We start from the raw sequence: 144,179 nt of genomic DNA, 5'->3' as shown, positions 1-144,179 counted from the left end.
AGGTAACATAAAATATTTAGGATGAGGCTTGGCACACAGAAAGCACTTGGCAAGTGGTGGCTATGGCTAAAAGTATACATACCTCGCTCACTCCTCCCATTACCCCTGGGATGTAGAAATTATAGATGAAGAAACTGAGGCTCAGAGAGGTTAAATGCTTTACCCACAGTTTTTACTTTTGGTCATGACAGAGTAACAGGAATCTGATTTACCCTCTCACAATAAAACAACCAGAAAACTAGGCAAAAATATACAAAACAAATGCTATTAGACACTGGACGACAGGCAGCATAAGTCTGTGATCCCTGAGAGAAGGGAAACAAATGAAATGAGACCTGTGACCACCGTGCTTCCCCACCTGGAAGCACAGGGCAGACCAGGGCACAGAGAGAGCCCAGGGGACTTGCTTAGTTGAGGTGAAAGAGATCAGATTTTGGGCTTAAAGGGTAGAAAACAGTGGGAATTTTCAGGGCAAAATTCTAGAGGAATTCCAAAAGAGAAGGAGTGTGGGAGTCCCCCGAACCTTTGACAGTAGGGTATACATAAATAGGGTGAAACACCATGAAGACATGAACACAATGAGAAAAGAAATGGAAGATATGGAAAAAAACAAATGGAGTTTCTAGAGATGGAATTAACAGTAAACTAGATGCTGCAAAAGAAACAATAACTGAACTTGAGACATGGAAAAAAAGACTAAAAAATGAACAGAGCCTCAGTGATCTGCGGGACAATATCAAGGGATCTAACATAATTGAAGCTCTCCAAATATGAGGAGGGGGCAGAAAAAAATATCTGAAGAAATAATAGCAAAAATGTTTCCAAATTTGGTGCATTACATATATATATATATATATATATATATATATATATATATATATATATATATATATATAATGGGTTTGGGGTTTAAAACATTTGTAGAAGTAGAATGTGTAATCACAATAGTCCCAAAGATAGGAGAGAAGAACCAGAAACGTACTGTTTTAAGGCTCTTAAATTTTATGAAAAGGGGTACATAATAGTAAAGGGGTATAATAACATTTGAAGGTATCCCAGATACGTAGTTTATCCAAGGTTGCATGTTTGGTGAAGCTGGGGTTCCAGTCAAAGGCTCACATGAGAGACAAGATGAGAGAAGAAGCCTTAGAGTCATACATGCTCCAAGGCAGTGTTTTACCAAAGACTGTGGGAATTAAGCTCTTTCATCCCTGTAATGGCTGGAATTGTGTCTCCTGAAAAGATATAGTCAAGTCCTAATGTCCTGTGCCTGTGAACACGACCTTAATTGAAAATAGGGTCTTTGCAGGCGCAACCAAGTTAAGATGAGATCATACTGGAAAAGAGTGGTCCCTAACCCAGTGATTGGTGTCCTCATAAAAAGAAGGAAATTTGGACACAGACAGAGCAGATACACAAAGAAAACACCACGTGACAATGGAGGCAGAGATTGGAGTGGTATGTCCATAACCAGGGACACCCAGGATTGCCGCAACCACCAGAAGCTGGAAGAAGCAAGGAAGGATCCTCCCCCAGGATCCTTGGGGGGAGCACGGCCCTGCCAGCGCTTTCATTTTGGACTTGCAGCCTCCATAACTGAGAAAGAAGTTTCTATTGTTTTAAGTCACTGGGTTTGTGGTACTTTGTTATAGCAGCCCTATGAAACCAATGCAATCCCTGAAACTTACTTTTTCCTGATATCCCCAGTCTTTTCAAGGTAAAAAATGCTCTGGGGGCCCAGTTGTGACATGAGTGTTGATAGCAAGGCTCTAAGCTGACAAAATAAACCAGCCTCAGGATCTGACAGTCAAGGAGGAAACTGGTTAGACCTGTTTTCTCATAAAACTCCCTGAGTTTAATCCCAAGCAGGTTGAAGTTAATTGACTAGGCCCAGAGCTGGCCCCCTGGGGAGGGCAGATGAGTCAAATGCCCTCTGTCTTTGAGGAGCTCTTAGTAATAACACTTGCCTCAGTGCAAGGTATAGCTGAATAGGCAGAGATTAGTCAAGGTGTGAGTAACAAGCTGGAGGGGCTCAAAATCAAGACAGTGACTTACTACACCTAAAGGAGGATCAACAGACCGCTTCACAGAGGAGGAGACACTTCACCAAATAATGCCTGACATTGAGTTCACAAGCGAGTCTTATGTGTTGAGCAGATGAGCACAGGAAAACGAATCTAGCAGAAATGCTGGTGTTTTCCCGGGGAGTGTTTCACCAATAATTAGATAGTGCTCTCTGCTCAGTGGTAAAGTATAAAGCTACTCTCTAGGCTCCCAGAATCTCTTCCCTTCCTGTTCTCCATGCGGACCACAGTTCATCATCACGTTCTGAGGCTGAGAAGACAAAGGTAGAGGAGGTACAGGGCAGTGGGGTGGAGAGGGACGGCTAATGATCTTTCTCAACCACACGGTAGCATAAGGAGTGGGGAGCCCCTTGTCTAACATTTACAGAATCCAAGGTAAGAGCATGTCTGAAGCTCCATTCACGTCACCAAAAAGTGGCATCTCTTGCCCCACTTGGGCCTCCCCAATGGCATGGAAAAGGGACCCAGAGAGGAGACTATATCAGCTTGGAAAGCAAACATGACCTTTTGAGTAAGGAATTTGGGTGTCCTAGGTACCTAGAATGTGCTCTAGAAGGAGGCAAATGTTCCAGTGGGCATGTTCTATCGGCCCTGTTGATCCTTACCCCATGGGAAGGGACATGGCTAGAACAGGCCTAGAGCAGGGCCCTCTAAAGCCTGGGACCCTGTTCTACCTGACCCTTAGATTTATCTGAGTCTAAGGTAGAATTTTGCAGGAGCTCTCCTAAATTCAACGTGAACTCATATTTACTTTCTTGGTTTTGTTCTGGTAGCTGGACAAATTAATACCAATTATCACAGCGGCCTGTGTGAAGAATTTCATGGAGGGTAATGTTTCTGCGATAGTGGTTTATAACTGGGGGTGATTTTGCCATCCAGGGACATCTGGCAATGTCTAGAGATACTTTGAATTGTCACAACTGGGGGATGCTACGGACATCTAATGGGTAGAGCCTATGGATGTTTTAAAACATTCTACAGTGTTGTCCTACAGGGCAGCCCCCCACAGTAAACAATGATCCAGTCCCAAATATCAGTAGTGCTCAGGTTTCATAAACGCATGTTTAGTATCTTGCACATGTGCATTTGGATTGCCTGCTGCAGGATGCTGAACCTAGAAAGTGTGAGATCACAAGCCATCAGGGCTCCTAAAGTAGGTCTCAGAGTGATTGCTTCCAGAGAAATAGGTCAGTATTAACAGAAAAACAACTTGATGGTAAAGTTGGGACTGTACTACCAGCCTCAAAGAACGGACTTGAGGCCCAGCCATCCATCATGCGGAACTCCCCTAATGAGACAGAGACTGTGGGTGTAGTCAGAGTAGGGTGAGGGTCTCAGGGAAAAGCAGGGCGGAATATTTACAGTCAGAGCAATGTAACAATGGGCAAAGAAGTCCCCATTGTAACTGTGTTAGGCATTATGCAAAGTCAAGGTCACACTAATTCTCTAGGGAAAGATACCAGACTAAGAATACAGTCATCTTCAATGAGGTCAGTTAAAGGTCAAAAGGCCAGGAGCAACTGGCCTGGAATGTTTGAGTGTTCTGCAAGGGTATCTCAGCATAAGCCATGACTTCACTGTAAAGAGCCCCAGCAGATAGACAATAGCCCAGCCCACCTTGAGGGCAGAGCAGGTGATGCAAGTCCATACCCCTAAGCCTTTTTTTCATGTTCCCCAAAATCCTCAATTGCCTATAAAACCCCTAGACCACACACTATCACAGGCTCTCTTGACCCCTCCTGGCATGAGCCAGGAGATCTTTCCTCTCACTTTATTTCTAAATAAAAGCCTATACCTTACCTTGCTCTCCTACTTTTGAGTGTTTGTGAAGCTCATTCTTCGGCTTCATGAATAAGAACCCTGGCATCACTAAGACCAACCAGTCATTGTGCAGCTTTGTCCTTTGCCACCCTCACCTTCCCCTTGTCGTTGGTCTTCACAGGGGCAACTCTCCATTCAACTAAATCTCCAGTGTTTAAACGAATTGAATTTTTTCTGCAGCTTAATACCATGTGTATTGGATCTATTTATCTCTTAACGTGCCATGCAGCTCAGGACACAGAATTTGGACTTAGATCTGGGTGGTCAACTGAGCAACCAGTACCATCTCCCCAGAGCAGCCAGGGATCTGGAAGGGATGATTTGGGCAACATTTATCAAATGTTTCTGTATTTTCTCTAGCCAGAATAGGAAGTTGTACTCAGGACATTCTAAACACCAACCCACCTCTTCCCCTTCCCCGGGATCATGACAGCTTCTTAAGTTAAGCATACTGCAGTCAATCAGTTCTTCTAGACACACAATATCCAGTAGCTATGTCCACTCTGAGCCTGTGAGCAGGCAGGACCAAGACCAAGAGCACCTCCTTATCGCGTCAGAAGGCCCAAGATCCCAGCAATTCTGGAGTCTACAGGCTATGCAAGCTCCTAAAGCTTTCCAATAATTTCCAATGTTTGTCTCTGAAAATTTCCCCAATAACTAGCTAAGCAGAAAGGAAAAGGTATACTTTTACTGACACAACCAATCTTGATTATTCTAGGAAGAATTCTCCCATTTTATAAATCTCCAGCTTCTTCCACACTGCTCCTTCATTCCTCCACAAATGTTTATATGGCATCTACTGGATACCAGGACCTCAGAGGGCGGGTACACAGTCATGAGGAGCCACACTCCTGTATGATACTACCAGACTGACTCTGAGATTTAACCTCTCAGTCAGGAAGGGGAGAAAAATGTTAATGAAATATTTGTGATGCAATTTCACTAGAGTAAAATGTTCCAGGAAATAATTCCTTATACTTCAGTGATTTGGGGGATATTCCAAGGAGGCTTTTAAAAAGGTGGTATCATTAGAGAAAGGGAAAGGAAGGATTCTGAGTGTTTTAAAAAGCACCTCAATGTGGTGCTTTTCCTACATATAAATAGAATGCGTATCTTTCGAGATCTGAGTCCTAGTGAGCATCAGTTGTAGGGAGGGATAGAACAAAGCTTGCTCTCTGTAGTGAGGATATATTAGCTTAATGTTGCTTTCTTTAAAAAGTTTCCACTGACCTTAAAAACTTTGAAATCTAAGAAACTGGACTGTGTAGTTTGAGGTTGGGGGAACCCCAAGGTTGTGGACAAAGCCACATCAACAACAGAAGAACAAAAGGGAAAAGAATTGGGGCCTCTGCCTGAAATACTAGGAAGCCTGGTCCCAGCAGGGAGCCCAGAGGACTGCCAGGAACACAGCCCCATTCAAGCCACGTGACGGTTCTCTCAGCCTTCCCCTGGGACCTGGAGACAAAGGAGAGGGGAGGAGACTTGGGGACAAAGAGCGCGAGCTGCGGAAAGTAGCCTAGGAGGGAGGACCGCCCAGTTACGGTCTGAATTTCTGCCTTTGTCTTTATCTTACCCGAGGAAAGTTTAAAATTAACCCGAGCTTGTAAAAGGACTGTAATTGAGTAAAGGAACTTGTGAGGACCTCTAAGGATACCTGCTCTTCCAGCCTGTTCCCCATGCTGAGACCAGAGATCAGAGGAAAAGGTTTTCAAGACAAGCACGACCGGCTCCTTGCCCTCCACCAAACCACCCCGGCTCTTTTCAGATCTCATTCCTTGTTTTCAGGCTCTCCGCTCTCACACCCTTGGATCTCAGAACAAAGGTCCTCTCTCTGCCTCCATCTTTGCATTTATGCCTGAAGTTGCTATGTCTGGCGGGCACTTCTCTCATAGAAGAGAAAAGTGTGCTCCCTGGGCATCAAACAGCCACATGTTGGGAAAGGAGATTTTTAAATTACTTGATGTTATTCATAAAAATGCAAACATCACGATAATGAGGCCAGTCTAGGAGAAGAGGGGAGTGTGGAGAGAAGCAATACCGAGGTGCATGTCTGTGTGTGACTGGAATCCATTTCCTTGGGGTACAGTAAAACAATTTCCTCTAGCTTCATATTTATGATGATTTCCATTATTTGAAATGTTTGTGAATATCCCTTTCTCCTCTTCCTCTGTCTCTCTCTCACACACACATACACTTACATACACTGAGTGCTAGATGCACTTTAGAATTCAAATCTCTGTTGAACGGACTATGAATTTAAATTTTGGAGAAAAGGAATAAAAATCCCAGTTCTGCAGTTTAATGTTGAGTTTATCTGCCTAGTCTTTTTATTAGTAGTTTTGCCTTAGACTCTTACCTGCTTCTCTTCTCTAATTTCTCTTCTGGCTGAAAGAAAGGCATTTTGACATAGGGAGCTCAGCCGATCCTTTTCCAATCCTAGAGTGAGGAGAGGCAGTGATGAGGCCAGTCCCTTTAAAAAGTGGCCCCAGTGGGCAACTACAAGGAAGCAGCATGTAATGTGTGTCCCTTGGTTGCTTATTCGTCTGTCATTAGCTCTGAGGGCACCATTTTCTTCGTCATATTTTTTGAAGTTAAGATATAATTTATGTACAATAAAATGCACAAATCTTAAGAGTACCATTCAGGGAGTTTTGACAAGTACATATACTTGTGTAACTCACATTCCATCAAAGTATAGAGGATGTCTAATCCCCCAAAGTGTCCTTATGCCCTTTCCCAGTCACTCCCCTCCCTGATCCCACCCTGTCCCAGGCGGCCGTGTACTGATTTCTGTCACCATACATTAGCTTTGCCTGTTCTAGAATTCCATATAAATGTCGTATAGATGTAATCATGCTATATGTACTTGTTTTATTTGGCTTTTATTTCTTAGTATAATGTCCTTGAGATTCACCCATGTTGTTGCAGGTTATCTGTAGTTTGTTTTAAAGGTACTTTTGATAGAAAAACACCATGATTTGTTAGTTGTCCTCTACACAGAGTCTGATCTTTGGCACTATGGTGCTGAGAGAGTGCAGTGGCTTCTCTGTATCAACTTAGCTGAGCTGGAACTACGTTTCCCAGATTTCCCTTCCCTGCATATTCCAGATCAGTGTTGGCTACAAGAGAAATTTATGTGACATCTGGAAGATGCAGGTGGAGCAGCGGTCGTGTTTTTAATGCTCGGAAGGTAGGTGCAGGGCAACGGGCACAGAGGCAGCTCACACATCTGCTAGTTCGTGGTGAGGCAACACCTGGGCCCACAGCTCTTCTAGCTCCCACCAGAACCCCTTTAGCTTCTCCACGGTCTAAATCAAGTGCACTTGGCTCTAAGCGAAGGGTGCCATCATCTCTTGCAGGGCACCCATAGCGCCAAGGTTGGAAGTAGTAAAAATCAGACCTGGGTTTTAGTTTGTCCTCATAAGTTCCCATTTGTCCCTGCTATCATTCAAGTTTAGCTTGCTACTCTGACTGCCAATGACCTATGGTTACTTCACGTTAAACACTAGACACAGGGGCAACAACCTTTCTGTCTTCCACCACTGTAATCTATAGAATCCCTATAATGAATGCTTTATTCTCTCAGAAAGTTTCTGCTTCTCTGGTCAAATCCTCGCTCATTTAGGAATGACTACAAGTCAATATCCATGTGGGCAATGCATTCAACATGAAACCTAGCCTCCTAGCTCCTTAGATTTAGAGCCCAGCAGTCCATTTCAACAGTCCTCTGCTGTGGCTGCACCCTGGACTGTGAGAACCCCTGGAACTGCTTGACCTCTTTATCCCAGCCTAAATTTTTGTTCTTCTGATCTCCTTACTCCCTTCCCGTCACTGCACCTGCTCCCGGGCCTCATCCAGACTGCCTGCCCTTGACTGCTCCCTTTCATCTCAACCCATCAGCCTCCTCTGGCTTCCCTTCATCTCTTCTCCAGTCTACATCTCGTAGAACCACCTGAACCACCTTCTTGCCACCAGCTTCAGTGCTAAGAAGAATTATCCAAAGTTGGAAACAAAGCAACAAAGCAAGAGGGTGACTGCCTGTCCTTTCAATGTTCAGCACAGTTTAACAAGCTCACCCAAGATTATTAATTATGTAGAAAAAAGAATCCAAGTTTGACTCTCCTATTTACTATTGATTGCAACCCAGACATTATGAAATGACATGTCAACTTACAGATTTTTGTCCACTAGAGATGCAAGTGATTTCTGTCCAGTGGGAAAGATAAACTATGGTTTTTGCCCTGTAGAACATCAACCATGTTTATATGTAACTTAGCAAATGTATTCTGACATTCCTTTTTTGTTGTCTATAAATACCCAGTTTCCCATTGCTCTTGGAATAAGTTTTACCATCTTACTGGTTCTCTCCTTAACTGATGAAGCATGATGATACATGCTTATTTCATATTTGTTATCAGAATCACATTTTTTGAAATCATACTTTGACAGCACCTTCACTCCTTGTCTATTTGGAGCATCAGCTCTACATACCAGCAGCCTTGTATGCATCCAGCCATTCGTACCAAACTGTTCTGTGAAGTGGTTTTCCTCAAACTGTGTCCAGCAAGGTCAGATGTGGATAAGGCAAATTGTGGTTGCTCTGAAGCAGCTTTGCCAATTACCTCTCTTTCCTATACATTCACGTTTTTTCCTGACTTCTTCCCCTCAGCTGACAAATAGACTCAAATTTTACCTATCTTGAAAAAATATCACTCTTGACCTGAGAGCATTGAAGCATTGGGGTAAACACCATGCTTATTGCTTGGGTTATCACACTCTTGAATCACTGGCCTTTCCTCTCTCTTGGGATGGGGAGAGCAAGATTCAAGGAAGAAATGAGGGGAGAAGGAGAAAAGGGAGGTCTGTTTGGGTTCTTGACTTTAGGTCACCCTAACCCCTGGTAGATGTAATTCCTCTATATTCCTCATATATGTCTATCTTTGCTCACTAGATACTCTGAGAACCCAGGTTTTGAGGCCAAAGCCTCACTTACAACACTGTATCCCTTTGCAAGCCATACATTTCCTTGTATGTGTTTCCTCTGAGGACCTTCATTCATTCAATCATTTATTCACACATCACATATTTAATGTCTGCATACACAACGCATTACATTAATTGCTGAAGACATTGTGGACCACAAAGGTCTAGTCCTTGCTTCACAGAACTCACAGTCTGGTGTGAGAGATGGACATTTTCAAATAATCCCTCAAATACAAAATTACATCTCTAAGAAGTACAACAAAGGAGAGCTGCTTGGAATTCTAGGAGGATCTGACCTGTCTGGTAAGGTCAGTGAAGGTTTCTTTGAAGAAGCAATGGTCATGCTGATGTCTGAAGGATGAGTGAGTATTAGTTAGGCAAAACTGAGGGGGCAGGACATTTCAGACAGAGGGAAGAGCCTGGGAAAAGCCCTTGAGGAGTGGGAGGGTTAGGGGAGAGCACAGCGTGCTCAGGGAGCAGAAGGAAGTCTGGAGTGGCAGGGGTTGACGTGGCTGGGATTGACGTGGCTGGACGGGAGGTAGGGATCGCACCACTGCGGCCCATGGGGATATTGGAATTAGAGTTTTATCCTTAGAACAATGGGAAATCACTGGAATGGGGATAGAATAATCAGATTTGGGTTTTGGAAGATTCCTCTGGTTGGTGTCTAGAGAATGAGTTGTGAGGGGCACAAGGGTGGATGTAGGAAGGGGCAGCTTGTTGAGACCAGGACTCAGGTGTTGCTGGGTGCCCTGACTAAATACATCTTCATCTCACACCATTCATTCCCACATATCTTCATCTTTTCCTCTGTTCCTCCTTGGTGGTCTCAAAATACTGTTTCTACCTCTACCCCATGTATTAATGTATTATTATTGTCTCTTTCCTTAGTGTGAGCACTTCTCAATGGCAATGACTATGTCTCCTTCACTTCTCTCCTTCCTCAGCCCCGGTGTTTTTAGTCTGATGACTGAGCAGAGTAAGCTCTCAGATAAATGTTTGTAGACCTGCAGTGCATCTTCCTTCAGCTTTCACTCCAAGGTCAGGGAAAGGCTGTGCTCACTGCCTCCATCTCTTCGTCTTCCATTCATTCCAGCCTATACTATATTTTGCCCCACAAACTCCACTGAAATTTCTCTTTCTATGATCACACCAAAACCTCCTGGTAGGCACACATGGATTTTATTTGTGGCCTTAACTTAAACTCTGCCCATTAGTTTCTACCTCCCTCCCTCCCTCCCTCCCTCCCTCCCTCCCTCCCTCCCTCCTTCCTTCCTTCCTTCCTTCCTTCCTTCCTTCCTTCCTTCCTTCCTTCCTTCCTTCTCTCCTTCTCTCCTTCTCTCCTTCTCTCCTTCCTTCCTTCTCTCCTTCCTTCCTTCTCTCCTTCCCCCATTAGTTTCTTTTAGCTATTCCCTCCTTTTTTAAAACTTCCCTGCTTCAGTTTCCATAACCTAACTCTCTTCTGGCACTTTAATATTCTGATTATTTCTGCTCCACATTCTTTAAGGACTCTAGTTCCTCTGTCTGTTCCCAAAGATCCAGTGTCAGCTTCCTTTTCCTTTCTTCCTGGGTGATTAATACATACACAATTTGAATTATGACTTTAAATACTGATGACTCTAATGTCTATCCATATATTCATCTGAAATCTTTCTTCTTAGCTTCAGCTGTCTGTTGTTTTCAACAGTGTGCTAAATATCTGTACCTAGATGTACAACAGGCATCTCAGAGTCAAATACAAGCTCATTCTTTCCTTAGAATCCACAACCAAACCTACTCTTTCCCCTACACTCTTTGTCTCTGTCATTTCACAACCATTTACCCTGTCACCACATCGAGAAAACTAGAGTCATCCTAAATTGCTCCCTTTTTCTTATCTCTTACATCCTGTTACATCCTCCCAAGCACCTCATAGCTCTGAGTCTTCTTCTCCAGGACCTCCTCCCTGCCAACATCAGTTCAGGCCCTTGTCTGCTGTTTTCCTGCTATATGGTCTCCTTGCCTCCGTCATATGCCCCTCCAATCAATCCTCTGTATCACTTCCAAAGGAATTTTTCCACACATCTGAACATATCACTCCCTGGATGAGTCATCACTTAGATAAAATCCAAACTCCCTTATGATCTGGCCTTTACCTTTAGCCTCATCTCCCATCATCTCCCCATATGCACCTTATACGCTAGCTATACTCAACTACTTTTAGCTTCCCAGACATGTCATACAGTTTCCCCATCTTTAGCCCTTTGTATAGACTCTTCCCTCTGTTCAAAATGCCCTTCTCCACTTGCTGGCCTGACAAATTCCTGTTCATCTTCAGGTAGCTTGAGCAGTCCCTCCCCTGCAAAGCCTTCTCTGTGCTAAAATAACACCTTGACATTTCTATACCTTACCACGTATCTTCCAGTATAGCCATCTTGACCTGCCTGAGTCCTGGACTGTGGATCCCTTGAGTGCCGGAGTCCAACTCCAGCGGGGGGTTGTGAAGCCCAAAAGGATGAGACAGAGCTGGTGCATGGAAAGACAGGACACAGAGTCAGATGGAGGTGGTCTCTCGACAAAATACCAATGACAGCTTTATTTATACTATTTTGCACAAGGATATGATTATTTTTTATTGTTCTGTTGATTAATTGGTATACGCAGTTGATTAATAGGTATAGGCAAGCTTTTTTTCTTTCTTCTTCTTTCTAATCTATTCATGGTTGGTCATGTGTTAGACAGGTGATCGTTTTCTGTTCCTTGACTGAAACTTTTCCTAGCAACATATACTCTACTGTGTCTCCTGTTTCTATGCAAAGTGGTTTCTAAGTAATGCATGTGACCACAGAAACGTGCAGCATGTAGCAGTAACTATGGAGTCTATCAGCTCAGGGTGAAATAGAGGTCACTCACTACTACAGTTAGCTAGGCAGGTATCATCATCTATATTTTTAATGCAACGGGTACATTTTATCCCCTCATAATATTTATTCTATCGTAGGTAGATGCAAGATAAAGATAGAAAGCATGATTTAGAACTGTAAGAAGGCAAGTGTAGATGATCAGGTTTGTGCCTATAGACTAGGTATTAATCCAAGTTAGACAAGGGCAACAAAACATCCACGGGTGTAGATGATTTCTCTCAACACTGAGGGGGTGAGGTTCTAAGCCTCACCTCTGTTGGTCCCCATTTTCTCACCCGATGGCCCCCCTGCGACTGTGCCTGTCTTAGGTTGTTCCTCCCGTGAGGAATCTTACCCGTCTCTGGCTAACCAGCCATCTTCCGGGGCCATACAGGGAGATGTAAAGCTGGTAAGTGAGAGAGAAGCAATATTCTTTGAAAAGGTTAGTTTTTTACTTCTTTGTAGATTTATGCCCTGTGGCTTCCAGGCCGAGCACTTGTCTTGAGGTATCTTTACTTCTTGAAAAATTATGGTATTTGGTAATTTCACATATAAGGCACAACTTTTAGTAAATGGCTGTACTTAGGAAGGAAGAAGAAAAGTTGTAGAAGTAGCAAATAGAAGAAAACATGAGAAGATGGATTAAGTGTCAGACAAGGTTATTCTATTCAATATTTTCTCATAACTCTATATCTATAAAACTCTTCATTACTAGTTTCACTAGCATTGTAATAAAAAAAGGAGAGCATTCCCATTTAGTGGAGATGGGGCGGTCAATATTTGACTAACTAACAATAAGTTTCGGAGTTTCGGTATTTTATCCCAAGATCGCCATCTGGCCTCTGCGTGTTCAATTCTTTAGGAGCACTGTCCTGAAAAGCTTCTGGGAAACTTATGTTCTCCTTTCCGTGCTGCTTATCAAAGGTTTTTTTAGTCTTTGGCAAAAATGGAAGCAAAGGCCAAGCCAATAGTATAATGGAGAATAACAAAATCAAGGTGGGTAATAGGGGGAGCCAGCTGCAAAGGCCCCTGCTTCGTGGGGGTCTTCCTCCAGCCTGAGCTTTGCTACACAGCTTGAGTAGCATGGCTCCTGGCACTTGAGCAGACTGACCCTGTCTTGTCCATCTTAAGATCCCTAGCACCCTGCACGTGGCTAATCCAGTAAATGTTAATTGGAAAGACAGATGATTAAGTGAAAAGAAAGCCTTTTTATTTAAGAAATTTACTGTTGGGTAAATAAAACTAATGAATAAATAAAAATGGGAAAGCAGTGTAGAGCTCTGTGCAAGTGAATGGAAACCAATAAAATGCCACTAAAACCAGAACTTACTGGTAAGACAAGCAAGCACTATGAGTCTTTGGAAAAAGATGGATAGTTCATTAAATGATTTTTTTTATGTACTAAAGTCCTGACCTCATGCCATGCCTCAAGGTTAAGTCCATATGGATTAAAAATTACTGCAAATAACAAAATCATTTTAAAAACCTAGAAGAAAAATTCATCAAATAATTATTTGCTTTTTGGATGGGAAATTTCTCTAAACACAATAAAAATGGAAGAAAAACTTCAAAAAGGCTAATAAATGTGACTATTGAAAATATAAATCTTGTGTAAATCAAAAATATCATAAAATTACAAGTCAAACAACAAAACTGGGTAAAACATTGGTCTATGACAAAGGGTTCTCATGTAAGTGCTGACAAAAACTGATTTTAGAAACCAGTAAGATTTCAATAGAAAATAAGCAAAGGACACCTATACATATTTAAAGAAAAGAAAGTGTAATGGTTAATAAAAAAAACATTAACATCATTAGGTCAAAGATACTAAATTAAAACAACATTTGGTACTATTCTTTTTTGATAGGTACTATTTGCTTTTTTTTATAAGCAGAGGCATTTATCTTGATATCTCATATAGTAGGAAAAATAGAAGCAACCTAAAGGTCTAAGAATGTGCAAATTATTGCTTATATACAGCATATTCACATAGTGGAATACTATGCAATAATTTTTTAAAGTCATGCTTTTAAAGAATAATGGCATGGAAAATATGATATAATGTTAACTAATCAGTATATAAAAGTATATAGCATATGATCCAAATTTTCTTAAAAATAAGTGTTCTACAACATTTTAAATACAAACACAAGTAAATATTCTAGAAAAACAAATATATATGGAATTATGGGTGACTATGTCTTTTTTTTATGGTTCTCTTCTTTATGCTTCTAGATATTCCTCCAAACGTGTTTTTATAATTATGAGTCAGTTTTGGATTTTTTTTTGATACATGTAGGTCTGATGGAATGCTGAAGTCCATGTGGAGATGAGGTCCATCCAGTAAAGCTGACTTCCCAGCGGGTATTTGCAGATGATACCATGTTAACTTCTAGCTTCCCTTCCAATCCAGATTCATAAGTTACCAGTGTCAGAAGACTGTGCTTCTACCAACCAGGTATGTATTTTAGGCAGAGCTAGTGCACGGGAAAGTGGTGTAGAATCCTGGTTTCCAGCCTGGCTCTGCCATTCCCTACCTACTCTCTCTATTCTTTGGAAACTACCTAGCTGCCCTGTATGGATGTATAAAAAGGAGGCAGTAATGGTTAACATCTCACACCCATTTCAAAGAACAAAGGTCCCCTGTAGCACCCAATTACAAGTTCCTTCTGGAATCAGTCAGAAGTTATTAAGTGCCAGAGTTTATACATAAATAAACACTTTTCTGAATTTTTATGACTCAGTCATAAACGTTAGGGTTTACAACAACATTCAATGAATTAATGCATGTATGCTAGTTATGAGTTCACAAAATTATTGCAATGTTGCTACTTAAGGTCCTAATTGTTACAGTTTGTAAAAACTGGACTTGCATGAGAAATTAAAATGTAATAATAATGATGCGCCATTATTAGCCAAAGTGCTCTCAGCTGAAATGCTTACTCATTGGTCTGCCATGAATGTGTTCAAATAATAATCATTCTCTCTAGTGTTCAGGAAAAGATCATTATCCAGACTGCACTTTGGAGCCCTTAAAAAAAGCAATTAACTTCCCCTGAAAGATTCTTCTGGAGATTATTTTATATACTCCACACAATGTCATGATGGATTTGTGCACCATGATTTGTCTTTCTCTGAAAAGCTCAGTCTTGTACCCTAGTATTATTGTCTAGTAGTAATATGTAGCTCTTTATTTTTTAACTTCACAGTGTGTGTCTGAGTGTGTCTGATCTCTCCCAAGGGGGCTGGAGGTTCTTGAGAATGGGGCCTATGTCTTTTACTTCCTGGACACCATCAACACTTAGTACAGAGTTGCATAACTTAAAAATTAAGTAACTAAAGTCCTTATAAATATGTATTAAGTAGACAAGTTACAAATTAATCCCATGTCAACCCGGTGCTTCAGTGGAGTAATTTGACAGGCTCTCAAAGACCCTGTTGCCTTAAAACCTCCCTCAAGGACGTGCTTCTGTGCCTTAGATTATCACCATCACTTGCCTTTTTTGGATAAAACAATGTCTCCCAAGGCCTTTATTAAAATGTAAACATCTAACTTGTGAGGTGTCACTCACAAGCACGCTGCCTTTAACTGTTTCCTAGCAGAGAGCTGGGGACTGGAATTGAGTCCAGGGAAAGAGCCAGAGAACCTAGGGTCTTACTTTGGGGTGCGGATTAGGTGGAACACCCTAAGGATAGCTCTGACAGGTGAGGGTGGAGCACAGAGCAGGAGTCCACTGGGCTGGGCCCCTGCGGGTGGGGCAAGGGAATGCCTAACTGGGATAGAGTGCTTCCCAAGGACACCACCAGAACTGGTCTGCAGCCTAGAGCCTTCTCCAGCTAGCCCAGCATCACAGGGCACTAAAGGGAATTATCATTTAACCAAGGTGGACACAAGATTGATCGAGGTTCCACTCAACATCATCTGAGTTAGGTAAAGTTAGGTAATGCCCAAGATCCCACTGACCAACGGCACTGCTAAGGCTTGACCCTAGGTCTGTATGACTCCAAAACCTATCTGCTTTACCCACATGGCGTAGCTTCAGTGCTATCAACCCTAAAGTTTATGTCTTAGTAGTTAAAACTCAGAGAAACGTTTATCTGTGTATGAGAGAAGTTGGGGCACTTAATAACTTTCAGACATTGTCTGAGTGGTGACTAGGAGCAAGGTCAGTGTTCTTGCAGACTATTCTACTTTCAGAAATAACTGCTTATCTCATTGCAGTAAGAACAAAGTTGGAGAGAAGTAGAAAAACAACTTCTGGGGAAACAAGAGGGCTTTATTAACTTAAGTTCTCATCTGGAATTGCTCTCAAAAATCACAGGGAGATGGGCCAACATGGTGTGGCTCTTGGCCCGCAACCAGTATAGCTTCTATATTGATCTTGAGTGATCTGTATATAAACAAACCTGTGTCCATGTGTGATACACCTATGCTTAGGTGCTTCTGCGTATATAATTATGGATGTTTTTTCAATAAATTGTTTGCTAAAATGATGAGCTGGAGTCAGAAATTAGCAGCATCCCAAAGTGAGCAGGGAGGTCATAGCTCCCAGGCAGAGGCCTCTCCCTCCTACCAACCCCCAGCAGGAGCAGACAGGGAAGGTTTCTATGGTTACAAGGGCTTGGCTGCTTTATTACTTCCATTCTTATGGGTGTTTTTCCAAGAAGTAAGCAGAGCACAAAATATTTTATAGCCTTTCAGATACAAAGTATAACATCCCATTTCAAAGAATGAGGGCCCCCGGTAAAGATGAGCACCAACTACAAGCGCCTTTGAGAATCAGTCAGAAGTGATTAAGTGCCAGTGTTTATCTCATACAGATAAACATTTCTCTAAGGTTCGACTACTAAGACATGAACTTTAGGGTGGATAGCACAGAAGCTAGCAGTGTGGGGAAAACAGATAGGTTTTAGAGTCCTACAGACCTAGGTAGGGTCAGCCTTAGCACTGCCATTGATCGATGGGATCTTGGGCGTTACCTAACTTTGCTTAACCAGGTCTCTCATTTGTAAAATGGAAATAAGTGATACAGTCTCTGTGAAGATTAAATGAGGTAATGTGAAGAAAGCACATTTGAGTGCTTACCAAATGGTCATTTTCCCTTCTCTTCCTTTTAAATGGTCAGCTGAATTAGCCACTAAGGAAGATTTATGACCAGCAGGCAAAGAAGCCTCTGAAAACCCTTGAGGGTAAGAAGAATCTGAAAAATAAGCTGCAAAAGAGAAAGCAGTTTGTTTCGTTAACATTTATAGTGATCTAGAACTAGAGAATAGCCAGTCCAATCCTGATTCCATTAACTCAATGTATTGGAGTGATCTGTCTTGCCAGTGAAGCCAAGAGATTCTTCAAGGGAATGTATGAGGACTGAGAACCCTAAGAACCCTGTCTTATTGACCCGGAATCTCCACAGAACTAGTATGAAGTCTCACAGCTTGATCGTTGATTAGAACTGAATCATTTTATCTTCCCATCCACCAACTGTTTCTGAAATACCAGTTTCTTTAGGGAATTTTGATCCCCTTAAGGCTTACTTACAGGCCAATTTTCACATTTTTGCCCCCATTTTATGCCAACAACATGCATCAAATAAATATACCTTGCTTTCAGATAGACTATTTCTATCTGAGCCAGCTTGGATGATTTATAAACCAAGCTATGCCTGTGTCCTTATCTATACTTGGATAATTCCACTGGTTAGGGATCTCCATTCAACAGATGCACTGTCTTCTCCTACAAAGCCTTTTGTACCTCTGTATAGAAGCAAAGTGTGATGTCCTCCATGTCAAGATGGCTTTATAACCCCTCACCAGTGTGAGATCTGCAGCATTTCAAGCCACATGCTATTTTTTTCTGGGCTTTTTTTTTTTTTAACCTAAGAGGAGATACGACTTGATCCCTAACAGTGCTCCACAGGGGAAAATGCTAACTGTAGATTTTCTTCCTGTAGGACTTTATGTCATTATCACCATAATCACCACCACTATTATAACCTGCTGCTAGTTTACCTGATAAGTCCTGCAAGCAACAGAAATGTGGCCATTACTTTAGCAGTTCACAAGACTTCCCTACAGACTCCTGGAAGTTTCCCTCCTCCCTTTTTTTTAATAATCAGGGAACCAACAAAGACTTGACAAATCCTTTCTCCCTCCTCCTCTGTCTACATGCATTTTCTTATCCTTTCACTTCCTTCAACCAACTCACAGCAATCATTCTCCTCCTACTCAGGTTTCTATGACTGCTGATAGCACCCGGAGAGGGGACAGTCTGACATCCAGGAACATTATCAAACGGGATATTTTCTGAGTCATTATTGCATACATTGATGTGTGTGGTGTATGGTTAGCTGGACTATGACACTTGATAACTCACTCATTCTGAGCAGGAGTACCAATGAAATCGAGTTTGTGATATTTAGTTCAATCTTATCACAAACATTGTGTTCCAGGGATATCCCAGGAGTCCCTATTGGAACATGAAGATAATTCCAGAAGGAAAACAATCTTAAGAATGTATGTTTCCTTTGTTGTTTCCTAATCATGGCTTGCAAGCTGCCAATATACATTAGTTGTCAGTTGGCAACATGAGACCCCAGTGCAATAACGTTGTCTGACCCTGTCTGGGAGTTACCAAGAGGGAACTTCAGGATAATTGTGATTCTATGTGTGGTTGCTCAGAGATATCATTAAACATGAACATGAACATGCCTGAAAAAAGCTCTCAGGTCTCATCAGAGCTATTGCATATGCTGTAAATTACCCATCATAAAGACCCCACCCTTCCCTGATCCTGATAAGGGAAAGGTTAAGGTCCACCTGTGTTTGCCACGCTATTTCCTTCTGTCTAGACCAGAATACAATTTCTGGAACCAGTCCCTCTCCTCTAAGAACACTGTATTCTTTCTTAAAGTGTTGAATGGTTAAGTCATACACAAAGTAAATGCCCAATACTTATTAGTGGTCATGATTCAATCATTCAGGTAGTTGTAGAGCTAAGATTGGTCACCCCTTAGCCTCTACTTTACAGAATCCTTCCAGAAGGAGCACTTCCATCCCTCCCTACTAAGATGGCCCCCATCACTGCAGGGGAGGCCAGTCATCCAGAAGCTCCTTGACCTTTGTACTACTCAAAGTCATACACCTCAGGCTGATTTCCCATCTCCCTCTAAGAGGCAGGCTATGCCTTATATCCCATTTGCCTCAGTCACTACCAGAAGAACAAGCTTTCAGTGTCACCCAGCATCAGCATTGGACACTCACCCCTATACCCCTGAGTTCATTGCCTAGTCTGATCCAAACCCTCCCTTCCCTCCCCAGACACTTTCCCGTGCCCTTTGTAACTCCAGGTCTGTCACCATCCAACAGCCCAGTAACCTTCTCTTCTCTGAACATCCCCTCCACCTTCTGCCAGTGGACCTGGCATCTCCTAAGCAGTCCTCTCAGGTGGAGCCTCTTTGTACTTCTCTCCTATCCCAGAAACCCTGGGGCCAGCAGTTGTAGTAGGCGTCCTGCTTGTCATTTCCAAACTATTTCTTCACTTCCCTCCTTCTGAACATCCAGCTGTTTTGAAGCCCCTGCTAACACCTCACTTACTCAAGAGCTCCCATTTTAACAGTTCTTCAACCTTGTCTGACAGCCGCTTGTTCTCTCTCCTCTCTTATCTTTACTTCCAAACCCTGCTTTGGGAAGTTTCCGTGGCCCGGCATTTTAGTCCCACTTTTGCAAACACCTTCAACAACAGTTTTTCCTTCTCTTGTCTGTCATATTGGCCTGGAATATCCCATTCTGGTTGAATCTAATTCCCTACCCTCTCAGAGACTACATCCAAACAGTTGGAGAAAAATCACACCACGTAGCTCGTGGATTTCACTTTGGTGACCTTAAATCTTATATGAGCACTCCACAGCGCCTGGCAGATATTAACAAGTTTCCCAGGAAAGCTCACTTTCCCCAGACCAAAATGACTTTCTCACTTTTCCCTTTTTTCCCCCTAAAAATTTCCCATATTGCAAAGCATTAAGGAAAAATAGAATGTTTACATAGCCTCAAAATATCTGCCTAGAATACTTATTATAGCCTTGACAGTTTGAACATATGCCCCCAAGTTCTTCTCCATCCTTCCATTCAGGAGTGCGGGCTTCCTTCCATCCCAGCCCCTTGAGTGTGGGCTCTATATTGTGACTGACTTCAACTAAATAGAACATGAAAAAGGAAACATAGCAACTTTACAGTGGGAAAATCTGGCAAACACCACCTTTTACAAGGGATCCAAGTAATCCAAGTACTAAAGTATCCAGTAATCGTGTTGATAATGTGTACCTCTGACGTGACTTAATGAGAAGGGTATAACACCTCTGTGGCATTCTTCCCCCAAGCCCATAAACTCTGTCTACTCATGAGAAAACATTAGACAAACCCCACTTGAGGAACAGTCCACAAACCTGTACTGTACCAGAGAGTACTGACCAGTAGTACTCTTTAGTGTTCAGGTCATAAGAGAAAAGGAAAGATGTTACAGATTGAATTGTCCACATTAAAGGACACTAAGGAGGTATGATATATGATGACTAAATGCAGTATGGAATCTTGACCTGGATTATGGAACAGTAAACGGTCACTAATGGAAACACTGAGAAATTCTCAATAAAGTCAATAGCTTATTTCACAATATTGTACCAATATTAAGTTCTTATGGTTATGAAAGATGTTAACAAACTGCATAAGGGCCGTATGTTAACCCTGTACTTTATTTTCAACTCATCTGTAAAATTAAAAATAAGTCTCATATGGAGAGGGAGGCTGAAAAAATAAAATCACTCTCGTATCTCTTCATCCTCATACTTTTCTTTCAGCTGGTGACCTCATCTCATAAACCTTGATAAAATAAAAGTGTCAGAGCAGATATCTTTCATCCTCCCACCCACTAGCTAGTATATTTGCATGTGCCGCCAGCCTTCCGTTGGAGTGGGAAGCCTGTCCCTGCTCTTCTCAAGGGCTGACCACTCCACTCTGAGTCCCATGCTCTCTCTCTGCCCTCCTTTTCAAGGATGTCTCTCCTTCAGTCATTCTTCTCTCCTACTTGCTCAAGCCTCTCTTCCTACTGGATCATGACATCACCATGTAAACACGTTCTATGATTTCTTAGCTTCATAAAACCCTTCCTTGAATGCTCATGTCTCTCATTTTACTAATGCATCTCTCTCATTCCCTTGGAAAACATTTTTCAAGAGTTATCTTCATTTGTTCTCTCTTCTTGTTTGCCATTTACTGTCAATTGCTCTCCATGCTGGCCATGATTCCTCTGAAATGACCAAATCCAGTGGATTGTTCTGTGTTATCTTTGTTGATTTCTCAACCACATTCAGCACAATTGACCATTTAGTGTATTTTGAAAACCCTTTTCTCCTGACTTCTATGACACTCCTCCCAGCTTATCCCTGCTTCACTGGCCACAGCAACTCAATGTTCTTCCCTGGTTTCTCCTCTTCAACTCAACCCCTAAATGATGAGGTACCTTAAGGCTCCATCCTGAACCCTTCTTTTCTCTATCTATGCTCTGTACCCAGGCACTTCATGTGCTCTCTTAGCTTTAAAATACCATCTTTATGCAGATGACTCCCACATGAATTTAGACTTACATATGCCACCCACTGCTTGACATGGATGATTAGGGGCTACTAGGACTTTTTCCTCCAAGTCCCTTCCTCCCCCAACCTTCCTCTTATTGGTAAGTGGCACCATCATCCCCCACAGCTGCTCAAGCTAAAAACCTAGGAGTCTTTGATTCCTCATTTACCCTCGTATCTCACATCAGCCTTAATTTAGTAAGTACTATCTGCTTGAACTCCAAAAATACATGTTATATATAGATATTTATTGCCACTACTCTTGTCCAAGTTAACTTAATTCCTTACTTGGACTATTGCAATAGCCTGTTAATTCATCTCCTGTCTCACATTTTGCATACTTATAATGCATTCTTTACAAAGCACCCAAAGTGCTTTTTGACAACGTAAGTCATGTCTGTACCCTGTTTCTCTTCCTGCATTGGAGTAAAATTCAAACTCTCTACCATTCCTTAAGGCACTGCAAGAGCTGACTCGACCCCTTAAGCCCTTCCTCTCTCATTCACCAAATTCTAGCCCATTGACCTCATTTCTGTTCTTCAGCATACCTTGTATATAGTCCACATTTTTCTATCTTGTCTATAGCAAGATTGGATTAGTCACATACATTGCTGAAATCAAGGCATGCTAACACTGAATGTAGTAGCTCTTATCTGATGTTGTATTGCCTTCCCCAGAGAGCTGGAAATGGATGGAGGCCTTTTTGGGTTGTTCAAATGACAGTGGATTGAATGAGTGGAGGCTAAACTTGAAATATTTTGAAGAATATCCTATCCAAAATTCCAGTAGTGCCCCATGCTGAGGCACTGTGTTTAAGGCATTCTTGTGTCTACAAAAAGACTTGTAATAAGGATGTTTATAGCAACTTTATTCATAAGAGCCAAAAACTGGAAACATCTCAAATGTCCCTCAGCAGGAGAATGGCTAAACAAACTGTGGCATATTCCTACAATTGAATACTGCTCAGCAAAAAAAGGGAACACATTTTTAACACATGCAATGTGATATGAATCTCAAAATCATTATGCTGAGGGAAAAAAGCTTCACATATACTTTAATTCGATTTATATGAAAGTTCTAGTGGGACCAGCTGCATAATTTCCAGGGCCCAGTACAAAATAAAAATGTTGGGCCCCTCGTTAAAATGTTAAGAATTTCAAGATTGTTACAGCAAAATATTATACTAAGTGTGGGCCCCTTCTAAGCAAGGGGTCATATATAAAAACAGTACAGGTTGCATGCCTTTGAAGCTGGCCTCGAGTGCTAGAATAGACAAACTATAATCTGTGATGAAAACAGGATCAGAACTGGGATTGCATCTGGAGGGTGCAAGGATTGACTGGAAAGGGAAATACAGAACTTTCTGGAAATGCTGGTTATATTTACTTTATAAGGCTATATCACAGGCATATGCATTTACTAAACTCATTTGATGTTGCACTTAAAATTTTTTCTTATTATTGCTTTACCAAAAAAGAAAAAACCAGAACTCTGAACACACACTGATATCTAGTTAATGATATAAGTACTGAAGTAGTTAGAGAAAATTGGGCACTTAAGTGTGCAATTGACTTGGAAATGCCTCAAAAACAATAAGATAGATGGGTAGATAGACAGATAGATATTGATAGAGCAAGTATAGTAAAACACTAATGGTATAATCAAAGGTTGGATATTTCAACACTCTTCTCTCCATAATTGATCGAAGTAGATGTAAAATCAAAAGGAATAAACAAGACCTGAACAACACCATCAACCAACTTGAGCATTCCACCTAACAAAATACTCCTTTCACGAGCACATGGAATATTCATCAAGACAGACAATATGCTGGGTTATAAAACAAGTCTTGAAAAATTTAGGATTGAATGCACCCAGAGTTTGTTCTCTGACCCCACTAAAATCAAGTTAAAAATCATTAACAAAAAGATACCTGGAAAAATTCCTAAATATTTGGAAATTAAACAACATACTGCTAAACAACAAGTCAATGAAAAATCATAAGGGAAACTAGAAATAATTTTTAATGGAATAATAATTGTAACACAACATATAAGAATGTGTGGGATGCAGTTAAACTATACCTAGAGGGCATATTATAGGTTTAAATACTTAGAAGAAAGTCTAAAATCATTGCTCTACACTTTCATCTTAGGAAATAAGAAAAAGGAGGGCAGATCAACTCCAAAATAAGTAGAAGAAAGGAAATAATAAAAATAAAAGAGAAAAACCAATGAAATAGAAAACAGACAATAGAGGAAAATAAAAAAACAAAAATTGGTTCTTTGAAAAAAGCAATACAATTCATAAATCTCTAGCTAGATTGGTAATTTAAAAAAAAGAGGGAAGATACAAATTACCCACACAGGGATAAAAGAAAAGACATCTCTACATATTCTACAGTTATTACAAGTTATATGGGGATATTATAAACAACATTATGTCAATAAATTATACAATTTAAATAGAAAAAGTTAATTAAAAGACAAATATTAAAACACACAAAAAGAAAAAGTCTGATTGCCTTCCACCTATTAAAACATTGAATTAAAAATTTTTTTTATTATGGTATTGTTGATATACACTCTTATGAAGGTTTCACATGAAAAAACACTGTGGTTACTACATTTACCCATATTATCAAGTCCCCACCCATACCCCAATGCAGTCACTGTCCATCAGTGTAGTAAGATGCCACAGATTCACTATTTGCCTTCTCTGTGCTACACTATAAAACATTCAATTTGTAATAAAACGCCTTCCTACAAAGAACCTCCAGGCTCAGAGGGCTTGACTGGTGAATGATAACAAACATTCAAGCAAGAAGTAATACAGAATCTACAAAAACTCTTTCAGAAATGAGAGGAGGAAAAAACACTTCCTAATTCATTTTAAGAGACCAGCATTTCCCAAAGTGGTAGCAATTAAGAAACTGCACATGAATATCCCTCATAAGCACTGTCACAAAACTCTTTAACATAATGTTAACAAATAGAATCCCACTTTATAACAAAAATAGCACATAATGACCAATTGAGGTTTATCCCAGAAATGCCAGGTTAGTTTAATATTCATAAATCGATGTAATTTGCCATATAAATAGAATAAAGAAGAAAAACCATATGATTATAAAAAGCATTTGACAAAATTTAACATGCATGTGTGATACTCTCAGGAAACTAGAAATAGTTTTTCAACCTGATAAAAGGCACCCACAATATAACCTGCAGCTATTATGAAACTTAATAGTAAACTATTGAATGCTTTCTCTCTCAGATCAGGAATAGAACAAGGATATCTACTTTCATCATTTCTATTCAGTATTATACTGGAGATCCGAACAATAAATAAGATTTAAAAGAAAGAAGTAAAACTTTCTTTGAAGATGACATGATTGTGTAAATATCAGATCCTAAGAAATCTTAAAAGAAAAACTACAGAACTAATAATGAATTTAAGCAAGGTTGAAAGAAACAAAGTCAATTCAAAAAAATAAATTGCATTTATATATACTAGTAATATACAACTGAAAAATGAAAATGGGTTAATAACATCAAAAGATAAAATATTTATGGTTAAACTTAACAAAATATGTGTAAGATTTTTACACTGAAAACAACAAAACATTTTTGAGAGAAATTAAAGTGAGAGCTAAGTAAATGGAGAGAGAGACTGTGAACTTGGATTAGAAAACTCAGTATTAATAAAATGTCAATTCTCCCTAAACTGATGTATAGATTGTTATACCAATCAAAATCCCAATAGGCTTTTTGTAGAAATTGACAAGTCTATTCTAAAATGTACGTGGAAATGTAAAGGACCAAGAATAGCCAAAACAACTTTGAAAAAAACCCACGTCAGAGGACCTCTAGATGATTTCAAGACTACTATAATCAAGACAGTGCAATACTGAAGCAAGGATAGACACATTGATCAATGAAACAGGGGAGTTCAGAAACAGATTTCACACACACATGGTTAATTGAGTTTTGATGGGTGGCAAGGTAATTCAGTGGAGAAAGGATAGTTTTTTTTTTTATCATATGGTGCTAGAACTAGTAGACAGACACATAGATAAAAAAATAAAACCCCCCAAACAAATAAGTAAACTTAATTCATATCATACACAAAAATTAACTTGAAATGTATCATAGACCTAAACTTAAAACCTAAACCTATAAATGGTCTAGAAGAAAACAGTAAGAAGAAGCCAACAAAAAGTGGGGTGATTTCCACATAAGCAATAAGGGAGAGATGTGGGGAAGTGACCACTGTAAGAGAAAAATGTCTTCCACAGTAGAAAATGAGCAGATACCTGAGAAGCTGAGGGGAAAAATAGCTGAAGAAGGTGGTTGCCTCTGGAGGAAGAAGAATCAGGATGGGGAAGAGCATGCCTATTTTGTAATTTCAAAACTTGTAGCACTATTTGACTTCTATATTATGTATGTGCATTTCTTTGATATAAGTAAAAATTCACTGTATTGTTTAAAATTACTATAGATACCACTTAATAAGCATCTACATGTTAATATACTAAAAAGTGTGCTAAGTACTTATTATGTAGTGCTTTATATTTTATAAAAGAATTTCAAGGGTAGAAAGATGAGAAAGGGTTTTTTAATGGGTAGGGATTAGAAGTTTTGCTTTGGAGACAAAGTTAATTTTTTTAATGACACTTGTTAAAAATCATACACACATACATATGTATATATATATTAAGATGTACTCTGAATATACAAATGCAAACTATTTTTATAAAGCTAAACCAAACTAAGTAATGTCACCCACTCTGCAGAGAGTACATCCTATGAAACCAGGTTTTTATGGATATGTGAGAATTAATGAACAAAGAGCAAGAATACCAACTTATTAACAATGATTATCTAGGAGTAAGGGGTTTGCTGGGTAATGATCAAGAAGAACTTTCATTCTTAATTCTACATAATGTACTTTTGTTTTCCACTAATGTATTATTCATGAAATAACAAGAATTTTAAGAACTAGTAGCCCGTTACAGTAAACTTTTACATATTACACTTTCCTTTAGCTATTAGCAAGAATAACATTCATCCCATTTAAGGTTTCATTAAATTTTATATATTACAAGCACGCAAACACACACATACACAAAAATCTATGTGCAGAAACTATACTATATGATATTAACTAAGTAATTTTCTTAAATAACATCCCTAATTTTTTTAAGGAACATGATACTTTTTCTCCAATGCTGTTTATATTTAATAGGTTATCTTTTTGATTTAGAAGTATCCCTTAACATTCAAGAGAAAGAGTCATCATTGCCAAAATCCCAAATTCGGTCAATTAATATTCTACACTACACATTCTATCTTTTCTTAACTAGTTTATTTCCTTTTCCATCCCTTCTTTGGCTTTGATACTGGTTTTTTAATTGGGTTCTTCACTGATGACTGCAGGAATTTTGTCAGAAAAGTTTAGTTTTTAATCTTGTAATGTTTCTTTTTAGTCAAATGTTATATATTAAACTGACTACTTTAAAAGTCAAAAAACAACATCTATAAAATTTGAGAATAACTGTAGAAATATAACTGGGTATGAAATCTTACAAAAATAATAGGAAGTCTTCTTAAATATGGCACCGGAAGTACAAAAGATTCACAGTCAAAGCACAAAATGCAAGTAATTTTGAGCAGTGAGTGACAAATTGAGAAGGTGTTGAAAAGCTATAAAAATAAACAATATCTTGGATATTGTACTCAGAGGTTATGTGTCACAGATTGGTATGGCATTTTGTCATCTATTTAATAATCATGTTTACTCAATTCATTTTATTGCAATGAACAATTTAATAAACAGCTATCAAGTTACAAGAAGATGAGTTTCTTGATTTGGTAAAACATTTAGACCCAGCAATAGGACATTTTGAAAATAAAGCCACAATAACCAGTTGGATTATTCTTGAGAGAAGTATGTGTAGTTTAGGGGCTGGCAGTCAAAATGCAAAAGACAACAAAAATCTGGTTGATAACTTGCTCCTGATTCGATAGTACAATTTCTTTTTACTTAAATGAATTGCTGAACAGATCATAAAGTTCAAAAACTAGGTCTGGCAACTCAGATTTACAGTTTGAAAGCACTGATAGGATTTCCTTAAGATGTCAATGATCAAATAGTTTACTTAATGTCCAAGTAAAATTCAAATTATATAGGTACTTAACTGTAACAATGTTGACTATTTACACTAATCAAGAAGCAACGGGAGAGTACAACACAATCATTGCTCAATAGAAGCATAATTTTTTACTTGATACATACATGAATTAATCAGATTTATTCTTAAAATTGCTTTTTCACCTTTCCACTTTTCACCTATTACTCCAATGTTTTTTCTAAGGCAGAAAAAAAGCCTTTTTTTTTAAAAAAAAGGTTGTAATGACACAGCTAACAAAAGCATTAAAAACACTAATACTTCATTATTAAAAGCTTCAAGTCATTAAAATTATTTAAAACCTGAAATAATAGTGGGTTATATTTGCATTTACCCTAAAATAAATTGTTGGCCTTTATTTCTATTTCTCTATATTTTCAGAGGACTCATCAACATTGTTCTCTGATAATTACAACTGGAATAACCTCAGTTCCGAGCATTTGGCTATGGGAACACTTTTTCTCACATCTTAAAAATACTTCAACATCCATTCGTAATAAAAATTCTCAACAAAATGGGTACAGAGGGCAAGTACCTCAACATAATAAAGCCATATATGACAAACCCATAGCCAACATCATACCTAACAGTGAGAAGCTGAAAGCTTTTCCTTTAAGATCGGGAACAAGACAAGGATGCTCACTCTTCCCACTTTTATTGGACATAGTACTGGAGGTCCTAGCCAAGGCAATCAGACAACACAAAGAAATGAAAGGCATCCAGATTGGTAAGGAAGGAGTCAAACTGTCACTGTCTGCAGATGACATGATATTGTACATAAAAACCCTAAGGAATCCATTCCAAAATTACTAGAACTAATATCTGAATTCAGCAAAGTTGCAGGATACAAAATTAATACACAGAAATCTGTTGTATTCCTATATATTAATGATGAACTAGCAGAAAGAGAAATCAGGAAAACAATTTCATTCACAATTGCATCAAAAAGAATAAAATACCTAAGAATAAACCTAACCAAGGAAGTGAAAGACCTATGTCCTGAAAACTGCAAGACACTCTCCTAAGAGAAATTAAAGAGGACACTAATAAATGGAAATTCATCCCATGCTCTTGGGTAGGAAGAATTAATATTGTCAAAATGGCCATCCTGCCTAAAGCAATCTACAGATTCAATGCAATCCCTATCAAAATACCAAGAGCATTCTTCAACAAACTGGAACAAAAAGTTCTAAAATTCATACGGAACCACAAAAGACCCTGAATAGATACAGCAATCCTGAGAAGGAAGAATAAAGCAGGGGGGTCTCACTTTCCAACTTCAAACTCTACTACAAAGCCACAGTAATCAAGACAATTTGGTACTGGCACAAGAACAGACCTATAGACCAGTGGAACACAATAGAGAGTCCAGATATTAACCCAAGCATATACCATCAATTAATATGCAATAAAGGAGCCAGCCATGGATATACAATGGGGAAATGACAGCCTCTTCAACAACTGGTGTTGGCAAAACTGGACAGCTACATGTAAGAGAATGACACTGGATTACTGTCTAACTCCATATACAAAAGTAAACTTGAAATGGTTCAAAGACCTGAATGTAAGTCATGAAACCATAAAACTCTTGGAAGAAAACATAGGAAAAACTCTCTTGAATATAAACACGAACAACTTCTTCATGAACATATCTCCATGCGCAAGGGAAACAAAAGCAAAAATGAACAAGTGGGACTATATCAAGCGGAAAAGCTTCTGTACAGCAAAGGACACCACCAAGAGAACAAAAAGGCATCCTACAGTATAGGAGAATATAGTCATAAATGACAGATCCGATAAAGGGTTGACATCCAAAATATATAAAGAGCTCACACACCTCAACAAACAAAAAGCAAACAATCCAATTAAAAAATGGGCAGAGGAGATGAACAGACAGTTCTTCAAAGAAGAAATTCAGATGGCCAACAGGCACATGAAAGATGCTTCACATCGCTAATCATCAGAGAAATGCAAATTAAAACCACAAAGAGATATAACCTCACACCAGTTAGGATGGCCACCATCCAAAAGACAAACAACAAATGTTGGCCAGTTTGTAGAGAAAGGGGAACCCTCCTACACTGCTGGTGGGAATGTAAATTAGTTCAACCATTGTGGAAAGCAGTATGGAGTTTCCTCAAAAAACTAAAAATAGAAATACCATTTCACACAGGAATTCCACTTCTAGGAATTTACCCTAAGAATGCAGCACTCCAGTTTGAAAAAGACAGATGCACTCCTATATTTATCACAGCACTATTTACAACAGCCAAGAAATGGAAGCTACCTAAGTGTCCATCAGTAGATTAATGGATAAAGATGTGGTACATATACACAATAGAATATGATTCAGCCGTAAGAAGAAAACAAATACTACCATTTGCAACAACATGGATGGAGCTGGAGGGTATTATGCTCAGTGAAATTAGCCAGGCGGAGAAAGACAAGTATCAAATGATTTTACTCATCTATGTAGTATAAGAACAAAGAAAAAACTGAAGGAACAAAACAGCAGCAGAATCACAGAACCCAAGAATGGACTAACAGTTACCAAAGGGAAAGGGACTGGGGAGGACGGGTGAGAAGGGAGGGATAAGGGGGAAAAGGGGCATTACGATTAGCAGACATAATGTAGCGGGGGGAGGGCATGGGGAAGGCAGTATAGCACAGAGAAGACAAGCAGTGATTCTATAGCATCTTACTACGCTGATGGACAGTGACTGTAATGGGGTATGTGGTGGGGACTTGATAATGGGAGGAATCTAGTAACCACAATATTGCTCATGTAAGTGTTTATCAATGATACCAAAATAAAAAAGAATACTTCTACAAAAAAGGGAAAATAATTATTGAGAATAACTATAAAGAACACATGAATTTGTCATTCCCCAAGAGCCAGAGAGATGTTTTGTTTGGTTTTGTTTTTTTACTAGTTTCAAAGCAGTACAATTTAACTGCCAGGTAAAGCTCAAAGGTCTTTTTTATTGTTGGTCGGACGGTCTTCCCGCTTCTCTTTGTACTCCATTTTAACTTCCACCATCCTCCTCCTAGCCCTCTCACTCTTTCCTCCAGGCCCCGTTTCTTCAAGGTGTCAGAATCATGCTCCCGCTCATTAGTAGTCAAACTTTGTCGGAGGCCCCCAAGAGGCCTGCTGGTTGGCACAGCCGCACGCACCTGCCGCCGCGGGAAGAGGCACCTGTGGAGGTGCAGGGCGGGACGCCCGCGGCTCACACCTGCGGCCTTGCCCGGCGTGGGGGCGGGACGCCTGCTCCCGCGCCCGGGCGGTGACTCACCGCCAGGAACCCGGAGCCGGAGGTGAGCAGCCCGGGGCGGGGACCGGGGGCGGGGCCGCCAGGTCCGGCAGGTCCGCCCCGCCCCGCCGCGCGCCCAGGGCGCGCAGTCCCGCTGCGAACTCGCACCGTCGCCGTGTCCGCAGAACTCGCTCGTCGCAGTCCTCCCGACGCGAGCCCGTGCGTCTCAGGCCTCCTGTCGCCCGGCCGGCCAGGAGCTCCCGGCGCTCCAGTTCCTCCGCGCGCCCTCCTGCGAACCCCCGGCCCGTCTCGCGCCCCTTCCTCGGCTTGCGCGCAGCATGGCGCCCCTGCAGGCCCTCGCGTTCGGGCTCCTGCTTGCGGCGGCGACGGCAGCGGTGGCCGCGGCTCAGAAAGGTGAGGAGCGGTGTTGTGGGGTTGGACGGACCGGGCCAGAGGTGGCGCCCTCTGCGCCTGAGGCGGGAGTCTGGAGAAGGGCCGTCGGCGCGGGCCTGTCCTAGCCCAGGCCCTCTGCTTTTCGGAAGGACCAGCCTCGCTTTGCTGGCTTTGCACTCGAGGGAAATGGCCCTGGGCAGGGGCTGAGGGGCAGGCAAGGTAACGAGTGGCCACGTCAGGGGATTTTTCGACTTCTGTGCGGGTTGGGTCGAGGCAGCGCGGCGGCAGCTCGACTCGCGCCTCACATCTGGCGCGCCCACCTCCTCCAGCCAGGACACACTTCGGTCCTGGCGTGGCGGCGACCAGCCTGGGCCTGCAGGAAGTCTGCGACTCCGACCTGCCGGCCCTCCCCTCCCGGGGCACCTGCGGCGGCCCAGGATGTGGGTCTAGGGCGGAATCAGGTGGCTGCCGGGAGGCCGTCGGGACCGCTACGCACCTGCGCGCGGGAGCAGGGCGTCCTGGGCCTTGACTTTGAGGCTTGTGGGTGTTTAAGCTTTTTTTTAAGAATCTTAGTATTGTCAAATTTATTGTAAGAACGCAGAAATATCGTTAACAGTAAGCACTTAAGAAACAAACGTAATAGCACTGCTTCAAGAGAAGCCCATAATTAGTAACTGGGATATATTAAATTTCTGTTTTGTATAATTATATTTTTCTTTTAGACATTGTGCTAAACATAGCCCTAAAACCTGAACACATAGTTCTGTGTTTTGATTCCCCCTCCCACCTCAACATCCAGAGTTTTCCATTTCCTTTAGTCTTGAAAAACACTATTTGAATGATGGCGGAACAATCTATGGTGCAAAGTTCTATTCATTATCCAAATGTTGGATATGTGACTTGATAGCAGTTTTTCTTACTCTGGAATGAACATCTTGCCTGCCATCTCTTGATTTATCTGTAAGATGGCTAGAAATAAAGTGGCAATTGGCCAAAGCTTTCTGGCTCCACCAATACGGCACGGCTTAATTCATTACTTTAAAAATAATGCTGTGTAATCAACTCACGCTTTTCTAGCTTCAGTTTTAAGCTAAATACTTTAATTTCTTTAAAGTGATGAGAGTTTTGTAGGTGTATGTTCAGAAAGTATCTGATTGATCTGTTTAAATTTCACATGGATTGGGCATGAGAAATGTGCTTTGAACAGGTACAGTATAGTGCTGAATAAGATTTTAAATCCTTCAGGGCAGCTACTATACTTTCTCTTTTTTTGTGACCCCCCAATACTGAGTTTACTGCTGGACGTATTATATACGTGGTTCATGTCTGATTATAATTTAAGCAGAAAAAAAATTAAAGCCAACATTGAGATAATGAAGGATCAATATAAAAATTCTTTGATTTGTCATAATAGTTTTTGTTTTTTTAGTGATTGCACTCTTAGCTACACAAAAAGATTTAGATGGGCTTGCCAATTTGAAATTAAAATGAACTTTTGAGAGTCAAAGATAAAACTTATCAAACTGACCAGTGCCCATCAAGCAGAATGGGCTGCTTAATATCACTTTAAAAACCAGGTATGAAGATTTCAGTTAGTTAGGAAACAAAGGGGTGCCCCCAAACACAACTGAAAGTATAGTTTTTCTAAGATACAAAATTGTCCAAGGGTTGAATATGTTCCCATTAAGCCCCCAAACAAGTACTTTTATTGAAATGGAGTGGGAGAAGGAAAGGAATGTGAGTTACAGATCCTTAAATTGGAATTGTTGATTTTTGGCAAGAGAGTCCTGACCAACAGGCAAGGGTTTATCTAGCTGGACATGGGGAGGGAAGGAGCTGAGAGTGGGTGTATCCTAAAGGCAAAGTGGAATATGGTGTTTGTAGGACTGTGTTCTTGGTTTTAAAAAATCAGAATGGGAATGCATGCATATTAGACTGTGTTTATATAACATATGCAAACTATTTAGCCTAGTATCAGCTGCTCAAATTATAGCTGAAAAATAAAACATCCAAGACTACTTTTTAAAGCTTTGTGTCCCTGTAATTCTTTTTGTGTCCTTGGCATTATGGTCAACATAGTTTTAGCTGGGACACCAAGAGTTGGTAGTTGGGTCCATATTTTAAGTGAATTAAAAAAAATTTTTTTCTAGGATGTATCTGTGAAAACTACAAACTGACCACAAACTGCTCTCTGAATGCACATGGCCAGTGCGAGTGTATTTCAATTGGCACACATCATTCCGTCATTTGCTCAAACCGTGAGTAGAATGTCCTCATTGCCTTTAAATTTTATTTTGACTTATACTTCTTTAATTGATGTGTCTTGACTTGGGAAGCATTTTATTGGTTCAAATCTTAGCCATGTTATTTTGTCAGAATAGTTGAAGCTTCTTACATCTTTGAAAGTGAATGTAGGAACATGTAAGTCTACAATAATCTTTGGCCCTGGGAGTTTACACTTGAATTAAAATATTTTCCTTAAGCATAAAATGCAGTTATTTTTCAATTTGACATTAAGCTTTCTTTTCAGTGGCTACCAAATGTTTGGTGATGAAGGCAGAAATGACTGGCTCAAAGTCTGGGAGAAGAGCAAAACCTGACGGGGCTCTGCAGAATAATGACGGGCTCTATAATCCTGACTGTGATGAGAAGGGGCTCTTTAAAGCCAAGCAATGCAATGGCACCGCCACGTGCTGGTGTGTGAACACTGCTGGGGTCAGGAGAACTGATAAAGACACTGAAATATCCTGCTCTGAACGAGTGAGGACCTTGTGAGTAGGGCTGTCTGTATTATTCATTTTCTTTTTTTTTATTATCAAGGCATTGATATACACTCTTATGAAGGTTTCACATGAATGTATTATTCATTTTCATGCTTTTTAGATTCGTTACATTTATTTTTGAACACATGATATGATTTCATGGTTTAGGGTTCAAGAGATAGAAAAGAGTGTACAGTGAAAAGCCTCCATCCCATCTCCATCCCTGAGCTACCCGATAGCTCCTTAGAAATGATGTCACCATAACCTTCCAGAGATTTTATGAATTTACTAGCAATATGATTTTTCTTATTCTTTTTCTCTGTTCTTATGATAGCATTCTAAACATAAGTTTCCTTTTGTATTTTTACTTAACACTGTTCACTATTGTAAGGTTAGATGAGTGTTACATGTATATGAATAACTTATTTAACATTGTAAAGTGAGCTAGGGTTGTCTTAGGGATTACATAGTGAAAAGAAATGGAAACATACTCAAGCTAGCTTAAGCAAAAAGGAGGTCATTGGAAGGGACGAGAAGCTGGATAGTTACCAAGACCAAGGCAGGCATTCTGTTTCTGTCTTCTGGAGCCTGTGGTCACTTTTCTCTGTTTCTCTTAGTGCCTTTTTGTCTCTTCACTTGAAAGTGGCCCAACATGACAGCTAAGCTTTGATTTTATATGACCTTGAGTGCTGTGGCCAGGGGGTCAGTGTTAACGTTAGAAAGGGTGTTCCTTCCTGGATAAGTTCTTTATGAACAATGTTTATGAGGTCCAAGGAAAAAATAAAGCCATACCTATTGCATAAATCCTTTTTCTGTTAATTCTACTTGGGAATTTTTAGTATTGGCTTATTAGGAGAATAGTATAAAAGACAGAGTTGTTATAGTCAGTACTGTTTTTTCACTTTACAGCTGGATCATCATTGAACTAAAACACAAAGCAAGAGAACAACCTTACGATGTTCAAAGTTTGCAGACGTAAGTACTATTTAAATACATTATATTTGCATAGTTGGTACTCAGATCTTTCTTCCTACCCCATTAGAAAAGTTAAAACAAGTCTGTTTTCTCAAAGTTCTAAAAAATAACTGTATTTTTAACCTTATTTTGAAATGGAGTTGCAAGAATAGTACAGATTGCTATGGTACCCTTCACTCAGAATCACCAATGAACATTTTGCCACATTTTCTTTTTATATCTGCATGTGTTTGTACTTTCTACATCTATCTAAGCATATATAAATATTTTTTCCCAGAACCATTTGAGAGCAAGTTGTGGACGTCGTCATGCCCCTTTACTGCTAAATACTTTAGCATCTTTTCCTGGAAACAAAAGGCATTCTCTTAGATAACCAGTGTACAGTTATCAAATTCAGGAAATTTAATGTTACACCATATTGTGCCAATTTTCCCAATGTTGTCCTTTGTAGAAGTTTTTTGCCCTCTGACCCAGGATGCAATCTAAGATCATTCATTGCATTTAGTTGTTATGACTATTTAGTCTTTAACATGGAACATTGTGTTGGCCTTTCTTTGTCTATCACGACATGAGTATGGGCAAGTCATCTTATAGAATGTCCTTCAAATCTGGATTTGTCTCTTTCCTCATAATTAAATACAGGTTGTACATTTTTGACAGAAAAACTTCCTAAGTAATCTTGAGTCTTTCACATCAGGAGGCACGTGATGTCAGCTTCTCTGTTTACTAGTGATGTTAACTAGTAGTTAAGGTGGTGCCCACCAGTTTCCACCAGAGCTTTACTCTTTTCCTCTTTGGAATTACTAAATATAATCTTGGGGCAGATACTTGGATACTGTGTAAATATCCTATTTTTAATCAAACTAGAACTCAGTAGTTTGAGGATTAATGGATGATTCTAGCCTGAATCAGTTATGATAGTTATAAAATGACATAAATGTTTTAACAGCTTAGTTAACAACAGTTCCAGACCTTGAGCTATTTGCTTAATTAAAAAGTAGTGTTTCTTACAACTGTATAGTATAAACACTTTTTTGAAACACAGATTTTTAATTTTTTACAGTGCTCTCAAGGAGGCAATCACGACCCGTTATCTACTAGATCCAAAATACATTGTAAATATAATGGTAAGATTATTTTTAGTAATGAGCTTTTGCAGAAAGTTGGTGGACCAGTTTGGTTTGGGTATTGATTTTTGGTAGTGGTTAAACTACATTTGAAACAGTTTAAGCCCTGTGCACTTAAGCAAGTTCCCTGTTGTTTTCTTTCCGTTGCCTTTGAAAACTTTGGTTTACCCTAAAGAAAATGTAGTCTCCCTTAGTATCTCTAACTCTCATCAGTCTTCTTACCCTGGAAAACCTCTGTGATTACTTTAGGCACAGACTTACTCTAGGATGGTGATACCTAGCTCCTGTCTTCTCTGGTTGAAGGAGTTAGTCCTTAACCAGTTAGCCCTTCCTTAACTCTTTCAACTCCCGTTGAAAAATGTGTGAGTTGTGTGGTATAGCTCTTTTAAGGCCAAACATTGATACTACTTTTTTTTTTTTTTTTGAGAGGGCATCTCTTATATTTATTGATCGAATGGTTGTTAACAACAATAAAATTCAGTATAGGGGGGTCAATGCTCAATGTATAATCATTAATCCATCTCAAGTCTAATTCTCGTCAGTCTCCAATCTTCTGAAGCATAACGAACAAGTTCTTACTTGGTGAACGAATTCTTACATAGTGAATAAATTCTTACATGGTGAACAGTACAAGGGCATTCATCACAGAAACTTTCGGTTTTGATCACGCATTATGACATAAACAATTAGGTCAAATATGAATATTCGTTTGATTTTTGTGCTTGATTTATATGTTGATCCCACATTTCTCCCTTTATTATTATTATTATTATTTTTATTTTTAATAAAATGCTGAAGTGGTAGGTAGATGCAAGATAAAGGTAGAAAACATAGTTTAGTGCTGTAAGAGGGCAAATGTAGATGATCAGATGATCAGATGTGTGCCTATGGACTAAGTATTAATCCAGGCTAGACAAGGGCAGCAAAACATCCACGGATGCAGAAGATTTCTCTCAAAGCAGGGGGGGTGAGGTTCTGAGCCTCACCTCTGTTGATCCCCAAATTCTCACCTGATGGCCCCCCTGTGACTGTGCCTGTCTTAGGTTGTTCCTCCCTTGAGGAATCTTACCCATCTCTGGTTAACCAGTCATCTTCCGGGGCCATACAGGGAAATGTAAAGTTGGTAAGTGAGAGAGAAGCCATATTGTTTGCAAAGGTTAGCTTTTTACTTCTTTGCAGATTTATGCCCTGTGGCTTCTATGCCCAGCACTTGTCTCGAGGTATCTTTACCACCTGGAGGAATTATGATACTCGGTAAATTCGATATGAGGCACGAATTCTATTTAAGGGTTGTAATTAGGAAGAAAGAAGAAAAGCTACAGATGTAGCATATGGAAGGAAACATGGGAGGATTGATTATTTCTTTGACATATCTTCTTGTAGAGTACCTTAAGTATGTATAAGTTTTAAACTACTAACTAATTTGCACACACATATTAACATAATAGGAATACGGTGACATAAACAAAGCAAATCTATAATTACCATCCATCTCCAGTGAAGCCAAGAAAACCATTTAGGCACCCTAGGCATTTGTGAAAATTTGTCTATGATATATGGATATTGTCCAACTGTACTTGAACAGTCTGAGAGAAATCAGACAAAGCAGCCCATTTCTGGGATCTGTTCACATCCCATATGTTCTTTTAACCGTAGATAGTCTATAGTCATAAGATTTTGGAGTGCTACACCTTGCACCCCTCCCAACTCCTGGTTGAGTTCCAACAGTACAGATCCGGTCAAATTCATTGTCTCACTGTATGCACATGCCAGCCTAGACATCTCCCTCCTCATTCCTATGGCAAGTCCAGGAAACGGTGGGCTGGATGCAGCCACAACCGCAGCATCGTCCGGATCCCTGTGGAGGCTTTTTGATGATCATCCCGGCACACGTCCTCCAGAGAGTGCTGATGCCGGGAGCTCCTCCTCATATCGTATCTTAGTTCATTTTCTGGGTATCCAAGCTAGGCCTTGATCTTCTGCATAGAAACAAACAGACCCTTTGCCCACACTTTGACATGCCCTCTATACCACTGTGCAGAACTCATTGGAGGTCAGCACACAGTAACTGCTTTTTTTTTTATTAAGAGAAAGGAATATTATCAGAAAAGAGTACCTCCATAGCTGATCATCTGACACCCTTTAAGTGATCAACATTAAGGATATTTAAAGCATGCGTTGATCTTTGATTTACCAATAGTTTTATCCTATCAAGGAGTAATCCCCCTTTTCTTTCTTTCTTTCTCTCTTTTTTTTTTTTTTTAATTTTTAATCTATACTTACATGAAGAATACTATGTTTACTATGCTCTCCCCTATATCAGGTGCCCCCTAACAACCACATTACGGTTACTGTCCATCAGCTTAGCAAACTGTTGTAGAGTCACTACTTGTCCTCTCTGTGTTGTGCAGCCCACCCTCCCCTTTCTCCCTCCCCCCCATGCATGCTAATCTTAATACCACCCTTCTTCTTCCCCCCCCCTTGTCCCTCCCTGCCCACCCATTCTCCCCAGTTCCTTTCCCTTTGGTACCTGTTAGTCCATTTTTGGGTTCTGTAATTCCACTGCTGTTTTGTTCCTTCAGTTTTTCCTTTGTTCCTATACTCCTCAAATGAGTGAAATCATTTGGTATTTCTCTTTCTCCGCTTGGCTTATTTCACTGAGCATAATACTCTCCAGCTCCATCCATGTTGCTGCAAATGGTTGGATTTTTCCACTTCTTATGGCTGAGTAGTATTCCATTGTGTATATGTACCACATCTTCTTTATCCATTCATCTACCGATGGACATTTAGGTTGCTTTGAATTCTTGGCTATTGTAAATAGTGCTGCGATAAACATAGGGGTGCATCTGTCTTTCTGAAACTTGATTGCTGCATTCTTAGGGTAAATTCCTAGGAGTGGAATTCCTGGGTCAAATGGTAGGTCGGTTTTGAGCATTTTGATGAACCTCCATACTGCTTTCCACAATGGTTGAACTAATTGACATTCCCACCAGCAGTGTAGGAGGGTTCCCCTTTCTCCACAGCCTCGCCAACATTTGTTGTTGTTTGTCTTTTGGATGGCAGCTATCCTTACTGGTGTGAGGTGATACCTCATTGTAGTTTTAATTTGCATTTCTCTGATAATTAGCGATGTGGAGCATCTTTTCATGTGTCTCTTGGCCATCTGTATTTCTTTTTTAGAGAACTGTCTGTTCAGTTCCTCTGCCCATTTTTTAATTGGGTTATTTGATTTTTGTTTGTTGAGGCGTGTGAGCTCTTTATATATTCTGGACGTCAAGCCTTTATCGGATCTGTCATTTTCAAATATATTCTCCCATACTGTAGGGTTCCTTTTTGTTCTATTGATGGTGTCTTTCGCTGTACAGAAGTTTTTCAGCTTAATGTAGTCCCACTTGCTCATTTTTGCTGTTGTTTTCCTTGCCCGGGGAGATACGTTAAAGAAGAGGTCACTCATGTTTATGTCTAAGAGGATTTTGCCTATGTTTTTTTCCAAGAGTTTAATGGTTTCTGACTTACATTCAGGTCTTTGATCCATTTTGAGTTTACCTTTGTATATGGGGTTAGACAATGGTCCAGTTTCATTCTCCTACATGTAGCTGTCCAGTTTTGCCAGCACCATCTGTTGAAGAGACTGTCATTTTGCCATTGTATGTCCTTGGCTCCTTTATCAAATATTAATTGACCATATATGTTTGGGTTAATGTCTGGAGTCTCTAATCTGTTCCACTGGTCTGTGACTCTGTTCTTGTGCCAGTACCAAATTGTCTTGATTACTATGGCTTTGTAGTAGAGCTTGAAGTTGGGGAGTGAGATCCCCCCTACTTTATTCTTCTTTTTCAGGATTGCTTTGGCTATTCGGGGTCTTTGGTGTTTCCATATGAATTTTTGAATTATTTGTTCCAATTCATTGAAGAATGTTGCTGGTAATTTGATAGGGATTGCATCAAATCTGTCTATTGCTTTGGGCAGGATGGCCATTTTGACGATATTAATTCTTCCTAGCCTTGAGCATGGGATGAGTTTCCATTTGTTAGTGTCCCCTTTAATTTCTCTTAAGAGTGACTTGTAGTTTTCAGAGTATAAGTCTTTCACTTCTTTGGTTAGGTTTATTCCTAGGTATTTTATTCTTTTTGATGCAATGGTGAATGGAATTGTTTTCCTGATTTCTCTTTCTATTGATTCGTTGTTAGTGTATAGGAAAGCTACAGATTTCTGTGTGTTAATTTTGTATCCTGCAACTTTGCTGTATTCCGATATCAGTTCTAGTAGTTTTGGAGTGGAGTCTTTAGGGTTTTTATGTACAGTATCATATCATCTGCAAATAGTGACAGTTTAACTTCTTCTTTACCAATCTGGATTCCTTGTATTTCTTTGTTTTGTCTGATTGCCATGGCTAGGACCTCCAGTACTATGTTAAATAACAGTGGGGAGAGTGGGCATCCCTGTCTGGTTCCCGATCTCAGAGGAAATGCTTTCAGCTTCTCGCTGTTCAGTATAATGCTGGCTGTGGGTTTATGATATATGGCCTTTATTATGTTGAGGTACTTGCCCTCTATTCCCATTTTGCTGAGAGTTTTTATCATGAATGGATGTTGAATTTTGTCAAATGCTTTTTCAGCATCTATGGAGATGATCATGTGGTTTTTGTCTTTCTTTTTGTTGATGTGGTGGATGATGTTGATGGATTTTCGAATGTTGTACCATCCTTGCATCCCTGGGATGAACCCCACTTGGTCATGGTGTATGATCCTTTTGATATACTGTTGAATTCTGTTTGCTAATATTTTATTGAGTATTTTTGCATCTACATTCATCAGGGATATTGGTCTGTAATTTTCTTTTTTGTTGGGGTCTTTGCCTGGTTTTGGTATTAGGGTGATGTTGGCTTCATAGAATGAGTTTGGGAGTATTCCCTCTTCTTCTATTTTTTGGAACACTTTAAGGAGAATGGGTATTATGTCTTTCTGTGTGTCTGGTAAAATTCCGAGGTAAATCCGTCCGGCCCCGGGGTTTTGTTCTTGGGTAGTTTTTTGATTACCGTTTCAGTTTCTTTGCTCGTAATTGGTTTGTTTAACTTTTGTGTTTCTTCCTTGGTCAGTCTTGGGAGGTTGTATTTTTCTAGGAAGTTGTCCATTTCTTCTAGGTTTTCCAGCTTGTTGGCATATAGGTTTTCATAGTAGTCTTTAATACTTCTTTGTATTTCTGTGGAGTCTGTCGTGATTTTTCCATTCTCATTTCTGATTATGTTGATTTGTGTTGATTCTCTTTTTCTCTTAATAAGTTGGGCTAGAGGCTTATCTATTTTGTTTATTTTCTCAAAGAACCAGCTCTTGGTTTCATTGATTTTTGCTATTGTTTTATTCTTCTCAATTTTGTTTATTTCTTCTCTGATCTTTATTATGTCCCTCCTTCTGCTGACTTTAGGCCTCATTTGTTCTTCTTTTTGCAGTTTTGATAATTGTGATGTTAGACTGTTCATTTGGGATTGTTCTTCCTTCTTCAAGTGTGCCTGGATTGCTATATACTTTCCTCTTAAGACTGTTTTCGCTGCGTCCCACAGAAGTTGGGGCTTAGTGTTGTTGTTGTCATTTGTTTCTATATATTCCTTGATCTCTATTTTGATTTGTTCATTGATCCATTGATTATTTAGTAGCATGTTGTTAAGCCTCCGTGTGTTTGTGAGCCTTTTTGTTTTCTTTGTAGAATTTATTTCTACTTTTATACCTTTGTGGTCTGAAAAATTGGTTGGTAGAATTTCAATATTTTGGAGTTTACTGAGGCTCTTTTTGTGAGCTAGTATGTGGTCTATTCTGGAGAATGTTCCATGTGCACTTGAGAAGAATGTATATCCTGTTGCTTTTGGGTGTAGAGTTCTATAGATGTCTATTAGGTCCATCTGTTCTAGGGTGTTGTTCAGTGCCTCTGTGTCCTTACTTATTTTCTGCCCGGTGGATCTATCCTTCGGGGTGAGTGGTGTGTTGAAGTCTCCTAAAATGAATGCATTGCAGTCTGTTTCCCTCTTTAGTTCTGTTAGTATTTGCTTCACATATGCTGGTGCTCCTGTATTGGGTGCATATATATTTAGAATGGTTATATGCTCTTGTTGGACTGAGCCCTTTATCATTATGTAGTGTCCTTCTTTATCTCTTGTTACTTTCTTTGTTTTGAGGTCTATTTTGTCTGATATTAGTACTGCAGCCCCTGCTTTCTTCTCACTGTTGTTTGCCTGAAATATGTTTTTCCATCCCTTGACTTTTAGTCTATGCTTATCTTTGGGTTTAAGGTGAGTTTCTTGTAAGCAGCATATAGATGGGTCTTGCTTTTTTATCCATTCTATTACTCTGTGTCTTTTGATTGGCGCATTAAGTCCATTTACATTTAGGGTGACTATTGAGAGATATGTACTTATTGCCATTGCAGGCTTTAGATTCGTGGTTACCAAAGGTTCAAGGTTAGCTTCTTTAGTATCTTACTGCCTAACTTAGCTCGCTTATTGAGCTGTTATATACACTGTCTGGAGATTCTTTTCTTCTCTCCCTTCTTATTCCTCCTCCTCCATTCTTCATATGTTGTGTGTTTTGTTCTGTGCTCTTTTTAGGGGTGCTCCCATTTAGAGCAGTCCCTGTAGGATGCCCTTTAGAGGTGGTTTGTGGGAAGCAAATTCCCTCAGCTTTTGCTTGTCTGGGAATTGTTTAATCCCGCCATCATATTTAAATGATAGTCGTGCTGGATACAGTATCCTTGGTTCAAGGCTCTTCTGTTTCATTGCATTAAGTATATCATGCCATTCTCTTCTGGCCTGTAGGGTTTCTGTTGAGAAGTCTGATGTTAGCCTGATGGGTTTTCCTTTATAGGTGACCTTTTTCTCTCTAGCTGCCTTAAAACTCTTTCCTTGTCCTTGATCCTTGCCCTTTTAATTACTATGTGTCTTGGTGTTGTCCTCCTTGGAGCCTTTCTGTTGGGTGTTCTGTGTAATTCCATGGTCTGTTCGATTATTTCCTCCCCCAGTTTGGGGAAGTTTTCAGCAATTATTTCTTCAAGGAGACTTTCTATCCCTGTTCCTCTTTCTTCTTCTTCTGGAATCCCTATAATACGAATATTATTCCTTTTGGCTTGGTCACATAGTTCTCTTAGTGTTGTTTCATTCCTGGAAATCCTTTTATCTCTCTCTATGTCAGCTTCTATATGTTCCTGTTCTCTGGCTTCTATTCCTTCAATGGCCTCTTGCATCTTATCCATTCTGCTTATAAATCCTTCCAGGGATTGTTTCACTTCTGTGATCTCCTTCCTGACATCTGTGATCTCCCTCTGGACTTCATCCCACTGCTCTTGCATTTTTCTCTGCATCTCATCCCATTGCTCTTGCATTTTTCTCTGCATCTCTGTCAGCATGTTCATGATTTTTATTTTGAATTCTTTTTCAGGAGGACTGGTTAGGTCTGTCTCCTTCTCAGGTGTTGTGTCTGTGATCTTTGTCTGCCTGTAGTTTTATTTTTTCATGGTGATAGAGATAGTGTGCAGAGCTGGTACAAGTTACCACTGGAAGAGCTTCCCTTCTTGTTGGTTTGTGGCCTTCCTCTCCTGGGAGAATAGCGACCTCTAGTGGCTTGTGCTGTGCAGCTGTGCACAGACAGGGCTTCTGCTTCCTGCCCGGTTGCTATGGGGTTTATCTCCACTGTTGCTGTGGGCATGGCCTTCCTGGGGCTGCTCCTCCAAAGTGGTGGAGCCCCATGGGAGGGGGATCGGCCGGGAGGCTATTTATCTCCTTAAGGGGCCTCTGTGCTCCCTGTTGCCCAGGGGGTTAGAGTACCCAGAGATCCCCAGATTCCCTCCCTCTGGTCTAAATGACCTGTCCTGCCCCTTTAAGACTTCCAAAAAGCACTCTCCAAACCAAAACAACAACAGCAACAATGAGAGAGGGAACAGAAAAAAAAAAAAAAAAAGGAAAAAACGCGCGATTTTTTTTTTTGTCCTCAGGTGCCGGTCCCAGGCACCCGCTCACTGGTCCTGCTGCCCTGCCTCCCTAGCACCAGGGTCCCTGTCCCTTCAAGGCTTCCAAAAAGCAGCCACCCAGTGGTCCTGCAGGGAAAAACGCGCGATATTCTTTGTCCTCAGGCGCCGGTCCCAGGCACCTGCTCACCAGTCCCACCGCCCTGCCTCTCTAGCACCGGGGTCCCTGTCCCTTTAAGGCTTCCAAAAAGCACTTGCCAAAAAGAGAGAAAAAAACGGGAAAAACGCGCGATTTCCTCCGTCCTCAGGTGCCGGTCTCAGGCACCTGCCCACCGGTCCCGCAGGGAAAAACGCGGGATATTCTTTGTCCTCAGGCGCCGGTCCCAGGCACCCGCTCACCGGTCCCGCCACCCTGCCTCCCTAGCAACGGGGTCCCTGTCCCTTTAAGGCTTCCAAAAAGCACTCGCCAAAAAAAAAAAACAAAACCGCTCCGGTTTCTTTCCACCCGCCGGGAGCCGGGGGGAGGGGCGCTCGGGTCCCGCCGGGCCGGGGCTTGTATCTTACCCCCTTTGCAAGGCGCTGGGTTCTTGCAGGTGTGGATGTGGTCTGGATGTTGTCCTGTGTCCTGTGGTCTCTATTTTAGGAAGATTTTTCTTTGTTATATTTTCATAGCTCTATGTGTTTCTGGGAGGAGATTTCCACTGCTCTACTCACGCCGCCATCTTGGCTCCGCCCTCTGATACTACTTTTAAAAATACTTTTGCGAAGGAATATACTGTTTTGCTCTGTAAAAGCAGAACATGGTAAATGTATGCTGCATTTTGGATTGCTTTTCTTTAGGATTTTAATTTTAAAGTAGTACTAGCCAAATAAGGTACTGTAATATCTTCTTTTAAAATATTATCAGAGGAAGGAAATTCTCTTTTGAAGAGAAAATGTGCATTCTAATTATCTTTGGTTGTAATGCTGTCTTATTTCCCTTGGGTAGACTAAAAAATCTCCCAAGGATATAAAAATTATTAGTAATAAATTCAATTATCCCCTAGTAGAAAGGAACACTGACATGCAGACTACAGAAAATAAAACACTGGATATGTTGATGATTGAAAATGATATTTTCATATGATTTCAGTTATATTAATTTGTATTTTGTACTTTTTCTTCCAGTATGAGAATGACATTATCACCATTGATCTGATGCAAAATTCTTCTGAGAAAACTCAGAATGATGTGGACATTGCTGATGTGGCTTATTATTTTGAAAAAGATGTGAGTCTGATCTTCCTCATTTTAACTCCTGTGTTTAGAAATCTAATGTTGTCTATCATGCCTCAATGAATCAAAGATATTTCAACATCTATTTCTCCACTTACATAAAGGTCAACCATACCCTTTAAGTATTCTTCAAATGATTCTTATCCTGCAGTTAATTCTGTCCTTGCAAGAAAAGGTGCGCACATATACCTTTCTTATTTGTTTGTATATTTATGCCTCTTAGTCAAATTGTTCTGCCTAGAATATCTCTTAGAATTCTTTTTACTACCTTCTTGGTAGTTAGTATGTATAACTTTCCCTGGTGTATTTCCATGCACAAGAGATTATGTAAGGAATGCTGTGTAACTGGTGTAATGAAAATGGTTTAAACTTTAATATATAGTGAGCTGTTTTCTGATGAAACTTGAAATTTGCTTCAAAATAATCTGGCCTGGGGGGAGGAAGGATAGAAGGAAGAATGGATATAAGATTGGCCATTTGTTTATATTGTTGGATCTGGGTATAGTTACGTGGGACTTCATCGTACTTTTCTTCCTACTTTTGTATATGTTTGAAAATAATCCTGTAATAAACTTTTTTTTTAAGTTTTGATGTATGAGATTATTATTGCTGAAACCATAGATTCTTGGCAGCAGTTCTTTCGGTATATAATTGGCATGGAGGTTATTATTGCTGAAACCATAGATTCTTGGCAGCAGTTCTTTCGGTATATAATTGGTATGTAAATTGTATGTGGCCACGGTAGTTTTTCTTAAATATTTTTAATTGCTGTTCTCCTCAACCTGTAGGTTAAAGATGAATCCTTGTTCCACTCCAACAAAATGGACCTGAGAGTAAATGGGGAACAATTGGATCTGGATCCTGGTCGAACTTTAATTTACTATGTTGATGAAAAACCACCAGAATTTTCAATGCAGGGTCTCCAAGCTGGTATTATTGCTGTCATTGTGGTGGTGGTAATAGCAATTATTGCTGGAATAGTTGTGCTGGTGAGTATAGAACAAGTAAAATTTCATTTAGGGGTGTATTCTTTCAAGAAAAGGTGAAAAGTGTGAAAAAGCTACAATCATGTTCCGAAACAATAATGAAACTCATTTTTTATAATCCTATAGAGTGGATGAACCTATTACACTTCTGGTCCTTTTTTATAAAATAGGTACTTTATGAAGGAAGAGAGAGTACTAATCTAACAAGCATTTATAGCCAAACCTGTCACAGGTCAGCTATGTTGCCATAAAGCAGCAAATGTCCTTCAGGTCTCCTCACTGCAGAGAATTCAGCACTTCCGCTATCATGAGTGCAAAATACCTGAACTTTTCAAACTGTTCAGAGAAATGAAACAGAATGCAAATTAAGGTTAGTGTAGAAAAGAGTTGAAAGTGATATATATGAAGTAATAATTCTAAATAAAATTAGCAAATTGAACTTAGCAGTGCATCAGAAGATGAATGTATACCTGAATGTGCAGGGTTTATTCCAGAAATGTAAGGATGCTTTGGTGTCAGCAAATCTTAACCAAACAACAGCATTCAGCAGTAGATTTGTGGGTGTGCGGGAATTTGCATTTTCAGTTCAGTGGAATTACTACACTTGGCTATGCACCTGGAGGAAAGAAAAAGTTAAATCCCCGTTTCACCCCACCAGGACTGGCTGTATTGCCCATCTGTGTGTGAATGAATGGCACATCCTGGAGCCACAGCATTGTGATAGGAGTTGGGCTATACATCCATGTTCAAACACAAATTCTAGACGGAGTATAGCCAAAAATGTTGCAAAGTAAAAAAGTCTCAAAAATAATTTAGGAAATGTTTGTGCAACTTTGTGGTAAAGGAAGGAAGGAATCTGGAATCCATGAAGGAAAAGATATTTGACTTCTTCATTAAACATTTAAGTGAAAAATGTCAGTGATAGGCTGGGGGGAAATATTCATAATGTATAAAATGCAAGTTATTATATATAATATATAAAGAGTTCTTACAAACTGAAGAGAAAACTAAATAAATGGCAACAGGTGTGGATAGACAATTTATAGAAGAATAATTCCAGATGGCAAATGAACACATGAAAGGTTAGTTATAGATATCTACTGGTCCTGTAGAAATGAATCCACAGAAACATGAGGAGCCATGGTCAAGGCTGTGTATCGCAGCTTTGCTAGTAAGGGTGAATCTTCAAACAACCTGAGTGTATGTCTGTAGGAGAATGGATGAGTAAACTGGAATATCTATGCTGTGGAGTAAAGTGGCTATTAAAAATAATGAATTCAGTCTATTGCTTTTGATCTGGAAGGGTTCCTGTGATGTTGATAGAGGCTGTGCAAAGAGGAAAATGATACTGGATGATTCCCATTTAGACCCCCCCCCACCAAAACTTAAATGCATATGTTTATATTTGTATTAGGGTAGGGCAAGATGTGGCAAAATGCATACCAAGCTGTTAAATTTTATGAAAAATTATTCATTGTCTTATTGATGTTTTTTTTGTTAATTTCACTGATTGTGGTAGATTTTATTTTTTTATATATAGTTTAGTGGAGAAATTTTAATTTAAAAAACAATTTCTATGGATGGATTTTAAAATTAAATTTGTTCAGATAGGAATTGTGTTCATTAAAAAAACATTCGTCAGTTAAGACCATCTGGTAGTTTGGATAGCATTCCTAAAATAGTAATCATTTCTCTTCCATTCAGGTTATTTCCAGAAAGAACAGAATGGCAAAGTATGAGAAGGCTGAGGTAAATGGTTACTTAATTAAAAAACCCTTGTTTAATCTCTTTTTCCTAATAATTATTGTATCTTCTTAGATACTGATGGGTCTCAATCTCACCAGAGTCCCTTTATTGTATAGTGGTTACAGTTTTAAAGACAATCTTATAATGAATGTACCCTGACCTAAATTCTCTGCATGGTTCCATGGCAGACCAGCGTAATACTGAATTCTGCCTCAGAACAATGGGATAGGAAGTCTGTGATTTCTATTTTACAAAGTGCCACCATTTGGTGGAATCTTTCAGAGGCATACTCTAGTGGATTCACATTAGAGAAACTGAGTGTGACTAATGAACTGATTTATTTCCTCTATGCCAGTGAAATGATAATCATTAAAAATGAACTTAATTTATGTCCTAGTAAAGCTGGTAAATGCTAACTAGTGGCATATATATATAACTAGTGGCAAAACAAAATGTGAGATTGCTAGTGTGTTTCAGTGACTCGAATTGTCTATGAACACACTTGACCTAGAACCCTATCGATAACATTTTCAATATACCCACAAACTTTTATATATTTATGCATATATTTGTATATGCATATATATATGTAAAAAATATTTTACATAATAACACAATTGCAAAAAGAACATTGAAGAAAATCCAGTAGAGCAAGACAGTTCTAACGTTTTCTATCCATAATTGGGTCGGTTTACCTGGTTTGGGTAGTCTTCTAGGGATGGGCTTTCCCTGAACCAAATCATAACAGAAAGTTAGAATGACTTTATCTTCTTGTCTCAGTTTTGCCTGCAGTTAATTGTGTGATCTGGGAAGAGTCACTTAATTCAGAACTTGCAATTTCCTCCTCTGTAAAATAAACAATTGATCGTAGAAAATGAACTGGTTCTTCTAGATGCAAAAATGGTATACATTTAATAAAATCTTAACCATTGCTAAAGATCTAGATTACCTGGTACTTCCCCGTGTCAGTTTGGCCATCTTATCTCTAAATGCAGGTTGGACCATGCGTTCATTATGTCCTTCCTTGGAAAATAGTTTTGTTTTTGTTGTTCAAATAAGTTTCATAAATGTGGGAAAGAATCAACTTGCTTTTTTTTTTTTTAAAGTATTTTCAGAATGAACAAAGATTGGAAAATTATTTACATTTTCTTTCTCTTTTTCCCTCTGTTTCAGATAAAGGAGATGGGTGAGATGCATAGGGAACTCAATGCATAATGACAGTAATTTGAAGAGTAACTGCAAGAAGGGAAATTAGCAAACAGACTCTACAAATGTATGAGCATGGGACAAAGAGAAGATCTTTGAGGCCTACTATTTTGTTAGTTAACCTCATATATTTGTAATAATGAAACCTGTCCTCAGAATATAAGCAGCATAAACTTAACTTTACCAATCTTAAAATTTGACTGAAGAGTCATATATGCAGATCTGATATAAAACTCAGGAGTTTGCATGGTTAAAATTATTTATGTGTAATATTGAAGAGCGTGCATTACACTTTCACAGTAGAATTGGAATGACTAGTCTCATCCATTTGTGATTGAAAGCTGCCTTTCTGTTTACTTTGAGTCTTGTACATATTCACTTTTTTTATTAACTATAAAATAAAACATTTTAAAACTGAATTTCCTAACTTTGAATTACTGAATCAAATTTCATTGTATACACATGATAGGCTGAGAAATGCTCTGAATGCTAACTACAAATTAGAGTGTTGCATGAGTACTTAAGGTTACATATATTCAATATATATGTATAACCTATAACATGTAACTGCTTGATGGAAAAAATTTTATCGTGAATGAATCTTAAGATTTTCTTTTAAACAAATAGGCATTTTGACAAACAACTTGAGGCAGAATTGATGGAGAATGTTGTGGACCATGAATTCTATTGTCAGTGGAGTTAGAAGCACCAATTTTTCACATCTTATATAATTAATATGGTGCAAACACATTTTATGTAAAGTTAAAGTATCCTGAAGTATTTTGCTTTTGATAGGAAATTTTTAAAAACAATATGAAAAGAACATTAAAGAAATATAAAAACTAGATTTAAATGTACCTGTAATTTTCATCCCTTCTGCAGAATCCTAGGATGGCCCTCAAGATTTCTTACCCCTAAGTATGTGCCCTATATAATCCCCTCCTCTAGGGCAGGACCTCTGAATATGTTGCGCAGTTACTCCTAACATTAAGTTACATTATATGGCAAAGGTGAAGGAATTTTGCACATGTAATCAAGACCCCTAATCATTTGAGTTAATTAAAAGGGAGATTACAAAAGATGCTTCAAAGGTAAGAGACAAGAAGCAGAAACACTGGATGCACTCTCACGTTAGCCTTAAATCAAACCACTGTGTTGTGTAGAGGGTCACCTATGGGCCTATTGGACAGCAGGCCATCTCTAGGAGCTGAGGGCTTCCAGTAACAAACATGGGAACTGAATTCTGCCAACAACCAGTGAGCTTGGAAGGGGACCTCAGCTCCAGCCCTGGTGAACATCTTCACTGCAGTCTTGAGATTGTGAGAAAAGAACCCAGTTATACTATGCCTTGGTTCTTGACCCATGGAAATGAAAATAGTGTTTATTCTCTAAGATGCTGAATTTGTGGGAATTTGTTATCCAGTGATAGAAATTCATACAGCCAATATAAAGCAATGAGAGCTTTAAAGATAATAGGAAGAGCAGATAGAAGCGACAGCCACTACCCCTAGGGCTGAGATAGCACCAAAAGAAGAGACCCTTCCTACTTTCTTCCCTCAAACTCCACGCCCTGGACTGAGGTCAGACCTTGTTGGAGAGAGCACTGTGGCTCTCAGGGAACAGCAGGGAAGTTGGCTGTGGTGCTGCACTGGCAGAACTTGTTGAAAATCTGCCTTTGGGAACTTGCTGGAAATGAGCTCTCTAGGGCAGAAGTCATCAAATTACAGCCTGTAGCCTGGCCCACCACCTGTTTTCATACAGTTTGGGAGCTAAGAATGGTTTTTGCATTTTTTAATGGTTGAAAAAAAAATCCAAAGAATCATGATATGTGAAAATTACCTGAAATAAAAATTTCAGTGTAACAAATCAAGTTTTATGGGAGCATAGCTACACTCATCTATTTATTATTGTGTATGGCTGTTTTGTACTGCAAGAGTTGAGTAGTGACAGACCCAATGGCCAGCAAAGCCTAAAATATTTAGTTCTTTACAGAAAGTTTGCTGATCTGCTGTTCCTGCTGTAGAGTGCTGGGATGCACTAGTCATAGGGACGTGTCTTACCAGACATCAAAGGCACTCTCTAAAACTGCCTTTTATAGTTTAGGTGCTCAGGGAAGCTGCTGGCTGCTGCCAGCTGCAGAAACAGCAGTGCTGGAGAAGCTGCCCTTGCTGCAAGAGCCGGACAATGGAGAAGCCCCAGGTGCTGCTGGAGCTGAGCCCTGGGGAAGCAGCAGGTGCTTGCTGCAAGGGAAGCAATACCCTTTCCTCTTGCAGCGTCTCTCCAGCGCCCTCTACTGACGAAATTTCGGATCCATTTTTACAGAGCAAGCAAAAAGGATGAATTTGGAGTTAAGAGACAATAAATCAATAACTGGCACACTCTTCAACCCAGTGCCTTCTAGTTTATGTCCTATCTCTTCTGAAGCTACTTTTGCCAAAGTCAACAATGACCTACTAATTTCCAGTGGCCTTTGTTCCCCAGTGTTTATTCTTTTTTTTTTTTTTTTTGAGAGGGCATCTCTCATATTTATTGATCAAATGGTTGTTAACAACAATAAAATTCTGTATAGGGGGGTCAATGCTCAATGCACAATCATTAATCCATCTCAAGCCTAATTCTCGTCAGTCTCCAATCTTCTGAAGCATAACGAACAAGTTCTTACATAGTGAATAAATTCTTACATGGTGAACAGTACAAGGGCAGTCATCACAGAAACTTTCGGTTTTGATCACGCATTATGAATTATAAACAGGTTAAATATGAATATTCGTTTGATTTTTATACTTGATTTATATGTGGATCCCACATTTCTCCCTTTATTATTATTATTATTTTTATTTTTAATAAAATGCTGAAGTGGTAGGTAGATGCAAGATAAAGGTAGAAAACATAGTTTAGTACTGTAAGAGGGCAAATGTAGATGATCAGGTGTGTGCTTATGGACTAAGTATTAATCCAGGCTAGACAAGGGCAGCAAAACATCCACGGATGCAGAAGATTTCTCTCAAAATGGGGGGTGAGGTTCTGAGCCTCACCTCTGTTGATCCCCAATTTCTCACCTGATGGCCCCCCTGTGACTGTGCCTGTCTTAGGTTGTTCCTCCCTTGAGGAATCTTACCCGTCTCTGGCTAACCAGTCATCTTCCGGGGCCATACAGGGAAATGTAAAGTTGGTAAGTGAGAGAGAAGCCATATTGTTTGAAAAGGTTAGCTTTTTTACTTCTTTGCAGATTTATGCCCTGTGGCTTCTATGCCCAGCACTTGTCTCGAGGTATCTTTACCACCTGGAGGAATTATGATACTTGGTAAATTCGATATGAGGCATGAATTCTATTTAAGGGTTGTAATTAGGAAGGAAGAAGAAAAGCTATAGAGGTAGCATATGGAAGAAAACATGGGAGGATTGATTATTTCTTTGACATATCTTCTTGTAGAGTACCTTAAGCATGTATAGGTTTTAAACTACCAACTAACTTGCGCTCACATATTAACATAATAGGAATACGGTGACATAAACAAAGCAAATCTATAATTACCAGCCATCTCCAGTGACGCCAAGAAAACCATTTAGGCACCCTAGGCATTTCTGAAAATTTGTCTATGATACGATGGATATTGTCCAACTGTACTTGAACAGTCTGAGAGAAATCAGACAAATTAAAGCAACCCATTTCTGGGATCTGTTCACATCCCATATGTTCTTTTAACCGTAGATAGTCTATAGTCATAAGATTTTGGAGTGCTACACCTTGCACCCCTCCCAACTCCTGGTTGAGTTCCAACAGTACAGATCCGGTCAAATTCGTTGTCTCACTGTATGCACATGCCAGCCTAGACATCTCCCTCCTCATTCCAATGGTAAGTCCAGGAAACGGTGGGGTGGATGAGGCCACAACCGCAGCATCGTCCGGATCCCTGTGGAGGCTTTTTGATGATCATCCCCCAGCACGAGTCCTCCAGAGAGTGCTGATGCCGGAAGCTCCTCCTCATATCGTATCTTAGTTCATTTTCTGGGTAGCCAAGCTAGGCCTTAATCTTCTGCATAGAAACAAATAGACCCTTTGCCCACACTCTGACATGCCCTCTATACCACTGTGCAAAACTCATTGGAGGTCAGCACACAGTAACTGCTTTTTTTTTTATTAAGAGAAAGGAATATTATCAGAAAAGAGTACCTCCATAGCTGATCATCTGACACCCTTTAAGTGATCAACATTAAGGATATTTAAAGCATGTGTTGCCCAGTGTTTATTCATTTTATCGCACAGTTCACTGCCATGATGACTGCTCCGTTTCCTACCCCAGTGTGCTGCCTACAAATTTTCTTCCTTGGCTTCACTGGCATTAGTCTCCTCGGGTTGTTTTCCCCTTCTAACTCTGAAATACTGATGTTACCAGGATTTATCCGTCTATTTTTCTTCTCTTTTTCTTCCTGGAGGATTCCATCTTTCCCTTACCTTAGCTATTATCTAAACCTAGATAAATAACAGAAGCACCATCTCCATTTCTGTCCTTCATCCAGAGTTCTACACTAAACTTCCTATGTTTCACTTAACTAGCCTTTGATGATCTATCTTATCTTTCTCTACAAACCTAGTTCGTTTCTTGAATCTCAGAATCAGTTGATTGCATTATCACTGTGTACCAAGTCCTAAATTTTCTTCTGTCTCTTACATTCTCCACCCTTTAGTTATCAGGAATAAATGCTCCTCAAATCTGCTGTCTCTTACACACTTTCACTGATCTCTTTCCCACCAATCTATTCTCTCTCTAGCCCAAACTCCATATTGCTCCCAGAATGATTTGCCTAAAGTTGATCATAGCAATTTTATACAACGCAAATCAGCCCCTCCCCCCTCTCGGAGGAGCATACAAGGCCTTTCAGTCTGGCCCTTCGGTGAGTACTCTTCCCCGCTGCGCTGTCCAGCATTGCATCCCCTTTTCAATCTGGGGAGAATTCTGTGTGTGGTCTTAATGGGAGCCAGTTCTCTACCTGCCTCTCCAGAAGTTTGAGGGCAGAGATCCTCCCTCTGCTATAAACATCCAGGGCACAGGCACTCCCACCTAAGACTTGGAATCTTGCCATAAAAAGAAGGAAGAACAGTTGAGAAGACACTCATGGGCAGCAGTGGGGTGAAACCAGCGGCAGCCACAGGAGTGTCCGGGAGAGGCATCCCAGCCCCTGGGCCCCTGTGGTGTCCCCAAGCGGGGGTTGCTCTGCCTACCCTCCCTTGGCTCCTTCCTTTCCATTGCCAGTACCCTGCGCACCAGAACTTTACCGCTGGTCTGGGGTAATGTAATTTTAGCTTCCCTAATACCAAACTCTTCAATCTTAGTCCTTTCTGTATATTATTCCCAGAACAACTAAAATAATCTAATTACAATCTACTTTATTCCCCACTATACTCCAATAGGTCAAATTTGGCTGCATTCAAGGTTTCCCTTTGTGCTCCTCAAATGTTCTCCTGTCCTTTCATCACGCCTTTGCTCATGTTCTTTCTTATGCCTAGAATACCCTCTACTTAGTTAAGGCCCAGCGGAAGATCATCCATGAAGTCCTTGTTAACATTTTAGCATCAGCTGATTTTGCTTTCAACATGAAAGGGATAGGGATAGCAACCCCCAAATACACCATTTTGGTATAAGGGTTATTTTGAACTAAAGGAAATTGAGAATCAACAGATGTAGGAAGAGCTTTCTGCCCTCCCCTTATCCACTTAAAACCGAGGCATAAATCTTCCTTTGTAATGGTGTTTCCCCCTGTACTCATCACAGAGATGGAACTGACACTGAGATAAACAGACCTTACTAAAACAGCCATTCAATTCCATTAATTCTCCCATAATATTTCCTAGTCACTTCCATACAGTTTATCATCTCTTTCTTTTGTTAACAGGGTAAATAAGACCCTGAGTGTAACTGCTTCTTTGAGATTTACTTTTTTGTGTGCTCCTGAGCACATAAATACTAATAAAAATTGTGGGCTTTTTGTCCTGTTAAGCTGTCTTGTCAGTTAATTTGCAAGCTCCCAGTCACTGTACCTAAGAGGGTAGAGGAAAAGTTTTTCCTCCTCAACACAAACACTTTTGGTAGAAACAACATAATTTCACATTTCTTTCCCACCATCCTAAAACATGCCCCCCATCCCTTTAAAAATTCCCACTAACCTTGCCTCCCTAACAAGCCGCTATTCCTATTCCTTCCATTCTTATCCAATTTTTAAAGAGAAGTAGCACATCCTGTTTTCACAATAAAATCTTCACTACACAGAGCCTCTGTTCCCCACATCAACCATCCAAAGAACTTTCTCAAAAAACAAAGATTTCTTCAGATCCTTTGCCCAGTTTTAAATTGAGTTATTAATTTTTCTACTATTGTGTTGTAAGATTTCTTTATATATTTTGGATATAAGCCCGTTGTCAGATACATGATTTGCAAATATTTTCTCAGAAGAACATACAGGGCACATTAAAAGATTCTCAATATCACTAGTCATTAGGGAAATGAAAATCCAACCACAACAAAATACCATTCAGACCCACTAGGATAGCTAGAATAAAAAGGCAGACAGTAATAAGTGTTAGCAAGGATGTAGAAAAGTTTGGAGCATCATACATTGCTGGTAAGAATGTAAAATGTTACAGCTTTTTGGAAAACATTTTGGTAGTTCCTCAATATGTTAAACATACTGTTGGGGTGGAAAATTTTTCCTCTACCTATGAAGGTTCTTCTAGCTAGTCTAATTAAATTGACATGAGAGATTAACAGGACAAAAAAAACCCAAGTTTCAATTATATGTGCAATAATGAAATTGAGACCTAAAGAAATGACCAAGGCAGGCAGTTTTTATGTTTTTTAGACAAAGAGAATAAATTTGTGAGGAATTGACAAGACAGAGGCAATTTGTGTTGGGGAGCTTCAATTAGGAATACTAAACAGATTTTAGGCTGGGGTAGTAAATTAATAAAAAAGTAACAAGGTTTGTTAACGCAGCCTACTTGGCTCTAAATTCTGTATCTCTAGCAATAAGGATGTCTCTTTACCTCCTGGTAACTTTCACATGGGAGATTTATTCCCTGCTTTCGAAAGGGGTTCAGAGTGTCATTTTTGCACTGGCTGTTTGTTAAATAACTTTTAATTAAAAATAATCAATATGTCAAAGTGGCATACTTTGGGGCAGTCTGCCCTTGGCCCCTACCAGAGCATGTTAAACAAAGATTATAGTATGTGTCTAGGTCCTACCTCTCCAGGCAGATCAAGGCAAGTCTGTGAATTCTTTTTATTTTTATAATTAATACTGAACTGATAAATAATTCAATTAACAGGAGATAGATATAATCTGGGTATGGGGAACTGTAGTGATAAACAGTATAAGGGATGTTTATAAAATACTACAAAATATTTTCAAAGCTGTTAACTCATTTGACCCTCACATAAACCGTGGAGGTAGATATTACTATTATTATTATCATGCTGCTTCTCTCTGAACTCACTATTTAGAATGGGAAACAGGAAAAGGGAGTGATGGGATGACACTCAAGGCCAGGTGATCATGATATACAGCTCATTCATTTAAAAATATTTCTTGTGCTCTTAATATGTTCTAGGCCCTATGGCACACAGATAGATGGTTAAGAGCACAGAATCTGGAGCACGAGTTAACTCTTGCTCTAGGACTTACTATTACCTCTGTGATCTTGGGCAAGTTACTCCACATCTCCAAATTTAGTTTCTTCATTGTAAAATAAGAATAACAATGGTTCCTAACACCCAGAGTTGTGAAGATTAAAACAATAAACATGTAAAAATAAAAAATACCCTGACAATCAATAAATGCTGAATATTAGCCATTATTATTAATTATAAATAAATACTCATCTGTGTCCTTTCCAGGTGTTTTTTAAAAGAAACATGTGAACAGATATTTCTAAAACAATGCAGCAAATACTATAATAGATATGAATAAGGTGGTACTCCAGAAGATAATGCAGCTAACTACACCTGGGGAGTCTGGGCAGGCTTTGCAGAGGAGACATTTGGGCCTGAGGACCAAAGGATAACTAGGAATTTTTTACACAAAGGGCGGGAAAGGGCTATTCCAGTGAGAGGGAGAAGTATGTGTTGGGGCCACATGTGTTGAAAGGGAAAGGGAAGTTTATTGACCCAGATCACAGAGCAGGGGAGAGGAGGCTGCAGGAGATGCAGTCAGCAGTTGGGTTATTCAATCTTGTTCTGTTTCCAAAGGTATTTGAATTTTAACATTCTGGCCAGTGGTTTCGAGACTGAGCTGGGAGTCAGGAATACCCAGGAAACTGTAAAAGATCCCAAGACCCCCGCCTTCGGAAATTGTAACCCATAATATGTGAGTGGGGTCTGGGAATACATATGAAAAGCCTCTGGATAGTTCAGCTACTAATTCAGGTTTTGGGGCCCTTCCATGGGTGAAGGGTGACCCAAACAGGGGAGTGCAATACATTTTTCTAAGGCAGGTAACTGTGCAGGGACCTATCTTGACGTCCTTCAGGTCTTTGTTCAACATAGAAAAAAAATTCAGTCCCTGCATCGTTTTTACCTACACTTTCCTTCTAACATTTACTTACTTTTAATTTAGTTACTATACTTCCTATTTGAATTAATTATCATGTAAGCTGAACAAAGGCAGCATTTTTCTGTTCATTAGAGATCCTCACATCCTACAAGAGTCTGGCACAGAGTAGGCCATATAAACGTTTTTCAGTTAATCAAGGAGTGGACGAAATGAGACAAAGTTTGGCTAGTACGGAAGTTGTAGAGAAAATCTTCATGTTGGCAGTTTGCTTCAAATGGGAAAGGGAGTCAGTAAGGCAGACGGTGCAGATTTAAAAAAAGACTGGGTTAGGAAGGAAGGCTAGTTTTTCCTTGTTTTCGAGTTCCTTTTGATTTCACTTCCATGCTTTCGGGTACATAATAAACTCAAAAGCTGCCAGAACATCCCACCTTGGAGCCGACCCCAGGCATCCCCACCTGCGTTCCATTTCCCAGCAGCCGAGAAAACCCGGAGAACTTGGCTTTAAAGGATTGGGCATCTTGCCAGGGTCGGTGCGCGACAAAGGCTCAAGCATGCGCAGTAGGTAGTTACCCTCGTGCGCGGGAAGCTGGGCCGAGTCCGTTTATGATTGGCTGCCGCGGTGGACTCCCACCCACAGAAACGGAGCTGCTGGGTGCTAATTGGGCTTCTCCGCAGGCAGGACGCCGCAAGGGGCTGAGGGAGGGGAGGCGGGAAGCGGCTTAGTGGGCGCGGGGTCGCGCAGTTCTCTCCGGCGAGCGCTGAGGAGGTTGCGAAATGGCGGTGCAGCCGAGGGAGACGCTGCAGCTGGAGAGCGCGGCCGAGGTCGGCTTCGTGCGCTTCTTCCAGGGCATGCCGGAGAAGCCGGCCACCACGGTGCGCCTTTTCGACCGGGGCGACTTCTACACGGCGCACCGTGAGGACGCGCTGCTGGCCGCCCGGGAGGTGTTCAAGACCCAGGGGGTGGTCAAGTACATGGGGCCGGCAGGTGAGGGCCGGGAGGAGCGGGCTGGGGAGGGACTCCGTGGTGTGGGCTCCCTTCTCGATGTGGGCGACCAGCGGGCTGTCGGGCCGGGAGGCGCGGGACGGGGACTTTCGGGCCGCGTGGGAGTTGCCCTTTCCCGGCCCCTGCCTGGCGGAATGGGGCGCCACCGCCCCCTGCCCTACACCTGAATAAGGAACAAGTAGGGAGCGTTCACTACGTGCCAGGCGTGCGAGGGCTGTAGTGTATTATTCTGGTTGGTTTGCCAGCAGTCGCATGGGTGTCTGCTCCGTGGCGCCGCCTTGGCTCTGTGGACCTTATCACAAACGCCAGTCCAGGAGTGATATTTAAAATAGAAGGGTGTTTCGGAGACCTTTTGATGTCCCTATCGTGATTTTGCCCACGCTTTGTTTGTATCTCTGGTTCAGCGGAGGGACTACTATTGATAGGCAGTATTACCTGGATTCACGTCTTCCTTACCAACTGCTTTACCTTGGGCTGGACCGTGCTTCAGCTCAGGAATTCAGTACCCTCGGTAACGCGTCCTGTCTCTCCAGCATCATCTTTCCCTGGAAAGCTACAAACTTATTAGTCTTTGTGAGCTGAATGTTCTGTTGATCTCTTTCTTCCCTCCGTTGTAATAATGAAAAGAGCATTCCAGGAAGGATAAGGAGCTCTGGGTTCTAGTCCCATCTCTGCCACATGCAGATGAGTGTTGTCAGAACAGGTGTTTCATTCACTAGAAGTTTATTGAGTGCTGCCGTGTTAGGCAGGATTATAGACACTAGGAATACATACAAGAGAAGAGGAAATCCCGCCTTCACGGAGCTCACTCTACTAGAGAGCAAGGCAGAAATGGTTACAATTGAAGGTGAAGAGGTATGTTGCATAACAAATTGTTAAAGAGGCAAGATTGCCAGAGATTGGAGACATCAGAGGAGGCATTACGTGAGAGGCCACATTCCACCTGAGTCCTGAAGGACTAAGAGGGCCTGAAAAGAGATTGGTATTCCTGGAGCAGAAAGTGAATGAGGGGAGTGGCCCAGATGGGTGGGGTCAGATGATGATAGGCTTTTTTTATGTTGTGCTAAGGTGTTAAAATTTTATACTATAGGTGGTGGAAGGTGTGAAGACTTAAGTAAAGATAGAGTGGTGTGTAGGATAATTTTGGCTGTAGTGTGTAGGCAAGAATGGAAGTGTTGGGGACCAGTTAAGACAGAACATAGTTATGGATGGCTTCATAGTAAATGATGGTATAAGTTGCTTTCCAGTTTTAAAGTAATTATATGACTGGATATTCAAGGCTAGTGCACTTAGCACTCTTATCTTTGTGTTACACAGTTTAGATTAGTTAAAGCATTGATTTTTTCTATTTTATTCTTTTCAATTTTATTTATTTCTTCCCTGATCTTTATTATGTCCCTCCTTCTGCCGACTTTAGGCTTCATTTGTTCTTCTTTTTCCAGTTTCGATAGTTTTGACTTTAGACTATTCATTTGGGATTGTTCTTCCTTCTGTAAATATGCCTGGATTGCTATATACTTTCCTCTTAAGACTGCTTTTGCTGCGTCCCCCAGAAGTTGGGGCTTTGTGGTGTTGTTGTCATTTGTTTCCATGTATTCCTTGATCTCTATTTTAATTTGTTCGTTGATCCATTGATTATTTAGGAGCATGTTGTTAAGCCTCCATGTGTTTGTGAACCTTTTTGTTTTCTTTGTACAATTATTTCTAGTTTTATACCTTTGTGGTTTGAAAAGTTGGTTGGTAGAATTTCAATCTTTTTGAATTTACTGAGGCTCTTTTTGTGGCCCAGCATGTGGTCTATTCTGGAGAATCTTCCATGTGCACTTGAGAAGAATGTATATCCTGTTGCTTTTGGATGTAGAGTTCTATAGATGTCTATTAGGTCCATCTGTTCTAGTGTGTTGTTCAGTGCCTCTGTGTCCTTACTTATTTTCTATCTGGTGAATCTATCCTTTGAAGTGAGTGGTGTGTTGAAGTCTCCTAAAATGAATGCATTGCATTCTATTTCCTCCTTTAATTCTGTTAGTATTTGTTTCACATATGTTGGTGCTCCTGTATTGGGTGCATATATATTTATAATGTTATATCCTCTTGTTGGACTGACCCCTTTATCATTATTTAATGTCCTGTATTTCTTGTTACTTTCTTTGTTTTGAAGTCTATTTTGTCTGATACTAGTACTACAACACCTGCTTTTTTCTCCCTGTTGTTTGCATGAAATATCTTTTTCCATCCCTTGACTTTTAGTCTGTGCATGTCTTTGGGTTTGAGTCAAGAACTTTTTATATTGGAGTGTAGACTTAAAAAAAAATTTCTTGCCTTTTTTTGTCCTTGAAGGTTAAAATGTGAGTGTTTACTAGGGACATTTTGAAGAACAGAGTAACCTAGATAGTCACCTCATCTTAATCATACTGAGAATGCTTAAAGGTGAATTTGACTTTTTGAAGATATTAGCAAGTCAATGTGAGTTACTCCTCAAGATCTATTTCTTACATTAGAGATTTATGCCAAAAGTACATTTTAGGTAGGAGACTGTCCTAATACGTATTTGGGTAGGTTAATAAGAGCTATAAAAAGATGGGTAATTTGTTACTGGAAATTGGCTGAAATAACTGAAAAAGAGAGGGACTGAAAAACAAAAATGTATTTTGGATCCCAAAAGCTGGTGTCTTGCAGTTTTCATTGTCTAAGGTGGAATGTAACTAGGGATATTTTAAATGTTAGGCTTATGTGTTTCCCACCATAGTATCTTTTCCTTACCCCACACACAGCATTTAGTCTGCTCTTTTGTCTGTCTAGCCCCATTGACTCAAAGGTCCTGGAGGGCAGGAACTATGTCAGTCTCTGCCTCTGACCTCCAACCCCTGTCACTATACCCACATGTAGCTGATTCATGGTTATTGTCAGTTGAATGAGGATGGGGGCTCCAAATTATTCTTGAAGAGGAGAATCTTGTGCCAATTTGAGGTTATTACTTCGGTACCCCAGGTGGGGGCTGGGTAGCTTTCTCCTCCCCATTCCTTAATTTCGCACCAGGGAGTTAGTCTTACTTCCCAGCTAGTCAGACTTAAAGCATACAGCCAAGCTCTTCACCAGGGACAAAAAGTAATTCAGATGCCTGTCAGTAAGTAAGATTTAAAATGTACTACCACACACGTGCATCACAGAACACCTTTGAAAGAAATAGTATCTTTGGAGGATACCCTTCCTGGTTGGTTGGGCTACCTATCTATAGATTACTAATGTAGATAGGGAAGCCTGTGTTGGGAGGAGAATCATCTCATTTGCCTCTTCATGCCACCCGCTCTTGAGAAGTCCTCACTATTTTGACCTCGTGTTCCTGTTAAATGTGTCAATAAAAAGACTGATAATTGCTCTGGATCCTTCTACACAAGGCCAGGCAGATAACACTGATGTGCAAAGTAGTTGGGTGTAAGTAATAGAGGTTGGTGGGGCTTGTGGATCTAAGCGTGCTTGTTCAGCCTTTGATAGCATAGCATAGCATTCAAATTCAGATGCTTTAAAAACCCTGGCCTGGCCAGATGATTCTGGCACTTCCTGCTGGACTGATGGTTATAGAGCTGTTTCTGAATTATACCTGACCAGTGGTCTTTTCCTCACCCTGAAATCATTTTTTGTTGAGCTGAACTTCATATTTTGCCTTTCCCAGTTAAAAGATGATACAAAAATAGTGTTTTTGAATCTCATTGGTGAATTTACTGGAAGTTGCTGATGATACAGTGATCATTTATAAGAGTCTCTGGGAGAAATTCCTGTTTTATTTTGTATTAACTCCGATTCAGTGCTTTGAACAAGTTTTTTTTTTATGATGTTTTCATCCTTTAATGTTACTTATGTGGAATTCAATTAGGTGGGTTGATAGGGTGATCGCTCATTCTGGTTTGCTTGGTACTAAGGGGGCTTCTGGGACACTGGACTTTCAATACTAAAACTGGGAGTCTTGGGCAAGTGGAATGAGTTGGTCACCCTATGTGCTAGGCAAAAACAGGAAGTAATTTAAATGGGGTGGGGGGGCTACCATTCCAGAATTGTCTGAATTATCTAGAGTATATTCTGAATTACGTTTAAGTGAATAATTGATATTGTTTATGTTTATGACAATTGAGTTTTGATTTCATTTGATGGTACAGGTTGTTTTATTTTGTAAAAAATTTGGTATTTGCAAATTAAACTAAGGTGAGACCTTTCACATCTAAGACAGGTTCTCAACCTTGGCACTATTTATATTTTGGACTGAATAATTAATTTGCTGCCGTGAGGGCTGTATGCCGTGAAGAGCTTGGCTGTATGCTTTACCTAGAACATTTTGCAGTGAATAATGACTAATTCATTTATTGGACCTCTTGAAAAAAATTGAATTCTATACAAACACTATATAGTTACCATACAAGACTTTAATTCAGATGTGTGTCTTTAACAGCATCCCCACTAGATTCCATTAGTACTTCCCCTCAGTGTGACAACCCATATGCCCCCCCAAATGTCCACTGAAGAAGCAAGATTGTACCCAGTTGAGAACCAGTGAAGACTATTGACTGGATAGGGGGAGTAGATGTACTTATGCTTTATGGATAGTAGTAGTAATTGGCACAGCCAACCAAGATAGTCTGGCAATACTCATCAAAATCACACATAATCCTTTGGTAAAATATGATTTTAGGACTTTTACAGACACATTCACATGTTTGGAGAATGAAGGCTATTCATGCAGCATTGATGCAGTAGCAGACTGGAAACAACCACATGTCCATCAGCAAGACTAAATTTAAATTGTAAAACATCCTCCAGTCATTGGAAGGTTTGCAGCTGTAAACAGAGGCTGATTTCTGAGGAAACAAGCTCCAAAATTTTTAATGTTGAAAAAAACAATAACAAGATACAAAATAGCTCATATAGATATTATGTAAAAGAGGAAAAAACTAATGTGCATAGACTGTGTCTGGAAATATATTCTGTAAACGGATAATGCTTGGGTGATGACTGATGTGTAGGGGACAATGGTGAGAGGGAAGTCTCCTTTTTGCTGTACCTTTTCAAACCATTGAATTTTAAACTATGTTAACTATGTTACCTAGAACATTTTACAGTGAATAATGACTAATTCATTTATTGAACCTCTTGAAAAAAATTGAATTCTATACAAACACTATATAGTTACCATACAAGACTTTAATTCAGATGTGTGAGAACAAATTATAAGACAAGGTTAGCTACGTATGTTATTTACTCATTAAAAGAATGATTTTATTTTACTCATTAAAATAAAATATTTATATTATCTTCTCAATTTTTTATTTTGATGCATAGGCTCCACAAGAGCAGGGTGCTATATCTCTTCATCATTTTTATACCCAAAGTCCCTAGGAAATGTAATAGGTATTTGATAAATAGTTTATTTAATGAATGAATTACTGAGAGAAAAACATAGCTTGAGGGAAGCATTGTGTTAAGTACTTGAACACTTATTACTTCAAATCTTCCTATCTGTAAAATATTTTTAATTATTTTTCTTTAGGAGCAAAGACTCTGGAGAGCGTTGTGCTTAGTAAAATGAATTTTGAGTCTTTTGTAAAAGACCTTCTTTTGGTTCGTCAGTATAGAGTTGAAGTTTATAAGAATAGAGCTGGAAATAAGGCCTCTAAGGAGAATGATTGGTATTTGGCGTTTAAGGTAATTATCTTCCTTTTTAATTAATTTTTAATTTTTTTATTTTGGTACCATTAATCTACAGTTACTTGAAGAACATTATGTTTACTAGGCTCCCCCATCCACCAGGTCCCCCCACAAACCCCATTGCAGTCACTGTCCATCAGCATAGTAAGATGCTGTAGAATCACTACTTGTCTTCTCTGTGTTGCACAGCCCTCCCTGTGCCCCCCCACATTACACATGCTAATCGTAATGCTCCTTTTCTTTTTCCCCACCCTTATCCATCCCTTCCCACCCATCCTCCTCAGTCCCTTTCCCTTTTAATTAATTTTTTTAGGAGTAGAAAAAATAAAAATGAGAGAATTCTGTGTTCTTTATTTTAACCAGGTTGTAATAGATAGAATGCTTTGAGAAACTTTAATATTCTTTAGCATGTGGTTTTTAAAATCACAGTTTAATAGCCATTCAGAAATTTAGTAAATCCTTACTATGGGTATGAATACTCTAAGCTTAATTAGTCCCTGAAACCTAAATAATAAATAGCCTTTACATAAAGTTAAATGCCAGCATTAAACAAGGATTTGATTTTCCTTTTTTTGAAGTAGTATCAACACGAATTTATAGTATCCAAAATACCTCATTTATACACGTTGTTATGTGTCTGTTTCTATTAGATTGTGATTTTTTTGTAAGTTTGGAACTTTAGTTAAGGTGATCCTATTCTTCTGTGTGCCTAGAAAGGCTATTGACATTCATACTTCTAATGCATTCATGGAGATAGTGCTATTTGGTTTAGTTAAGGACTGTCTTCATTATTAGTCTATAAAGTCATGTTTTTGTTTATTCATAAAGAATACATGCACAGATTAGTGAGAACCTAAATACTGAAATAAATTAATGGCTAAAATGTTGGTGGGAATTGTGAGATACATTCTTGAAAGGGAATAAATGCATGGAAAGGGGGAACAATGCTCTGGGCTTGTCAGCAGATTTCATTTCTTTTCTTCTTTGTCCCTCTGGGTGACTTTGGCAAATTTCCCAGCCCGCTCCCTGTCTCCATAAACAGTAAAATTAGAAGGTTTCTAAGAAACTTTCCAACTTGAAAGTCTTATGAGTTTTTTTTCTTGTGAGGTTTTATACTATTTAAACATTTGATGTTGGTGCTGCTGTAAATACAGTATTTTTCAATTTTTCTCTATTGTCCCTCACAACCCCCCTTACCCCCTACCTTTATAAATACAGCCATTATCGAAGACTTTATCTAGGAAAATTTAGCATTCTACCTTATGGGGTTTCTTGGGAATTTTCACTGCTACTTTACTGAGACAAGTGGGACTTTTACTTTGGGTTTTAGCCTGTCTAAAAGATTTTAATAGAAAACTGAAGGTATCATAAAGTGATGTTTTCTGTCTCATTCATTCTTCACAGAGCTAAATTAGTGTTGACACCAAAATGTGGAATCATAAGTTCAGTTGATTACCATAATTATCAGCCTATCACACCTCACTTTTTTATGTCTTACCAGAATTCGTCAAGATGAATTCTTTTTAACTCCTTGACCTATTATGTCGGGGTAAAAAAGTCTTCAAATATGTATCTTTACAAAGTTGAAAAGGTGTTATCTTCCTTGTGACATTATAAGAAGTTCAGATCTAAAACTGATTTATCTTTGTATTTTTAGCTTGTTGATTCCATATTGTAAAGTATTAGTGATATTTGAAGTAGTTGATCTCTATGATTGCTTTCTTTTCCATGTTCTCAGTAGTATGTTCAGAGCAGGAAAGGACCATGGATACGATACCATCTAGTTCAGAGATTATCAGGCATCATTTTCAACAGCCCTGAATAACCCAAAGTTATTAGCTACTGGTTCACTTTTTTTTGGGGGGGGTATCATTAATCTACAGTTACATGAGGAACATCATGTTTACTAGACTCCCCCCTTCACCAAGTCCCCCCCACATACCCCATTAGTCACTGTCATCAGCATAGTAAGATGCTGTAAAATCACTACTTGTCTACTCTGTTGCAACAGCCCTCCCCGTGGTCCCCCCCTACCCCCCCATATTATACATGCTAATCATAAGGTACTGGTTCACTTTTGAGAGTTTTTAAAGGTGTGCTGCATAACCTGTGTGTGTAAGTTCAAAGCATGTATGTGAAAATATGATGTTTGCATTTTGGTTGAGTCAGTACTTTTTTTATCTGAATGTCAGATAATTCTATTTTTCCATTTCATTTTCAATCAACAATCCATATAGGATATGCAGAACCATACTATGAAAAGATAAATTATTATCATGATTATGATGCTAACAATATTCCAGAACTACTGATAGCTACTGGTTGCTTAAATTTTTCACTCTGCTCTTTTGAACTGTTTGTGACTATCTCACATTTCATACCATGGTCCATGAATTGCCCCAGGAATGTCTCATGTTAACAGCAACCTATCAGCTTCTGATCACATTAAATATGTAGTGTCACCCACTGAGTTGACACTGGTCCAGCCAAAAGCAGAGAACTTGACCTTTTGGTTAGCTTATTCAGTATTTTTTTTTAAATTAAGATATCGTTGATAAACAATATTCTGAGGGTTTCACGTGAACAACATTGTGGTTTCAACATTCACTCATATTATTAAGTCCCCTCAACCTCTACCACCTCATTGCAGTCACTGTCCATCAGTGTAGTAAGATGCTATAGAGTCATTACTTGTCTTCTCGGTCTTGTACTGCCTTCTCTGTGACCTACTTATATTGTGAGTGCTAATTATAGTGCCCCTTAAAGCCCCTCTCCCTCTCACCCCACCCTCCCCAACCCTTCCCTTTGGTAACCACTAATCCCTTCTTGGAGTCTGTGAGTCTGCTGCTATTTTGTTCCTTCAGTTTTGCTTTGTTTTTATACTCCACAAATGAGTGAAGTCATTATTGATACTTGTCTTTCTCTTCCTGGCTTATTTCACTGAGCATACTGCCCTCTAGCTCCATCCATGGTATTACAACTGGTAGGATTTCTTTTCTTTTTATGCCTGAATAATGTTCCATTATATATATGTATCACATTTTCTTTATCCATTCATCTATTGATGGACACTTAGGTTGCTTGTTCGGTCTTAAAGAGAGATATCTAATCTTTCTGAAATATTAAAAATAGGCCAAGGCCCTTTATTTGGAAATAACTGAGTCCAGAGCAGTTTTTGCATTTTATAAATATACTGCTATAGAGAGGTAACTTTCCAAGGTCAATATTTAAGTTAATAATACTGCTTAACTATGTGACATGGATTTATCAAATAAATAAGATACAGTTCTTTGTGATTATTTTTTGATTATTATATGTGCAACCAATAAATAGTTTGGTAGAATGTAGAAACTTAATAATGCCATGGACAGGGTTATCACTTTTGGTACCTTAATGATTATGTGTGTATGAATCCAGCTGCCAGATTTCAAACTGGAAATCTCTTGATACAGTTATTTTTAGATATGTTCAAGTATTCTGAATACAATTGGGAACTTAGGGAAAGATACTCTATAATTGGAGTATATGGTTATAAGCGATTATTTTTTTGTAAGAAAACATTTTGTTGAAATCATCAAACTTAGGGGTAATTCTTGTTTGCTAGAAAAATTTTGAAGTATATCCAGTGGTTTCTTTAAATATTTATTTTCGTTTAGGCTTCTCCAGGTAATCTTTCTCAGTTTGAAGACATTCTCTTTGGTAACAATGATATGTCAGCTTGCATTGGAGTTGTGGGCATTAAAATGTCTACTGTTGATGGCCAAAGACAGATTGGAGTTGGGTATGTTGACTCCATACAGAGGAAACTAGGGCTGTGTGAGTTCCCTGATAATGATCAGTTCTCAAATTTGGAGGCTCTTCTGATACAGATTGGACCAAAAGAATGTGTTTTGCCAGGAGGAGAGACTTCTGGAGACATGGGAAAACTGAGGCAGGTAAGGGAATCAAGTCTTGTGACAGATGGTAATCCAAGCTTAGAAAAGGCCCTGGTTAACATGATACTGTTTTATTTAAAGAAAAAATTACTTAAAAGTCAAATTTATTTGTATCTAATTATAATGTTTTATTTCCAGAAATGTTTTGATGTTTATCTTTGACAGAAATCTTGTGTCTTTAATAGGATTTCAGACCAAGCTGTTGTTTCAGACCTCTACCTAAGATTATTTCCTCCTTCCTTTCTTCCTTCCCTCCTACTTCCTTCCCTCTCTTCCTCCCTCCAAAAGAGTAACAGAATGCCAAACTTAATAGGGATTGCAATTGATAAAACAAATGCTTTCACAGTTCAGGGAGGAAAGAGGTGATTTAGGGCTATTAGAAAAAAAAAAACTATTGCTGTATTTAGCATGGATTTATCAAATAAATAAGATACAGTTCTTTGGGATTATTTTTGGATAGTTCAAGTGGAACTTTAGCCTCTTATTTCACCAATTTTTTAGCAAAATTCTGATTGTGCTATTTGTTTATGGTTTATTTAGGTTATTTAAGGGGTGTATCCCTCAAGGATCCTTTTTGTGTGGTTACCAGATACCATAAATTGCTGTAGAGATAGTAAATCTCTGATGGACATTTTTAGCATAGGTAATACAAACTTCCCACAGTATTGTGCTATGAGATTTTACTATGGGGACTATTTTTAAAAGCTTTATGTGAAAATAATTTAGGTTTCTATGAAAATTTAGTTTATAGATTTTTGAAAGTGTATTAATACATGTTACCAATGTCTTGCATGTTGTATAAAATTTTAATGTGGGTTAATAATTTGTTAAGCACTGTATTAGTTGATGATATAATTTTCCTTTTCTCATTGTTCTTCCCAAAGTAATTTTAAATTTTTCTTGCAAATTAGGTTATTCAGAGAGGAGGAATTCTGATCACAGAAAGAAAAAGAGCTGACTTTTCTACAAAAGATATTCATCAAGACCTCAATCGGTTGTTGAAAGGCAGAAAGGGTGAACAGATGAATAGTGCTGTCTTGCCAGAAATGGAGAATCAGGTATGTGGATTATCTTTGAATTTATTATTAAATTACAAAAGTCTCATATATATTTCATATTTTAACTAAGATGAAGCTCATGATGGAAATTCAAGGAATAGCCAGAAAAATTTAAACAGAACCTTAACACAATTTTACTATATGTACACAGTATATTTCCCTGTGGTGAGGAAGAGTTTATTGGTTTTATGTGAAAAGAGCCTTATTACTGTCACTTAAGGATGAAGTTGAAAGGGAAAAAAGACCTATTGAAGCTTTATAATGTACAAGCTGTTAGGTCTTTAATAAACTACTTCACTGTTCTGAGAGGGAGATTCATTATCTGTTAAATTAGGTTAAAAATATTGTCTTAAAGGATTGCTGTGGAGAATAGGATGTAATAAGGGTGAAAGTATATGTGGCACATACTAATTGCATAAATGTTACATTTAAATAATTTGGATCAAAAATTGTCAGAGTTATGTATGTTCTGTGGGAGAAATGAATATTAAAACAATGTAGCTTTTTATGGGATTTTTCAGTGGTTGAAATTTATCGTGCATGAAAGTGACTTGAGAGATATATTTTTGTGATAAACTAATGGAACCTATTTTTAATTGAAGTGTAGTTGATATACAATGTTATATGGTTTCAGGTGTACTAACAGTGATTAGGCAATTCTACACATTACAAAATGTTCACCATCATCTGTCACTATACAAAGTTACTGCAGTTGACCATATTCCCTATGCTGTACTTTTTGGAAACTTGACAGGGTATTTGTGGAATCCTATAAGTAAAATGAAAAATTCTATTTTATAATTAATAAGACAGATCAAGCTTTATAACTCCTTATTTTCAAAGTAGATTTCAAACTGGGATGAACTGAGACTATTATGACTATCATGATTTTGCAGTGACTGCTTATCACTTAATTGTTCAATCCTTATAAACTAAGTTTTTCTCTTTTATTTTTGTGTGTGTATGTGACATAACCAAAAGCCAATATGTAGGAGCAATAATCCCAATACTAGAGAAACTGATCTCTGAAAAATATAAAGAAGCTTTTAGGGCTACTAAAAAGTGTTTTTATCTTTGCCGCATGGTGACATAGGAGATTCTTGTGACAACCTTATACATTTGTTAGAGTTTGGCAAGGGCAGATAGATGACTGTGTTATCAACTAGGAAATAAATGTACATTCACAAAGAATCTAGTATCTAATATGAATCTAGTCTATTTTATTAAGTAGAATTAATCAATGGACTATCAGATTGATGTCCTGAACTCCTTATGTTGTATTAATAACATTGTTTATTTAAAATTACTATTTAAATATGTAAGGAAGTGCTTATATCATAAATGTGTAACTGCATTTTCATAAATCTGCAAATACCTATATAACCAACATCCATGAAACAAAATACTACTACCTTTAAAGACCCTTTTTATGCTTTCTTCCAGTCGTTACTATCACCAGGGGGTAACCCTGGTTCATTTTTATGATAGTGTAGGTTAGTTTGGCCTATTTTTGTAGTTTATGTAAGTTGAAGTGTATAGTTTATACTCTTTTGTGTCTTGTTTCTTTTGTTCAGTATTGTGTGTCAGATTTGTGCATATTGTTGTGTGTCGTGGATTCTACTTATATCCATTGCTATGTAATATTTTTAGTGTGAACATGTCGTACTTCATCCATTTTACTCTTGGTAAGCAGTTGAGTAATTTCCATCTTTGGCTATTACAAATATTGCTGCTATAATAGTAAATTTTCACTTCCTAAAAATGGTTTTCTAATCTTGAGAGATTTATTTACACTTTGATTTTCTTGGGTTGGATTGGGAAGGAACACCAAGGAAAATGATAGTATTTGTAATTTATTTTCATTTTACCTTTTTGTAAAAAATCCCTAGAATTCTATTGATAGTAATCTTTAATTTAAATTCTTAATCTTAGGTTGCAGTTTCTTCATTGTCTGCAGTAATCAAGTTTTTAGAACTCTTATCAGATGATTCAAACTTTGGACAGTTTGAATTGACTACTTTTGACTTCAGCCAATACATGAAATTGGATATTGCAGCAGTTAGAGCCCTTAACCTTTTTCAGGTAAAAAATAAAAATAAAAAAATGGATGAAAAGTACTCAATGGTTAAAAAATGTTTCCTTTGTGATATACTGAAGAATCTTACTAAAGAGCTTAAGTATTTTATAATATTGCTGTACTCATACTTTGAATTACTGTATTTTTCTAGTTGCATGCTATATAAATAGTATTTGTCCTGGCTTAATGAGTCATTTTATTTATTAACAGCAATTTTTAAAAATTACTTCAGTAATTATAAAGTGGTTTTGGTTAGGGGGAAAACATGCAGCAGAAAATACAGTTTAACAAGTTGAAAGTAAAATTTTGGGAAGACAAACTTCTGTGCAAATTTCTCATTTAACATTTGAAGAATATTAAATGTTCTTGTTCCAAAATTATTTATTTTTCATGGCATTGTAAGGTTTTCAGTAGTAAGCGTGCCATTCTATTTTATTTTTTTGCTTACTAGGGTTCTGTTGAAGATACCACTGGCTCTCAGTCTCTGGCTGCACTGCTGAATAAATGCAAAACCCCTCAAGGACAAAGACTAGTTAACCAGTGGATTAAGCAGCCTCTCATGGATAAGAACAGAATAGAAGAGAGGTATATTACTAGTGTACACTTTGTAAGCTTTGAGTAATTTGGAATTACTTCATATGATTATATCACTTACCCTAATATGAAATTTGTGCTTATATTTTAGAATCTAACTGCACAGAGAGCTGCATGGTAATAGAGTAGTAGTGATTTAGATTGATTAACTTACTAAGTATGTTTTTTTCACAGTAAAGTAAAATTTTATTAGATGCTATGGATAGTGTTTCCAGCATTTTTAATAAATATGTAGTATTTTATTGACGATGTACTTTACCTTGCTTTTCTCAATAATTAGGTTATTTCTAAAGACCTTATTGTGTACCTAATGTTTTCCATTTGGCAATTTAAGATACATTGTCAGAATGGAAGAAGCAATTTAGTATTTTTATAGCTTTGATGTTAAGTCATTTAAGAATCTGTTGAATATCTTCTGAATACTAATGGCATACAAAAACATAATGATCTCTTGACTTTTGCAAAGAGGCAAGGCAAACAAAATAGTTGATCAGTATCATAAGACACCCTGCAAATAATTTTTAAGCTAAGTGTTAATCCTGTGAATTCTAAAGAGCCTTACAATAAAAGTACCTCATGAGGTTAGCATTATGTGGGTATCCTGACATTTTATTAAAAGTACTAAACGTGAAATGCTAACGTGACTTTCTGAAGTCAGGTTTGTTAGAGAAGAAGAGTGGGATTTAGTAATTTAAGAAATAGGAAGGCTTAGATATGTGCAAGTAATTAAAACAGTTTATAATTTTTTTATTTTAATTATTTGTGAATAAGTCATTACATTTATATGTGTTGAAATTGAACCACAACAGACGGATATATGTGATCAGTCTCCTACTCGCCCTGCAGTTCCCTGGAACCCTTCCCTCAGGGTCTGTGCTGTGTAGCTCCAGGGACACACCGTACTCTGTGATTGCCATGACTGTCCTGGGAGCAGTCGGCCTCACCAGTTTTTTGAATATCCTTCAATGGAAAGTCTTTGCCTAAACAAGCAAACATTTATGTGTTCTCTCTCATCTTTAAGTTTTTTGTTTTTCATTTTTAAAGAATATTAGGTAATTTAAATAACTCTCAAGCTAGGTCGTTGGTTATAACTTTGACCTTGTGGGAACAGAACAAGTGTCAGCAGACCCCTTCTGGAGTAATGACTAGAGCATGCTTGTATTTAGATCCTTCAGAAACCTGAGATGTCAATTACATATTATTACTAGAGTAAGAAATTACTTAGAAGGCAAGATACCAAATTAGATTTTTTTTTTAGAGAGAGTAAATAAAGGTTACTTTCATAGGATAGTAATGTAGCATTCATTTCCAAAATCTGGTGGTTTTAGAAGAATAGCTGATTAGAAATACCGTTTTTGAGGATGGCGTTATGAGTCAGAATATGATGTTTTTACGCACCTTTAAGATATAAAAAGAGGAAATGTTTTCTCCTTTTTATCTAGGTGAGAATTTTTGCTTAGCAGCAGGTAGGAAGGCCTGTGGTTTTCAAGGTCAAAAGCTGAAATCCCACAGAGTAGGAAGAAAAAGTTATATTCCTTATACAGGCTTTTGTGTGGAAAGTCTCCTTGTTTTTATCATCCATTCTCAACTCTGCCTGCTGTGATACCTCCTGCTTTCTAGGTTACACCTCCTTAGGGTTCTCAGCGCAGATCTGTTATCTCTCTTTCTTAGCATTTAGGATTGATCTTCAGGGTTACACATCAGATCAAGTATTTCTGTTTCTTACTGTCATTGTTTTGGGATACTTTCCAGAAGAGAAGGTACTAGAAATCTCTTTACTCCATCTACTTAAAACTGTAAGTGAGGAGTTAAACGTATGTGACTGTGGGGTGAATTCTGTTAAGGAAAGCAAGGAGTTCTCTTCTGTTTTCATTAGAGCAGATACAGGGGCAGGTATGATTAGATTTTCGAGTTTGGTGCATACATACTATCAGGGACCATAACCCAGTGACAGGTTCAGGAATGATGATGAAAATGGGATTACTTTTAAATTCCTGTCAAGCTATTAGGAGGAAAAAGAGGAGAAAATTGCTCTCTGTTTTTTGCCTGTCACTTTACTATGTACCTCATGTTCATCAGCTGTAATGTGATGTAGGCTGGATTTAAAACCAAGCGGGCTTGACTCAGGAGCCCATTTCCTCAGTTTCTGTGCTGCATTTATTGCTTCTATCAGTTGTATTTAATTTGATCCAAATCAGATTTTAACATCAGAAATGAAACATATTATTTTGGCATTTATTTAAGTTATATCCATGGAATCATTTTATCTGTTGTAATGCTCACCATTACATTCACTAAAAACTGGTTGTTTAAAGACCACAAATACTTTTAGGCTAGTGACTTAAATTCTTTTATCTTCAATGAGCATGATATGTTACTACCTTTTAGGAGTGAATTTCTTCTAGATATTTTTTCCTTTTTGTACTTTATCTCACTGTCAGATTAGAATTTATAATTAGAACACTGTCATTATTACTATTTCTTCACTTATTTTCTATTAGATCCCAAGAGTCCTCATGTTTGCACATAATACCAGGACTGTTGTTTTTAATCTTTCAGGTTTTTTTTTTTGTAAGATCTTTTCACAGATTTATCTGAAGCCTTGGTAATTTTTCCACATTTTTTCAAAGTTAGAATTAAATAGTTCATTCTTATGAGATTGCCGATGAGTAATTTGCATAGGTTGAATTTGGTATTCTTATTGTTGTATTAAATTTGAATATTTTTATATATAATTTAATATGGTTAATATAGCAGTATTAAACTTGAATATTTTTATATATAATTTAATATGGTTAATGTAGCAGTCTTGGTAGAAACATAAGTCTCTAAATAAAAGTATAGTATAGTACCTATATATTTAGAAATAGTAGTAGTGCTTATGTGATAGATAGTGTATCATGCTTCTTGAGGCAGTGTACTCCTAGGGTCTCTAGATTTATTTCCAGGTGATATTATCCTTTTGTGCGAGGATATCTTTAGTTAGTAGTCCATGTTCTGTGGAAACAGGTCTGGAGTAAATGCAGTTTGTTTAAAACAGTGACGCATTCCTCTAACCTCTGAGGAAGAACAGGGGTACTTCCACTGCACTGCTTTCCTACTGTTTTCTCAGCTTCTAAATCAAGTCTAGTTGAAACTCCCTTATTCTGGTTTCTAGGTTGATCTGCTAGCCCCTTTGAATATCATTTGCCTTGTTACCCAGCCTACACTACAAAGGCAACTTTTTCCAGTGCTTTTTTGGGGACCATAGAATTTCTTGCTCCACTGGTCCTTTGCCACACTGGCCTCTCTCTTCTTAGCTTGCTTTCTCAATTAGAAGTTGTTGGAGAAGGACACACAATGCCGAATAGATCTGTTGTATTTCCAAGCTATCTAGCATTCATTGCTACCTGGTATTACTTTTATTACATGATTCATTACCATGACCTGTCTAAAAGTTTTTACTTCTCCTGAAAACCTCTAGCTGCCTCTTGTCTCTAAAGAGGTATGTCCTCCTTAATCCTTACAATCTCAATACACATTTGTATTTTCAGTCTTTAACTTCTTGGCTCTTTATCAGAAGAAGAAATAACACTTTTTCCTTCCCCAAGCCTACCTTTCCATTTTACGTCTGGTTATAGTTTTTTCCTGTTTCTGCTGTGCTTCAGTTTTCTTCCATCTTGTACTTTCCTTTTTCAAGTCTCTGCTGTTGTCTCCCCTCCTCTCCCAAGGGTTCTCCCCCAAATCTTGTCTCTGTGAATGCCACCTATACAGAATATAGGCAAATGAAATACCTTAAAATGAAGTTTCCCAACTCCCATAGGAGTTCCTTGCTTTCTTATCCATGTTGTATTTCATTTTTTATCTCAGCACTAAGATGGAACATTTCATTCCACTAAATTGGATATTCCTTGAAAGCATGTTCTTCTCTTTTGTATTTTGCCATAGTCATTTTTTCTTTTTTAATTTTCTCAGGCCTAGCAGAATATCTGCTATTTCATGTATCAAATGAGTGGTTCTGACTGCATTAAACAATGTGAACGACAGATGAAAAGAGACTCAAAAAATTGTAATTGTTCTTTAGGTACCAGAGCTGTTCTTAGCCATATATATATAGGCTATTACAGAATTCCAGTTAACTGTTCTTAACAATGAGAGATCAGAACGCTAGTTTTAAAGAAAGGACAGAATGCTGGTTTTAAAATACCAGAAACTTCATTACTAATTTCTTGATTTATTCAGTTGGCATTTTCTTTTAGTGAGTAACTGACCCTAAAAAATTATCTTGTATTCCAGTCATTTTGCAAATTAATGTATCAAATTGTGTATAGCTAAGTTACTTTATTCAGTAGGATTGACAGGTATGCCAACAGAACTTTAGTACTTATAAAATTGTGACTTAAAAGTAACATTGTCATGGAAACCGCAGAGCAGTCTTTTTTAAAAAACTTTTTGTTAGCCAGAACATAAACTGACACTGTAATTATTTCTGACATAGTGTACTGAATAGACTTGTAAAAACTAACAATTTCTTAGGCTTGTGATGATATCTAGACCAGACTGAGGGGGCTGTGTATATTGCTTTGTGTTTTAGAAACTTTTTCATTTTCTTGCTTTTTTGATATTCTTAGTGGAACTTTATGCTCCTAACAGTACTGATTCCTTATGATTCATTCTCTGGTCAGTTTGAGAGAAACAGTAATAAGGTACTTGGAACAGGGACAGGCATAGCAGGATCCTTGGTCAGAAATACCTCCTTTATAGATTCTTAACATTTATCTGAGGGTGGCCTAAGGACACAGGAGTTTTAGGAAAAGGAGAAAAAGAAAGATGAAGGCATAGGTCACCTAGCATCAGGTTTCTTTTGTCTTTTTCTCATCCCCTTGCACTTCTCCCCCACTTTATCATAACTCAGGGATTTCTTGAGATTGTTAAGACTCAGACTTTTCTCAGACTGTTGTGTGCATAACAATCACTTGAGAATCTGTTGAAGTTGCACAGCTGGGGCCCCACACCCTGGGATTCTGTTACCCGCCTCCAAGTGATTTTGATGCTGGTGATCTTGGGCCGAACTTAAAGAAGCCAAATTAGAGCCCGAGGCTTAGCTGGGAAGGCCCAGATGGGCTTTATTGGATGGTGTGACTTGGTTCATTTGTTGCCCAGTTTTGTCAAATCTAGAGTGTAGGCCATACAAATCTTTCCTGGAGTAGTAAGTACCTGAATTCTTCTTGAAGTTTGTGTATAGCCCCTCTGTATGTACTGGTTGATTATACAAGTTTGGTAGCAGATTATTCCCTCACTAATTTGGCATTTGCCAGAACATATGTATCTGCTGCCTGCTTCCTAGGTATTATCTTGACATTCTATAGAGTTTTTGTTACTTTCTTCTTTTATAAGGTGAGTTTTTTTATTCAAGTTCCTTTAAACCAGTGGTTCTCAACCTGGTGCAGTTTTCCCCCACAGGGGCATTTGGCAGTGTCTGTAGACTTTTTGGTTTGTCACTCTGGAGAGAGTGTAGTGAGTGAATTCAGGGATGCTGTTTAAACAGCGCAGAAAAGCCCCTTAAAACAAAGAATGATCTAGCCTGAGTGTCAACATTGCCAAGGTTGGAAAATCTTGCTTTAAATATATGTGGTTATTACGTGATTACTCTGGGGGCAGCCTGTTTTTCCCATCATGAAATAAGCTAGATGAAGATTTTGATGATGCAGAAATTATAAATGCTGATAAAGACATCAGTAAATAGTTACAAGATATAGAAAGCTGATTTGTTTCCATTCTCTATCCCAACGTAATTTGAGGTTAATTTTCTGCTCACATAGGTTACAAATACACAGAAAATGGTGATCACCTGATACTTTGAACCTAGGATCATCTGCTGTGCCCATGGCCATATTCCCTTCCTTTGATTGTTAAAATTTACTTTGTACCTATTACTTCAATAACATCTACAACACAGTTTTTCATACTGCAAGTTGTGACCCAGGCGGGTTGTGATATTAGTCTAGTGGGTGATAACTAGCATTTTTGAAAAGTTAAATATGATAGAAAAATAATACAATGCAGCACATATAATAAGAGTAACTATTGTTTTGTGAAACCTGTTTTTATTATATAAGCCTGTTGTAGAGGAGAAAAATTTCTTTTTCCTACTATCCTCCTGGGTTCTTTGGCTGAGGCACTATAAATTAATTATACTGACAAAAGACAGGTTTTTATTTATTTATTTATTTATTTTGGTATCATTAATCTACAATTACATGAAGAACATTATGTTTACTAGGCTCCCCCCTTCACCAAGTCCCCCCTACATACCCCTTCACAGTCACTGTCCATCTGCATAGTAAGATGCTGTAAAATCACTACTTGTCTACTCTGTGTTGCACACCCCTCCCCGTGCTCCCCCCACTATACATGCTAATCGTAATGCCCTCTTTCTTTTTCTCTGCCCTTATCCCTCCCTTCCCACCCATCCTCCCCAGTCCCTTTCCCTTTGGTAACTGTTAGTTCATTCTTGGGTTCTGTGATTCTGCTGCTGTTCTGTTCCTTCAGTTTTCCTTTGTTCTTATACTCCACATATGAGTGAAATCATTTGGTACTTGTCTTTCTCCACCTGGCTTATTTCACTGAGCATTAGCTCCATCCATGTTGTTGCGAATGGTAGGACCAGTTTTTTTCTTATGGCTGAGTAATATTCCATTGTGTATATGTACTACATCTTCTTTATCCATTCATCTACTGATAGACATTTAGGTTGCTTCCGTATCTTGACTATTGTAAATAGTGCAGCAATAAACATAGGGGTGCATCTGTCCAAAAGACAGATTAATGAGAAAAAAACAAAAGAAGTTTGTTTATACATGGGAGCACTCAGAGATGAGTAACTCCAGGGTTGCTTAGAATTTAGGCTTATATAATAGTATCTTAGCAAAGGAACAATAAATTTTCAGAGAAATGACAAGACAAAGGAAAGGATTTTTAATTCCCAGGGCTGCAAACTGTGGGAAGGCAAATGTCTGGGAGGCTGATGGTGGAGAAAGCCTAGATTGTTGTGTAGATTCCTCTGTTGCCAGTTCCAGGCTGGTGAGGGTCTAAAGTTGTGCTTAACTTTGCCCTTGGTAAAGAAGGAAAGGGGGTTACTTCTTTTAATTTATTCTGAAGAATAAATTAAGAAGACAGAGAGCTTTTCTTTTTGCTTCTTCTTAGTTGTCTTCAGCCCAAAATAGTCTTTATAGACAATAAAGTAGCATGTTTTGAGGTGACATATTCTGCCTCCTATAATATCTATGCATGCATGTGCTGGATCATAATGTAAAAGCATATTTCTTGCTGTGGATTATAGGGGAAAAAATGGAAAGCCACTGATTCCAATAATTGGAAAATCAATATGAACTGCATGTTTTTTAGTTCTTGAAACAAGCTTTTAATTATTGATTTTAGGAAGTAATAAACTTATTTTAGTTTTTTTATTAGAAATTTTGGTTTATACTGTCATGAGGTAATTTTAGAATGCAGTCTGAAAATTTATAAGACCCAATAGAATAAGTATTGGATTTGGCAGCATTCTTATAATTTTGTTTCATTAAAGATCATTGTTTACTGTTCAATAATGTGTCAGTAACAAGTGTCCCAATAACGAAAAGTTTTAGGAAATGCCAATTTAATGAAAGATAAACAAAATTGGGTATATTTCAGTATCTTATGTTAGTACTTAACTAAAGATTAATTTGGTTATTAACCAATCAGAAACTGCTTACACCACAGTGTTGTGGAGCTTTCCATCCTCCATATAAAGCTATTTCAGAAAAGGTTAAAACTTCTCATATGGAATTTTTGAATTCATTTAGAATTCTTATGTACCTATTTGACAAATTTTAATTTTATACTAAAATATTTCAGATTAATTCCAATGTAATTTGTTTCAGGTTAAATTTAGTAGAAGCTTTTGTAGAAGATGCAGAATTGAGGCAGAGTTTACAAGAAGATTTACTTCGTCGATTCCCAGATCTTAACCGACTTGCCAAGAAATTTCAAAGACAAGCAGCAAACCTACAAGATTGTTACCGAATCTATCAGGGTATAAACCAACTCCCTAATGTTATTCAGGCTTTGGAAAAATATGAAGGTAACAAAAATGATTCTGATTTTGTTTTCTTCACTTTCAGAATACTTGGCAAGTGAACTCTCCTTACAAAGTTCGTTCTGTTGACTCTTAAGTTTTTCTAATAATAGGCCTGTATTGCAGAAGCTTGAAATCATGAGACAACTAAAGTTTTTGCTTTTTAGAAATGCATGTTTATTAATTTCTTATTATTAATAAGCCTGTTTATTAATAGGCCTGTTGCACTAACAGTGGCATTTGGACAGGATTCAGTGGCTAAGGGGAGGACTCAGCATACCCAAATGACAGTGCTTAAAAGTGTATGGTTTATTCCAGGGAAAGGATGCACTCCAGCAGCAGTACTAAAGTAAGGATAATGCATTATTAGCCAAAAGGCTGCCACAGTGAGGTGGCCAGGGAGGTCAGGTACAGGTTCCTGTTTTCACTCCTTTTGAAAGGTCCTTGGTAGTTGTGCTTACTCAGATCAGGGACCACCAGTGTATGCAGAACACCTTAAAATCAGGTTACCTAAAATGGAATCTTGCTGGCTTTTTTATATTTTGCTTGTGTCGCGATATTCCTGTTCCATAACTAGCTTCTGTAACAGAACTCTTGGGGGCGATTTGGGCGCTCCCTGAGACCAAATCACTCACAAACAATGCTGACAAACTGAACAAACCACCTGAATATTGGAGCCATGAATACAAAACATACACATTGAGTATGTTTTGTGCCTTGACTGGGGGTTATTGCTATGCAGGGACTGAAGAAAACTGCAGGCTAATTCCAGGCCTGCTGGAATTACGCTTTCCAGCATGCCTATGAAGAAGGTTAAGAGAAAGGATCTTGGTGCTCTCTAACAGTTGAAGTCAAAGTGAAGTTACCAGGATAAAGTTAACAAAGTCACATGTTAGTTAATACAATATGGGTAAATCAAATTAACTTGCTCTTACAAGCATAGTTTCTGACCTTAAGTGAACATGTTTCTACAGCAAACATTTTAATAATTACAAAGTTTCATGTCTAATACATAGAGCATTTTAAGTTAAAAGTCAGCATTTCTTAACTATTAAATGAAACTTCTCAGTGTATGAGAAAGCTTTATTCTCTTGCGGATAGACTTAATAAAATTCAACTTTATAATGACAGGGTACAAAATAACTATAGATTTAATTTCAGTTTTATGGTAGCCTTTCCCCTTATTTATCTAGCAAAGTGTGTAAGACAACTAAGTGCTTATATTCTCGAAGTACCACAGTGTAAAAAGTTTTCTCATTCTAGTCAGGCTCAGTGCCTTGCATTTAGTTTCACCAAAGCAGAATTAAAGAAAATGGGTCTTTAAATTTTTTGTTTCCTGAATTCTTTAGTGTGGCTCAGGCAGCCACATTTACCCATGTACCTATATTTTCTCATCCTATACATAAACTTTTTTCTATTGGTATACTTTTCTGATTCCGTATCCTGTGGCTCCATTCCAATAGGTTCAACTGGAAGCACAAGGGGGTTGACCAGTATTAGGAGTATAATCAGGGTCTAGTCATGGAGATAGGCTCTCTAAATAATTCACTCTTACTACTTCGATCAGCTGTTTTGAACTGTTTTTTTGCTTATTCATCTCTTCTCTCACATAGTAAAAAAAGGCATCCTTATCCTTGTACCTGTATCTTTCTCCTCCTTTCCATTCCCAGCCAAGTTTCTGAAAGCCTACATTTCCATCTTTCATTCACTCAACTGGCTTCCAGTCCTGACCACAGTACCAAAATGACATTTACTAAATAACTTCCTCATTGCTAAATCCAGTGAACATGGTCCAGTCCTCATCTTACCAGGTTTCACATTTGAGTTTGACAATCTTTTTTTCTTCTGGTTTTATTGAGATGTAATTGACATATAACATTGTATAAGTTTAGATATACAACATAACAATTTGATGTATGTATATACTGTGAAATGATTACCACAATGAGTGTAGCTAACATCCATCACCTCACAGTTACATATTTTATTTCCTTGTGTTGAGAACTTTTAAGATCTAATCTCTTAGCAGCTTTGAAATACATGATACAATATTGTTGACTATAGTCACCATGCTGTATATTATATCCTTAGAACTTAAATCTTTTAACTAGAAGTATGTACCTGTTGACTTCCTTCTCACTTTTCCCCCTCCCTCCCACCTTTGGCAACCACCAGTCTGTTCTGTTCTTACTAGTTTGATTGTGTTAGACTCCACATATAGGTTGAACACACAGTATTTGACTATCTCTAATGCTTCTTTTAGCATAATGCCCTCAAGGTCCAACTATGTTGTTGCAGATAGCAGGGTTTCCTTTTTTATGGTTGAATAATATTCACGCATATGTGTGTGTGTGTGTGTGTGTGTGTGTGTGTGAGATTCATCTTTTGGTGGACACTTAGGTTGTTTTCATGTCTTGGCTATTGTAAATAATGCCTAAGTGAACATGAGGTGTAGGTATCTTTTTGAAATAATGATTTCATTTTTTTGGATATATACCCAGAAGTGGAATTTGTGGATCCTTCTATTTTTTTGCCTTTCTATTAAGTTACCCCTCCCACTCTCTAAGATCTGTTTTTGACCTGCTTTATACTCAATACTAGGAACTTTAAAGCTGGGATTCTTGAATGAGTTCTTGAGATTATCCTGAAATTTTATGCAAAGTTTTGTGTATATGTATTTTTTGGGGGGGAAAGGTTCTATAACTTTCATCAGATAGTCAAAAGCACATGTAAACCACCTTCCTTAGACCTTCAGAAAGGTAAAAAATATTGCCGTGCACATTATCTGGGGAGTCTTTCTCCTTCCCTAGGAAAAGCATGAAAGTTAGGAATTGAGCTTAAGAGTAGCTTGGCTTTCTTTCTCAACTTCCTACATATGTGTGGCCTAATGTGCTTGAGGAGAGTTTTGCAACAAGTCAATAATTCTGTGCTTTCTTTGCTGTTGCACTTAAGTTATATAGACCTGTGAGAGATTATAATATTATCTAAATCAAATGCTTCACATTGTCAGTTTGGCAGCTGATGTCTAGTTAAAGTATTTGAAGTCACCATCCTAGAAAATATCAGAGGAGGAATACTGTTAGAGGTGTTGTGCTAAGAACTGTATGTTTATTTTTTTCTATAACATGGAACATTGGAGACCCTAGGTGTACCCTCAGCATTGGGAACCTAATTGACCTCTCTGAGTTTTTTAAAAAACAACAGAATGGCACTTTGAAGAGTTCAACCTATCTCTTTAGCTACTGATTTCATGGAGAAAGCCAAAACTGAAGCTGCTTATGAAGAAAATAAACCAAATATAGTCTTTCAAAACAAAATCATGACTTAAAAATGTATCAGTGTATTGCTAGAAATTATGTTTTCATGCTATCTTGTGATCTTTTCAGTTTTTGATTAACTCTAGATTTAGTGTTTATTTTAATGTTATTCCTGAAAAAAATGAAAATTAAGTAATCCAAAGACAGCAGAGGGCAGCAACAGTGAAGTATAAAGTAGATGTGCCTTGAAGGATAAGCACTCTTCCTCTATATCATCTCTCTCCTGTAATAAACAACTATTTGAAAATATGCTTGGCCTCCCTTATTCCTCATTTCTTTTAAAATTAAAAAGTTGAGGCAGAACCTAAAACAATGGTTTTCTACATTTAGGGCAAATTCCTCACAGTGGTTGAAACACCTCTAAAATGTCCATATTTTATTGTAACAGCTATCATGATAAGGTACATAACCCTTCCTTTTCCTCCTGTCTAGTTTAATCATCTGTGTCTCTAATGTACTTCTTAGTAACCTTCCAATTGTTCTTTTCCTTTCCCTGGTCTGTGCATTGTCCTCAGTGGACCATAGTAATCTTTGTTAGCTCATCTAATGATGTCATTTCTTCCCCTTCATTCAGAACACATTAATTGCTTCCTGTAACTTACAGGAAGAAGCCCCATTCCTTCACACAGCCTGGCCACAGCTTCCCTGTTCAGCCTCCCCATACTCCCTCTCTTAAGGTCTTGTCCTCCACGCACTAGTTCGTCTTCAGACATGCTATATGCTGTTTATGCTTTTGTGCATGTTTTTTCTGTCTTAAGTATTATTTGCTACCTCATCCACATGATGAACCCCTATTGTTACTTCCAAGATGAGCTGAAATGTCACCCTTTCTGTGAAGTCATCCTTCTCTGGCCTTCTCATGCAGTTAGAAGTTTCTTTCTCTGGTTTTTGTAGCACCTTGTGCTTATCTCCATTGCTTTTAACCCCTAAATAACATGGCATATTAATCTAATACATAATCACTTCATTGCTTGGTTTCCCTCTAAATGGAAGTTAAGAATAGAAAAGCATTTTATTTGGCATTTCTGGAACTGAGTCTGCTTACTGATTGAACACTTTTTAAACTTTAACCCATAAAGCTACTATTTAGAGAATCGGTTGGATTTTGTATTTTGAAGTTACTTACTTACTTTTTTTTTTAAATGATCAAAATCAGAACATTTTAATACTGACCCAGTTTTCTAGTCCAGTCCAGTTTTATCAGTTATCCCAGTCTTTCCTTTTTTATTTTTTTACTAAACTATCATTAATATACAATCTTATGTTGCTTTCAGATGTACATCACAGTGGTTCAGCAGTCCCCATGATCAACTTATATTGTGACTGAGAATTACTGTGCCCTTTTATCCCCTTCCCCTCTTCCTCCTGCCCCTACCACCTTCCCTTGCCCTTGGTAACAGCTAGTCACTTCTCAGTGTCTATGAGTTAATGTTGTGTTGTTCCTTTTGTTTTGCATTGTTATTATAGTCCACAACTAAGTGAAATCATATGGTATTTGTCTTTCTCTGCCTGTGAATGTATATTCTTTAAATTTCATCCTTGTAAGTTTATAAAAGCAGCACAAATTCTTTGTAGGTAATTATTCTACCATCCAGAAATAATCACTGTTATGTTTTGGTATATATTGTTTCAATCTTTAAAACAAAATTATGTTCAGCAGTAACACTTGCTTTGACAAAATAGGTTTGTTCCAGTGTAGTTCATATATTAGGCAACAGTTTGAGCATAGTGTGAATTTTGTGTTGCTTATGTGCATTTTTGTCCATGGTAAACACTGGGTGAATGCAGAAAATTGCATCCAGCTGAACTGAGCAATGTAGGAATACACAAAATGTACAAAGACACAACACACACATGTACCTCAAACATCTGCTGCTGATCTCAGTTCCTTGTGTGTGTTATGAGCCACACTTACTCACACCTGGGGTTACTGGTTTGTACCCATTTCAGACAACTCTCACCATTTCACAGTAATTCACAAGCTGCAGCCTTCTGGTAGCCAACCTCCTCCACAAGCAAACGTTGGGTCTTCTGCAAGGTAAAGTATGTCGCATTATAGTATTCATGTGTTTTTTATCAGTTGAATGTGTAAACATGCAAGGTTTTATTAGGTTCCTATTTTAAAATGTATCACTGATGAGGTTTCTGAGTTTTGTGCCCTAACCCCATTTTTCTTTATAAACTTTTTATTGTACATTTTTGCATAGTACTGTGATTTTTAGGGATGGATATCTTGCACTATAACAGAAGTGGCTGTATGCAAAAATGTAACAGTATATTGGTGGGATAAAAATGTATACAGTACTAATTGTCAGTTGCAGTAAGTTAATAACCTCTGTTGTTTGACACTTTAAATAGTAAAAATTTATCATTATAATTTAAAAATTAATCTTTTAGCTAACATCTGTTGTTATTTTCAAGTTCCAGGAAATTATTATGCAGAAACTATAAAGGTTTGTATACCTCTCTGGTGGTTTGATTTTGTTTTTTTCTGTTGGTGAATTCCTAGAATTTTGGGGCCAGGCTATGCATTTTTTTCATTTACTAATAAAATAATATAAAGGTTATTATTTTTTATATGTCAGTGACCCAGTTTAGCTCTAGAAGAGGAACAACTTAATTTTTTAAATCCTTCTAGACTTTTCTCCTAATCTGCATTTTAATGGCAAATAACTGTTGACAAATTTTCTAGGACGGTTCTGATTTACAGTTCCAGTCATAAGGTTCATAAGAAAATTTCTTTGCATTCTCACCAACACCGATTTTTTTTTATTACAGCAGTTAGTTTGTGTGTTTCTTTGGAAATGTTTAGTGCAAGGTCATTTGAATGGAGGGACAGAGGCAGGGATAGGACTCTTGGCCCAAGAATATAGTAATAAAGTGAAAGCTTTTATCATTGAATATAAGATTCAAGATAGTAAAGGTAATGATTTAAGTAGGAATGGGAAGAGAGGAAGAGACATTGGAATTACTGTCTATCAAAAGATAGGATGAGAAGTGAGAGGAAGGAAAAACATCATCTATGAAGTTGGGACTGGAAAGGAAATCTCAGCATTCCACCTGTCTTCCTCTGTGAGTCATTCTAATCCATTCTCTTTGCTTCAGCCAACTGTCTTTCTCAAACATAAATGTAGATGTGTTATCCTTCAGGGGTTTTTCACTAAGGAGGGTTAAAGTTTAAACTGGTTTAAAAAGCTACTTATAAATTGTTGCCTCTGCCTGTTGGTCTGTCCTTTCCCTACTACTACTCATTTACCAGTGTGTGTTGGACGTTTTTGACCATGAATCACAGTAAGATAAACATTTTCATTGTGACTCAATGCATACCCCATACCCTTGGGTGTGTGTAAACACATTAAAAAAACAAAATTTAGCTGAGTAAATTTTTTTTTTTTTTTTGAGAGGGCATCTCTCATATTGATCAAATGGTTGTTAACAACAATAAAATTCAGTATAGGGGGGTCAACGCTCAATGTACAATCATTAATCCATCTCAAGCCTAATTCTCGTCAGTCTCCAATCTTCTGAAGCATAACGAACAAGTTCTTACATGGTGAACGAATTCTTACATAGTGAATAAATTCTTACATGGTGAACAGTACAAGGGCATTCATCACAGAAACTTTCGGTTTTGATCATGCATTATGACCTATAAACAATCAGGTCAAATATGAATATTCGTTTGATTTTTGTACTTGATTTATATGTTGATCCCACATTTCTCCTATTATTATTATTATTTTTATTTTTAATAAAATGCTGAAGTGGTAGGTAGATGCAAGATAAAGGTAGAAAACATAGTTTAGTGCTGTAAGAAGGCAAATGTAGATGATCAGATGATCAGGTGTGTGCCTATGGACTAAGTATTAATCCAGGCTAGACAAAGGCAGCAAGACATCCACGGATGCAGAAGATTTCTCTCAAAGCAGGGGGGGTGAGGTTCTGAGCCTCACCTCTGTTGATCCCCAAATTCTCACCTGATGGCCCCCCTGCGACTGTGCCTGTCTTAGGTTGTTCCTCCCTTGAGGAATCTTACCCGTCTCTGGCTAACCAGTCATCTTCCGGGGCCATACAGGGAAATGTAAAGTTGGTAAGTGAGAGAGAAGCCATGTTGTTTGCAAAGGTTAGCTTTCTACTTCTTTGCAGATTTATGCCCTGTGGCTTCTATGCCCAGCACTTGTCTCGAGGTATCTTTACCACCTGGAGGAATTATGATACTCGGTAAATTTGATATGAGGCACGAATTCTATTTAAGGGTTGTAATTAGGAAGGAAGAAGAAAAGCTATAGATGTAGCATATGAAGGAAACATGGGAGGATTGATTATTTCTTTGACATATCTTCTTGTATAGTACCTTAAGTATGTATAGGTTTTAAACTACTAACTAATTTGCACACACATATTAACATAATAGGAATACGGTGACATAAACAAAGCAAATCTATAATTACATCCATCTCCAGTGAAGCCAAGAAAACCATTTAGGCACCCTAGGCATTTGTGAAAATTTATCTATGATATGATGGATATTGTCCAACTGTACTTGAACCATCAGACAAATTAAAGCAGCCCATTTCTGGGATCTGTTCACATCCCATATGTTCTTTTAACCATAGATAATCTATAGTCATGAGATTTTGGAGTGCTACAACTTGCACCCCTCCCAACTCCTGGTTGAGTTCCAACAGTACATATCCGGTCAAATTCGTTGTCTCACTGTATGCACATGCCAGCCTAGACATCTCCCTCCTCATTCCTATGGCAAGTCCAGGAGACGGTGGGCTGGATGCAGCCACAACCGCAGCATCGTCCGCATCCCTGTGGAGGCTTTTTGATGATCATCCCCCGGCACAAGTCCTCCAGAGAGTGCTGATGCCGGAAGCTCCTCCTCATATCGTATCTTAGTTCATTTTCTGGGTATCCAAGCTAGGCCTTGATCTTCTGCATAGAAACAAACAGACCCTTTGCCCACACTTTGACATGCCCTCTATACCACTGTGCAGAACTCATTGGAGGTCAGCACACAGTAACTGCTTTTTTTTTTTTTTTTTCTTAATTAAGAGAAAGGAATATTATCAGAAAAGAGTACCTCCATAGCTGATCATCTGACACCCTTTAAGTGATCAACATTAAGGATATTTAAAGCATGCGTTGATCTTTGATTTACCAATAGTTTTATCCTGTTAAGGAGTAATCCCCCTTTTCTTTCTTTCTTTCTTTCTTTTTTTTTTTTTTTAATTTTTAATCTACACTTACATGAAGAATACTATGTTTACTATGCTCTCCCCTATATCAGGTCCCACCTAACAACCACATTACGGTTACTGTCCATCAGCTTAGCAAAATGTTGTAGAGTCACTACTTGTCCTCTCTGTGTTGTGCAGCCCACCCTCCCCTTTCTCCCTCCCCCCCATGCATGCTAATCTTAATACCCCCCTTCTTCTTCCCCCCCCCTTATCCCTCCCTGCCCACCCATCCTCCCCAGTTCCTTTCCCTTTGGTACCTGTTAGTCCATTTTTGGGTTCTGTAATTCCGCTGCTGTTTTGTTCCTTCTAGCTGAGTAAATTTTAAAGTTCTTTTTTACTTTATTCAGTGATTCATGGATATAGCATCCAGTCTAGCAGATAGAAAAGCTCTCCCAGGAGCTGTATAAAATGAAAGACTTTCCTGGGCAGAAGAGAGCAGGAACATAGAAGTTATACTAGGCAAAAAGAAGCCAGTTGTTTGTTTATTGCAAGGTTACTTTCCTTTAGGGGATGGCAGTGGTCTAACAGGCATACTACCTAACTGGTGCTGGTCACATATTCCTGATGGACTGGTTTAAGGTTCTGCATCTGAGAGAGCTAAAATTGTAATTAAGATTAGTCTAGGTTTGGTGACTGGGTCTAGCATAGGTGACTCCATTTTGGGCCTGTTTCATTTTTTACAGCACACACACTGGGTATATAAAAACAAATAATTTTATAGTAAATTATATTAAACAATATGTGAAACTCAACACTGCTCTGTACTTTGACATTTTCTGTTTTACTTCATTAGAAATGCTAAGATTTACTAAATTTTGTGATGGTGGAAGGTCTGCAATTTGAAAAAAACAAATTTGCATTGGACCAAGTGAATTTGAACATCCCCAGATCTCATGTATAAGGCAGTTTGTATGTATATTTCCAGGCCTTTGTATGTGCTGTTCCTTTGGACTCAAACTTATACTGTCTCACCTGCTTTGTTCTCCTCATCTTTGGATTTCACCTTAAAAGTAATTTCTTTGGGAAAGCCTGCCTTGTTCCCGTGTATTTGGGTATGCTCCCACCTTTGTTGTGTTTCCAAAGCAGCCTATATTTCTGTATCATTATAGTTGGCCACTCTTCTTTGTAATTAGTTGTTTTATGGCTGTCATCTCTCCCCAGCCCACCTCCCCCAAGAGTGTACAGCATGTGTGTGGGGAATGAATATTTCAGCCCAGTCTCTAACATGTGGTAGGAACTTATGGAAGAAAGAAGATACCACTTAATGTAAGAGGGAGAGTGAATGCTTGAGAGTGAACATGCTAGAGGGGAAACTGAAAATTAAGCAGTGTAAGAATGGGAAACCAATGATGTATGGTTGTGCCAGTAGTTAAAAATCCTTTGTCTCGTCGTTGTTATTTAAGAGATCTTGAAAGGTTACACTGTTCTTTATTTTACTTTAGTCTCTGCACTGATAAAATACATTAGCAGAAATTGATTAATTCCTTGCTTATGTCATAACAACGGACTTGTATCCAGATAAGGAAAGAGAAGAGGAAATAGCAACAAGGTTCAGCAAACACTTGGAGTAATCACCATGTGCCTGACACTATTTGCTACTGAGGCTATTTCAAGGGTATAAAAACAGTCTTGTCTTTGCCCTTAAAATGTGTGAGGGAAACAGATATTAGATAAGTAATCACACAAAAATACAGTTTTTGATAGTTGTCATAAAAAGAAAATTCTAACGTGGTATATCATGAAAGTGGCAACATTTTATTTTTTTGGTAATGTACATGCGAAAATAGTTTCATTGGTGTTTCTGCCACTTGAAAACTAACTTTTCTAAATTCACCTAGCATTTCTCTCAATCTGAATAAATGGCACAGACATAGGTGAGATAGAGAAATTAAGATCCAGAATTCATGCTGATTCACCAGTTAAGGTTTAGATTTAGAGGCTGGTCTGGGGCATCATTTCAGGAGTATATCTTAATGAACCACTTAAGTTTTTAATTTATCCTGAAATTTGTTAAAAATTTTTTAATAGTAAATGATGAAACTTCAGCAGTGATTAAATTGTGCTTTAGATTGTCATAGAAATATAAGTACTCATGTTTATTGACCTAAACAGTGCAGCAGTTTATGAGGCACACAGCATCAGTTTTTTTCCTTGTGAGAACCTCTATTATTTATTTTCAACAGTTTTCATATATATCATAACAAGCGTTAGAGTCATCATGCTGTACATTACATTCCTAGTGCTTATTTATCATGTCACTGGGAGTTTGACTATGTTTTTCCAGTTCCCCTTCCCCACTCCTATCTCTGGCAATCAGAGTTTCGGCAACCATTTTTTCCAAGTTTTTTGTTAAGATTCCACATATAAATGAGATCATGTAGTATTTGTCTTTCTGTTTCAGTCAGCATAATGCCCTCAATGTCCATTTATGTTGTTGTGAACAGCAGGATTTCCTTTTTTTTAATAGCTGAATTATATGATTACATATATGTATACCACATTTTCTTTTTTCTTTAAAAAAAATTTTTTTTATTAAGGTATTATTGATATACACTTTAATGAAGGTTTCACATGAAAAAACAATGTGGCTACTACATTTACCCATATTATCAAGTCTTCACCCATACCCCAATGCAATCACTGTCCATCAGTGCAGTAAGATGCCATAGATTCACTATTTGCCTTCTCTGTGCTACACTGTTTTCCCCATAATCCCCCACACCATGTATACTAAACATACTAACCCTCAATCCCCTTCTCCCTCCCTTCCCACCCGCACTCCCACACCCCTCTCCCTTGGTAACAACTAGTCCCTTCTTGGAATCTCTGAGTCTGCTGCTATTTTGTTCCTTCAGTTTTGCTTTGTTTTACTCCACAAATGTGGGAAATCATTTGGCACTTGTCTTTCTCCACCTGGCTTATTTCACTGAGCATAATATCCTCCAGCTCCATCCATGTTGTTGCAAATGGTAGGGTTTGTTTCTTTCTATGGCTGAATAGTATTCCATTGTGTATATGTACCACATCTTCTTTATCCATTCATCTACTGATGGACACTTAGGTTGCTTCCATTTCTTGGCTATTGTAAATAGTGCTGCGATAAACATAGGGGTGCATATGTCTTTTTTAATCTGAGAAGTTGTATTCTTAGGGTAAATTCCAAGGAGTGGGATTCCTGGGTCAAATGATATTTCTATTTTAGTTTTTTGAGAAACTTCTGTATTGCTTTCCACAATGGTTGAACTACTTACATCCCCATCAGCAGTGTAGGAGGGTTCCCCTTTCTCCACATCCTCTCCAGCATTTGTTGTTCTTAGTCTTTTCCATGCTGGCCATCCTTACTGGTGTGAGGTGATATCTCATTATGGTTTTAATTTGCATTTCCCTTATGATTAGTGATGTGGAGCATCTTTCCATGTGTCTGTTGGCCACCTGAATTTCTTCTTTGGAGAACTGTCTCTTCATACCCTCTGCCCATTTTTTTTAAATTGGGTTATTTGCTTTTTGGGTGTTGAGGCATGTGAGTTTCTTTATATATTTTGGATGTTAACCCTTTGTCAGATGTGTCCTTTACAAATATATTCTCCCATACTGTAGGATGCCTTTTGTTCTGTTGATGGTTTCGTTTGCTGTACAGGACCTTTTTAGTTTGATGTAGTCCCATGAGTTCATGTTTGCTCTTGTTTCCCTTGCTATAGGAGATGCATTCAGGAAGAAGTTGTTCATGCTCATATTCAGGAGATTTTTGCCTTATGTTGTCTTCTAAGAGTTTTATGGTTTCATGACTTACATTCAGGTCTTTGATCCATTTTGAGTTTACTTTTGTGTATGGGGTTAAACAATAATCCAGTTTCATTCTCTTACATGTAGCTGTCCAGTTTTGCCAACACGAGCTGTTGAAGAGGCTGTCATTTCCCCACTGTATGTCCATGGCTCCTTTATCATATATTAATTGACCATATATGGTTGGATTTATATCAGGACTCTCTAGTTGGTTCCACTGATCTATGGGTCTGTTCTTGTACCAGTACCAAATTGTCTTGATTACTGTGGCTTTGTAGTAGAACTTGAGTTGGGGAGCATATTCTGCCTGCTTTATTCTTCCTTCTCAGGATTGCTTTGGCTATTTGGGGTCTTTTGTGGTTCCATATGAATTTTAGAACTATTTTCTCTAGTTCTTTGAAGAATGCTGTTGGTATTTTGATAGGAATTGCATTGTATCTGTACATTGATTTAGGCAGGATGGCCATTTTGATAATGTTAATTCTTCCTATCCATGAGCATGGGATGTGTTTCCATTTACTGGTATCTTCTTTAATTTCTCTCAATGAGTGTCTTGTAGTTTTCAGAGTATAGTCTTTCACTTCCTTGGTTAGGTTTATTCCTAGGTATTTTATTCTTTTTGGTGCAACTGTGAATGGAATTGTTTTCCTGATTTCTCTTTCTGCTAGTTCACTGTTAGTGTATAGGAATGCCACAGATTTCTGCGTATTAATTTTGTATCCTGCAACTTTGCTGAATTCAGATATTAGGTCTAGTAGGTTTGGAGTGGATTCTTCAGGTTTTTTTATGTACAATATCATGTCATCTGCAAACAGGGACCTTTTAACTTCTTCCTTGCCAGTCTGGATGCCTTTTATTTCTTTGTGTTGTCTGATAGCCATGGCTAGGACCTCCAGTACTATGTTGAATAGAAGTGGGGAGAGTGGGCATCCTTGTCTTGTTCCTGATCTTAAAGGAAAAGCTTTCAGCTTCTCACTGTTAAGTATAATGTTGGCTGTGGGTTTGTCATATATGGCCTTTATTATGTTGAGGTACTTGCCCTCTATATCCATTTTGTTGAGAGTTTTTATCATGAGTGGATGTTGAATTTTGTCAAATGCTTTTTCAGCATCTATGGAGATGATCATGTGGTTTTTGTCCTTCTTTTTGTTGATGTGGTGGATGATGTTGATGGATTTTTGAATGTTGTACCAAGGATCCTTGCATCCTTAGAATAAATCCTACTTGATTATGATGGATGATCTTTTTGATATATTTTTGAATTGGGTTTGGTAGTATTTTGTTGTGTATTTTTGCATCTATGTTCATCAGGGTTACTGTTCTGGTAACTTTCTTTTTTTGTTGTGTCTTTGCCTAGTTTTGGTATTAGAGTGATGCTGGCCTCAGAATGAGTTTGGAAATATTCCCTCTTCTTCTGCTCTTTGGAAAACTTTAAGGAGGATGGGTATTAGGTCTTCACAAAATATTTGATAAAATGCAGCAATGAAGCCATCTGATCCAGGGGTTTTGTTCTTACATAGTTTGTTGATTACCAGTTCAATTTTGTTGCTGGTAATTGGTGTGTTCAGATTTTCTGTATCTTTCTGGGTCAGCCTTGGAAGGTTGTATTTTTCTAGAAAGTTCTCCATTTCTTGTAGGTTATCCAGTTTGTTAGCATATAATTTTTCATAGTATTCTCTAATAATTCTTTGTATTTCTGTGGTGTCCATACTGATTTTTCCATTCTCATTTCTGATTCTCTTTATATGTGTTGACTCTTTTTTCCTTGATAATTCTGGCTAGTGGTTTATCTATTTTGTTTATTTTCTTTATGAGCCAGCTCTTGCTTTCATTGATTCTATTGTTTTATTCTTCTTCATTTTATTTATTTCTGCTCTAATCTTTATGATGTCCCTCTTTCTACTGACTTTGGTCCTCATTTGTTTTTCTTTTTCTAGTTTTGTTAATTGTGAGTTTATACTGCTCATATGGGATTGTTCTTCTTTCTTGAGGTAGATCTGTATTGCAATATACTTTCAGCACAGTCTTCACTGTGTCCCACAGATTTTTTGCACTGTTGAATTACTGTCATTTGTCTCCACATATTGCTTCATCTGTTTTTATTTGGTCATTGATCCATTGGTTATTTAGAAGCATGTTGTGAAGCTCCATGTGTTTGTGGGATTTTTCATTTTCTTTGCATAATTTATTTCTAGTTTTGTACGTTTGTGGTCTGAGAAACTGGTTGGTACAATCTCAATCTTTTTGTATTTACTGAAGCTCTTTTTGTGGCCTAGTGTATGATCTGTTCTTGAAAGTGTTCCATGTGCACTTGAGAAGAATGTGTATTCTGCTTTTGGGTGTAGAGTTCTGTAGATGTATGTTAGGTCCATCTGTTCTAATCTGTTGTTCAGTGCTTCTGTCTCCTTACTTATTTTCTGTCTGGTTGATCTATCCTTCAGAGTGAGTGGAGTGTTGTAGTCTCCTAGAATGAATGCATTGCATTCTATTTCCCCTTTTAATTCTGTTAGTATTTGTCTCACATATGTAGGTACTCCTGGGGTAGGTACATATATATTTATAATGGTTATATCTTCTTGTTGGATTGACCCTTTTATCATTATGTAATGTCCTTCTTTGTCTCTTGTGACTTTCTTTGTTTTGAAGTCTATTTTGTCTAATACTAGTAGTGCAGCTCCTGCTTTTTTGTCCTTATTAGTTGCATGAAATATTTTTTTCCATCCCTTCACTTTTAGTCTGTGTATGTCTTTGGGTTTAAAGTGAGTCTCTTGTAGGCAGCATATAGATGGGTCATGTTTTTTTATCCATTCAGTGAGTCTATGTCTTTTGATTGGTGCATCAGTCCATTTACCTTTACGGAGATTATCGATAGGTATGTACTTATTGCAATTTCAGGCTTTAGATTCGTGGTTACCAATGGTTCAAGGTTAGCTTCCTTACTATTAAGAGTCTAACTTAACTCAATATGCTGTTACAAACACAATCTAAAGGTTCTTTTTTTTTTCCTCCTTTTTTCTTCCTCCTCCATTCTTTATATATTAGGTATCATTTTGTACTCTTTGTCTATCCCTTGATTGACTTTGTGGATAGTTAATTTAATTTTGCATTTGCTTAGTAATTAGCTGTTGTACTTTCTTTGCTGTGGTTTTATTACCTCTGGTGACAGCTATTAAACCTTAGAAACACTTCCATCTATAACAGTCCCTCCAAAATAGACTGTAGAGATGGTTTGTGGGAGGTAAATTCTCTCAGCTTTTGTTTATCTGGAAATTGCATAATCCTTCCTTCAAATTTAAATGATAATCTTGCTGGATAAAGTAATCTTGGTTCCAGGCCCTTCTGCTTCATTGTATTAAATACATCTTGACACTCCCTTCTGGCCTGTAAGGTTTCTGCTGAGAAGTGTGATGATAGCCTGATAGGCTTTCCTTTGTATGTGATCTTATTTCTCTCTCTGGATGCTTTTAATAGTGTGTCCTTATCCTTCATTGCCATTTTCATTACCATATGTCTTGATGTTGTCTTCTTTGGGTCCTTTGTGTTGGGAGATCTGTGCACCTCCATGGCCTGAGAAACTATCTCCTTCCCCAGATTGGGGAAGCTTTCAGCAATTACCTCCTCAAAGACACTTTCTATCCCTTTTTTTCCCTCTTCTTCTTCTGGTACCCCTATAATGCAAATATTGTTCTGTTTGGATTGGTCACACAGTTCTCTCAATATTCTTTCATTCTTAGAGATCCTTTTTTCTGTCTGTGCCTCAGCTTTTTTGTATTCCTCTTCTCTAGTTTCTATTTCATTTATTGTCTCCTCCACCATATCTAATCTGCTTTTAATACCCTCCATTGTGCTCTTCAACAATTGGATCTCTGACTGGAATTCACTCCTGAGTTTTGAATGTCTTTCTCTATCTCCATGAGCATGTTAGTGATTTTTATTTTGAAATCACTTTCAGGAAGATTCATGAGGTCATTTAAATCTTTCTTAGGAGTTGTGTTAACAATTTTTCTTTGAACCAGGTTCCTTTGGCATTTCATATTTGTGTATGGTGCCCTCTAGTGCCCAGCTCTACTCTCTGGAGCTACTCAGCCCCTGAAGCAATGTCGGGGTTCGCAGGGGAGTGGTATTGGTGCCTGCGGGGAGGAAAGAGCTGTTTCCTGCTTTCCGGCTGCTGTGCCTATCTCCACTGCCTGAACCAGTGGGCCGAGCACACAGGTATAAGCCTCTATGCTTTGTGTTTGTAGTTGCTGTAGACAGATCTTCCCTCTGGCTTTCCTAACACCAGGATAGGGTTTGCTGGTTTGCGAGCCAGGTGGGGCTGGCCAGGAGAGGGCGTAGTAGGCTGCTTATCTCAAAGGGATCTTTGGAGTTTTGTAGCTGCCCAGGGAGCTGGAGCACCTGAAGATTGTGAAAGCTCCTAACCTGCTGGGCAGAGTGTATGCGGACAATTTTGTCTACCTGTCCTTTCTCCTGAGCAGTAAGCTCTGTGCAGTCCTTGTCCCTTTAGCAGCCCTCTTGCTGTTAGGAAGTCTCTCAGACTGCCTGCCTTTCTTTTGTCCAGAGCAGCCGGATATGGATCCCTGCTTTCCACAAGCGGCTGGAATCTCAGTCTGTCCAGGAATTCTTCCTGTCTTAGCTTTCCAACCCCCTAATCATGAGAGTACCATGCAAACACTATGAAATGTAGGTTTGTGCTCCCAGAGCAGATCTCTGGAGTTAGGTATTCAGCAGTCCCAGGCCTCCATTCCCTCACTGCTCCATTTCTCTTCCTCCTGCTGGTGAGCTTGGGTGGGGGAAGGGCTTGGGTCCTGCCAGGCCACGGCTTTGGTATGTTACCCTGTTCTGTGAGGTTTATTCTTTTCTCTAGGTGTATGCAGTTTGCGGGCCTCTTGCCTGTTGCTCTTTCAGGACTAGTTGTATTAATTATATTTTTGTATTATATGCGGTTTTAGGAGGAAGCCTCGGTCTCACCTCTCATGCCGCTATCTTTAGTCCTCTTGTTATCCCACATTTTCTTTATCTGTTCAACAATCATCGATGAGCACTTAGGTTGTTTCCATGTCTTGGTGGTTGTAATAATACTGCTGTGAACATGGGGTGCAGATATCATTTCAAATTAGTGTTTTTGTGTCCTTTGGATAAATTTCAAGCAGTGGAATTGCTAAATCATGTGATAGTTCTATTTTTAATATTTTGAGGCTCCTCCATGCTGTTTTCTATAGTAGCTATACCAGGTCAGTCCCACCATTAGTGCACAAGGGTTCCTTTCCTCCACATCCTGACTGGCATTTGTTATCTCTTGTCTTTTTTCTTGATACAGTTTTTGTAGTAGTTGTGAGGTGATATTTCATGGTTTTGATTTGCATTTCTCTAATGACTAGTGATGTTCAGCATCTTTTCACATACCTCTTGGCCTTTTATGAGTCGTCTTTGGAGAAATGTCTGTTTATTTTTTTAGTGTTTTTTTTCTACGTAATTGTATGAGCCCTTTATAAATTCTGGATATTAACTCCTTATCAGATAAGTGATTTATAAATATTTTCTCTCATTCAGTGGGTTGTCTTTTCACTTTTTGATGTCATTTGCTCTGCAGAAGCCTTTTAGTTTGATGTAGTTCTACTTGTTTATTTTTTATTTTGTTGCTTGTGTTAGGTGTCATATCCAAAAAATCATTTCCAACACCCGTGTCAAGAACTCAACTGTTTTAGTTCTTGGAGTTTAATGTTTTTAGGTCTTAATGTTTGTCATTATTTCATTTCAAGTTAATTTTTTGTCAGTGGTGCAAGATAAGGGTCTAGTTTCCTTCTTTCACATGTAAAGTGTCAATTTTCCTAGCACCATTTATGTAAAAGACTGAATACTCCATTGAATATTCAGCGTTCTTGAAAATGAAATCTTCAGGATTTGTAAATAAATCTTTAGGGGCTGACAGTGTATCTGTAGTTCTTATTGAAATTATTGACTGATTTGATTACTTGGACATTTCACAGTTTGAATTATTTAGGAAACTAACAATTATTTCTTCACATGATCCTTGGTATCCTTGCTGGATGAGTGTTGTATGTATCAAAACTAAGAATCAGTGATTGATTACTTCATCAGTCCCTTGCTCCCTTCTTTCATTAAGTCATCCATTCAAGAGGTAGTTATTGTTTGCCTTCTGTCAGAAGAGGGTTTTTAAATGCATAGAATAAAACAGCATTACAAAGAAAACCAATTATTTTGAAATGTGCTTATCAAAACAAATTCTTACTAAAGAACTATGTCCTGAATATATTAAATAACATGATCTGAGTGAAGTTCTACTACTTTAATTTTGAACTAATAATAAGTTTAGGTGATGCTTCAAGTTATTTCCAAAAACTGTATAATATGATGAAAATATACCTGGGATTTTGGTTAATGACAAAGACGTAGGTTCTGGTAATACTACTTTGGTTTTTTGCCTATGTTTAATGATGGAAGGAAATGCTAGATTCAAGGTAGAGGTTAGAGAAAATGAACATGAAATTTACTTCTCTTTAATGTTTATGTAGTACCTTAAATTCAAGATTCTTTGGTCATTAGGTTAAGAACCCTGGAATAGATGGTGGAGGGCTTTCTAGGCTGTGATAACTGAATTTATGGAAGGTGGAGAATGGTTAAAAACCCAGTTGGTGCCTGTCAGTTGGTGAATGGATAAATAAATGTAGTATATCCAAATAATGAATATTATTCATCAGTAAAAAGAAATGAAGTATTGCTACATGGTACAACAAGGATGAACCTTGAAAGCATTATGCTAAGTGAAAAGAGGCAGTCCAGAATAGGCAAATATGTAGATACAGAAAGTGGATTAGTGATTACCTAGACTTAGAGCAGGAGTTGGGAGGGGTATGGTAAGTTACTGCCAGTGGTTACAGGGTTTCTTGTTTCTTTGGTGGTTAGCGACATTGAAAATTGATTATTTTGAGATAGTTGCACAAATCTGTGAATATACTAAAACCACTGAGTTGTATGCTTTAAATTGGAGAATTGTTTGGTATGTGAATTACCTCTCAGGCTTTTTTTTTTTTTTTTTTTAATTTCAAAAAACCATAACCACCTAAAGGAAACCTAGTTGGAAATTGACAAATGGGGCTCAGTACAAATTACAAATAGGTGAAGGAATTCAAGATGCTAGTGAATGAGCTCAGAGGGGGCCTTATTGACTCTGAGAAGAGCTGTAGCAAGGATGGGCCTATGTATTTGAAGGGCTGGAGGACATGTTGAAGATGACAGATTGTGAAGTTTATACAGGTATTTCTGTATAACATCGTGTGCATATTTTTGGAAAGCCTTCCATCTTCAAAGTCTTTTGCTAACAAACAACAACTTACGGAAAAAAAGAGTGTGGTGTAGACCTCGAAAATACATGAAAAGATTTAAATGATCTAACAACAGCATTACCACACTTTAATTGAAATAGTAGCCCACATAAATCTCCGTTGCATTTGTATCCAGCACCAGCATCAGGCAGCTCCTTACAGCTTTAATGTCTGGGGCTCTTGTTTCCTCCCCTGAGATGCCCTTTAAGGGCATTTGCTTCTAGTAAAGGTCATTTTTATCAAAGTTAAAAATATGAACCAGGCATAGAATTCAGTAAAAAAAAAATTTTAAACACTGGCAAGTGTTTTTGTACCCTTTGTCATACTCACATACTTTTTCCACATAAATTAACATATGAAAAGTATAGTGGCCATTAAGCCTTCTACTCTGACGTCTTCATATATTGCTAAGCTTAGTCTTTTATTTTTTAATTGCATTTGTTTTGAGTTTACTGGAGTGGGGTGAATCAATATGAATTAAACTGCCTGAACTTTACCTGTGTGTTTCTTTAAAAAAATAATTTACTCATCATATTTTTCTGAAAGCTAATTTTGTTTCTATAAAAACTAATTACTGAATTAGGAATAGTCATATTACCTTCATATATCAAAATGCATTACAGTCCTTAAATCATTTTTAGAAATTATTATTTTAAGCTTACTCTTTAATTGTGAAAGCTTGCCCTTGATTGTTCCAAAACATTAATGGGCTGGGGGAACAAAATCATTCATGAGCCAGTGCTACCTCTACATTTTGGTTCCATCATCCCCTTTTTACCAATAGCATGTGAGCTGATTCGAAAAATGAACCAGGCATTGTAGCACAACAGACATTATGTGGGCTAAGTGTTGTTTATAGACTGTCTAAATAATGTTTCGCACATATGTACTATTTTCTAAATATGTGTAGATGGTGCTGTGATTAGTAATAAAACATGAATCCTTATAACAATTTTGCTGAGTTCATAATTATATTTTCATCATTTTCTCAATCCAGAGCTACTGATATTTCTGGGAAAGGTTGATAACTATTGGGGAAGTAGTAAAATGCAGTGTGCTAGAGATCACTTACAGAATTCTTCTAAGGAAATTTTTTGGAGACCAAAAATAACCAATAATACCTGGTAACTGTTGGCTGAGTTTCTCTTAATTGTCAAGCACTATTCTAAGTGTTATGTGTAGATATCTCATTTACTCACCTTCTGGGTAGCTAATACTGTTACTCATGTTTTAATAGAAAAGAGAAAGGGGGGTCTATAGTAACATGTTCCAGATCACAAAGCCAGTAGGTAGCAGAGTTGGGATTGGCATCCAGGTCTCGTGTCTTTTGTATTACAGATTTTTTTACTTAACTTAATCCTTCTCATATAATTCCCCATCATGTTTTCATAAATAGGATCAAGCAAAGTTCCATTGTAAATACCTGACTTAATTTAACCTCTGTTAATTGGAGCACTGTATTGTTAATGGAAATTAGGGATATAAGGTAAGTTAGAGGTACTTTAATGACTTTGACTTTGGATTATTAAATCTACAAAGAACTGCAATTCATTTAGTTGTAATTAATGTCACATTTCTACATTCCCTAGTAGTCCTTACCAAGGATTACAGACAGGTAGGGGAGGCAGTGTTTTATTAGTAAGAAGGTTTGAGTGCCAGGTCATCTCCCTCTTTATAAAATAAATTCAATACTGAAAAACATTTGAATTAAAATACCTGAGTAACCAGTAATTTTGGATATACCTGCTGCAGTTTGTGCTTCTGGGTCAAATGATGTTTATTATCTCAGTCGAATTTTTGTGATCTCTATAGTCTTGTATTTATTAGGATAGGAACTTTTTGCTTATTTATTTTTCTTTTTGCTTTGTTTTAGGAAAACACCAGCGATTGTTGTTGGCAGTTTTTGTGACTCCTCTTATTGATCTTCGTTCTGATTTCTCCAAGTTTCAGGAAATGATAGAAACAACTTTAGATATGGATCAGGTGTGCACTATACTCTTTAATTCAAACAGCAGAATATTTCTGAAAAGCAAAGGCACATCAGAAAACTTTTCAGACTTCTCTTTTTAGTATTTGATTTTGGCACTCAGCCAGGCACCTTTCAGACAGCAGATAGAAGATTCATTGATGGGAAAAGTTCTTTATTATTATTATTATTATTATTATTATTATTAAGGTATCATTGATATACAATCTTAGGAAGGTTTCACATGAGCAACATTGTGGTTACAACATTCACCCATATTATCAAATTCCCTCCATACCCCATTGAAATCATTGTCCATCAGCATAGTAAGATGTTACAGAGTCACTATTTGTCTTCTCTATGCTACATTGCCTTCCCTGTGACCACCCTACATGATGTGTACTAAACATAATACCCCTTAATCTCCTTCTCCCTCCCTCCCCACATCCACCCTCCCCAACCCCTTCCCTTTACCTCTAGTCCCTTTCTTGGAGTCTGTGATTATGCTGCTGTTTTGTTCTTCAGTTTTGCCTTGTTGTTACATTCCACAAATGAGTGAAATCGTTTGGTACTTGTATTTCTCTATCTGACTTATTTCACTGAGCAAAATATCCTCTAGATCCATGCATGTTGTTGCAAATGGTAGGATTTGTTTTCTTATGACTGAATAATATTCCATTGTGCCTATATACCATATCTTCATTCATCTACTGATGGACATTTAGGTTGCTTCTATATCTTGGCTATTGTAAATAGTGCTGTGATAAACATAGGGGTACATATGTCTTTTTGAATCAGGAATCTTGTTTTCTTTGGGTAAATTCCTAGGAGTGGAATGACTGGGTCAAATAATATTTCTATTTTTAGTTTTTTAAGGAACCTCCATATTACTTTCCACAATGGTTGAACTAGTTTACATTCCCACCAGCAGTGTAGGAGGGTTCCCCTTTCTCTGCATCCTCTCCAGCATTTGTTGTACCTTGTCTTTTGGATGTTGGCCATTCTAACTGGTGTGAGGTGATACCTCATTGTGGTTTTAATTTGCATTTCTGTGATAATTAGTGACGTGGAGCATCTTTTCATGTGCCTGTTAGCCATCTAAATTTCTTCTTTGAAGTGTGTCTTCAGATCCTCTGCCCATTTTTTAATCAGGTTATTTGCTTTTTGGGTGTTGAGGCATGTGAATTCTTGATATATTTTGGACGTTAACCCCTTATCGGATGTCGTTTATGAATATATTCTCCCATACTGTAGGATACCTTTTTGTTCTACTAATGGTGTCCTTTGCTGTACAAAAGCTTTTTAGTTTGATGTGTCCCATTTGTTCATTTTTGCTTTTGTTTCCCTTGCCCAAGGAGATGTGTTCTGAAAAAAGTTGCTCATGTTCATATTCAAGAGATTTTTGTTTGTGTTTTCTTCCAAGAGTTTTATGGTTTTATGACTTACATTCAGGTCTTTGATCCATTTAGAGTTTACTTTTTTGTATAGCATTAGACAATAATTTCATTCTCTTACACATAGCTGTCCAGTTTTGCTGACACCAAGTTGTTAAAGAGGCTGTCATTTCCCCATTGTATATCCATGACTCCTTTATCATATAGTAATTGGCCATATATGTGTGGGTTTATATCTGGGCTCTCTATTCTGTTCCACTGACCTATGGGTCTGTTCTTGTGCCGGTATCAAATTGTCTTGATTACTGTGGCTATGTAGTAGAGCTTGAAGTTGTAGGGGGTAATCCCCACAGCTCTGTTCTTCCTTTCAGGATTGCTTTGGCTATTCGGGATCTTTGTGGTGCCATATGAATTTTAGAACTTTTGTTCTAGTTCTTTGAAAAATACTGTTGATATTTTGATAGGGATTGCATTGAATCTGTAGATTGCTTTAGGCAGGATGGCCATTTTGGCAATATTAATTCTTCTTATCCATGAGCATGGAATGTATTTCCATTTACTGGTGTCTTCCTTAATTTCTCTCAGGAGTGTCTTATAGTTTTTAGGGTATCAGACTTTTACCTCCTTGGTTAGGATTATTCCTAGGTATTTTATTCTTGTTGATGCAGTTGTGAATGGAACTGTTTTTCTGATTTCTCTTTCTGCTAGTTCATTGTTAGTGTATAGGAATGCAACAGATTTTTGTATGTTAATTTTATATCCTGCAACTTTGCTGAATTCAGTTATTAGTTCTAGTAGTTTTTGGGTGGATTGTTTAGGGTTTTTTATCATGTACAATATCATCATCTGCAAACAGTGATAGTTTAACTTCTTCTTGCCAATCTGGATGCCTTTTATTTCTTTGTGTTGTCTGATTGCTGTGGCTAGGACCTCCAGTACTGTGTTGAATTAGACAGGGGAGAGTGGGCATCCATGTCTTGTTCCCAGTCTTAGAGGAAAAAGCTGAAAGCTTCTTGCTATTAAGTATAATGTTGGCTGTGGGTTTGTCATATATGGCCTTTTATTATGCTGAAGTACTTGCCCTCTGTACCCTTTTCGTTGAGAATTTTTATCATGAATGAATGTTGAATTTTGTAAAATGCTTTTTCAGCATCTGTTGAGGTGGTCATGTGGTTTTTGTCCTTTTTGTTAGTGTAGTGTATGATGTTGATGGATTTTCTAATTGTACTATCCTTGCATCCCCACTTGATCATGACAGATGATCTTTTTTCTGTATTTTTGAATTCTGTTTGCTAATGTTTTGTTGAGGATTTTTGCATCTATTTTCATCAGGGATATTGGTCTGTAATTTTCTTTTTCTGTGGTGTCTTTGCCTGGTTTTGGTATTAGAGTGATGCTGGCCTCATAGAATGAGTTTGGAAGTATTCCCTTCTTTTCTACTTTTTGGAAAACTTTAAGGAGGATGGGTATTAGGTTTTCACTAAATGTTTGATAAAATTCAACAGTGAAACCATCTGGTACAGGCATTTTGTTCTTAGGTAGTTTTTGATTACCAATTCTATTTCCTTGCTAGTAATTGGTTTGTTCAGATTTTCTGTTTCTTTCTGGGTCAGCCTTGGAAGGTTGTATTTTTCTAGAAAGTTGTCCATTTTTTCTAGTTTATCCAGTTTGTTAGCATATAATATTTTATAGTATACTCCTCTTGTGATTTTTCCTTTCTCATTTCTGATTCTGTTTATGTGTGAAGACTCTCTTTTTTTCTTGATAATTCTGGCTAGGGGTTTATCTGTTTTGTTTGTTTTATCAAAGAAACAGCTCATGGTTACACTGATTCTTTCTATTCTTCTCAATATTATGTATTTCTGCTCTGATCTTTATTATTTCCCTACTTCTACTGACTTTGGGCCTCATTTGTTCTTCTTTTTCTAATTTCATTTGTCTCCATATATTGCTTGATCTCTTTTTATTTCGTCATTATTTAGGAGCATGTTGTTAAGCTTCCATGTGTTTGTGGGCTTTTTTGTTTTCTTTGTATAATTTATTTCTAGTTTCTTGCCTTTGCGGTCTCATAAACTGGTTGGCACAATTTCCAACTTTTTTAATTTATTGAGGCTCTTTTTGTGACTTCATATGTGATCTATTCTGGAAAATGTTCCATGTGCACTTGAGAAGAATGTGTATGCTGCTGCTTTTGTGTGGGGTGTTGTGTAGATGTCTGTTTGGTCCATTTATTCTAATGTGTTGTTCAGTGCCTCTGTCTCCTTATTTTCTGTCTTGTTGATCTGTCCTTTGGAGTGAGTGATGTTGAATTCTGCTAAAATGAATGCATTGCATTCTATTTCCCCCTTTAATTCTGTTAGTATTTGTTTCAGACATTTAGGTGCTCCTATATTAGTTACTTCGATATTTATAATGGTTATATCCTCTTGTTGGGCTGACCCTTTACATTATGTGATGTCCTTTGTGTCTTCTTACTTTTTCTTTTGAAATTTATTTTTCCTGACACAAGTACTGCAACTCCTAATTTTTTCTCCGTATTATTTGCATGAAATACCTTTTTCCTCCCCTTTATTTTTATTCTATGTATGTCTTTGGGTTTGAAGTTAGTCTCTTGTAGGCAGCATATAGATGGGTCTTGTTTTTTTATACATTCTGTAACTCTGTGTCTTTTGATTAGTGCTTTAAGTCCATTTACATTTAGGGTGATTATTGATAGGTATGTGCTTATTGCCATTTCAGGCTTTAGATTTGTGGTTACCACAGTTTCAAGGGCAGCTTCTTTACTATCTAACAGTCTAATTTAACTACCTTATTATGCTATTTCAAACCCAAATAAAGGTTCCTTTTTTTTTCTCCTTTCTTTTTCTTCCTCCTCCACTCTATATATTAGATGTCATATTCTGTAGGCTTTGTTTCTCCATTTACTGACTTTGTAGCTAGTTGATTTAATTTTCCATTTGGTTAGTAATTAATTGGTCTTCTTCCTTTACAGTGGTTTTATTTTCTCTGGTGACAGCTCTTTAGCCTTAGGAGCAGTTCCATCTATAGCAGTCCCTTTAAAATACACTGTAGAGATGGTTTGTGGAAGGTAAATTCCCTCAATTTTTCCTTATCTGGAAATTATTTAATCCCTCCTTCAAATGTAAATGATAATCTTGCTGGGTAGAGTATTCTTGATTGGTGGCCTGGCCCTTCTGCTTCATTGCATTATATGTCATGCCACTCCCTTCTGGCCTGTAAGGTTTCTGCTGAGAAGTCTGATGATAGCCTGACGGGTATGTGATCTTTTTTCTCCTCCTGGTTGCTTTTAATACTCTGTCTTTGTCCTTGATCTTTGCCATTTTAATTATTATATGTCTTGGTGTTATCTTCCTTGGGTCTCTTATGTTGGGAGATCTGTGCACTTCCATGGCCTGAGAAACTATTTCCTTCTCCAGATTGCAGAAGCAATTATTTCCTCGTAGACACTTTCTATCCCTTTTTCTCTTTCTTGTTCTGGTACCCCTATAATCTGAATGTTGTTCTGTTTGGATTGGTCAACACAGTCTCTTATTAGTCTTTCATTCCTAGAGATCGTTTTTTCTCTGTGCTTCAGCTTCTTTATATTCGTGTTCTCTAATTTCTGTTTCATTTACCGTCTCCTCTGCCTCATCTGATCTGCTTTAACATCCCTCCATTGTATGTTTCATTTCAGATACTGTATTTTTCAGTTTCTGTCTCTTCTTGAAGTCCTCCCTGACATCTTGAATATTTTTCTGTAGCTCCACGAGCATGTTTCTGATTGTAGATCAACAGGAGGCAGACATACTGTTCAGAGACATTTGGATTCTGACACCACCACTACCCCCTGCAACTGAGGATATAGTCTTTAACTGTAATTGAGCAGAGTTGGGTATATGTAAAATTCCTTTAAATGAAAATATGTAAAGGTGTAGTTCTTGGTAGTTAATAAAAACTCTTGACTGAAATAGGGGTTGGGAAGGCAAGAATTGAGTGTTGCAGTGTCACCACAGCTGTACACACCTGAAGGAACCCAGAGGCCAGGTAAATCTTTGCTGAAATGCTTCAATTGATTTTTGCCTTCTGTGGCCACATTCATTCTTCTATGTTGCTCTCTCCACTTTTTAACATTGTGGATCTCAAACTTAAGCATGTACACAATCACTTGGGCTTGTTGAAACAGATTGCTGGGCTACATCCCCAGAATCAGGTTCTTTAGGTCCTGGGATGGGGCTGGAGAATTTGCATTTCTAATAGGTACCCCAGTGATGCCGCGTGCCTGGGACCACACTTTGAGAACTACTTGCTTTATCAATGAGGAATGTAGTCATACCACAAAATAAGATAAGCATGTGATTTCTTCCCTCCAATTTGTAGCCTGCCTGAAATGCTGTACTCTTGAGCAATTACTGGGCATGATCTAGCTAAAGATTGATTTGTATAGTTGAGAATGTTTAAGAGTTTCTTTAAAATTTTTAGCTCCTCTATCAATGTGTAGATTCTCTCTTAAAAGAGTCCCCTGCAAGTGTCTTTTTTTATCTGGGCCATCTCATTCACACATTCACAGCTTGCCCAGCAGGGGCAGAGGCTTTGCCTTTCAAGACCACCTTCTTCCTCTCCCCCTCCCCCACTTGAAGAGTAAAAGCTGTCTTCCTGAAACAGGCAGTTTGTTTTCATTATATGTAGGATATTAGCCGCTACTATGATAATTAAGAAAGAAAGCAGAATGATGATGTCTTGGATACTTATAGTTTATATTTTATACCTTTTGATTTCCTTCTTCCCACGCTCTCCCTCTCATCCTTCCTTCCTGGTTTGACTATAGATCAGCCCTTGGGATATGTATCTTCTTGATAGCAAATAAGTCAGAACATTCCCTCACAAAGGATGATGTACCATTAGTGATTTAATGGCCTTCTGTTTGTATTTTTCTCTTAGAGGGCTTGTGAGTGGTTTATTCAAAATGATATTTTAAGTGCCAGAATAAAAGTTTTTAAAGTGTGTTTCTTTATGTGATGATTTTTCTACTGACAAATGTGGTAGTATTAGAACAAGTGAAACAGAATGGTACAAAGGTGTATAGAGATGAACGTGATCATCTTTGATATTTCCCATGCCCTCTTTTCAGATGAACAGTGTTGACAGGCTAGGCTGGTGTGCTTCCTCTGTTACACTAACCTTTTCTTACTTTGGTTAAGGATTTTTACTTTGATCTGAACTACTTGAAACATAACTGTTAAGCCAGAATTTACTGTGATTATAAAATAGTCGTGTTGATTCTTGAATGATGCTATGGGATTAGTGTTATAAAAGATTTCATAAGTGTTGGGAAGAGCATGGATTTTAAGAAGATAAGCAGTGCATTAGATACATATAGACTGGAAAATTATAATTAATCCCAGAAGTTTTAAATTAATTTCTCAGCCTGGAGCTTCTAGGTTTCCTAGGGTGAAGATATAGCTGCTAAAAAAGAAACCCCAAATAAATAATGGTGATTTTAATAATTTAGTCACACCCAGCAAGGGAAACTGGAAGATGTATTGTATTCTTTGTTTTTAGTGCTTATGTGTCCTGAAAAAAATTGTCAGTTCAATTACTGTAGAAGGAGGGGATAATAGAAGTGGTCAACAACCAGCATTCTCTTTCACTTCTAACACGAATAGCACACATTTGAAGTCCCAGTGAAGGCAAGCTTTTTTATTAAGGTATCATTGATATACAATCTTATGAAGGTTTCACATGAGCTGCATTGTGGTTACTACATTCACCCATATTGTCAATTTCCCCGCCATACCCCATTGTAGTCACTGTCCATCAGCGTCGTAAGATGCTATAGAATCACTACTTGTCTTCTGTGTGTGATACTGTGAAGGCAAGCTTTTTAGCCACACACTGTCAGGGAGATCCTGACCCCACCTTCCCTTTCACGGGGCCCAGGCTGTTGGAGGCAGGTTTCTCTATTGCCATTTATCATGAGGTGGGTTTTTGAAATGGTCCCCCTGCCCTGCCTGGCTTTATGTTGGGGACTCTTTGCTTTACAGGAGCTCAGACTTCTGATTTTCTGTAACTCAGTTATACATTTATTTGAAAAAAATGATTCTAATATTTTATCTAATATTTATGATATAGTTGAATTTTTCTTTAAAGATACCAGTGTCTTCTGTATTTATTTTTTCCTCTCTGATTACATTATTCTGTATTTTTCATGTGAATTCTCAGTATATCAAGTCTTCTTACTGTGTTAATACAGATAATTTGAGCTTTTCTACTTTTGCTATGTTGTACTCAGGTGTTAATGGTATTATTAAGATCTGGCTTCCCTTTCTCATTCTTTTTATTTTGTTTCTTGATTTCATCATCCCATTTTGGAGTTCAAGTGTGGGTTTGTTCTGTCTCCTTTGTGCAGTCTGATACAGTTTTTAGTGCTGGTGGGTAATGTTGGAAAGACAGTATTGTAAAGATCATGTGTTTGTTTGAGTACCTCAGTTCTAGGTTGGAATACTCAGTTGGGTGGTGTATTTCTTACTCCAGATCGCTGGGGAGGAATGATATAGTGCTGAAGGATACCCAATTTGGTGTGTGGCCGGTAGAGTATTTGTTTAGAAAGTTAGAACCCAGTCATTCCCTTGCCTGTGTTTCACATGGGTCTCCCCACCAGAGTATTCCTTTGATAGGAATACTCCCTATCAAAGAGTACTCCTCCATCTAGGAAGGAAAATGTAAGGATTCCCATTCAGCTTTCTTCTCTCCATATTTGGGATAAAATAGAGGGAATTCTCAGGGTTTTGTTGACTCACCGATGAGTTTCTGGAAGGAGTCAGGGTGAGGACAGGAACTGGCCAGACTCTGCCTTACTTCTTTAAAGTTCATTGAAGAGGCAAGTTCTACAGCCTGTCAGTCCACCATTGAGACACAGTTTTTCCCCCAGAATTATCATAATTCTTGGTCCTTATTTCTAGATCATCTTCATTGTTTGTTTAAACAGTTGTATAATGTTCTATTGATGTACCATCAGGCAAATATTTTATTTCCTGGTTTTGCTGTAACATAGCATTCGCAGAGATTTTATTCATTCCTGTGTTATTTTGCTTTTGTTGTATTATTTCCTTAGATTGAATTCTTAGAATTACTGTGTCAAAGGATATAATAAATATCTGAGTGTTGTTGCATAGTGCTTTTTTCCTTTTTAAAGGTTATAATAACTTAGATTCTCACCAAAAATTAATAAGTATACTAATTTCACTGTGGCCTCAGTAGTATTTGGAGATGGTTGTTTTCTCTTTAAAAAAGAAATAACTAGAATAATATCTTAAGATTGCTTAAATATTCATCTTTTATCATTATGGCACTTTACCATTTTCCTCTGGGTTAGTTCACTACTTATTTTCTCATCTGTGAGTTGTATTTTTTTATATTTACCCATTTAAAGACCTTGATATTTTTCTGACATGCAAACAAATGCCTTCATAAAAGAAAATATTAACATTTCTATTTTTACATTTTTCAAATCTACTTATACAAATCTTTTCATCTTTAAAAATTAGGCTTATTCAAAATTTAAACTTTGATTATATATTAAATTCCTTTTATTGATTTAAATGGATAAAACTAATGTTCTCATTTTTTGCTAGCTTTCTGTAACTTGATTTTCTTTATTTTTGTGGTGTTCACTTTTGGTATTTGATTAAGAGGATAGTAACTGGGAAGAATTTATATCAATTCCATTTAGAGAGTTTTAAAAAATCTTATTTTAGAATAATGACTTTTTTATATATAGGTGTTTTTAGTAGTTCTAAATGTCTGTAAGGATAGACTTCATTCTGTGTTAAATATATATTCTTTCATAATTTTGTCTGTTTAAATTACAGTCATTTTGTTTCAAAAAGGGATTCCTATGGGACAGTCACTAGGAATGAGTAGATCTTAATATTTGATTTAGTTTTCTCTTTTCATAGTTGACCTCTTCACTTACCAGTTCTTTTAAATCTTCCAGTAATCAGTTATCTTTATGAAAATCCTATGTAATTAAGACTTTATTTCTAAAGAAATATTTTATTTATATTTTTGCCATTATAAGTATAATCTGTTATTCATTAGATTTTTGCTGGTTATTACTGGTAGGAATTTAGGTAAACAAAGTACCTAAGAGAGGTTTTGATAAATTCTCAGTTGGAATAAATAAATTACATAGTTTATATTAGAGCTAACTTGTTGAAATTCCTAAGATGGATCCGCGGTTTGGGCAAAAATTACACATTCTGTTACAGGCTTGAAAACGAACATTCTTTAGTAATGTTTAGGAAAAATGTTTTGAGCATGTTTAGGGGAAAATATAAAGAAAAATAATAAAAATACTAGTGACATCCAGCATTATAGAAAACTTTACATCTCTTAATAAGTAGAAACTCTTTATAATTGTGACTGAGTAACATGTATAGTGCATATTTAACTCAAAATATTAGTGAAGTTTGAATTAAAGGAAATAATTGCTTCATTATTTCCATCTTTATGGTTTTTAAGATATAGCTACTCTTTGTTCTGTCCGTAGGTGGAAAACCATGAATTCCTTGTAAAACCTTCATTTGATCCTAATCTGAGTGAATTAAGAGAAATAATGGATGATTTAGAAAAGAAAATGGAGTCAACATTAGTAAGTGCTGCTAGAGATCTAGGTAAGAATGGGTCATTGAAAGAGGAAGAATAATTCTTTGGTTTACATAGTGTCCACACTGGTGCTGGAACTGCTTTTTCTAGAAGACAGAGTTGATCATATCACTTCTGGTTGAAAGTGTCAATCCCTTTTTCTGCAGAGTAAAATTAAGAAAACATTTAAAGTTGACCTACAGTGTACTTTACATTTTCAGCCTTGCCTCTGCTTCCAGATTCATCTTTCATCTTTACTAGCTACCCCAGCTCCAGGATGACTCCACATTCCTGCCAACAGGCCATTGCATCATCTTTTAAATATCACTTCCTTTGTAGGCCTGATTTTACTAGGAATAGTTCACTGGTTTGGCTTTGGGATTCCTGAAGCACTTTATTTTATTTCTTTATTAAGGTATTATTGTTCCTGAGCAATTTATTAATATCAACTTAAAAAAATCTGCCTTCCATACTAGATTATCAATTCCCTAATTAGTTTTACACTGTTCACACCGTTTTGTTGTGAATTTGTAAACCTCTTTGTTGTATCTCTCACATGTATTGAACAATAAATTTAAGTTAGCATATTAGAATACCCTTCAGAGAAGTAATCTTAAACTTTTGGAGTATCTGGTGAAAGTTACGGATCCTCTTCTCAGAAATATGACCATATCTACATATACAAAATATTTTGCAAATAGTTTCCATGGAGAATCCATGTAGATTCTATTAAGCATATTTGCCTTGAAGGGTACTGAAATTCATCCTCGTTTCATAGATCTGTGTTCTCTGTGGGCCCTTTCCTCTTTGGTCAAGTGAGGTCTGTCTTTGGTTATTTACTGTTTCTAATATTTGATAGCCATGCTTTAGCAAATAAATTTGTAGGTAGTATCTGCTAGTTTGTGGTCTAAAGATAACATGGGTGAATGAGATTTTGAGGAGAGGACAGACTTAAAAAAATCTTAGGTGAGTAAAGTCTAGCTGATCAATCATTGCTTGTTTTGTGAAACTTCCTACACTTAACAGAAAATATATGGCCTAGTTTTTCTGGAATTTCATCATCAAGAGTCTCATGTTTTTGTGTGGAAAGTTTATTTGTTCACTTCTCTATATTACTTCCGTAGAAATGCTATGTTAAAGAACCCTCCTCAGAGCTCCTCAAGGGCAGGGGCCATGTCTTTCCCATCCTCATGCCCACAGCACCTAGAACAGTGTGTGCTGCTCACCACTGGTGCTCTGTAGCCTTGGTTGGGTTCACCCAGAAAGTGTTTTCACATTAGGTGCTAACATTAATAAGTGGTTTAAGGATTTTATAGATATCCTGTAATTCATGTAGTTTTTTAGTGAAGTAAGTGAAGTAGGATTTTAATCTTTGGCAGTTAGATAATAATAATTTCCAGTATGCTGCTATGTAATAAAAGTATGTTTCTCACTATTTATATTTAATTATTTTAAACATTGGCATTAAAAATGGCTGTAAATATCTATGACATACTTTCTCTTTTTTTTTTTTTTTTTTTCCTGTTTGTGAAGGCTTGGAACCTGGCAAACAGATTAAACTGGATTCTAGTGCACAGTTCGGATATTACTTTCGTGTAACGTGTAAGGAAGAAAAAGTCCTTCGTAACAATAAAAACTTTAATACAGTAGATATCCAGAAGAATGGTGTTAAATTTACCAACAGGTTTGTAAGCCTGTATTATATTTTTAAGCCGTGGAGGTAAATTATTCTCTGATGAAATGTGAATGTTGTATGATAAGGAAGTTTTATTTACTATTGATATAAAATAGATAAGATTAAAGCTGTATTTTCTTACAAAAGGCTAGTCAGTTGTCCTAACATCACTTCTTCAATAAATCATCTCTTTCTCTTTGTATGAATGAGGCATTATGGGTTTGTTTTTAAGATCGTTATTTTACATGTCTGTCTTACTGTTCTTTTGTACATATTAAATAGATTATATTAGGTTTATGTTACATTTCCATATTTATTAGAGTTAGTTCCCCCTCATATCTCTGCTTTAGTTATTTTTTCCTAAAAAAACTTTGCTGTCATTTATCAGGTACAAAAATTCTTCTGGTATATCACTTGGATGTATAAATTAATGTATGGATATGTCTGTCAGCCTTAATGATGCTACTCACTAAATTACAGCTTTTTTAAAAATCATGTTTCATGTTGAAAAAAATCTTACTAGTTATTTCTGCCTTTTTTCTCACTGATGTTAGGGAGTTCTTGAGGCAGATTATTCATAGGTGAAAGAATTCCTTTAAAATTCTTCTGTGACCCGGAGCAGGGAGCATTTATCCTTTCTTCTTCTGTACTGTACTAGAATTTAAAAGGCCGGCTTTACTCCCACCCCTCCTGAATATTCACAATACTTTATAGGTAGCTTGTGCATATATGGTTCCCTTTTATCCATTTATTTAACAAGTATTTCAAGTGCCTATTATGTGCAGACATTATTCTAGGTGTGCAGACAGCAGTAATGAAATAGTCTGGTTAGTTTGTTCCCCATAACAACTCTCTGAAATAAATAGGACAGATATATTTCTCTTGATTTTTTTTAGATAAAGCTGAAACTTTATCTAACAGGAAAAAAAGCTGATCACCTCTGTTGATCCCCAATTTCTCACCTGATGGCCCTGAAGAGTTTTCTTTTTTTTTTTTTATCTGTTACATACTGTGACTATTTTTATGTTAGGCTACCTATGAAATAAATCAGGTGGTATTGTCAGAGGAAAAGTAGCTGAAATTACTCGTGTACTTGGAAAGATAAGCTAGTGTAGGCTAAGGAGTCAGAGTACCCTAACAAAGGTGTGCAGAAAAGCACAAATCTTGCTGGAGCTGTAAAAAGGAAAACACCAACCTATAAGGCACTAATATCTGAGGTTATCTATGGGCTCTAGGTTATGGAAATAAATACCACTGAAAAGCAGATAGAAATCCAGTTTCCCAGGATTAGATAACTAGTAATGCTAGATACTCAAACCTATGTCTTCTGTGTCCAGGTTTAGTACTAGTTGTTTTACTAGCACACTATATCCTTGATTCAAGATATGTATGTGTATTTTGGTTTAGATGTGAAAAAACTTTTGAGATATTAAAATCATCTTCGGATCATCCATTGATTGGTTATAACATATATGTATGAGATTGAACTGAATGACCACAGTGATTCCAAAAACAGTAGATTGTCAACTATAGCATTTTTCATTTCAACCTCTCATTTTCAATAAGGTTTAGTTTGCAAAGTATTTTCCTTACTTTGACAACTTGTATTATCAAAAGACTGTTAAACTACAGTAATGAGAAAAGCCATAAAAGGTGTGGTTGGTGTGTGTGTGTGTGTGTATTTTAAAAGTGAGGAGGGAATGGCCCCTATCCTAAGTAAAGATGAAGATTTATTCATTTAAATAATTTTAGAAAAGATCACAGGTCAGAAGTTTACTCAAGGGAATAATTGTTATGGAAGAATTGTACCAGTGAGCTGTTCTTTCCATTATAATTCTTTTGATGCTTCATAGAACAGTTACTCTGGATATATTTTATGTAGTACACATTTTCTCCAGTAGATGTTTTAATGTTTTTAATAATATCATTGTCTTGATTTGCAGTAAATTGACTTCTCTCAATGAAGAGTATACCAAAAATAAAGCCGAGTATGAGGAAGCCCAGGATGCCATTGTGAAAGAAATTGTTAATATTTCTTCAGGTAAATTTAACAGAACCAATACATTAAATGTTCTGAATATATGTGTTAATCCAAGCTAGACAAGGGCAATAAAACATCCACGGATGCAGAAGATTTCTCTCAAAACGGGGGGTGAGGTTCTAAGCCTCACCTCTGTTGATCCCCAATTTCTCACCTGATGGCCCTGAAGAGTTTTCTTTTTTTTTTTTTTATCTGTTACATACTGTGACTATTTTTATGTTAGACTACCTATGAAATAAATCAGGTGGTATTGTCAGAGGAAAAGTAGCTGAAATTACTCGTGTACTTGGAAAGATAAGCTAGTGTAGGCTAAGGAGTCAGAGTACCCTAACAAAGGTGTGCAGAAAAGCACAAATCTTGCTGGAGCTGTAAAAAGGAAAACACCAACCTATAAGGCACTAATATCTGAGGTTATCTATGGGCTCTAGGTTATGGAAATAAATACCACTGAAAAGCAGATAGAAATCACACGAGGCAAGAATTTTTGAGCTCTGTGTTTCATGTTACAGATTTTCCAGAGTCCATGCTAAAGAGCACCATTTAACATGATTGTATGATAATAAAAGGAACACCATGACTTGGCACTATGGTATTACCCTTAACATGAAATGAATGTATATTTAGACAGGGTAGGGGTGATGTGTTAAGCTTGGAAGGCTTTGCCTATCATTGTGTGTGTATGTATTGACTGTAACTTTTGTTGTACCTTTAAAAAAATAGACCGAAGAACTGCTTTAACCAAGTCATCAAAGTTGGCATGACCAAATAGTGGAACAAATGATTGTGTGTGTGTGTGTGTGTGTGTGTGCGCTTGCTGATGTGGTGCAGAGGGAAGAACACAGTGTAGTATTCTTGACAAAAATGCTTAGTCTGATTATTAAGAAGAAGGAAAAAAATCTGATAAATTTAGATGGTAGGACAGTCTTTAAGGGCTGTACTCTAAAAATGTCAGTTAAGCAGAAAAGACATGGTCAGGATCTGTTCTAGACTACAGGAGATTTAAAGAGACAGGACAGTCAAATGCAGTACATGATCCTTGATTGGATCTAGGACTAGGGATTGAAGTTGGGAAATGGCTATAAAAGACACTAATTGGGACAAATTGGCAAGGTTTAATATGAGGTAATACAGTGTCAGTGTCACATTTCTTGGTTTACAACAATTTTGTGTTTAAGCAGGAGAATGTCTTTGTTGTTAGGATATGCATTCTGAAATGTTTAGAGGTCAGTTAAAAACTGCATGTTTAAATCTGTAAATTGTTTTACTATTAATGAATTTTCATAGGAAATCAGAAAGCAACATAAAAAAGGGTTTTAATAGACTTCATATACTGCTGTTAAGGAGAATGAGATTGTGAAGATCACATTTTTGCTTGGTGTTATTGGGTAACTGTAGCTTGGATAATTTTCTAATTGAATTATGTTCCTAAGCCTAGATTACATTTTTAAAGACCTTATAAATACTGTAATTTCAAAGTCAAAAAATATTCATTAAGCACCTAATTGTTAAAGCTGCTAGGTTTAAAATTTGAATGGAAGATTTTGTATTTGGAGTCATCTTGAATTGAAACAAAACCTTTTCTTGATCTAATGTGCACATTATAAACTATGTAAAAGTATAATGGATCAATTTTGTAGTTTTTCATTGTGCTATTAAACCAGAAAAGGCGATGCTGTTCAGAACCAGATGATGAGATACCAAGTATAGACTTAATTAAAAGGCTTATTGTTTTCTTCTTTATAATAAAACCAATTCTTGATATGGTAGAAATTTTATGAGTTTTAAAGTAATTATGGTAAGTACTCAATTATTAATATTTAATTAATTTTCAAGAGTTCCTGTTGCTACATGATAGGGTAGTGTGAACCCTTTTTTTTTTAATATTAGGTAAAACAGGAAAAATGCAGTGGTGAAACAGTAGGAAAACTATTTGTGTGTCGCTATTCATAAGTTAATTTTTATTTCCAGAACAATTTTGTGGGGAACTAGGGAATAAAAGATGAGTCAAATTTCCTGCCATTTGATTAAACTCATAATTTTGTCTTTTCCTAAAATTGAACCCCATTCTCTTAATGTTCCTTGAAGCTTTTGACTCATTGATGTTATAGTTCTGTATGATACATGGGTCTGTTAAACCCTCCAACCTATTAAATATTAATTGGAATATTAAGCATTCTTATGTAGACTATAAAATATTCTATTTTAGAATCCATTCTGAGAGTTTTGACTATTTTTATTGCCTAAACATGCTTTGCCTAGTCTATGTCAGGGACTTTTTAAGTGCATAATAGCTTTTAGTTTTAATGCTGTGGCAGAGTAAAATCTTGTTGAAAGCATTTTAAGTAACAATTACAGATCTAAATTATGCTAAAATTCAACTACATATGGTACTGATGGGAAAAAAAAGCTCAAACAACAGTCTTAACGGTCAGTTTTATACATGTACAAGCCTCTGACAGTCAAATTATGTCTTACTATCTGGTGTTTAAATGTTTCTTATGATTTTGTGAAATGCCATCCTGGTTTCAGACTCTTAAAATTTAGACAAAGGTATGTCTTAAAATTGTTAGTGTGCCTCAGATTATTTCTGCGTCTGCGTTTCTTACTTTATCTCAATATATTATGAAATCTTTATTTTTTAACCTCTGCCTCATTTCTTTATAAACAGCTGTGTGCTTTTACATTTTAATGGATTTTGGTAAAGGAGGCCATAATGCTCTATTTTTGAAAATCTGTTCCTAGTGGGGGAAGATACAGCAACACATCTTAACCTCATGTCGAGTTTTAGGTGTTCCTTTAGAGTTTAGTTACTGCAAATTTCTGTTAATTTTTTTAAAGTATTGATATTAGGAAATGGAGTTTGAATTCCCAAATGAGGAAGTTAAGTTTATTCTAATAGCTGTTTATATGTATTGTTTATTATTCGATATTCCTGTGTGTACGTTTTCTGTTTTTTTTACAGGCTATGTAGAACCAATGCAGACACTCAATGATGTGTTAGCTCAGCTAGATGCTGTTGTCAGCTTTGCTCATGTGTCAAATGGAGCACCTGTTCCATATGTACGACCAGTCATTTTGGAGAAAGGACAAGGAAGAATTACATTGAAAGCATCCAGACATGCTTGTGTTGAAGTTCAAGATGAAGTTGCATTTATTCCTAATGATGTTCACTTTGAAAAAGATAAACAGATGTTCCACATCATTACTGGTAAAATATCCTGGTTTATGGTCTTTTCTGGGGTTAATGTTTCTTTTTTTATGTTGGAGTGGAAATATTTAAAATTGATGAAGAAAACCCTAGATCTTGATGTTAGAAAAAAAACATACTAGTTAGTAATATATTCACATTTGGATTATCGGGAAGATTTGGAAAGTCGGGGGAGGCTTATGAGAGAATATTGTGTTTATATGAAACTTCTGTTCCAGGGGTTCACTGCACTTAAAAATTATATCCCTTTATCATCAGAGTTTTTGAGACATCTTAATCAGATTCTAGAAAACAAAAATAGGGGGAAGGTGAGTTAATCAGATTCTAGAAAACAAAAATAGGGGGGAAAGTGGGAGTCTTTGGGCAAATATATTTGGGAAGCAGTGATTTTCAGTTTGTCCATCTAATCTAACCCAGACAAGTAAATTGCACATATTCTAAATGTGTGCAGGGTTTGTGTAGGGTCATGTCTTAGGGCTTCTGTGTGAAGTTCAAATGATAGGAAGGATTTGACCATACTGATCTATCCATCAATAGTCTCCTTTATTAATGACTTACAGTGTTTAATTAATTAGCCAGTTAGACCTGTGCTACTTTTCGGGATGTCATAAAATTACCCTACGGGTAGCTCTGTGAGCTATGGGAAAATACCTGTATGGTCTTTCTAGACCATAGTCAGATTATAGTAGGAAAGGTATATAAAGTATATTTTTCATGGGTCTTCTTGATGAAGGGTGCAGTGTAGGTTTGTCTGAGAGAAAACAGCTTTACTTCCAGGAATAATGTGGGCATAACTTTATTTGTCCATGTCTTTTGGCAGCCTATGGTTCTGCTTTTTGTATGCCATGTCATATGACCTAGTCGTGATTAGGTTTTATTGTTAGTCCCAAACCAGTGGGCAGTTTGGGACTAACAATATATTAGTAGCAGAAATGAATAAATAAACTTTTTGATACTTGTCTTATAGGCCCCAATATGGGAGGTAAATCAACATATATTCGCCAAACTGGAGTGATAGTCCTCATGGCCCAAATTGGGTGTTTTGTGCCATGTGAGTCAGCAGAAGTGTCCATTGTCGATTGCATCTTGGCCCGGGTAGGGGCTGGTGACAGTCAATTGAAAGGAATCTCCACATTCATGGCTGAAATGTTAGAAACTGCTTCTATTCTCAGGTGAGTGCATTTTTTCCCCTGGAAATGAATGAATGGAGTGAATGCCCCTGTCTTAGGAGAAGTACATTTGCAGATCCATCTTTAAAACATCTGAGAACTTTAATCTAGTTTAATAATTTGCCTGTGAACTTTATCTTATCTTAAAAAGGGTGATGGGTGATACTTTAAGTTGGCTTCTTAAGGTTTCTGGTAGTTGCTCACCTTATGAATCTACCCCACTACCATGCTTTTGCTTACAACTGTTCACACTACTTGGAGTGGTCCTTCCTTGCCCTTTACCCAAGTCTTTCCCAGTCTTTAAAAGCCAGTGGTAAAATCTACTTCTCCAAAGATTTTCCTTGTTGCATGAGTCCTAGGTCATGGGTATTTATTCTCTGAATTGTTTGGCATGCTTGTAATCTGTTGGGTTTTTATTTTAGAGGTTACTGAAGTCTGTTTTTATTTCATTTTTTAGGAGCTTCTTTGAAGGCAGAGAGAGGCTATGCTGTCTATTTCTTGGTGTCTTCTAAAGTACTTTGCATATAGTAGATCAGTGACAATTCAAAGAAAAAGAAAGAAATGACCAATAAGCACATAAAGCACTTCATATTCTCTAAAACATTTTTTCCCTCTCAAGTTTGGTTAAAGATAAGAAAGCTAATATCTCATATTGGTAGGGCTATGGTAGGCACACAGATTTACATGACTGCCAACATGTACTCAAGGGTGTCATTCACGTCCTTGTCCAATCTTCATGTGGTATCTTTTGAAAATCTTGGCTGATTTGATTGGCAAGAAATGAATGATGCTTCATTTGGAAATTATTTGATTACTGCTAGTGAGACTGGTAGTTTTAAAAACATTTATTCACCATGTTTCCTCTCATATCAATTGTTTGTTCATGCCCATGCCCACTTTTCCACTGAAGTTTTAGTGCCTTTTATTGATTTTTTTGAATTTTTTTATTATTAAGATGTTTGTGGCATATCTTTTCCACTGTATTAATTTTATTTTTTGCATTACCATGTATCGTATCATGGAAATTTTTCATGTAATTAATGTGTTTCAGATCTGCAACCAAAGATTCCTTAGTAATCATAGATGAGTTGGGAAGAGGAACCTCTACCTATGATGGATTTGGGTTAGCATGGGCTATATCAGAGTACATTGCAACAAAGATTGGTGCTTTTTGCATGTTTGCAACCCATTTTCATGAACTTACTGCTTTGGCCAACCAGATACCTACTGTTAGTAATCTACATGTCACAGCACTAACCACTGAAGAGACCCTAACTATGCTCTATCAGGTGAAGAAAGGTGAGTGTGTACCTCTGGTGCGCTGTAAAGTCACAGTGTGACCCTCAAAGTCATCAGTAACTGCCTCATTCTAAGTTAGTATACCGATCACATTTATCTCGTAATTTACAGCCTGGGAGCTGGGACCTGGTACATCATCTGTATTTCTGTGCCTTACAGTAGGACCTCTCATTCTAAAACAATTGCAGAAAGAATAATCTTTACTCATGAACATCATCACAGAGGGATTTTGTACTACCTCCCATGGCAGTGTTTTTCTTGTCAAATTAGGTACCAGGTAGTAGCAACAAGCATTCAAGTTCCAAGGCTTTAGCTGTTACCATTCAATAAACAATATAGTTCCCTAATTGTATTTTTAAGAATATGTTACATAAACAGGTTCATTTAAAGCTGGGGTTTCCAGAAATCCTGGACACATTGCAATTCATATTGCAACATACTAACAATTTTAGTAGTTCTCATATAACGAATGACTTGTTATCATTTCATCCTTTCAGAAAAATTTGTCATTTTGGGGTCTGGGAGCTAATCAGATTGCAGAGTTGATGAGATTAATTTACTGTAAAGTTTTTGTTTCACCTGTCATCAAAATAACTTGTAGGTGGCTTTCTCATTTTCCATGAACACATTTTGCTGCATCAGTTGGTTGCACATAAATGAGGTATTATTTTTGGCTCTTTTATCCTTTGATACTTACTATTCAGTGGGAATCCTTTTGAGTTATGTATTTGCATTGTTATTATTGATATAGAATATACTTTTAGTTGGGCCTCCCATTTAACGTGAAGTTAAGATTTTGCTTTTTGTGTTGTATGTGATATAGAAATGGGTTCAGAATGTTAAAAAAGACCAGATTAAGGACAAGAAGATAGGAACCAATTCACCCTTCACTGTGGATGTCTATCAAACATTTGCTTCTGTTTTTGTTTCTCTTAGTTTTGCAAAGTGTCCAGCTCCAGAATGCATGGGATATATAACTAAGCCAAAAAAAATTTACAGTTGATGCATTATTGGAGCAAAAAATGGAAGTTCTGTAATATAATTACATTATGTAATTACATTACAATATTATAATTATGGAAGTTCTGACCATAATTTGTATTGAGTGTTTGGAAGGAATGTTTTAAGTCTGTTTATCTTCTGCAAATGGGGATGAAGATAAGCTACATAGTCTATAATTTAACTAGTGATTTGCATTAAAAAATTCCATTGTCTTTTGTTTGTTGTTGAGAATCAGAGTAAGATTATGTAAGAATGGTAAATAATTTTTCTAAGAAAAGTATTGTAAATATTTAAATATGTTTAACCAGCTAAGTTTCTGGAGCCACCATCTCTAGAAAATGATGTAGGCAGATCCAGAGGATAGACCATTAACTAATAAATCAGTATATATTGGATTAAATGCTCCTAATTAGTGAGTGTTTTACATTTATCTCATTTCTTTTTAGTACTTTAGTTCCTTATGAAATGATAAAACCTCATATATTAATTTTTCTTCAGATTCAGTTATTTGAGACTTATCTATTATGCCTTTTCTCTATTTTTCATACTACATTTGTCAAGAATAAGATAGCACTGTGTGCCAGGTCATAATCACTTCCCATTGAAGGCTTGATTAAAATTCCTTTATCTAAGCGACTCTGAAACATTTGTCTAATGTATTTGAAATAATACAAAATTAACTTTCCTAATGACAAGGTAAGAAGGATAAGTTCTGTTTACTTAAATTGCTTTCTCTTCCCAACCTGCCCCTCACATTTCCAAATTTCTTATAGGTGTCTGTGATCAGAGTTTTGGGATTCACGTTGCAGAGCTTGCTAATTTCCCTAAGCATGTCATAGAGTGTGCTAAACAAAAAGCCCTGGAACTAGAGGAGTTTCAGAATATTGGAGAATCACAAAGATATGATGAAATGGAACCAGCAGCAAAAAGGTGCTTTCTGGAAAGAGAGGTTTGTCAGATTGTTTCTGTAGTTATTTAATCTCTGTATTACATATATCAGGTCACCATGATTAGTTTTTCTCTATGTGACTCTAATGTTTACTTATTGATCATTCATTGTTGGCTTTCACTTACATTTCTTTGTATGGCAAATAATTCATCTTTATCATTTAGATTTCTCCACATCTATCTATACATGATCAAAAGCATTTCAGGCATCAGATATATTAAAAAGTAGGGGGATAGAAATATTAGTCTAGGTCAAGTAAGTAATTCAAAGGAGTTACATATGTCCAAGCACATCTTTGATTACTTCATAAAAAATAGCTCAAAGACTGTTAAATTGCATATTTACTCAGTGCTTAGTTAAGATGATACCAAAGCAGTAAACATAGTTCCTGCCCTCTAGTTGTTTAGCATCTACTTGGGGAGATAAGAACGATGAATATGTCATAGAGAATAAAGTGGTATATGACAAATGTTTACTCAGAAAAGCTCTCTGTGGGCAGGATGTTTCCATTCTCAGGAGAAATGTGTCTTAACTTGGACCTTCTCTGAGTGATGGGTGAAATTAAGATGTTCACACAGAAAGGTACAACATAGGCCCAATGTATTTTTTTTTTAATTAAAAGATTATTAGTTCTCTGCAATAATGCAAAAGAATCTTGATTTGCTGCTGGGTCCTGGCAACATTTACTCTGGTTATGCATCGTGACAACATACCCTGTTTTTAGCTTTTACTCAGTGAATTTTGTTTTTCTTGCTCTGAAGGACAGATGCTTATTACAACAATAGAGGATGTGCATGGTTTTTGAACTTAAAAAACATGGTTCTATCTGTTGTACCTATACAAGTATGAGAAGTATAACTTTATAGTTTTAAGTATGGAAGGTTTGCCATCCTGATTTAAGATGCTCTTGGTATTATCACCACAGCTATCAATGATCTACAAGTAGGTAGGCTCTTTTATGTAATCCCTTGTTTCCAGTTAGAACAGAAGCCATGTACTTTTGATAACATGGTTATGGTGTATTTTGAAACAACTTTAAGCTAAGGGAGACAAGACGTAACTATTGTTAGTCTAGATTTTGTCTTTAGAAAAGGTGTTCTTGTTATTTAATAGAGAAGTATTTCTTTATCTTATCATTTGTCTATCTACCTTTCATCCTTAAGGTACTTACTACCAATCAGCTCCCTGTGTGAAAAAGCAGACTTAGTTCCATTTCATATATAATAATAAACATTTACATAATGTTTACCCTTTGTTAGGCACTGTCCTAAGCAATTTACACATAGTAACTTTAATTCTCACAGCAGCCCTGTGAGGTTGGTAATATTATCATCCTTGTTTTATGGTGGAGGACTGTGGGTTAGGGAATTTGCCTACAGGTCACATGGCAATTAATAACCACATTCTTTAGAATGACAATAACTGGGCAATAAAATTAACTACAAAAAAGAAATCCTGCATGTGTGTGATTATTGAATTTTTGGTGAATGTTTATTCCTTTCAGTATTTGTAAATCTTGAATTCTCTTATTCTCAAGACTAAATTTACATACCAGTTAAAGAAGCTGAAGGTTTTGGGAACTACTAAAATATTCAGCCCCTTTGTCATTAGTAGCTGAAAACATATTTATAAATATCCTTTTAATGACTTTATATCAAGAAATACAGCCAATCAAGGGCTTTCTATGTATTCTAGACATTGTCCACTTAACATTTTAAAGAATATTCCTTAAATATTGGGTGGTGTGTTTAGATTAAATTTAATGAAGTAATTCATACTATTTAACTTTTGGAAAAGACATTTTAAAGACTAATGGAAGGTTCACATGTTTTTCAGCAAGGTGAAAAAATTATTGAAGACTTTTTATCCAAGGTGAAGCAAGTGCCCTTTACTGAAATGTCAGAAGAAAACATCATAATAAAGTTAAAACAGCTGAAAGCTGAGGTAATAGCAAAGAATAATAGTTTTGTAAATGAAATCATTTCACGAATAAAAGTTACTACATGAGACAGTCCCACCCATGGAGTAAAGATAGTATTGTTATTACTGTAACACTTTTGTATTGTTTTATATTAATCCTTTTTCCATAGTGTTAGCTATTGATGCTTATATCAACTTAATAAAATATTTAGTAATATTTTGCTCTACCTGAATACATTGTCAAAGATCTTTAATTTGAAAAATGAGAACTATAACTGATGAATATTTAAATGGACATGGACAAAGTATGCAACATGTTGAATTTTACAAATAAAATCATGTCGTTTGTGGAATTTGATATGTTTGTTTGTTTTGGGGCTTCTACACATATTTATTCCCAAATGGTATGGAAGAAACAAGTAGCCTAGAGACTTTGTAAAAGTAAAGTATCTTAAAGCTAGGAGGAACCATGGAATCATTTCCAGGGATACCCCAGAATGTCCCATTTGTTGCAGGAGCCAGGGTGGCTATATACAAATGCATTAACCTAGGAACTCAGTGTACATCCAGAGTCCTAGTGTGATCACCACCACCCTGTGTGCCAGAATAGGGAAAGCTATAGAAACTAAGTAGATTGGCAATTGCATAGGGCTGGTGGGCAGGGAGTGACTTGGGAGGTGATAGCTAAAGGGTACCTGGTTTCAGTTTATTTTTTTATTTTATTCTATTTTGGTATCATTAATATATACTTACATGAGCAACATTGTGGTTACTAGATTCCCCTCATTATCAAGTCCCCACCACATATCCCATTACAGCCACTGTCTATCAGCATAGTAAGATGCTATAGAATCACTATTTGTCTTCTCTGTGCTATACTGCCTTCCCCGTGCCTCCCTGCTACATTATGTGTGCTATTTCTAATGCCCCTTATTCCCCTTCTCCCTCCCTTCCCACCCACCCACCCCCAGTCCCTTTCCCTGTGGCAACTGTTAGTCCATTCTTGGGTTCTGTGAGTCTGCTGCTGTTTCTTTTTGAGATGAAAATGTTCTAAAATTGACTGGTGGTGATTGCACTTATCTGTGAATGCACTAAAAACCATCGAATCTACCTCAAATGGATGCATTATATCTCAATAAAACTTGTTTTTAAAACCGTTTTGAGAAACTTTACCCAAAAGGAAATCTAAATGGTCCATCCATATACTTGAAAAGGTTTTCAATCCCCAGTGAGAAAAATGAAAATGAAACCATGCCAGGTTACCCCTCCCAACTCTACCCTCCCCAAGGTTGACAATCACTTAATGTGTGACAATGCCAGCTGTTGGAGAGGGTGTGGGGCAACACTGCTGGTGCGAATAATATCTAGTAAGGTTTAAAACAGGCATCTTCTGCTCCTAGGTGCATACTGTAGAGATGCTTGTAGACATGGTGCATATACAAGAATGTTTGTGATAGACCTAAACTGGAAACACCCCAGCTATGAAAATGAACTACAGCTACACAAAGTAACATAGATGGGATCTTGAAACAGTAAGCAAAATATAAGGAATAATACAGTTTTTCCTATTTATATGAAGTTGAACAGGTAAAATACTGTTTAGTGGTAATTCATAGGGAGTGAGATTTCAAAGAGAAAACATGAATATATGAGTGGTTGTGTCTTTACAGGGGTGTGGGGGTGCTGATGGGGGCCTTGTAGAGTGTCACAGCATTCTGGTTTATGACTGGTGTGCTGGTGGTGCAAGTGCTTGTTTTATTGTTAAACTGCAGTTGTTTAAAGCACTTAAAGTTTGGTATAAGAACAAATGAGAATTTAGACCAGTGAGCCCTTTAAATAAATGTTCATCTTAAAATTATCAGGTTCTTTTTCATCATCATTGATAATTTAGAGTGAGTTAATGAGTTTTTTTTCTGGATACCAAAAGCTTGGGTAGAAGGCAAGCTTAAGAGGAATGATTAAAATATGGAAATTTTTATTCACAAAATCATTTAGTCACTTATAGTGGAATAATTAAATAATTCAAAAGCAATTCTAAAATTCTAATGAAATATTTTATTCCCTAGTTAGCTGTGCTAGAGTGTTTTTAGATTGCTGCACAAAAGCATGTATAAAATGGAAATCAGCATGGTTTTAGTTAGGGCTACAAGAAATGGGGAGGGGGTGATTCCAAAAAAATATGGTCTATCAAGCTCTTATAAATCAGGCTGCTTTCATTTCTCTAAAAGAGACTTAGTGTTTAGTTCTAAGATGTTTTTGAAAATGAGAAACATATAATCTGTTTAAGATGTTTCAGACTTAGCTGTGCTTATTACATGAATATGCTAAGGAATCAACCAGGCCTTCGGTTAGAGTCTTCTATTTGTAATGGTAGGTGTAAAACAAAAGATAGTTAACATTTAAAAATTTTAGTTTTAATGCGATTTGGTTTTCTCCACTCAAACATGAACTTGGATATATATAAATATGCAAGATTTAGAACTCAACCTTACTGTTATCATGAAATCTGCTGGCCACATAACCATGTTTCTGAGGAAATACATGATTTTTTTGCACCTTTTTAAAAGTTAGCACTAAGACTCCATCCAAGATGCAATTGTTTTTATAGTTAATTTGGTTATTTTCCTAAAATACTCTTCAGGGTAAAAATTGTAACAGAACAGAAGAAAGATGTTTTAGGATAGATTTGTATTTAAAGAATAACTTTTTCCTCTTAAAATCTCAGTGTTCCATATACTGAGCACATCCTGTTAGACTTCTTGAGTATTAAATGCATCTTCTATCCTTGGTCTTTCTGCATTTAGCTTTTTTGGGAAGTATGTTTTTACCCACAGCATATGGTATGAGCTGCTGATTCAGTATTGAGTGACTCTTTAAGCTTGTTAGTTATATTCTGTTGATTAAAATGGTATGCAGAACAGAAGAAAAACCAGTCCCTGGTCTGAAATAAACAATGGTTAATCAGCTTATGAGGAGAAGAGCAAATGAGTAGAGTGTTTTCATGTACAAAGGAAACCTGTTATTGCCTTCCTAGGCTCTGTTTTGGTTAAGAAGATAGGGTGTGGCCAGGGAAGATAATGAAAATGCCCAGAATGATACATTATTTTTAGACTAGAACTGAAAGTGGAGCCCAACTTAATAATTTCTGCTAGAAATAGTCCCTTGTAGACAATGTCTCACTGCTAGTAGCAGTGTCTCCTGTTTTCCCAGGAGGGAAATGGGGAGCCCTCTTCTTTCCTTTGACACAGCAGCTTCCCTACCTCCCTGGAAGCATAGTGTTGATGCTGTCAGACAACATTCAGAACATGGTCCAAATTCAATGTGTGTTAGCAGATTTTCGCTTTGGCATGTGGCTTGATCCCAACACAAGTGCCCACACACCTTTCATCCAGCTATGTGGGAAATTCAGTGGTGTGAAAAGTATGGGATGTTGGGCTGCACTCACTGTATCATCTTGATCTTCTTTCTAGACTTGCTGAATAGAAAACCACACTGCTATTGCCATTGTTTCACCTCCAAGAAGTAAAGAGAAACTATAAACTACCTTAAATGGTTAAATTTAGACAAAAGAACAATGGCAATGAATTCCTTGGTGTTGAGAAACCAACCAGTGAACACAACCGTAGCAGCCTGTATTATCACACTTAACTGCTGTCTCCTAGAATTTTGTTGACACTAGTTATAATTCAATTTAATTTTATGAATGATCTTAAAAGGAGAAAGCTTAAAACCAAATTAAGTATAGTTAAATCTAATTAGGATGATGCAATTATATTCAGTTCAGCCACTGATGTGAAATTTTAATATGCATTGTCCATCCAGCAAGATGTATTTTAATGTATGTTTTCTTCACATAATGATCAGGGCTTCGAATTATCCAATGCTAATGTGACGTTTTATTGTTAAAAATTGGTTCAGTGAAAAGAGTGGTGAAAATGACTTTCCACCTTGAATCCTCAATTCAGTTTGTTCACAGGGTGAACAATTTGGCAACATTAAATACTTTGTATCTGAGAAGAAAAAGGTAGGTACTCTGTTGGGCCCCTCAAAAAGCTCTTCTTAAAAGTGCTAAAAGGTTCAGTAACTTCCTCAGCTCACATAATCAGTAAGTGGCAAAGCTGGGATTTGAATCTGAAATTCGTGCTTTTGCTTTTTTTTTCCTTTCCACTTAGAGGCTTAAAATATAGTTAGGAATCTGAGATTTAGTGTCAAAATCAATGGTGTAGGCAATAGGAGTTAAGGAAAATGGAGGTGTAGTACAGATATTAAAAATTTTCTAATTCTGTTGTGGAAGCTGGCACTGCTGTGGAAGGCTTCTCTCTTGGCTGCAGTGGACACAGCAAGAGGCATCCGCCTGGGGCCCTGCTGCCTACCTGGTTCATGGCTGTTAACAAAGCCACTCTCCGAGGCTTGTTAACCCAAAGGAAACTCAGCAGCTAAGAGGCTGCATTCTTTCAGAAGTTCACCGGTCACCAATCAAATTATTGCATTGTACCCTGTTTGGAGAAAGGATTTATGTTTAGATGAGAAGAGATGATTGGTAAGAAGCTTGGAAAGTGGGTAGATGGAATTAACGTCAGCAGTGTTTGGAGCAAGATACTGCAGCTGTTTCACCCAGATGTTCTCTACTTTGACTTGAGGTTAATATGGGGAATAACCCTGGAGATTCTCTCCATCACTTTGCTCTGAATATGTGCTCAGGGAGTAAGCTGATGACACAACCTTCACAGGCCAGGACACACAGTTGAATTAAAGAGTGGCAATGTGGTATATCTGGAAGGCTGTTTTAAGTTGGGTTGGTTGTCCTTGCTTCAGCCCTTAGCTGTGTGATTGAAACTGCTCCTTTTTGGATTTCCCTCTTCTGTATGTAGGGGGATTAGATTTTCAGAGTTCTCAAGTGCTGTACCTTCAGGGCCAGGCAGGAGTGGGGTATGAAAACAGTGGTATTAAGGTGAATGCCCTAACCTAAAATATTGATTAAGTGTAACAACAGTGCTGGGCCAGAAGATATTTTTATCTCAGGTGTACTTTTGTCCAAGGGGACCAGTTTATACTCTTTGAAATGGTCTCTAATTTCATGATTATATGGAAATAACTTTAACATATGTGCAAAAAGAGAGTTCAAGCCTCTGTTTCATTTAGTCTGTGTCAGCGTCCTATTAGCCCCCACCCCCGTGTCTGGATCCTATTAGCCACCCCAAGGTGGTCTAGGCCTTCATCCTTCCCCCTTCAAGTGCTATGTTTCTAATCTAACTTAAAATTATCTAATCAGCAACAGAAACTTTGCTGCTTTATTTTTTCACTATTAGCTGTTATCTTCACATCCAAGTATGTTGAGGCTTAGGAATACTCACTGATAATGCTTTCTCCTGAAACCCTTTGGTGGCCCCTTCACTAGAATCAGACATGGAAAAAAAAGACCCAGTGAATTCCAAGCAAGTAGAACGAAGGGCCTCGTCTCCGAATGGAAAGGCAACGTGTTTAGATTAAAGCAGTATTTCCAAGCATTTTTCAGCTCTTTGAGCTTAAGTCTAGGTTTTAGGGAGAGTCAGGCTATATCCTTCAGGATTGGTTATGACTAAAGTAACTTTTAATTGAAAAATAGTAGCTTGAAGCAAACCTAGACAGCAACCAGGGGGAGGACAGGAATGCTTGGAAGTGTGGTGGAGCTGCTGTATGCAGGTGTAGTGAGAGGAGATGGTGCTGAATTAATAACAGCTACAAAGAAAAAGCAATGGGTAGGAAAAGGGTGGGATTATTAATTCCAGGAACATGAAAATTTTGTTGTAAATAAAAGCAAATACCATAATATATTTGCCCATCTCAGCTGTGAATATTACACTCATTTAGCCATAATTTAAATAAAACCAAGTGATTTAAGAAAAAAATTGTAAAAACAGCTATATTGGGGATGGGGGAAACAGTAAATCTGCCCTCTTTCTGTAAGATTAAGTCTAAAATTGGAAAACAAGATAGGAATATAAGCATGTTATTTAAAATATGGAGATAAATGCTAGAGATTCTAAGAGCTGAAAGTGGCTACCTCTGGGCAGTGAGCAGGGCAGCGCCGAGAAGGGAACTGCTAATGTTACTATAAACCTCATGATACTATAATTTGATTTTTTTAAAGCTATTGTTTTGATGAAAATATTAAATTGAGAGTGAATAATAAGAACAGTATATTTCAGTAGTGATAATCATTTTGCATGTGGACACCTTGAAAAAAATTAACAAACACAGCTTTATACTCACCCCAAATAAATTGCCTTATAAGGTAAGGTCCTTCTCTTGGGGGCTATCTAAATTGACAGGAAAAATCTGTCTTAAATCAAGCAGTGTCTACTACCATAAACTATGTTTACACACCCTTAAAATTGTGATTAAAGATAACTTTTTTAAAAAGGGCTGGGGAAGTGGGGAGTGACTGCTGATGGCTACAAAGTTTCTTTGGAAAACATTTCTAAACGTTCTAAAATTAGATCATGATGATAATTGCAAAACTAAATACTCTAGAAACCACTGAATTGTACACTTTAACTGTGCAAACTATATAGTATATAAAGTATATCAGTAAAACTTACAAAGCAGTTTAAGTAAGATGTCATAATCACCAACACTTTCATAGCACTATGTGTCTGGCACTCAATTTTTTTTCAACAACCTATTAGGTAAATACTATTAATTCCATTTTACAAATGAGGAAACTGGGATGTAGAGCAGAAAAGTTACTTGCCTGAGATCATACGTGAGTAGAGGTTATTTTTCTTTCACGTAAAAGAAATCTGGAAGTAGGAAGTCAAGGTAAGGTGGCTCCATGAGCATCAGGGCCCCTGGTTTCTTTGATCTTGTTACTCCACTGTGCACAGCTCCTCATGGCCCAGATGACTGCTGGGACTTGAACTAGTGTGCACACATGTCAGGCAGCAGAAAGGAGGAATGTGTAAGCATGCTCTTCCTAGCTTAAGGAAACATGGAAGTTGTACATATTGTTTCCACTTTCATTTTCTTGGCCAGAACTGAGTCAGATGTCCACACTGAGGGAGTCAGGAATTTGAGGCTTAGCTGTCTTCCCTACTCCAAGGGACAGTTGACCCAAACTCATTTTGAAAGTGCATTTTGGGAATGGCAAGGGATTTTTAATTTGGGGCTTAGTAAAGGCTTTGGGATGACTTTTCTCTTCTGCCCACCATCTTCAAAGCACCACCTTGTCTTTAATATTTATTTCCCTGCAAAACATCATTTGGCTTCTTTCCTTCACTTTCCCACATAATAACTTCTTTGGATTCCACTGTTGTGTAGTCACTTTCCACCGAATCTAACTAAGCAAAATACTCAGGACCTTGTCTGTCTTTCCCACAGATGAGCACAGTAGGCATGGAATAGGTTCTCAGTAAACACTTGGGCACAGTGTGAGCTCTGGAGGACCTGGATTATTGGCACCTTGAGCAGGGACTCTGATATCCCCCAATGTATATACTTATACATCTGGGCTGTCATGAAGGGCAGTGGTGCACCTTAATATTGGTATGTCTAGAATAACATTTCACAGAACAGACTGGTAGTGTTGATGCTAGAAGTGTGTGTGGGGGGAGGTAGTGTTGATGCTAGAAGTGTGTGTGTGTGTGTGTGTGTGTGAGTGAGTGAGTGATGTGCCCTAGGTCTCATGGCTAGTTGGTGGTAAAGCCAGCTTGGAGATGGACCTCCTGATCAGATATCTCCACTGACTACAGAGCTTCTCAGACACTGATTTCCTAGCAGAGCCTTATCACACAGGGTTATTTAGTAAAGAGGAATAGATTATAAATTTTTATGTATTCAGAAATTATCTCCCCTCCTCTTGGGATTAATTTAGCCAGAAACAATGAACCTGAACTGATTTTTTTGAGCACCGGACCTAAGTGGTAATTACTGTTCTTGTACCTCGTTTATAGACTTTCGGAAGCCCATAGTACCTAAGATGATCCTTTTCTCTCCACTACTCTCCCATGAGTTTTTCCCTTGGTGTGAGAACTGGCAAGCAAGGAAATAAAATGAGCTGGAAGAAAGAATAGTTTTTTTCGTAGGAGTTGTGGCATATTTCTGAAGGGCAGCACTGTAAATACTGTACTCCCCTTGGGGAAAAAATGTGTTTCAGGGACACCTGGCTGGAGTGCAAACTCCAGGGGAAGAATGGCCAGTTCAGGACTTAAACAGTCATTGGCCAAATTCCTGCCTTCCCAGCGTCTTGCTTACAGAGGCCTCAGGGTTTTCTTCTGACTTTTCTCAATAGGTATTTGTGGTTGTCTTAATGACATTATTTCTCAGACTCCTTGAAATCAATCCATGACTGTCTCTTGGTGCAAGCAAGGAAATAAAATGCTGCTACTTGTCCTCAGCTGGCCTCAGGGATTTCAAAGGCTGCCCTTCCTCTAAGTGTCTCTGTGGTTAGTGAGCAATTCCACCTATATGGCTTGGGACACTTTGTGAGCTGGTGGAGGCATCACAGTCTCCCCTGGAGCCAGTCCCATTGTGACTCCTGCCCAGACTCTGTGGTCATCAGAGGGCCCAGGTGACAGAGCACCATCCATGGGGAGTCCTGGGGTCTCAGCCTCTTAACTAGTTTTAAAATGTTCTCTTGCACATTTTCCTTGGGCCTTACAGCCCAATAGCCAAGTAAGGACAGTCCCAGCCTCCTTGGCCCGGGGCTGAGTTGCTTCCACTCCACATGTAGCTTTTGCCTTCTTGGAGCTTCCTGGCCCCACATTCTCCCAGTAGTCCAGGAAGCTGAAAGGACAGTTTCTGGAGCACTCTTACTACTTCAAATAGTCTGATTGCCAATTATCACCCACAAGCAATTTGATCTTCCAATTATGCCCAGGCCCAAGTGCTTCTAGATCTTGGCTTAGCTTGGGCTGGCTCCTCCTATCTCCTCACTTAGCCCTTTCATCAGCCTGTCTTTGGCCAGCCCTCACTTCAGCCACTTTTAGCACCAGCTCCTCACAGGCTAGGGCTCAGACTGTGGCAGGGGTCTGTCTTGCCTGAGGGTTTCAGCCCTGGACAAGTTCACTATGGATTTACTGAAACTGGGAAATTGCAACAGAATGTTCTTGGGGTGAAAGGGTTTATACCTGGCTTTATTCTCATGGCAATAGGTCAATTGCTAGGATCACATCCACAGCCAGTAGTCTGCAGTCCCTAATCCACGTCTCTCTCTCCCTCCATGCAGATCACTGGGCAGAGATCTTTATATAGTGACTCAGTCAATAATAACTCATTGCTAACGGGTGTGGGAGCATTAGCCTTGCTGTAGGCTAATTGCATCATCAAGTGTTGAGGGTCAGGTGAGGATCCTGACCATAGGAACTTCCATTTTCTCTGCAGAGTCCTCTCCCCAAAAGGTCTTCATGACATGTAGTTATGACAGTCCTTGGATAATCATAGCTGGGACAGTATTCAGACAACTCCATCAAGTTCAAACATTTGATTTAGGTACGAGGAAACCAAGGACCAAGGCCACACAGGTGGTGTAAGTGAAATTGCCAGGAATGGAGATGGTAGGTGCCTATGTGCCCCTCTCCCTGGGTGTCTGGGGGAGGCTTGCTCGCTGACCACTAAGCTTCCTGCAAACTGTAATCTGCTTTGACAGGTGATACCTGATGTTTTGTGTATTCACCATCCCCTCCCAACCTTTCTCGGTGAAGCTCTTTGAAGCTCCTCTATGCAGTTCTGAAGGAGCTGCCAGTCACAGGGCCCATTTTCCTGACTACAGAGGTGGGCCAGTGAGTCAATCTTTGCCACCAGAGTTCATACACAGATTTTAGGAATGAGAAGCTCTTTCAAAGAATGTTAAATTGGGATGTTTCTTGCCTGGAACTGTCTATGGGGATGTCCCTCACCTTGCTTCATCTTTCCTTGCCCCACCCAGCCGTCACAGGGAGCAACATGCAGAGAGAGGAGAGCTATGGGATGTTGACAGGGGAAAGGTTGTTGGAGACCCTGGTGTTTCTGAGTCACCAAGCCAATCAATTCCCTTTGACTGAACTACTCGGCAATTTTTGGTGCTTGTGACCAACGGGTCCCTAGATGATTCATGCTTCCTTGAATTACTCAGATTCCAAATGCTCTAAGGACATCCACTATTTAAGGCAACTCTGACGTGATTTTTCAGCATCATGCAGACCATACATATGACTTGGCATACATGGATTTGATTAAAGTGGTGTTACATGCAGTTACATGTGACTGCACCTCCTTCCTAGACTGTTACTTCTAAGAGAAGAACAGCCACTTCTACACTGTTAAATTTTTATAGTGTCCAGCATATGCCCACACTGAGCACTCAAATAGAATGAAATACATTCATGCAACAATCTCTGTTCTGCCTCTGGGCCTCAGATACTTAACCTCTTTTTCCACAGCTGTAAAATGAGGATAATAATCAAATCTTATCTAATTTACCTACCTATAGACTAATAATCTGAACTTTTTTGCTTTCAGGTAAGAGAAAGCCAACCAATACTAACTTACACAAGAAGAACCCTCTGGGTAGGGGCTGCTGATCTCAGGCCCAGCTGGGTCCAGAAACTGAAGCAGTGCGGGTGTGTCCTTGCTCTCCCTCTCACTCTCTCTCACCGTGGCCTGTTGTCCAGTTTGTCCTTGGGTTCCTTCATATGATGCGGGACATGGCCACTGACACAGCAACAGGGTCAAACCTATTCAGCTCTCAGTTAAGAGGGAAGAGGGCCTCTCTCTTTAGGGTCCATAAATAAAGTCCCAGGAAGGATTGCAATCACCTTGACCTGAGTCAGGGGCCACCGGGGCAGCCCTGCCAGAAGCATTTGGAATGGGGGAGAGTCTCACTGCAGGAAGTGGGGAGTACCACAATCCAAATTGAAAGAGTGCCCGGCTGAGGGAAACTGCATGTCCACACACCCTTACAGGAGAACTGTGAGGACTAGGAGGTTATGCCATGGTGAAAGCCAAGCACAGCATCTGTAGCAATCCCTAAGTGTCTGCTGCTGTGATGATGGTGGTGGGGAGGAGGAGGAAGAGAAAGTGGCATGAACAGGGGCATGAATGTGGGTGTTTTGCAGTTTGCATGAGGGTAGCCAGCTAGTGGCCAGGGCTACACTCCAGCCTTCCCTTCACTGCATGTCCTAGCCTGGGCTTTGCTTAGAGAGATGCCTCATTCTAATTCCTGTGTGACCTAGCGAAGGCCTCTAAAAAGAGGATCTCTTTATGCTGAGGCAAAGAACTAAAATCCCTGACCTCACAAAAGCCAGAGTTGGGAAAGTGATTCTATAGTTCGTAAAGGAATGCTGAATTGGAGCATGAATTTATAGCTGGTAGTGTAGTGAAATGAGGGTTTTGGAAAATCATTTTCTAGGAGTCAGCAGGTCCTCAGTCTGGATGGGTTTCCAAGTGGAAATCAGCCTCAGGCAGTAGAGTTCTAAGTCAATGAAATGGGCACCAAATGATAGTGGATTGGCTTTTGCCTGGGGATCTAGGGAGACCCTGTGCCTCCTGTCCTAGGCAGAGGGGCACTCTCCTAAACATGGACAGCAAAGGTCTAGGGGAAGAGCACAAACATCAGTGAACACCTAGTTTGTGTGTGTTCCCTGCACATGTAATCTCATGTAATCTGCACACAAACCTGTAATCTGTACCCATGTGGAAATGGAGGCTCTGAAAGGGAATTTACTTGCCTGATGTCACTGAGCTAAGGAGTGATGGAAGGTCTTGCTTCCCACGATGCTGTGTGCCTCCTGCCTCCTGTGAAGTGGCTCACAGAGTACCCTCAGGTCAGTCTGGCTAAGGTAGTCTTCATGGCTGATGTCCCCACTTCCTAACTAGTAAACAGAGATTCAGAGAGTCAAAGGGCCTTGCTCAAACTCACACAACTGGTAAGTGGCTAAGCTGGATCTTATGTCTCTAACTCTACACACCAAACAACTGGCAGCATTGGCAGCATTTTTGTAGTAATTATGCAAATTCCTCCTGTAGGGCTGAGTAGTGGCCTGCAGAGACTGAAGTATTTCATTTCACCATGTTTTCTCATGGTGGTAGGTCCTTGTTTTTCAGTATAGCAACAAAATTTGTGAGATTTTTCTCTTTCATGGGCTGGCAAATGTAGCTTGACAATGTTTATCAGGCACTTTCATAGGTAGTTTTCCTCTAATTCTTCCTGGGGTTGACTTAAGTGTGGGCAGGACTCAGGTAGTGGGAGAGGTCTTTAAGGGGCTAGAGGTTGGCTGCTGACTCTGCAAAGCCCTCACTTTACTAGCTCACCTGCTTGTGGGGAATGTATGGCACAGGCAACTGTCTTAAATGTTTCATCATCTCCTCATTTAGTTCATTTTGCTGGTCCAGAATCCCTCATGGACAGTCCAATTAAAATCTTGGAAGGAATCTAGGCTGCGTACATTGCCCTCAGTGGAGCAACTAAGAGCTGAATACAGTAAAATGAAAGGCGAGACAAAGCCATTACCCAGGTTAGGATAATTAGAATTTGAGGCTTCTTCCTTGTGTAAAAGGAGAAAAATGTCCTGGAGGTCTCCATTACAGAAAGAGAAATTTTATTTTATCAAATAAAATGTAATCTTTGCAATTGCATTCCACTGGAGCTTGAAGAGAGGCCTGGGGTGTTTAATCTTCTAATACTTTCTCTGTACCTCCCTTATGACACTTTTCAGTTTTTGGCAAATTATTTATATTCTTACCTTAATATTTAATTTTTGTATCTAGATTGTATGTTTATCTACTTCAGTGGACAACATGCAGTAGCTTGTACATAGAAGGTGTTCAATAAATGATGTTATATAAATACATGGATGGAGGGGATTAAAGATGGCGGCGTGAGGTAAGACAGACACCTACTCCTAAAACCCCATATAATACGAAAATAGAATTAATACAACTAATCCTGAAAGCAACAGGAAAGAAGGCTGCGCCAGACTACATACATCTGGAGAAAAGAACAGACCTCATGGAACAGGGTAACATACTAAAGCCTTGAACTGGCGGGACCCAAGCCCATTTCCCACCCAAGCTCACCGGTGGGAGGAAGAGAAACGGAGCAGGGAGGGAGTAGAGGCCTGGGACTGCTGAACACCCAGCCCTGGAGATCTGCTCTTGGAGCATGAACCTACATTGCATGGTACTCTGGTGATTAGTGGGGTTGGAAAGCTAAGACAGGCAGAATACCTAGAGAGACAGAGATTCCAGCTGCTTGTGGAAAACAGGGATTCATATCCAGCTGATTTGGGTGGGCAGTCTGAGAGACTTCCTAAAAGCAAGGGGGCTGCTAAAGGGGCAAAGATTGCATAGAGCCTACTGCTCAGAAGAAAGGACAGGTAGACAAAATTGTCCAGGTGCACTCTGCCCAGCAGGTTGGGAACTTTCATGATCTTCAGGTACTACATCCCCCTGGGTACCTATGTAGCTTCAAGGCCCCCCACTGTGATACGCAGCCTGCTCTGCCTGCCTCCTGGCCAGCCTGCACCTGGCTCGCAAACTGACAAACCCTGCCCTGGTGACAGGTCAGCTAGAGGGAAGCCCCACCTACAGCAGCAACAAACACAAAACATAAAGGCTTACACCTGTGTGTTTGGCCCACTGGTTCTGGCAGTGGGGACAGGCATAGCAGCCGGAAAGCAGAAAACAGCTCTTTTCTCCCCCAGGCACCAATACCACTCCCCTGTGATGCCCAACATCGCTCCAGGGACTGAGGAACTCCAGAGAGTAGAGCTTCTGGGCACTAGAGAGCAACACATAAAAAAAATGAAACATCAAAGGAACCTGGTTCAAAGCAAAATCTCAACAAAACCAGAAAAAGGATCGAATGACACTGAACTAATCAATCTTCCTGAAAGAGATTTCAAAATAAAAATTATAAACATACTCCTGGAGGTACAGAAAAATATTCAGGAACTCAGGAATGAATTTAGGATGGGTATCCTGTCTTTGGGGAACACAACGGAGGGTTTTAAAAGCAGATTAGATACAGTGGAGGAGACGATAAAAGAAATAGAAGTTAGAGAAGAGAATTACAAATAAGCTGAGACACAGAGAGAAAAAAGGATCTCTAGGAATTAAAGAATACTGAGAGAACTGTGTGACCAATCCAAATGGAACATTATTTGTATTATAGGGGTACCAGAAGAAGAAGAGAGAGAAAAAGGGATAGAAAGTATCTTTAAGGAAGTAATTGCTGAAAAATTCCCCAATCTGGGGAAGGAGATAGTCTCTCAGGCCATGGAGGTGCACAGATCTCCCAACACAAAGGACCAAGGAGACAACACCAAGACCTATAGTAATTAAAATTGCAAAGATTAAGGATAAGGACAATTAAAAGCAGTCAGAGAGAGAAAAAAGGTCACATACAAAGGAAAACCCATCAGGCTATCAGACTTCTAAGCAGAAACCTTACAGGCCAGAAGAGAGTGGCATGATATATTTAATACAATGAAGCAGAAGGGCCTCGAACCAAGAATACTACATCCAGTAAGATTATCACGTAAATTTGAGGGAGGGATTAAACAATTTCCAGATAAGCAAAACCTGAGGGAATTTACCTCCCACAAACCTTCTCTACAGTATATTTTGGAGGGACTGCTATAGATGGAAGTGTTCCTAAGGTTAAATAGCTGTCATCAGATGTAATAAAAAGGGATAGACAAAGAGTACTGAATATGATACCTAATATACAAAGAATGGAGGAGGAAGAAAAGGAGGGAAAGAAGAACCTTTAGATTGTGTTTGTAATAGCATACTAACTGAGTTAAGTTAGACTCTTAGATAGTAAGGAAGTTACCCTTGAACCTTTGGTAACCATGAATCTAAAGCCTGAAATGGCAATAAGTACATATCTATCAATAATCACTCTAAATGTAAATGGTCTGAATGTACCAATCAAATGACATAGAGTCACTGAATGGATAAAAAAATAAGACCCATCTATATGCTACCTACAAGAGACTCACTTTAAAACCAAAGACACACACAGACACACAGACTAAAACTGAAGGGATGGAAAAAGATATTTCATGCAACTAATAGGGAGAAAAAGCTGGTGTTGCAGTATCAGACAAAATAGACTTCAAAACAAACAAAGTCATAAGAGACAAAGAAGGATATTACATAATGATAAAGGGGTCAATCCAACAAGAGGATATAACCATTATAAATACCTAGGCACCCAACACAGGAGCACCTACATATGTGAAACAAATATTAACAGAATTAAAAGGGGAAATAGAATGCAATGCATTCATTCTAGGAGACTACAATGCTCCACTCACTCTGAAGGACAGATCAACCAGACAGAAAATAAATAAGGAGACAGAGGCATTGAACAACACATTAGAACAGATGGACCTAACTAACAGACATCTACAGAACTCTCCACCCAAAAGCAACAGGATACACATTCTTCTCAAGTGCATATGGAACATTTTCCCAGAATAGACCACATACTAGGCCACAAAAAGAGCCCCAGCAAATTAAAAAATTGAAATTGTACCAACCAGTTTCTCAGACTACAAATGTATGAAACTAGAAATAAATTATGCAAAGAAAATGAAAAAGCTCACAAACACCAACATGCTCCTATAAAACCAATGGTTCAATGACCAAATAAAAACAAATGACAACATTTTAACACCACAAAATCTGTGGGATGCAGAGAAGGCTGTGCTAAGAGGAAAGTATATTGCGATATTGCAATACAAGCCGACCTCGGGAAAGAAGAACAATCCCGTATGAACAGTCTAAACTCACAATCAATGGAACTAGAAAAAGAAGAACAAATGAGGCCCAAAGTCAGTAGAAGGAGGGACATAATAAAGATTAGAGCAGAAATAAATAGAATTGAGAAGAATAAAACAATAGAAACAATGAAAGTAGGAGCTGGTTCTTCAAGTAGATTAACAAAATAGATAAACCCCTAGCCAGACTTATTGAGAAAAAAAGAGTCTACACACATAAACAAAATCAAAAAGGAGAAAGGAAAAATCACTACAGGCGCCACAGAAATACAAAAAACTATTAGAGAATACTATGAAAAATTATATGCTAACAAACTGGATAGCCTAGAGGAAATGGATAACTTTCTAGACAATACAACCTTTCAAGGCTGACCCAGAAAGAAACAGAAAATCTGAACAGACCAATTACTAGCAATGAAATTGAACTGGTAATCAAAAACTACCTAAGAACAAAATCCCTGGACCAGATGGCTTCACCACTGAATTTGATCAAACATTTAGCGAAGACCTAATACCCATCCTCCTTAAAGTTTTCCCTAGAGTAGAAGAAGAAGGAATACTTCCAAACTCATTCTATGAGGCCTGCATCACTCTAATACCAAAACCAAGCAGAGATACCACAAAAAAAGAAAATTACAGACCAGTATCCCTGATGAACATAGATGCAAAAATCCTCAACAAAATATTAGCAAACCAAATTCAAAAATACATCAAAAACGTCATCCATCATGATCATGTAGGATTTATTCCAGGAATGCAAGGATGGTACAATGTTAGAAAATCCATCAAAATCATCCACCACATCAACAAAAAGAAGGAAAAAAACCACATGATCATCTACACAGATGCTGAAAAAGCATTTGACAAAATTCAACATCCATTCATGATAAAAACTCTCAACAAAATGAGTATAGGGGGCAAGTACCTCAACATAATAAAGGCCGTACTCACAGCCAACATCATACTTAACAGCGAGAAACTGAAAGCCTTTCCTTTAAAATAGGGAACAAGACAAGGATGCCCACACTCCACTTTTATTCAACATAGTTCTGGAGGTCCTCACCACGGCAATCAGACAACACAAAGAAATAAAAGGCATCAGATAGGTAAGGAAGAAGTTAAACTGTCCCTGTTTGCAGATGACATGATTTTGTACATAAAAAACCCTAAAGAATCCACTCCAAACCTACTAGATCTAATATCTGAATTCAACAAAGTTGCAGGGTACAAAATTAATACACAGAAATCTGTTGCATTCCTATACACTAACAATGAACTAGCAGAAAGAGAAATCAGGAAAACAGTTCCATTCACAGTTGTACCAAAAAGAATAAAATACCTAGGAATAAACCTAATTGAGGAAGTGAAAGACCTATACTCTGAAAACTACAAGACCCTCATGAGAGAAATTAAAGAAGATACCAGTAAATGGAAACACATCCCATGCTCATGTATAGGAAGAACTCATATTATCAAAATAGCCATCCTGCCTAAAGCAATGTACAGATTCAATGCAATCCCTATCAAAATACCAACAGCATTCTTCAACGAACTAGAGAAAATAGTTCTAAAATTCATATGGAACCACAAAAGACCCTGAATAGCCAAAGCAATCCTAAGAAGGAAGAAATAAAGCTGGGGGAATTATGCTCCCTGACTTCAAGCTCTACTACAAAGCCACAGTAATCAAAACAAATTGGTACTGGCACAGGAACAGACCCATAGACCAATGAAACAGACTAGAGAACCCAGACATAAACCCAACACTACATGGTCAATTAATATACGATAAAGGAGCCATGGACATACAATGGAGAAATGACAGCCTCTTAAACAACTGTTGTTGGCAAAACTGGACAGCTATAGGGAAGAGAATCAAAGTGGATTGTCTATCCCCACACACAGAAGTAAACTCAAAATGGATCAAAGACCTGAATGTAAGTAATCAAACCATAAAACTCTTAAAAGATAACATAGGCAAAAATCTCCTAAATATAAACATGAGCAACTTTTTTTTGAATGCATCTCCTCGAGGAAGGGAAACCAAAACAAAAATGAACACATGGGACTACATCAAACTAAAAAGCCTCTTTAAAGCCAAGGACACCATCAGCAGAACAAAAAGTCATCCTACAGAATGGGAGAATATATTTGTAAATGACATATCGGACAAGGGGTTAACATCCAAAATATATAAAGAACTCACATGCCTCAACACCCAAAAAGCAAATAACACAATTAAAAAATGGGTGGAGTATATGAACAGACAATTCTCCAAAGAAAAAATTCAGATGGCCAACAGGCACATGAAAAGATGCTCCACATCACTAATTATCAGGAAAATGCAAATAAAAACTGCAGTGAGATATCACCTCACACCAGTATCGAAAAGACTAAGAAGAACAAATGCTGGCAAGAATGTGGAGAAAGGGGAACCTTCCTACACTGCTGGTGGGAATGTAAGCTAGTTCAACCATTGTGGAAAGCAATATGAAGGTTCCTCAAAAAATAAAAATAGAAATACCATTTGACATGGAAATTCCAGTCCTAGGAATTTACCCAAAGAATATAATTTCTCAGATTCAAAAAGACATATGCACCCCTATGTTTATTGCAGCACTATTTACAATAGCCAAGATATGGTAGCATCCTAAGTGTCCATCAGTAGATGAATGGATAAAGAAGAAGTGGTACATATACACAATGGAATACTATTCAGCCGCAGGAAAGAAACAAATCCTGCCATTTGCAACAACATGGATGGAGCTGGAGGATATTATGCTCAGTGAAATATACCAGGCAGAGAAGGACAAGTACCAAATGATTTCCTTCATTTGTGGAGCATAACAATGAAGTAATACTGAAGGAACAAAACAGCAACATATTCACAAAATCCAAGAAGGGACTAGTGGTTATCAAAGGGGAGGGTTATGGGAGGTGGGGTGGGGAGGGAGGGAGAAGGGGATTGAGGGGTATTATGATAGGCACACATGGTATGGGGGGATCATGTGGAAGACAGTATAGCATGAAGAAGGCAAATAGTGACTGTGGCATCTTACTATACTGATGGGCAGTGACTGTAATAGGGCATTGGGGGTACATGATAATATGCATGAATGTAGTAACCACATTGTTTTTTCATGTGAGACCTTCATAAGAGTGTATATCAATAATACATTAATAAAATAAAAATAAATAAATAAATAAATACATGGATA

At 38.0% G+C, this 144,179-nt stretch overlaps 2 protein-coding genes and 1 long non-coding RNA gene across 4 annotated transcripts; all 3 read left to right on the top strand.

Annotated features, from left to right (window-relative positions):
- Positions 1-30,945: 30,945 nt before the first annotated feature.
- EPCAM (epithelial cell adhesion molecule) lies at positions 30,946-49,676 on the top strand. Its single transcript, XM_037024525.2, has 9 exons — positions 30,946-31,248; positions 33,378-33,485; positions 33,758-33,998; positions 34,899-34,964; positions 36,028-36,091; positions 45,212-45,313; positions 46,108-46,308; positions 48,010-48,054; positions 49,225-49,676. Exons 1-9 carry the CDS (start codon positions 31,173-31,175, stop codon positions 49,264-49,266), a joined length of 945 nt encoding a protein of 314 aa, XP_036880420.1. The 5' UTR covers positions 30,946-31,172; the 3' UTR covers positions 49,267-49,676.
- An 8,776-nt stretch (positions 49,677-58,452) lies between these two features.
- On the top strand, positions 58,453-125,571 carry MSH2 (mutS homolog 2). Of its 2 annotated transcripts, XM_017651716.3 has the most exons (16): positions 58,454-58,789; positions 64,344-64,498; positions 68,158-68,436; positions 69,348-69,494; positions 71,427-71,576; positions 72,023-72,156; positions 80,070-80,269; positions 101,826-101,935; positions 111,861-111,984; positions 113,489-113,639; positions 115,574-115,671; positions 118,634-118,879; positions 119,847-120,051; positions 121,100-121,347; positions 123,123-123,298; positions 125,135-125,571. In XM_017651716.3, the coding sequence occupies exons 1-16, from the start codon at positions 58,579-58,581 to the stop codon at positions 125,303-125,305; spliced, it is 2,805 nt and encodes a 934-aa protein (XP_017507205.1). In that variant the 5' UTR covers positions 58,454-58,578; the 3' UTR covers positions 125,306-125,571. The 2 variants fall into 2 exon arrangements, with proteins under 2 accessions (XP_073069593.1, XP_017507205.1); XM_073213492.1 differs by lacking the exon at positions 68,158-68,436 and having other exon boundaries at positions 58,453-58,789.
- Positions 125,572-133,763: 8,192 nt separating this feature from the next.
- Positions 133,764-136,080, top strand: LOC140849986 (uncharacterized). The gene is made up of 3 exons (XR_012132587.1): positions 133,764-133,870; positions 134,579-134,751; positions 135,695-136,080. It is a non-coding gene; the product is annotated as an uncharacterized lncRNA (long non-coding RNA).
- The last annotated feature ends 8,099 nt before the right edge of the window (positions 136,081-144,179 follow it).

Source organism: Manis javanica, chromosome 1 (genome assembly GCF_040802235.1).
Source record: "Manis javanica isolate MJ-LG chromosome 1, MJ_LKY, whole genome shotgun sequence".
Taxonomy (NCBI): Eukaryota; Metazoa; Chordata; class Mammalia; order Pholidota; family Manidae; genus Manis; species Manis javanica.
The sequence above is the reverse complement of the archived record's forward strand: the minus strand, read 5'-3'. Positions and strand labels throughout refer to the sequence as shown.

Coding starts and splice junctions, on each gene's coding strand:
- EPCAM (XM_037024525.2), top strand. CDS start 31,173: ATGGCGCCCCTGCAGGCCCTCGCGTTCGGGCTCCTGCTTGCGGCGGCG. Junction 31,249..33,377: donor GGTGGCCGCGGCTCAGAAAG/GTGAGGAGCGGT, acceptor ATTTTTTTCTAG/GATGTATCTGTGAAAACTAC. Junction 36,092..45,211: donor AATACATTGTAAATATAATG/GTAAGATTATTT, acceptor TTTTTCTTCCAG/TATGAGAATGACATTATCAC.
- MSH2 (XM_017651716.3), top strand. CDS start 58,579: ATGGCGGTGCAGCCGAGGGAGACGCTGCAGCTGGAGAGCGCGGCCGAG. Junction 120,052..121,099: donor GAAACTGCTTCTATTCTCAG/GTGAGTGCATTT, acceptor AATGTGTTTCAG/ATCTGCAACCAAAGATTCCT. Junction 123,299..125,134: donor GGTGCTTTCTGGAAAGAGAG/GTTTGTCAGATT, acceptor CATGTTTTTCAG/CAAGGTGAAAAAATTATTGA.